Source organism: Lonchura striata, chromosome 20, assembly GCF_050655825.1.
Source record: "Lonchura striata isolate lonStrDom1 chromosome 20, ASM5065582v1, whole genome shotgun sequence".
Lineage (NCBI taxonomy): Eukaryota > Metazoa > Chordata > Aves > Passeriformes > Estrildidae > Lonchura > Lonchura striata.
Genome location: NC_140722.1, coordinates 6,818,450 through 6,927,711, shown reverse-complemented (window position 1 = coordinate 6,927,711; position 109,262 = coordinate 6,818,450). Strand labels below are relative to the sequence as shown.

At 49.9% G+C, this 109,262-nt stretch overlaps 4 protein-coding genes across 7 annotated transcripts; 3 read left to right on the top strand and 1 right to left on the bottom strand.

The window, feature by feature from the left end:
* The first annotated feature begins 18,541 nt into the window (after positions 1–18,541).
* CCN5 (cellular communication network factor 5) lies at positions 18,542–26,165 on the top strand. Of its 2 annotated transcripts, XM_031506528.3 has the most exons (5): positions 18,542–19,754; positions 23,095–23,311; positions 23,914–24,165; positions 24,352–24,533; positions 25,048–25,221. In XM_031506528.3, the coding sequence occupies exons 1-5, from the start codon at positions 19,665–19,667 to the stop codon at positions 25,069–25,071; spliced, it is 765 nt and encodes a 254-aa protein (XP_031362388.2). In that variant the 5' UTR covers positions 18,542–19,664; the 3' UTR covers positions 25,072–25,221. The 2 variants fall into 2 exon arrangements, with proteins under 2 accessions (XP_031362388.2, XP_085414154.1); XM_085558028.1 differs by lacking the exon at positions 24,352–24,533 and having other exon boundaries at positions 19,269–19,754; positions 25,048–26,165.
* A 4,073-nt stretch (positions 26,166–30,238) lies between these two features.
* On the top strand, positions 30,239–32,754 carry LOC110469300 (P2Y purinoceptor 1). Its single transcript, XM_021527897.4, has one exon. The coding sequence runs from the start codon at positions 30,429–30,431 to the stop codon at positions 31,473–31,475; it is 1,047 nt and encodes a 348-aa protein (XP_021383572.2). The 5' UTR covers positions 30,239–30,428; the 3' UTR covers positions 31,476–32,754.
* A 10,951-nt stretch (positions 32,755–43,705) lies between these two features.
* Positions 43,706–49,658, top strand: KCNK15 (potassium two pore domain channel subfamily K member 15). The gene is made up of 2 exons (XM_021527867.4): positions 43,706–44,050; positions 47,356–49,658. Exons 1-2 carry the CDS (start codon positions 43,768–43,770, stop codon positions 48,267–48,269), a joined length of 1,197 nt encoding a protein of 398 aa, XP_021383542.1. The 5' UTR covers positions 43,706–43,767; the 3' UTR covers positions 48,270–49,658.
* Positions 49,659–51,407: 1,749 nt separating this feature from the next.
* RIMS4 (regulating synaptic membrane exocytosis 4) lies at positions 51,408–107,872 on the bottom strand. Of its 3 annotated transcripts, none has more exons than XM_021527866.3 (6): positions 107,556–107,871; positions 76,748–76,889; positions 62,787–62,899; positions 62,050–62,151; positions 61,659–61,798; positions 51,408–59,170 (listed from the first exon to the last, which is right to left on the bottom strand). In XM_021527866.3, the coding sequence occupies exons 1-6, from the start codon at positions 107,650–107,652 to the stop codon at positions 58,952–58,954; spliced, it is 813 nt and encodes a 270-aa protein (XP_021383541.1). In that variant the 5' UTR covers positions 107,653–107,871; the 3' UTR covers positions 51,408–58,951. The 3 variants fall into 3 exon arrangements, with proteins under 3 accessions (XP_021383541.1, XP_085414152.1, XP_085414153.1); XM_085558026.1 differs by lacking the exon at positions 107,556–107,871 and adding an exon at positions 106,247–107,437; XM_085558027.1 differs by lacking the exon at positions 51,408–59,170 and adding an exon at positions 59,999–60,103 and having other exon boundaries at positions 107,556–107,872.
* Positions 107,873–109,262: the final 1,390 nt, after the last annotated feature.

Here is a 109,262-nt window from a genome sequence, read left to right as displayed (position 1 = left end):
CTTCACCTAGTGTAGGTTGCACAGGGTCGTGTCCAGGTTGTTTTTGAGTATCTCCAGAAAAAGAGACTTTCAGAGTAGTTCTGCCTGCTCCTCTCTGCATGGGTTCTCTGATTCTGGGAAGAGCAGAGTTTCAGTCACTCCAGACTTAGTGTCCCCATCTAGCTAAAGGCAAATTTGCCAAATGGAACCTTCCCTAGACTGACCCTTGGGGAACATCCCTGGGGCTCATGTGCAGCCCTGGGTGAGATGAGATTGAAGATTCCCAGAAGGCACTGACCAGGCAGCTGGTATTCTCAAAATCACTGCAGAGACAAGGACCACAGTTTAGTTCCTCATGATAGGAGTTCACCTGCCCAGGTGAGGCCATCCCCAGACCACGGGCCGGGTCTGCATGGAGCCTTGGAGACAAAAGTCACTATATCAATGAAAGATACTATTGTTATTTGCTCTGGTGCGTAAGCAGAGCAAGCATTTGGGGCTCTGGTTGTGAACACTACCACAAATGGTTGCAAAATAAAGTTTCTTCATCTCCTTCCCCAGCTGTGTTTACTCCAGATGGACACTGTTTGTGGAAGCTGGCTGCAGGGGATTAGCTATGTAGAGCTCTGCTTGTGGGGATGGGGAAGGCTGGGTGCTCCTGCAGCCCTGTGCTGTCACAGCCAGGTGACAACGAGCAGCCCTGAAAGCAGGGGCTGCAAGCTGGTGCTGCCACTGCTTAGTGAGTGCAGGACTTGCTACAGGCTCACTGCTCCACAGGGAAATGTCACCAGCCTCCCTTGTCCTCCTCCCCAGCTTGGCCATGAGAGCAGTGATGGCATTTCTGCCCCAAAGCCAAGTAGGCATTGAGAAAACAGAAGTTTTTCAGCTCAAATCCCAAGGTTATTTGGGTATGTGCACTGCAGTGGAGCCTGTGGGAATAGCCCAGGGCTTGGCTGATGTGGAAGGTTCATCACCATATTCTCTTTTATTGCATACAACCTTTCAGGGATGCCCTGACTGCATCCATGCTGTACAGACAAAGCACACTAATCACAGCTAACAGGGAAAAATATTCTTTACAGAATAGTGACTGGCAGGGGAAAGTAATCATTGGCTGCCAAGTGTGGGGCCAGCACCACTCAGGCTTCCAGGAGGCTGTGGGATGGAGCAGCACTGACCAGGCTTATGGAAAATGAGCAGGAATAAACAGTATATGGTTTAAAGTTGTTTCAAACTTGCAAAGCTTTGAAAGAGCTCAATTTGGAAAACACACTCTCCCCTCTCTGTGTGTGCATAGATGGTCTGGGCACAAACAAAATTAGCCACTCGGTGTGAGACTGCCTCTGGGCAAGGAGAGCTCTGGCTCACATGGACCATTCCACCTGCCTATCATGGGCTTTTTTTATCAGCCACCTGAAAAACATCTATTTTACCTAGATAATGACTCACAGCATCACATATTTGACGTCTGACTTCTGGTTCAAAGCAATTACAATAAATAAATACAATAAATGGCAATTTATTGTATTTAATGACAACAATAAATAAACAACGATGGGAATAGACAGTGCTTTACAAGGATCTTTTGTGGGCACAGCCCTGCTCGGTGTGTCATGTACACTAGGAGGACAGAGGTCAATTAGAGTATTTATTTGAGATTAGAGGAAATTACAAGGTAAAAAAAATAGCCTGTGGGTAATGTTCTGCTGGGAGGAGAGTTGATGGCAAAGGTCAGAGAAGGGCAAATGGAGCTGAATTGGCCCCATTGGCTGGGAATGGTGCAGTAAGGGGTTTTTGAAGGGGTTTTTTCCGCTTAGCAAATGCACGTGTGCTGCAGACTCAGCTCTTTCCAGGAGTGTCAGCACAGTGCATTCACTGGACACAAGTGTGTTGCAGAGCCTTAGAAACACAGCTTGGGCTGACTTTAATTGACCTGACCCTGATCCACTTTATCCATCTTTACCACTGGCTTAATTGGGTGGTTGCAATAGCTGCTGTGCTGTTGGTATCAAATCTGTGTTTCCTTATGAGAACACCACATCTCTGTGCAGCCAGAAGGCTCAAGAAAAACAAATCTGTCTTTTAATGGTGAATTCCCACTTTGGAAACCAGAGAGGCACAAACAGGGCCCTGTCTGGACAAGCACAAGGATGCTCTGGGGCTATCCTGGAGGAAAGCAACTGCTCCTCTGCACATGTGTCTGGTCCCTGAGGTTAACTGTTTAGCTTTTGTATTTTTAGGGAAAATTCCAGGCAGCAAAGTAGGGGTAAAACTGATCTTGGAAGTTATTCCAATGCTTATTTCCCAGGAGCTATATTTAAACCTGTTCCCTTTCTCTTGCCCCCAAAAGTTAATACCAGCTGTGTGTCAGGGCTGCTGACACCTGCAAACAGCTTTCCAAAAATAATAAGTATGTTTATGCTGGGCTTAGATCTTAAAAAAGGCACTTTTCTATTTTGGTTTGGGTTTTTTTGTTAGTTTGTTGGGGGAGGGGGGTTTGGTTGTTTTTTTCTGTTTTGTTTTGGTTTTTTTACACCAGACACCAGTATCTCCCTATAGCCAATTCTAAGTGGCTAATGGAGGAAAGTGTGTTTAGACTCATTAATTCTATAAGTATAAATGCCACTGTCTTTATAAATATGTCGTAATGCTCTATTGGTCAACTTTGCCAGATAAGACATTCTCAGCCCAAACATCCACTTCTTCTGCAAAACTTTTGGTTTTGAATCAAAGCCTTAACTTATCTCAGCAATTCCCATTTAATTTCTGCAGCTTCCCTGCAGGGCAGGGAGAACCTCTGCCCCAGGGTGAGGCATCTCTGGAGTCACTGGTGGGAACTCAGCTGTGTCCCATTTGGCTCCTGCTGGGGATCATGGCACTCTGTGGTCAATGGGAAGGGCAAAAACCCAGCTGAGGCTCTACCCTGCTCCCCAGAGGGATTTCATTTCCCCTCTGCTCTCAAAGGAGCTGGAAGCAGACACAACACTGGCCCCCAAAAGCAGAAGCAGATCCTGCATTACCCCCTGGTCTCAGGCAGACTTTCTCCCAGCTCTCCATCAGCAGGGAGCGGGTGCTGGGCTTTTCCTAAGGATATTCATGCAACTGCAGGGCCAAGAGTGTCAGAGAAAACAGAGAGGGCCACCAAGCTGCTCCTCTGAGGGATGATGACCCCTCAGAGGCACCCCTGGGCAGACCCCTCTGTGGGGCTCCTGTCTGGCACTGCTCACATGGAAACCACAACCCTCACGCCCCTAAAACAACAGCAGCCTGAAAACAGTGAGAACCTCTGCGGGAGAAACACCCTGAGACACAACCCAGGGAACAGATGTGTGTTAAACAAGTGGCATTTTCCCATTTTGGGGCATTTTTGAGCGGCACAGAAATTCACACCCAGCTGATGACGCGCCCAGCATGGGCACAGCCCAAGATGAAGCAACTGGCAGAGCCACGTGGGCTGCTGCAAGCCTGCTGCACTGATCCCCTAACCAGATTAGGGCTGGAACACAGAGGGCAAATTTGCACCCAGAATAGTGTATTTCAGCCTATTCTGATCATCTCCTGGACAATAAGGCTACATGAAATTACCTAGGGGGGAGGTGGACTTCTCCAGATCCCACTGGACAAGTATGCACCCCCCCCCAGGACTGGTATATAGCACAGCTATATACCAGTGATCAAGCAGAAAGAAGGCAGAGAAATACAGTCAATGCTTTGGGCTGTGGGAAAGAGCAGTGATCTGGCAGTGTTTCAGATTTGTAAATGCCTCCAAGGCCCACCCTGGAAGCTGTGGGATGTCTAAGGACAAAGGCAGCCCCACTCTCACACACCAGTTTGGGTCCCAGGTGAGAGGAGCACACAGTCCCTGCAGTACAGACCAGCCTCACCTCAGCAGGGGCACCACCCTGCCCTCTGCTCTACCCGCTTTGTCAGCCTTTGTCACTGCTAAAATGCAGTGTTCAAGTTCAAGAACAAGGCCATTGTCATCACAAATGGAAGGAGGGTTCACCTTGACAGACACCTCAGCTCCTGCTGGGCTCTTGGGCTCTGGCTGCCCTTGGATATCTCTTGTGGGTGAAGACAAGGAGCCACCTCCACCCTGCGGGTAAAGATAAGGAGCCAACTCCACCCTATGGGACTGATGTGGCCCAGTTTCTCTTGTGCCAGTGCTGTCAAGAGGAGAGAAACCTGAACCAGCACAGCAGCCAAGACAAAAACCTCGCCAGGATGTGATCTCTGCCAAGGACAGACCATCATCATTTTATGCCAAGATAAGGAGATAAGGGGGTGAGTGGCTACAAGGCTTCCCTGGCCAAGTGCACCCACCACAGGTTCTGGGGAAAGGCTTTGTTGCTGGGATTTACTGAACCTGCTGCTGCTTGCAAGATTGGAACCATCTTATTTAGGGTGGGGTGGTAAGAAGTTCCCCCTCCTGCCTTACTGACCTTCAGTAAATCCCAGCCACAAAGCCTTTCCCCAGAACCTGAGGCATCATCCATTGTGGTGAAGATGGTGCCCAGAGACGCCATCATGCAGAACAGGGCATTCCTCTGGTGCCTGCACACCATGGGACTCCAGCCCAGGTACACATCAGTCCCTCTCTGTCCTGAGCCCAGTTTTCACACAGAGAAGCCCAGAGATGAGAGCAGCACATGAGCCAGGCATGTTCCAGCATATCCCAGTGGGCTCCCACACCATGCTGGGCAGGTCTCAGTGCAGCTCAGTCTGATTTACAGCAATCAGGATGTGGAGACATGTTCCTTTTTTTTGTTTTTCTTAAAAGAACAAACACATCCTGATCACAGCTGGGTGTCACAGAGCCGTGACTCAGCAACGCATCTCTGCCACCCTGTTTGATGAGATTGCTGCCCTCCTGCACACACCAACAGAGATAAGATTTGCACCCAGATTCACCCCAGTCTGGCACAACAAGCTCCTCAGCATTTTTAGCATCATTTCGAAAGGTTAAGCTCACCTGCAGATCAAAACCTCCACAGGAACAGCACTGCTGTGTCCAAGCTGTGGTTGGAACGTGACCCCAGTGCCCCACTCTGACCTTCCTGCCCTGTTCCACAGAGCTGGAAGAGCCCTCCTGGGCCTGGCCCTGAGCACCCTGAGCCCACAGCACAGCTTATTGCTCTGGGACCTGCTGGGGAGGGGGGCAGGGAAGCGTTCCAGGCCCCATCCAGAACACATTCCCCCCACACCCCTTCCTGCAGCACTTCTCTCCAGGGAATTCCACCGGGAGCAGGACACCCTGCTCCAGCAAAGGGTCACTGAGCAGGGCAATACAGATGCAGCTCCCAGGCTGAGCAGAAGCCCAGCTGTGGCCAGGGAACACATATCCCTATTCAAATCCACTTTTTGAATGAGGACCAAGAGGCACACGGGCTGACAGCTCTGATTTTATCTCTGCAGGGCAGGCCCAGGGCAGCCAAGGCTTTTGCAGTTTTTCACGTATGCAAAGCTCCACAGCCCAAACCCACAGTTCCCCTGAGCTCTTCCCCCCATTCTCCAGAGCTGAACGAGGAGCAGGTCTCCATCCTCACAGGCAACTCACAGCTACATCCAGCGAAGGAGCTAGATCAGATGTCACATCATGTTCCATGGCCAAGTGCTGCCTAGAAGTCATGGAGTCACTGGGCAGAGTGACAGGAATCCCAAAGGAAACCTCTGGCCAGGGTGCTGTCTGCACACCCAGCAGCTGTGACCAGCAGGACAAGCTTCTCTGTCCCCAGAAGGAACTCTGATGCCTGGGGTTTAACAGCACATGTCACACTGTGGAGGGCTGAGCTGTTCTCCACCCTCAGGGTAAGCAGGTAATTAGATTATCAGCCCATGGCCAGAGGCTGCCACCCAGCCACTGAAGGACAGAGAGGAGCTGAGGACATAATTTCTCAGGACTGTGGAGCCACGGGCCAGCACCATGTATCCCATCCTCACTGGGATGGCACAAAGAAAAAGAAAGGGAAAAAAGGGAAAATGCTTTTGCCAAATCTGACCTTCTTAGAGATAGTTTGGATGGGATGGAGCACCAGGAAACAGAAATGATCAGTGTAATATTGCCCCCCTCAGACTCTTTCTAATATCACAGCCTCAGCCCAGGCTGCTGCCACCGCAGGAAACCCCAAATCTTCCCAGCTAAAAGCACAGCACATCCCCTGTCCAGGGGAATTTGGGAGCTTCCACTTGAACCAAATGCCACTTCTCACCTCCCCACAGGGTGCCCAGACACCACCTTCCACAGCCTGGTTTGCTGAGTTGTGGATTCCCACACACGCCAGGGATCCTCAGGATCAGCTCTGTGCTTCCTCATGGGTTTTAGCTGAGCTCTCAGCCCTTCATCACACACTCATTTTGGGTGGGACTAGGAAAGAGGGGTGGGACGGGGCTGCTCAGCTGCTGCCAGGGTGCAGGAGGCACAGCTCACACGTAGGGAGGTGCTCTCTGTGGAGTCCCTCCCTATGGGGAAAGGAGGGCATCTCATCCACTCAAACCCCCACCACACCAGGGATTTAATGCTGGGTTATTCCAGGAGACAGGCTCTGGCCAAGCCATCCTGCTCAGGCTGTAACACAGCTGTGCCAGAGCTGAAGGGGGTCCCTGATCTCAGCAGCACTCACACACCAGGGCTAAAGAGTCCATCATTGCCCCAGAGCTTCATCTCCAGCCCAGGCCAGGCCAGATCTTTGTGGCTGTGCCCAAACCCAGATGCTGGGCCAGAAAAGAGAGCAGCATGGACCCAGAGGTGGCAGCCAGGTCCAACCAAGAGCACAGAAAACGAGGCAACATCACAGTGATGGGGCAAGTCCTAGGCCAAGCCAGGAAGTCAGTCTGACCCTCAGGGCTAGGATCAGGTCCAGGAGCACCAGCAGGTCCAGAGCAATGGTGCAGGGAGGACACTGAGCCAGGAAAACAGTCAACAGGTGGAAGTCAGGACAAAAAGACCCAAGGCCAGGCACCGCTGTGGCTGTTCTGGAGCCCAGCTTTGCCCCAGCACAGCCAGGAAGAGTCTGGAGCTCTCTTTAAGCTGAGCTTAAATATAAATCCTGGGCCCATGGGCATGGGAGAGGTGAGGCTGGCCCATGAGTGTTTTCAGAGCTCTGACATTTGCAAGTCACATCCTGCAAAGCAAAGCAAAGCTGGGGGGATTGTCCCCACTCTTCTATCACGCTGACCCCACAGAGTCCTTAAACCTGGGCCAGCTATTTTGGGCCTGCCATTGGTCCATCCCTGCTACTGCTCCACCCTGCCTGTAGGTGGTTTTGGTACAGGAGCTGTTCTCCTGTCCAGATTTAGGATATGAAGAGCAGAAATGTAACTTAAATTGTCCTCCCTGATCCCAACTCAAAGATGCTATCTCAGGATGTCCAGATCACTCATCCTGAAATGCCAGTGAGGGTCTGGCTGATCCCAAAATGAGGATCCCAAACTGAGCACTCATATGAGTTGTCAGAGGGAGAAGAGGGATATCCAGGTGTTCCCACATATCTCCCCAGTGCTGGCTCCTGGCAGGACTGGTACTACTGGGCTTTACTGGAGCTCTGCCTGGCACTTGTCATAGCAAAGGTGGCTGCAAGCCCCAGGGCAAACTGGTCACAGCCTCTTCTTCAGCAAAAAAAATGTTTGAAGAGCATTCTTCACTGTTTTTAGCTGGAATTTTCATAAACATGAGATGTTTTATTTCATCTAATCCAGGTCCCTGACGCAATTAATATTCTATAGGATCCCCTAGAGCTCTTGTTTTGTTCAGATCTTAGCTTCAAGGGCAGGAAGACTGAAAACAGATTATTGAGAATCAAACAGCTTCCACTTTTAGGCTGCTGACTCTAGTGAGGTTGGTTTTGTTTCCAAGCAGGCGTGATGCAAGGCTGCCTAGGAAGAGTTTTCCCCCCGTGGCAGCAGAAAGGATTTGCTTAGAAGCAAGAGGTGAATGTCCAGGGGCGGTTCTGGCCCCGCTCACACCTCCAGCACCGCCGGCTGCAGCTGGGATGAGCCCGTGTGTGCTCCCAGCGAGGGGCACGGGCAGCCCGGGGAGGCGAGAGCGCGGCGCCGGAGAGCCCCGGCACAGCGGCCACGAGAGGGAGGCAGAGCCCTGCGGGGGGACCGGGACCGGGACCGGGACCGGGACCGGGACCGGGACCGGGAGTGGGAACGGGAGCGGGAACGGGAGCGGGACCGGGACAGGGAACGGGACCGGGAGTGGGAGCGGGAACGGGACAGGGACAGGGACAGGGAACGGGACAGGGACAGGGACAGGGAGCGGGACCGGGAGTGGGAACGGGACAGGGACCGGGAGCGGGACAGGAAGTGGGACCGGGAGCGGGACCGGGAACGGGACAGGGAGCGGGACCGGGACAGGGACAGGGACAGGGAGCGGGACAGGGAACGGGACAGGGAACGGGACCGGGACCGGGACAGGGACAGGGACAGGGCCCAGGACCGGGACAGGGACAGGGAGCGGGAACGGGACAGGGACAGGGAGAGGGAGCGGGACAGGGACCGCGACAGGGACTGGGACAGGGACCAGGACAGGGGAGTGGGACCGGGACTGGGGCAGGGACAGGGACCGGGATAGGGACCGGGATGGGGACAGGGACCGGGACAGGGGAGCAGGACAAGGACTGGGACTGGGACCGGGGATATGGGACTCCGGACAGGGGATCAGGGACAAGGGAGCAGAGACAGGGGAGTGGGGACAGGGACCGGGACACAGGACTGGGGATATGAGACATGGGACTGGGGATATGGGACCAGGACAAGGGACCAGGGATATGGGACCGGGGTCAAACGACCGGGACAAGGGACCAGGGATATAGGACCAAAGATGAGGGACCGGGGATATGGGACCAGGGATATGGGACCGGGGTCAAGCGACCAGGACAAGGGACCAGGGATATGGGACCAAAACAAGGGACCAGGGATAAAGGACTGGGGATAAGGGACTGGGGCTGTGGGACCCGGGATATGGGTTGGGGTGAGGAACTGGGGATAAGGAATTGGGACTGGGGATAAGGGATTGGGGTTGAGGTATTGGGATGCGGGACTGGGGCTGGGGTATTGGGGTGGTGTAACTGGGGCTGCAGGGCCACCACTGTCTGTCCCACCACAGACAGAGAACAGGCCCAGCCCCCTGCCCTCTGCCTGGGAATCCCCCGTTTGTCTGCTCAGCCTGGCCAGGTAAAGAAGCTGAGAACCTGGCCACACATGTTATGGCTAAATCCTTCCTAAAGGCTGTTTTCTCCTCCTCGGATGCCAAGGCTTTGTGTCACTCCCAGCTCACTCTGAAGATGTGGGGGGTAGGTGGGACAGCAGTAGGACCAGGCAGGGAGGAACACCTGGGAAATCCCTATGGTAGAGATCCCATTTGTAAATGCAGGGCAATCACCACACTGTGAATTACAGAGGGACTGTCAGACAGATGCACTAAGCAAGGCAGGAGCTCATGGGTGGGCTGTCAGTCCCCACTGTCCACCCTGTGCCAATAGCTCTGGCTCAGCCCCAGCCTCATGACAGATTGCTCCATTTGGGGTCTAGACCCAGTCCTGCCAAAGGTCTGGGGCTCAAATGGCCCCCAAAAGCAGTCAGGAAACCCCCAGTGAAGGCCATCATTGTCACACTCTGTAATGAATGGTCCCTTTGGATACTGCTGACAACACTGCTGAAAAACCTGAACACTCACTGCCAGCAGAGACTGGGCACTGTCAGCCTCAGACTTGCCTGGTCAGGAAGGTGTAGCTGAAAAACTGCAAGAGGCTGTGGACTACCAGGGGCCAGAAATATGCCAGGGCCAGGAAAAGCAGCTAGTGGAGGGGAGGGAAACACGGGGAAGCTTCTGGATGTTATTAAAATCACATCATGCCAGGTTCAAGCATAGACTTGACAGTGACATACAGGAGAACCAACTCCTTGACACAAAAGTGGCCCAGGCAGTGACTCACAATAGTCCAGTGACATTTTAAACATCTGATTTCCAGCTAACAACAACCTAAGGTCAACCCTGTAAGCTGCCACGTTGTGAAAAAACCATTCCTTTCAAAAGTCAGCCTTTGGAGGGATGTTGCACAAGGGGTGGCACCTGGACATGGTGGAGCCGGTCCTCTGGCACTGTCAGCCTGCTCATGTGGTCAGGACAGGGCCAGCAGCACTCCAGGCCAGTGCTTGGCTGCCTCATGGATTTCCAAGTCAGACTAAAAGCCCAAGGCTGCCCACCCTCCCCATTCACCAGCTCAAGAAAGAAACTGGGGATGGCAGAGGAATGTAAAGCAGGCCAGAGGACTCATTCATCCTCCCGCTCCCGGCTTCGGTGCATTCCAGGCAGTCTTACTACAAGGCAGCATTCTGTGTGCTGCAATCCATCCCTACACACGCCTGCCTCTCATCCTCTGCCAGGGCTCACTCTCCCAAGGCACCTCGAGCCGAGTCTGTAATAAATCAGGCAGCAGCCTCCATCCAAGACATGCATTCCCTGGGTTGCTCTGCTGAAAAATGAGTGCTGAGCTTTCCATCTGAACACCTGCAGCAGCCAGGCAGCCGTGCTGACCCAGGGTGTGGTATCACCTCCAAAATTAAAGGCACATTGATGTTCAGACACTGAAACTGTGGCCAGCTTGCTGTGCTCAGGACTGGGATTTGGGTCCCACACCTGATCCTCCAGGTTCTGGGAATCCTGGACTGATTCAAAGCTGAATTTGAATCCATCAGCCTCTGAATTCAGTGATGACCATTGGTCTGTAATGAGCTGGTGAGAGATTGGCAGCAAAATCCTCCCAGTCGAAGGAGGGAGATGTGGGAATGGGTGCATGCAGTGCATGCTGGAGGGATGTGCCACAGGCATCAGGAGGAATATCTCCAGCAGAAGGGCTGGGAGCAGGGAGATTTTGCCAGGGCTTCTGTGGTAGCACCCTGGCAGATCCAGCCTGGGGCAGGAGCACAGCCCTGTCAGCCATGGGAGGAAGAGCAGCAGCGCTGCTCAGAGCCCACTGATCCACTTGAGAAGGTCGGGAGAGTGACCAGGGCAGGGCACAGGGTGCAGCAGGTGGCCACACTGCCAGTGAGAGTGGCAGTTCTGCAGCAGCGGGGCCAGCGCTGGTCCCACCACAGCCGGGCAGAGCCTGCAGGGCCGGTGGCTGGAGGTGGGGAGGGCACAGCCTGAGCCTCCCCACACTCCCCAGAGGAGCACGGCCCCAGCTGGGGAAGATGGAGCCAAGGCCAAACTCATCTGGCTTTGCTTTGCACACTGCTGAGATCCTTCTTGGGTTTATTTTCATGCAGATCCCAAGAATGCAGAGACAGGCAGGAAAGTGAGAGCTGAAAGCAAACAGGAAAAAGGCAGGTTCTCTTCATTTCTATTTTTAGCACTGCAAACAACATTAGTGTCATTATATTTAGGGGAAAAAAATATTCTGAGCGTTTCCTGCCTCCCCTTTCAATACCTTCAGCTATTTCCTTGCAGATGTTCTCAGGGGCCAGGGTTCAGAGGCAGGAGGAGCAAGGCTGGGCTCTCACCCTGCAGACAAGTCCAGGGAGATGAAATTTGGCTCAAAGCAGGTGCCTGTGCTCCTGCATGAGGACAAGGAGGACAGTCAGGCCGTGGAGGATGTGTCCAGGTCCAAGCAGAAGCTGTGTAACCATGCAGGAGCTGCCTCTCTGTGGGCTGTAGCACCTTTGGTGTAATGCAGGGGAAGGCACAGCAGTGCTCTAAGGTTGGGGTACAAAGGGAGGCTGCAGCAGGCAAGGCTGGAGGCACAACTCTGCTTCACTGCAGGGACCCTGGGCTGAGCAGAGCATCCCTGCACCAAGCTGCTGGTGAAGGCACTGCTCTGCAGGAGAAGTTGCACCATGAGTCTGTGGTGAAGTGTGGCAGCAGCAAAGCAAGATCTCAAAGCTGGGGTTGCTGCTGTCAAGCCCCTGCACTGTCCCTTGTCCACTTCTCCAGGCTGGTTTGGCCTCTCCTGCACAGCTTGGAGGATTTTCCTTTGTTCTGACAGCCCTCGGCCCACTGCCTGCCCTCGAGCACTGAGTTTTGCCAAGTGTTTGTGTTTGATCCTCCCACAGAGCATCCAGAGCAGGATTTCTGGCTGGCAGGCCAGCAGGATGGCTGTGCCTGCGCGGGGGGCAGACCACAGCTCAGCAGGACCACGGAATGCGAGGAAAACCGGGATTTGAATGTGGTCAGCTTCTGGCAGTGGAGAGAGAGGGCAGCCAAATGCTGGGGAAAGGGCTCTCCTAACCCCAACCACGCTGTGCTACATGCGGTTTGCAGCAAAATCACCCACCAGCATTTCTCCATGTGCCCTAGGGAGATCTCTGCCTCAGGAAGAATATGGAGATAACGTTGGAAAAGAGTCATGGACAGCATACACAGCAGGGAAATCACCTCAGAACATTCTCTGCAGCCTGGGCCAGCAAGGAGGGCAGAGGAGCAGCCTGGCTGCCCCACTGCTCTCCATACTCCAATTGCTGCCTGGTCACAGCGGTTCCAGGTTACATTTTCCTTCCTGGAGCTTGGTTCCATGAGAGGAGCTGCCTTGTAAGATGCTTCTCTGGGGCTCTGGCTGACTCCAAAGTGGCTGGGAGCAGCTCCTGAGACAAGCCCAGCCATAGCCAGGTTGCCATCACCAGCCTTGGATAACCAGGTGCAGACAGCCACAGAAGTCAAGCACTCTCTCTGTTTCTCTCCCAAAAACCTGCACCTGGTGGAAACCCACCCCAAAGGATCTTGATTTGAAAGTACAGAAGGAATGCCTTGCAATTCCCAGTCCAGCCCAGCCCCATCTTCCCAGAGAACAGCAGGACAAAAATGAGATTGTAACAGCCATTCTTCCCTTTCTCCCCCATGTCAGAGAAACCAGCAGTTCATGGGAGACCCCCATGCCCCAGGGCACCTTTTCTCCAACCTCAGCTTGCTTCCACAGGGGGATATTCCTACCACCTTCATATGGCCACAGGCATAATTCATGGAGACCTGCTGCAGGGCATCTTTGACCTGATGCTGTCTCCTTATTTGTTTGAAACCAGTTAAGTCTCTCCACCTATCACAGCTCCACTCTGGAATGGCTTGAGATTAAAGGGATCTTAAAGACCATTTAGTTCCCAATCATCGGCCACTGGCCAGAGACATCTTTCACCAGTCAAAGTTTCTCAAAGCCCCATCTAACCTGGCCTTGATCTCCAGGGATATCCCAGGCTCCTTCTCCTGATCTGCTCCTGTGGGTGCAGCTCCCCCAGGCACAGCCCTGCCCTGAGCAGGGAGCACCTCTCCTGTGCAGACTGACACAAACCTGGCACAGCTGGGGCTCAGGCAGTAGGAGTCTGAGAACATTGTCCTCTCCAGCTGTGTCCCCATGCTCCTGCAGGTCTCCACTGCTCCTCGGTGCCCACACAGAGCCCCTGCCTGGGCTGTGCTGTGCCAGCCCACCAGAACCTCCCCACACCATAAGCCTGCAAAAGGCCAATCTTGGCTATTGCTTTGTGGCCAGAGCACAGAAGAAGCCCAGCCAAGCTGGCTGGTTGCTTTTATTTGGATTCACAGCCTGGACGAGGCAGTCCCTTCCCTGTTCCTTTGGGGGGGATTCTCATTTGAGGGGTTCTCATTTGGGGGCCACCAGTTTGTAATTAGCAAATCATTGCTCTCCCACCTCCCACAGTACCAGGTCACCCTGCCTTGGACAGCCCAACAGCCAGGGAGAGAACACCCAGCCAAACACCTTTTACAAATCATCCTGCATAGCTCACATTCTCGGCCGGTTTATGAGCATTTCAGCTCCTCATATTGATCAGGACTGGAGCCGAAGTAATTACATTAATCAGAAATAATTTCCCATGATTTTGAGTCATATTTGAGCTGGTGCCCAGCTCCTCTGCTCTCCCCTCTGCTCTCTGCTCCCTGGTACATACTTTCCAGGCGACATCGCTGCTTCCACGGCCATAGTGAGACCCAGAGGTTTGTTTTTCTCAGCTGGATCCCACACACGCCCTGAAGGTTTCAGTCGTGTCTTTGTTGATTTTGCTGGGGAAGGGGACAAGAGGAGGTGGATTATGTGAAGCTCATGCTTGGGAAATGTCTCCAGATGTCTCTGCCATCAGGAGGGGGCTTAAGGAAGGGCTGGGGGCCTGGCACTCCTTGGTACTTGCTTCAGCTTTTCCAGTCTTGCTCAGAGGATGGAGGGCAAGCCCAGCCATTGCTTTGTTCCCTGGGGTGGAATTTGGGAGTGGGACTCACCTGCAAATCCTTTGGCGTGGTCCCCTTGCCAGCTAGCTCGGGTGCTGACCAGTGATTTGGGTTTTTCATGTGCTGGGTGAGAAGGGTGAAGTGGCAACACATCTTTCCCCGCCAGCCCAGCTTCCCAAAGTGCCCAAGGTCTGTGCTGAAAGCTCCTGCAGGAGCCAGGCTCCTTCCAGTCACCAAGGACACTGGGGAATGCCCTCCTCACTGCCTTTGGGAAGGTGCCAGCCACGACCAGGGGTTTGCAGAGCACCCACTGCAGATGTGCCAGCTGGAGAGGGCTGCCTTTGCCCGGGTCACTGTCCCCTCCCCAGCACTGCCCCATCCCAGCGCCCTGAGCTGCTCCTGCTGCTGGTGAGCCAAGAGCAGCCCTGGGGATGTGAAGGGCTGTGACATTTGGGAACAGACACAGCCTGTGTCCCCCACAGCTCCCCCAGCAGCACACACTTCCCAGGCACAGCACCAGCTGCTCATTGTGCAGCACTTGCATCCTCAAAAGCCTTAGCAGAGTCACAGAAAGCAGGGCTGGGAGGGAGCACAGCATCCCCAAACCCCTCCTAAGGCAGAGCTGGCACAATTACAAGGTGATTTTGGAGAAACCTACAATCACTGCCTGCACATCGGTGGGTGCCTCCATTTGCAGCCTCTTTGATGCTGCAGGGGACGTGGCAGCTGTGTGAGAACATGCAGCACCCTCGAGCAAGACACGAACTGAAGGAAAAACAATGTCTATTTTAGACTGAAACCACAAGAAAAATAGAGATAGCCAAAAAGAATGAGCAATTAGATCAGGAAACATGAGCAAACCATCCAGATCCATGGAAAATACAAAGGGTCTGTCAGTAACCACATAAGGTCAGGATCTGGGGATTGTATCTTGTCTGAAAGATAAAACTTATAGTGATATTTTTAAAATAAGTTTATGTTTGATGATGTTTGATACTCAATAAAAAAAAAAAATAACCCCCAGAGGATCACAATATTGAATATGTGATGATTTCTGACACTGTCTTCCAGATAACAATAGAAAACCTCATCTGGCTGAAGTTTTCAAGCTTTGTTTTACGAAAGTCTTATTCTTTGAGTTATCTGAATGTTTAACTTAGTGGGACAATTATGAATTGCTCTTGTCTGGCCTACAGGAAAAAAAAAAACCTTACAGAAGTATTGCCCAGGGTTTGATCTTTCTCTGTTGTCCCTTCACAACAGCTGGTACAGGGCTGTGCTGTGCTAATGAGAAGCCCCTCGGTCTGAAGGATGAGCTCTCACTATAGTTTTGGCTAAGCCAAGCCTTTTCTTGGTTGTGATAGTCCATTTGCTCCTCGTGTAATCACTCAGCTCCTTCCTCTTGGCAATGTCAGACTTTGAGAGCAGAACCAGCCCCAGGCCCCATTTATCAGTGCTTCTTTTTAGTGAAACCTACCTAAAAATGTCTGGGAGGTGGTGAAGGATTCAGTGCTCCCAGCACCAGGCGTGGCTCCTGTCTCTGCTCTGGCAGGGGCAATGCCTGGCTGCTGCCTCGCTGGCCTTGCCACCGTGGCTGGGAGCTTGGAGGGGTCAGCTGGTCCCAGATGTAGCCAAGGTTCCTGATGCAGTTGCCTGACCATCAGAAACTGGAAGGCAGCCCTGAATTCTTTTCTCACAAGTCACTTGGCCAGGCACCAGATGGTAAATTCTTTCAGTCCCTGCATCCCTGCCTGGGGTGGAAGCAGTGACCTCAAGGTAAAAGACTGCCTGGCACATCCCTTGTCCCTCGGGGTGGCCGGTCCTCTCAGCCTGGCTCTGCTGTCCTGTTAAGGTGTGAGAACCAGAGGGAATAAAAATGCCCAGACAGGGGTGGAAATAGCCATCAGCACCTCTCTCGGCTCTTGCTGTTTGAAACTGGAGCCAGATTCATTCTGGGTAGGAAACAATTCTCCCATGTTGCCAAAAGCAGAGATATTTCAAAATTTCCCAAAGCCATGGTGTTTTCCAGAAGTCTTATGAAAAACATCCAGCAGCCACCCCAAAATGTCCAACAGCCAAAGGAGACCTGAGGCATGTCCATTTGAGCTCAGGGCTCTTGGTTTTTCCAAGCTGGATGTATGTGCAGCTTTGCACCAGCGCTGTCCACCCTCCACGGGCAGCCCTGCTCCTCTGCAGTGGGGATTTGAGCCAGGAGTGCCCAGGAGCAAAGGGAGTGTTCTCCCCACTAAGCCATGGAGCTGGGCTCACCCACATTTTCACAGCCAGGACCCAGGACAGCCTCACTGCTCCTGCCAGAGATGGGCATCCAGACCCTGCTCTGACTCCCCCCAGCTCTGGGGAGGGTGCTTGACACCTGATGGAGAGTAAAGAAGGGGAGTCTCCAGCAAAGGAAAGGCATGAGGGGAGAATATGCTCAATATCCATCCCAGATGGATGCAATTTCGGCTGAGCAGGGTGTGCAAATGAGAGCTTTTCTGTGTTATTCACGATGGCACGTTAGAACTGCAAACACATGAAAAGCTCAGCTGTCTAAAATGTAAATTCACAGGGGCAGTTCCTTCATTTCTATAGAAACAGCAAAACTTGCCAGTGGCTAACTCAAAGGAGATGTATTCAGATCCCTGTATCAACTATTTTCTTGCACAACTGACCACCAAAAAAAAAAAAAATTATAACCCCCCAAAAAACCTGACAATAATACCATGGAAACTGTGGAGTGAGACATATGGACTTAATTACTAGCTCTGAAATCACACGTATGGTACAGAACACTTACAGGTTACGTGCTCCAGAGGGGAAGGGCTATAACAGCATTTATAAAATGAACTGCTAATGGGCTGTTGGCACATCAAAACACTTGCAGGGGCTGAATTCCTGTGCCAGGCTCTGCCTGCAGCCCCTGCAGGGCCAGCACAGTGACCTGGGTGGGGACGTGGGACCCAGAGCTGGGAGAAGGGAAGCCAAAGCCCACGTCACCCATGGAGAATCCTCTTTGGGAAGGCAGATCATGGGAGACTTCATGGGTACCCCTCCAGCCAGCTCCTCTGGGCACCTCCAAAACCCAGGCAGGTACCAGTGAGGATTGCCAATGCCATCAGAAGTGTGGGCAGCGTGCCAGGCATGGGATGCTGGGTTTGGCCCCATCTGACTGCTTGACTTGGGGGTGTTGGCTTGACTCAGGCCTGACTCGGGCTCTCCATCACTGCCTGAGCTCTGGCAGCTTCCTGGTGATGTCAAACATCGCAGTGATGTCACCTCACTACATCTAAACCTCAGCGACATCAGGTGTGGGGGGCAGCAAGGTTACCCCTGGTTCAGAGCTGAGGAAAGAGTAAGGAAAGAGAAGGGAGCTGACCCTGCACCCAGGACACATAGGGTGACAGGGGTTTAATGTCCAGTTGGCTCCCCTGGGCAGCCCTGAGCCTCAGTCTTCCCCAGGGGTGCCCTGCTGCCCCCTGGGACCTCACACAGGGGTCTGTCAGCTGCTCCAAGGGTGCTTCACTGTGGGAAATGAGAGGCTTTTATTCTGTTACCAGCACTGTCACCTGATTTCTACCTGGGAAATGAACTCATGGCTATTAATCAGGAATCCCTAATAAACACAAGGCTGGAATAATGAATTGAACTATCCCCATGTGGCAAAGCTGGATCAGTACTTTGGCTGTCCCAAGCCACTCCCAGGATGTTTGGCTGAGCTGTAGCCAGTGGGAGGGCACTGCCACCAGAGCAGAAAGTGGAACATGAGAGGCCTCTCCAGCCTTAGATGTCAAACCCTCTGGCTTGTGAGCACCTGTCAGTGGGTCCTGAACCACCCCCCTGCCAGGGAGTTCAAAGCAATGTGCCCTCCTCATGCCTCCCCTGCCACAGGCAGGGCTGCCAGAGCAGCTCTCTGCACCTCAGGCACTGGGAGCTGCAGAGCAGAGGCTCTGACACTTGCACAAGTGACAGCAGCCTTTGGAAAGTGTCCTGGTATTCCCACAAGCTGCCATGGCCTCATTAACAGCCTGATTGCAGCTAATGAAGCACAGCTAAAGCAGAGATTTGGGGTGGTAATGTGAGAGTTCAGTCTGTGCTCCTCCCTGCAGGGCTGTGCCCACCCTGCTCCATGCCCTGGCTCCCAGGCTCTGGGAAGCGTGGAGCTGAGGTCAGGATTGGTGCTCAGGTGACTGAGAACATGTTTCACTAAAGCAAAACAGAGGGGAAATAGGCCAGAGGGAGGGATGGGGCATCATTCTTAGCTGTGTGGTTTTGGTGTTCTCCTTATAGCAGCCAGCACCTCCTGTGTGTTGGCCAGCACAGACCTGGTACCCAACAGCAGCTCTCATCGTGCCTGAATGATACAGGCAGTCTGTCACAGCCACCAGGATCCATCCCTTGGCCAGCACAGAGCAGTAGTCCTGGCCCCAGAACACATCCTGCAGGCAAGGGGCACGGGTGCAGAGAGGAGCCAGGGAGAGCTGCAGGAAATCCTGCATCCTTATGTTCAGGCCTCTCCTTTGAGCTCTGGGCTCACAAATTGTCCTCTCATAGCATGTGATAAGATCTGAGGGAGTGACTCTGTCTAGTGTAGGTCTTGAGGTGCTTGGGTTTGTCTTTCCTAAGAGCCAGCCTCAGACCCTCAGTCACAGGGGACAGGAGAAAAGCTTGCACAGGGCAGTCTGAGAAAGCAAAGGCTGAACACCTGCTCTTCATCCCCAAACTTGGATTTCTAATTCTCACAATTGATTAAGATGATCATAATACTTCAGAGGCTGAATTTGCATTTATAGGGCTTGAAATCAGCAGGGTCAGGCTGCAGCCATCAGGTACCCAAGCCAATGCAACACAATGTGCATCCAACCACCCCACCCCAGCAGCCTCCCCAGGTGTTTTATATTCCTACACCAGGTAGCCACAGTTCTTCTCAGGATGGGGATGATGTGGCAGCACCACCACAGCAAATCCATTTCCAGCTTCTTTGGGTGACCCCTCTTCCACAGCCTGCCATGTGCTGGGTGCAGCATTAAAGATAGGGGTGGATGCCCTGCTGCTGCCTGGTCATGGCAGCAGCAGGGACAGTCAGTCCTGCCAATCCCTTCAAATCCCTGCAGGAAGATCCCAGCTCTGCCTGGGCAGACTTTGATCAGTAGGATAGGGCATGAAACTTCCCTCTCAGGCTAGGGGAAGGGAGCTGGATCACTGCACCAGCCTGGTTCCCCAGCCTCTCTCCCCTGCTCACCAGGGACAGCACAGCATCCCTTCCCTTCATTCCTTGTCCTGATGGACAGCATATTCTCACCTTGAGAAGAGTGGAAATGGCAGCTGGAATGTGGGCTGGAAAAAAAAAAAAAAGAAGAAGAAAGGAAAAAAAGAAAATCTTGAGGCTTGTCCAAACCTACTCATGTTTATATTGGAGCCTGTGAGTGACATCAGAGCAGGGAGAGTATAAACACCAGCAGGACCTACTCTGGGCTTTAAAACCTGCGAACTCTGCCTCCAAACTGCCTGGGGGGTGATGTGCTCAAGTGGCACAGGGCAGAGCAGCATGAGGCTCCGGCTGGAGAGGCAGCTCCTCTTCCTCTCCCTCCTCTGCACTCTCTCCAAGGTAAGGGAGACGGGGCACTGGGGCAGCTTTAGCACCCATTTCTGGCAAGGTGGGGTGCAGGAGGGACGGGGGTGTCCCGGCAGCCAGGCTGTGCTGGGGCAGGGGCAGAGCTGGGCAGGGACAGGGCTGTGCAGGGGCAGAGCTGGGCAGGGGCAGAGCTGGGCAGGGACAGAGCTGGGCAGGGACAGAGAGGTGCAGGGACAGAGCTGTGCAGGGACAGGGCTGTGCAGGGACAGAGCTGGGCAGGGACAGAGCTGTGCAGGGACAAAGCTGGGCAGGGACAGAGCTGGGCAGGGACAGAGCTGTGCAGGGACAGAGAGGTGCAGGGACAGAGCTGTGCAGGGACAGAGCTGGGCAGGGGCAGAGCTGTGCAGGGACAGAGCTGGGCAGGGACAGAGCTGGGCAGGGACAGAGCTGGGCAGGGACAGAGCCGTGCAGGGACAGAGAGGTGCAGGGACAGAGCCGGGCAGGGACAGAGCTGTGCAGGGACAGAGCTGTGCAGGGACAGGGCTGTGCAGGGACAGAGCTGTGCAGGGACAGAGCTGTGCAGGGACAGGGCTGTGCAGGGACAGAGCTGTGCAGGGACAGAGCTGTGCAGGGACAGGGCTGTGCAGGGACAGAGCTGTGCAGGGACAGAGCTGTGCAGGGACAGGGCTGTGCAGGGACAGAGCTGTGCAGGGACAGAGCTGGGCAGGGACAGGGCTGGGCAGGGACAGAGCTGGGCAGGGACAGAGCTGGGCAGGGACAGGGCTGGGCAGGGACAGAGCTGGGCAGGGACAGAGCTGGGCAGAGACAGAGCTGTGCAGGGACAGAGCTGGGCAGGGACAGAGCTGTGCAGGGACAGGGCTGTGCAGGGACAGAGCTGTGCAGGGACAGAGCTGTGCAGGGACAGGGCTGTGCAGGGACAGAGCTGTGCAGGGACAGAGCTGTGCAGGGACAGGGCTGTGCAGGGACAGAGCTGTGCAGGGACAGAGCTGGGCAGGGACAGAGCTGTGCAGGGGCAGAGCTGGGCAGGGACAGAGCTGGGCAGGGACAGAGCTGTGCAGGGGCAGAGCTGGGCAGGGACAGAGCTGTGCAGGGACAGGGCTGGGCAGGGACAGAGCTGGGCAGGGACAGAGCTGGGCAGGGACAGAACTGGGCAGGGACAGAGCTGGGCAGGGACAGAACTGGGCAGGGACAGAACTGGGCAGGGGCAGAGCTGGGCAGGATGTTCGGGCTGGAGCAGCAGGTCCGGGCGCTCCCGGCCAAGGCTCGCACAGCAACGCCGGCAATCGCTGCTCGCTCGGTCCCGCCGCTCCCGGGCTGGCTGCGCTCGGTCCCCGCGGGCCAGCGAGCAGCAGCTGGGCGGTAGCGGCTCCTCCGGGCTCCTCCATCCCCGCCCAGGCTCCCGAGGCAGGGGCCAAGCCACGAGCACCAGCCCTGCCTTTCCTCAGCTCTCCCCACTTCTCGGAATGCTCACGCCAAGCCAGTGCCTCCAATGGGATTTGGGTTGTTGTAGAGATTTTAGTTTTTTTTCTTCTCTTGGACTCTGTGTGAAAATATTTGCCTGCGCAGAGAACAGGAATGCTGAAAAATTTGGGGCATCTCGGCTCCAAGTTCTAATTGCTGCTTGAATCCCCAGGCAAGGATGTCGTGGCAATGTCGTGCCTATTTCACTCTTTTCCCAGAGAGTTCAGATCTCTGACAGAAGCCACATTGTCACATAAAGACAAGTAAATTACAAGGAGCTGGGGGAAATGGATTTATGGCTCAGCTAATCTTTCTAAAACATCGATTTGTAATAACAACCTCTTGAAAGATGAAAAATGCCCTTGGCTGCCTGGGTAAACTGTAACAGCAATGATTCTTGCCCCAGGTGCTCACGAGTGCCTGGAGAATCACCAAGGACCATCGTGCTGCCAGCCCAAACCTGGCCACCACAGCCAGTCCCTCGGGCTCTGCCACATTAATAATGCTGCTCACTGGCAGAACTAGAACAAGATCCAGATTACTCAATCCCAATCCATATTTTAATTCCAGTTATTGGCACTGACACTCCTGCAGCCCCATGAAAAGCATCTGAACTGCTGCAAATGGGGAACAGATAGAGCACCAGGGCTACCCTCTCTGTCTGACTCATCATGTCAGTCCTGATGCCACTGGGAGAAACTGAAAGAGAAAGAAAAATGATATCAAAAAGCTACATGGTCTGGTGAGCCCATCGCTCTCATGGCAGGCTCAGCAGTCACACCAGTCTCTGGAGCAGGGTGAATGTTTTGGTTGCATGTTTGCTGTGCTGCACACGCTGGCCCTGCACATGCATCCAGCAGCATGTGCATGGAGCTGAGCAGCAGGGCTGCCAGGGGGCTCACATCACTGGCAGGCCAGCACTGGCAAAGGGTTCACTTCCAAACCACAGAGCCAACTCTCGTGGCTTCAGGCTCTGTGTGCAATAGTTCTGTCACGTGTGACATGATGGGAGCTCAAGAGCTGCCTAAAAGAGCTGTTGGTGCCAGGGTGGGTGCAAGCAGGATGACCCAAGGGTATAAACACCCACCTGCCCAGGTGAGCTCCTGTGGGCACCTCCCTGGCAGAGCAGGCAAAGGACTGCATGCACAGCCCTGCCAAAGTGATTACTGAGTCTAGCCATGAGAGAAAACAGCTCCCAGCCCTTGAAACCGTGCCTATCTCCGGGCTCCTTGCCCAGCGGGCCAGGCCAGGTGAGGATGCTGCAGCCAGGGACAAGCAGAGGATGCAGCTGGACCAGTGAGGAATGCAGTGAGGTCTGCCCAGCTTCAGATCCCCGCTGCTGATGCAATGTCCTGTTTCTTGGCATGAATGAGAGCTCTTAAGGTTGTAAGGAGTCAGGTGCTTTGCACTCAGCACGTGAATTCATTCCCTGCAAAGCCACCTCTCCTGGGCTGGGCACGGCCTGCTGCCTTGGGGGCAGGCATGGGGGTGGGCTGCTTTACCTCCCTCCCTTCCTCTCTCCCACTGGGCTGTTTGAGGCTGCTGACTTCATTAAATAACCACCACTACCCAGCATGTTCACCTTGTAGCTCCATCCTCCAGTATGTTCAGAGCAGTGGCACATTAAAGTCCCCATCTTTCAGAGTGCCGAGCCTCTGAGCATCCTTGATTCTCCATGGTTTTCCATAGGTACACTTCAAAGGGGACAGTAGCTTTCCAGGATGCTTTGAGATATTCCCATGGATTTGGAGCCTCCCTCCACCAAAAATCTGCCCCCATGGTTGAGACAAAGTTACCTGGCTGTCCCAGTGACAAAGTTACCTGGCTGTCCCAGTGACAAAGCAGCTGTTAGCCAAAAACCACCTGTATGGATTCAGCTCTGCCTCCACAGGTTTGTGCCCAGCTGTGCCGGAGACCGTGCTACTGCCCCTGGGTGCCACCCCGCTGCCCCCGCGGGTCCCCCCTGGTCCTGGATGGGTGTGGCTGCTGCAAGGTCTGTGCTCGGCGCCTGGGAGAGCCCTGCGACTTCCTGCACGTCTGTGACCAGAGCCAGGGCCTCGTCTGTGACTACAGCTCAGCATCTGCAGGGACAGCAGGCATCTGCAACTGTGAGCACAGGGGCACCCACTTTCCCTAGACATACCTCCACACTCCAGTCCAGCACACAGCCCAGCTCCAGCCGTGACTTCACAGGCATCCCACAGCCCCACCTGGGGATGGTTCAGGCTAGGAAAGCAGCTTTCCTGAGGATGATGTATGCAGCTTGGCCATGGGGCTGTGCCCCATCTCCTCCCAGTTCTTGTGCTGCTTTCTGACTGAGACTTCAGGGTGGCTTCAGTGAGAATGAACAGGGGGGTCCCAGGGATGCTGCAGTCACCCTGTCAAGGCTGGAGCCTGAGGGTCCTGCAGAGAAATCTCAGAGAAAATTTCCTAGCCTGCAAATCCTGAAGGCAAGGTCAGAGCCACAGGGCAGGGCGGTTCTCACACCTTGTGAGCTGTTGCTTTGAAAGAACAGAGAGATGAGGAGAGAAGACAGGGAAGGGGAGGAGACTGAATGATGAACATGCTGCTGCACACCACTCAGTCAATTCTGTGGTCCCCCCACTTCAATCCCTTTGTTCAGCCCCGCAGTTAGCCCCAGCACTGCCCCCTGCCACCCCCATCTCCCTGTCCCTCTGTCCCTGACGGGCTCCCCGGCTGTCACCTGCAGTTGAAGACGATGAGGAGGGCTGCGAGGTGAACGGCCGCGTCTATCGAGACGGGGAGGTTTTCCAGCCCAGCTGCAAAATCCAATGCCATTGCTTGGACGGCGGCTTCAACTGCATCCCGCTGTGCCAGGAGGATGTGCGGCTGCCCACCCCGGACTGCCCCTACCCCCGCCGCGTGGAGATCCCAGGGAAGTGCTGCCCGGAGTGGATCTGTGAAACCCAGGACCAGCACCTCCCCCGGGATGCCAGGGCAGGTAAGATGCAGGGCAGCTCCAGGGAGGGGCCCACACAAATCTCTGGGGATGCCCCCTTCGCCCCAGCCTGTGAAACATCAGCAGGAGACACGCGTTCCTCTGCCACGCAGGGCTTTGTCCGCAGCACCACAGGGCAAATGCACAGCACCTGCCTCCATCCCGTTTCCCCCCTGTCCTCTCTTGCAGTGTCCCCAGCGCTGCGGCTCCCCTGCCCGGAGTGGGGCACGGCGTGGAGCGCCTGCTCGGCCACCTGCGGGCTGGGCTTTGCCACCCGCGTGTCCAACCAGAACCGCCGGTGCCGGCTGGAGACCCAGAGGCGGCTCTGCACGGCCGGACCCTGCCCGGCCCGGCCCGCGGCGCTCCCGGCGGTGAGTGAGGGCTGGGGAGCCGCTGCCTCTGGGCACACGTTTCACTGACCACGGGAAGTGCCAGCAGCACCTCTGGGCCCCCATCACAACTCCTCAGCCATGAGCTGAGCGTGTCTCACGGACACGTGAACCATCTCCTGAAACTTTGCTTGGAAAACAGCCGAGAGCAGGTTCAGACCAGAATTTTGGGGTCTCTGGATGTCTGAATCCAGGAGCACTGTGGATTCCACGCAGGTGAGCTCGGCCTGCCCCGATGGCCAGAGATGGATTTGCAGCTCCTGCCTGGCTCCCTGGGCACACCCGGGAGGTGCTTCTGCCACTCCTTTATTAGCCTGGCACAACCCTGGTGGGGACACGGTGCTAGTCTGCCTTTCTGGTGTGCAGGGGGAACTTTCTGCCCATTTCTTCCCCCTGCACTGCCATGCTACATGCCCCCTCTGCCCAGCTGCGGGGGACACAGCACCACCCACCACCCCTCTCCATCTCCCAGCTGATCTCCATTCTGCCTTTCCAGAGGGGAAGAGGAGGTCGTTTGTAGCTGTGCCCACCCCGGATTCACCCTGGAGCCAACGCCTCATCCCGGCAAAGAGTCTGACACAAACCCATGGCACTGTGGTTACAGTGAAGATGGAGGGTGTTTCCACTGGGAAAACAGAAGAAATGATGGACTTTGGCTGCAAAGGAGGCTGGAATCAGAGAACAAGATCCCCATGTCACCCATCACCTGCCTCCTCTGTACACCCCGCTGCCCCAGGCAGGGTTACTGGGCAGCATTCTGAGTTCCTTAGGCTGAATGAAATGGGAAATGGGGAAATCCTGCTCCAAGCATAAACCCACCCAAGAAACCAGGAATTGGTCCTTTCCTGGACCAGTGGACCTTCTGAAGAGGTGATGCTGCTTCTCCACCACATCACCCACCTCTGCTTTGCAGGGACGTCAAGAGAGACCATCTCCAGCACCTGGAAGCCAAAATCCCTGGAGAGAACCCTCTTGCCCTGGCCCCCCAGGGAGGGAGCAGGTCATCAAGCTGCACCCCACAAGTCACTGGCACACCAGGCTGAGCTGCTCGACCATGCAGGAGCTCAGCCAGCCCATAGTACCCCCCCCCCCGCCTTCCCCGGCGTGGGCAGGGTTCTCCTGATGGCAGCTGCAACTCACCTTCCCCTCATCCCTCCAGAATAAACACGAGCCTTCCCGCTCTGCCTGGCCTCCTCCTCTCCAAAGCGCTGGTGGTTTGGCAGGGCTTGGGCAAGCGAGGAGCTCAGACAGCGGAGACTCCGCGCCGCAGCAGCACCAGACATCCCGCCCGCCATCCAAGCACATTCCCCGCGAGCCGGGGCCACGGGAAAAGCAGGAAAAAGGGAAAACAAATCGCAAAGATGAGTCGGAGCCATCTCCCGACGGGCTGGAGCTGCTCTGGCTGTGCTTTTCTCGCAGTAAAATAAATCCTGCTGGGTGATGTTAAGTGAAATCCAAATGCCCTCTAACGGCCTCGCACAAACGCGCAGAGGGAACGCGCCTCCCACCGCGGGAAGGACAGCTGGAAGGAGCAGCGGTCTGGGTGTCCAGGTGAGAGATGGACTTTTTAGATGCGTTATTTCTGGAACTGAAAATAAAGATGTGCTCATCCAAGTGTGGAGTTTGTCTGTGCAGGGCGAGCCCAGCCCCGCTGCTCAGGGCCAGCTCGGTGGGTGCAGGAAAGTCCTGGCACAGGGTGGGGCAGCTTGGAGGCACCTCAATTCAGGCTGCTTAGAGTAAGAGAAGGAAAAAGAAAAAAAAAAAGTGAATCAAAGCACTGAACACATTATTAAAATTTATTACATCCTGGGTTACATCCTTCACTCTTACCCAGCCATAAGCCCTGCTGATGGCACCAGCCCTGGCCATAGCAGTGCCCAAGTCTCCAGTGTTGGGATGTGCAGGAGAGCAGGGCAGGGTATGGCACTGCCTGCACTGCTGCAGTATCTGCAGCCACATCTGCAGCCTCTTCTCAGCTCCCAAAAATCAATGCCCAAACTCCCCTGTAGCTCATCCCTCCTACTGGCAGGCCCACACTTCTTCCAGTTCCCCTGGGCTGGGATTTCCCCAGCATGGTGCAAGCACCATCACCAGCTGTGCTCCTGACCAGAGCAGGTCTGGGGGAGAAGGGGCAAAAGGCTGCATGGCAGGGAGAGCTCCTCTCTCCAGCCCAGGGAAAAGCCTCCCCTGCAGCAGCACAATGGCAGCAGGGCCAAGGCAACTCACACACTCCCTCAGGCCCTGCAAGAACTGAAAAGGAAATGAAAGTCAAGGATGCGATTCAGCTACCTCTTGGGGTTATAAAAAAAAAAAAAAAAAGAAACCTTGCTGTTCTTGCAGTAAAACATTGCCTACAAAGAGAATTATTTACTGCAATCATCTGGTGCTCAGCCTGAATACAAATCATTAATTCTCTTTGATATGGGGCACATGGTGAATCTCCAGCAGGCAGCAAATCACAGAACAAACATCTTGGGTTGACTTTTTTAGTTCTCTGGTGCCCATGCCAAACAAGTGGTGACCTAAAGCTCATGTAGACTTCAAAACTATCACGTTCCTCGACTGATATGGATAAAACACATTGTGGGTACCTAAAATCCTGGTTTTAAGCCAGTTCTTGTTCAAGCATGTTGGGACTCAGCCACCAAGGCTGGGTGAGCTGCCAGAGCTGTCACAAACTCCCAGATCCTGCCTAGCCACCTCTGGGTGATGGTAAAAATCAGAAGGTCACTTTTTAGGCAGCAACCTGCAATTCTCATCTCAAACAAATGACTCAACACACCTCTGCTATAATTATCTTTTTTTTTCCCCCTGCAGAATGTCTCCCTGATTCACTAAGCATCTAAATAATGAATTAATGATTCCAAATAAATCAGAGTTATTTTTCCCTATGAATACAGGGAAATCAACTCTTGCAGTTTGATTGCTAGTCTCACAATATCTCCCTCTAAAGCCCTGCTACCCTGGAAACGTGGTTATTTGAGGCTCTGACGCAGGGTCCTGGCTTTGCCTGCTCGTGTGGGGCAACAGAGGAATATTCCACCCCATTAAATCCCCAAACTGAAAGAAAATTAACTCCTGTCCTCAAGGCACAAGGCCACATCTGCACACAGCCTGATATCTGCCAACCACACTCCTGAGCCAGTGATGAGCAGCAGATCACAGCTCATTTCTGTGCAAGCACACGCAGCAGCTGAAGGAAAACTGTCCTACTGGATGAGTAAACAACATGCATCAGAATTTCTTTTCCAAGCCATTCTCATGATTGATGATTTTTAAATGAATAGAGTTGGGTGAGAGAGGGCTGAATGAGCCTCTTGTTAAAATGAAACATTTTCAGGGATGGAGGACAGGAATGCAGTGCTCAATTGAAAAAAAAAATCAAGTCGATCAAATGGGTTTTTCATTTCTCCTGGAAACACATGTTCAGGTTATGTGTTTGTAGGAGCTGTCTGGGCCTGGGTTCTCATCCTGACATCAGCACTGCTGTTGCCTGCCAGAGCCAGAAGCCAGAGAGGAGCATCCTCATGCAGGATGTTTGGGCAGAGCTGGCAGTAGCACCTGCACTGTGAGCAAAACCATGAACACCTAAAACACACAGGAGTCAGGCACAAGAGAAAAGCTCTGTGATTGTGCCTCCCACAGGTCCAGGGAACAGGAGATGTGGAGGGCATGGGGCTCCAGCCATTCATGGGCAGTGCTCCCTGTGCCCTGCCCTGCTCCTCTCTTCCCATGGCAGGAGGCACCAGCTCCAAGCTTTCATCCTCGGGACAGAGAAGCTTTGGCTTCGTTGCTGAGAACAGTTTATTACCCTTCCCATGACCACAGAAGTCCTCCCAGCCAGCTGCTGTCTCTGCCTCAGTTTCCCTAAAGGTTGATACTCTGGGACAAAGGGAACTGCTCCCAGTCTGTTCTTCTCCTTTTGCTGTCCTTCCACACTTCAATAAAGTTGCTCTGCAAGTGCCACCCCAAGCCCAAGCTGCAGGAGCAGCTGAAGTGCACAGAGGCGAAGGGGGCAGGAGCAGGGCAGGATGGGGTCACCTCTCTGAGGGGTGCACCCCCATGGGCCCCCTCTGCTGCTGTAACTCCAGGGGCACAGACCCACCAGAGCCTCTGCAAACCGCAGAAAAGCCGTACCTTCTGCACAAGAAAACAGCTTCCAGACTTCATCTTTTCGGCGGCACACCCATAGCAGCGAGATTCTATTACAGAGGCAGGAAATACACCACGTTTCCCACCTCTTATCTGCTCCAGCGAGCGCTTTCTGAAGTCAGCGAACACACTGGCACTCTCAACACGCGGCTAACCCCCGCCCCAACTGCGTCCTGGGCTTCCCCACTCAGAGCTGCCGTGCCCAGCCTGGTCCAGCTCCCGAGGAGGGATGCGGGGCAGGACTCGCCCTCCCTCCTCCTCCTCCCCACTGGCTAACGGGATACCAGCCTCCTCCCATTCCCTGCCGGATTCAATTCCCGGAAAGCGAGCGGCCGTGGTCTTTCCAGAGCCTGGCTTTTCACCTCAAGTCGTTTTCCCGAGGTCGTTTTCCTATGGGAAATGGATTTTCAGGGTAAACCTCCCTCCCGTTAACTTCCGCGCCTGCAGATCCAAGTGACTTCTGGCCCTGTTTATGCGGCAGCAGCTGCTCAGCAATGCAATCGGGGCTGCCCTTCCTCGGGGTCTGCTTTGGGGTCGCTGGTTTCAGCTCTTGCCCCAGTGTCTGGGTGTTGTTTCTTTTAGCTCTTGACCCAGTGTCTGGGTGTTTTAGCTCTTGCCCCAGTGTCTGGGTGTTGTTTCTTTTAGCTCTTGCCCCAGTATCTGGGTGTTTTAGCTCTTGCCCCAGTGTCTGGGCGTTTGTTTTAGCTTTTGCCCCAGTGTCTGGGTGTTTTAGCTCTTGCCCCAGTGTCTGGGTGTTTTTTTTAGCTCTTGCCCCAGTTATCTGGGTGTTTTAGCTCTTGCCCCAGTGTCTGGGTGTTTTAGCTCTTGCCCCAGTGTCTGGGTGTTTGTTTTAGTTCTTGCCCCAGTGTCTGGGTGTTGTTTCTTTTAGCTCTTGCCCCAGTGTCTGGGTGTTTTAGCTCTTGCCCCAGTGTCTGGGTGTTTGTTTTAGTTCTTGCCCCAGTGTCTGGGTGTCTCCTGCCTCACGGTCGCTGTGACAGGAAAGGAAGGGCGCAGCCCGCCTCATGTTCTCCCTGCACGGGTCTGCACCGCTCGAAGGAGGAACGGGGAAAGGGTTTTTGTGCTTGGGGAAGGAGGCAGAAATAGGCAGCAGGAGCAGCTGTAGAGGGGGCAGCTCTTGAGCATGGCTCACTCTGCCTGTGCTGGGGCAGAAGCCTGGCACATCTCTGTCTGGGGGCACTGCCTGCGGCACGGCGAACACTGCGGGTGTCCTCCGTACCTCTGCTCCTGGTATTTCTGAGCGTTGCAGCCAGGGAAAAGGCTGTCAGGAATGGCAGTGAGGGCGGCTCATGGGGTGCAGGCTTCCAGCCCCCGGTGTGGAAAACTGGGAGGTTTCTCCTTGAGCGCGAGTGGGACAGAACAGAAACGGGCTGAAAGCTTGGCTCCCCTCCTCAGGCATCCCTCTGCCGCCCCCCTGCCTCTGCTCCCCCCAGGCACTCCCAGCACCCAAAATAGCCAGGGTGCTCCGTGACCCCGGCGCCCGGCTCCGAGTGGGCTGGGGGAGGCGCCGGGGGAGTGGCGGAAGGCGCTCGGCAGGGGCGGCTGTCGGCACATCCTCCCCGTGTCCCGGGGAAAGTCCCCGGGGTTCTAGAGTCCCCCGAAGCCCCAGGCCGGGCTCAGCAGCAGAGGAGAGCTGCGGGGAGCCGCAGCCGGTGCCAGAGGACGCGGTGCTGCCGCGGCGCCTCCGAGCTCCGCCAGCAGCGCCCCATGGCCGCGGCCGCTCTCTCCTCGTGGCCCGGCAATGGCACTCGGGCTCCGTGCCCCGTGGATTCCGCCTTCGCCCAGCGCTTCCTGCCCGCCGTGTACCTGACCGTGATCCCCCTGGGGCTGCTGGGGAACGGGCTGGGGCTGTGGCACCTCTGCACGGGGCCCCGCGAGGCTGCCCGCCAGCCCCTCAGCCTGCTGGTGGGCAACCTGGGGCTGGCTGACCTGCTCTATGTCAGCACGCTGCCCTTCCTCGTCAGCTACTACCTGCAAGGCAGGCTGTGGATCTTCGGGCAGCCCTGGTGCCGCATCACCCGCAGCCTCTTCCACCTCAACCTCTACGCCAGCATCGGCTTCCTCACCTGCATCAGCGTCCACCGCTACCTGGGCATCGTGCACCCGCTGAAGGCGCGGGGCAGGTGCCAGGGCGCAGCCTCCTCCGTGTGGCTCAGCGCGGCCGTCTGGGTGTGGGTCATTGCACAGATCGCTCCCGACCTCGCCTTCAGCAAGGCAGATGACAACAGGACGCAGTGCCATGACACGACAGGACAGCAGCACCTGGACGTTTACTTGCCCTACACCTTTGCGGTCACCGTGACCGGGTTTGTCGTCCCGTTCCTCATCATCATCGGGTGCTACTGCCACGTGGTGTTCGTGCTCTGCAGGAATGACAGCATGGACGCCAGCCTCAGGAGGAGAAGCATCGGACTGGTGATTCTCGTCATGGTTCTCTTTTCCATCTGCTTCCTCCCCTACCACATCTTCAGAAACCTCAACCTGTTCTTTCGCTGGCGGCCACAGGGGTCCTGCACACAGGCTTCAAAGGACATCTACATTTCCTACCAGGTGACTCGGGGCCTGGCCAGCCTCAACAGTGCCCTCAACCCCCTGCTCTATGTGATTACCAGCAAAGATTGGAGGTCACGAGTGAGGACCATCCACCAAAGGGCCAGACAGTGTCTGAGGCCACGCTTCTGGAGCAAAAGCTCTTGCCAGGCAGCTGAGAAGAGAAATTACATTTGTAAGGAAGAGGCTTCTAATGAGCTCTGAGGTATCTGACACCCCTGCTTCTGCCACATCAGCTTGTGCTTGGCCCCTCCATGGGCAGCCCCGCACTTTGACACCTGGCTTTGCAGAGATGGTGACAGCAGCATCACGGGCTCCGTGCCCACAAGGGACAGGCAGGACTGTCAGTCTCAGAGAGAAAACTGGGACAAGATTTCAAAAGCAAAACTACTCAACCCAACCATTTTGTCTGCAGCATGCGTGGAGATGGAAGGAGATGATCATGTTTGCTCCAGTCCAAAGTATTTCCCTCCAGCCTGTTGTGCAGCAGTCTGAGCTGGTGAACATCCCCTTGCTTCCCAGCTCCTCCATGACTGAGGGATGGGAGGGAATGACACCTTGTCCCCACACTGCATTCTCTCTACTCCACTGTGCTGTGGGTGTGAGACAGCATTCCCTCTTTCACCTAAGCAGAGGTCCTGCGTTGCAGAACAGCTGAAAGGGCAAATTTTTGCAGTGGAGAGCTTTGGAAATGGAAATATTCATTTAAAAATCGGGTTTTATGTACATTACTAAGCTGTGCCAGTTCCTGGGTGATTGAGCTGTTCCAGGATCTGTGGGATCCTCTTCTGCCCACCTCCTTCGCAGAAGAAAAAGACATCTTTGGTATTACTCCCTCTCTTTTGGAAGAATACATAGCAGAACTAACAAATGGGCATTTTGAAGTTTTTGGAGGCTATTGGTTGGGGTTTTATTTTAGAAGGCGAATGACTGCAGTAGTCTGAACTCTTGCTTTCAGCAGGAAATCCCAAGAGAGTTTGCAAATGTTCAGGTGGGTGCTTGCATCTTGCATCCAGCCTTGAGAGGCCATTAGATATGACTTTGTAAAATTTAGATATGCAAATAAAAAGAGAAGCTGTGCTGGCATGAAGACTTGTGAAGGCAGGATGTGATGGCGAGATCTTTCATCACCAGGGCTGACAGATCTCTGCTGCTTTTAAGGTGAGCAGAGACTCCCAAAAGTATTTTCGGTTTTGATCTCGGTGTTACCCACTACAAACAGCTCGAACATTTCAATTCAATAATGTGATTTGCAGCAACGGCAGCTTTTTTAGAGCCCAACTGAAGGAAGTGGACTGTGAGTTAAAATCAGCCCTTTCTGGGAAAGCACTGGCCCACGGACGGATGTTTTGCTCTTTTCCTGACATTTATCTCTGTCACGGTTCCTCACACAGACCAATCTTAGCCGGGCAGCGGAGGGTGCATGGCTGGCCTTCAGTGCAGTTAATCTGTCTACAGTGCAAATAAACACCTCATGCTTTCAGTTCTGAGTTGTCTGACTTCTTTTAAAGCTTTATGGGAACTGGGAGCCAGCTGGCCTGCAGGTTGGAGCAGGGACCTGCCTGCTCAGGGAGTGGTGATGATCTTCCCAGTGCTCTGCAGACAGGGAACTGCTGGGAGACTGCAGGCAGCCAGCAGAGAGGGAGCTGTGACAGGCACACACTGAGGAGGCTGCTCAGCACCAGTCAGGGGTCCAGCAGAGCCTGAAATCTCTAGCTCCCACCCCATCCAGAGGAAAACCAAAGATAATGCATATATTCACTGGCAAGATCTCCCTCTGTAGTAGGAAGATTGAGACATTAGGATCAGACCTGGTCCATGCTCTTTGTACACATGCTCCAGATCTGGGCTTCTCCAGAGCTCTGAACTCTTCTCCTTTCCTCAGAAAATACCCACACCTCTGAAAGCTGTCCAGTTCTTCCTCTTCACATGTGGATCCTGTCTAAGATGCTACAGCTCCCCAGAGAACCAGCCTTGGCTCCCACAGCCCACAGCAGCTGTGACACCCTGTCACTGCCCCGTTTTGGGCAGGGTTGGTTGAAGTAAAGCATCACCACATCTGGGGAGGGAGCACTGCAAACTCTGCAACTCTGCTCTCACCCCCTGTGTCCTTGTGCCCAGATGTGTCTTCTTGTCTTCTCCAGTGCCCCCTCCCTTCACTTTTAATAATGATTTAGAGATCTGTGTCCTAAGAAGCATCTCTGAGCCCCAGGGACAGTTGCAGGCATAAATCTGCATGTTTTTCTGTGTTCTGTATTTGTCAAAGCAGCAAAAACCAGTAAGGATCTGTGTGCTGTGTGCTGGGCTGATGTCTGAGATATTTGGGGTGGAATTTTAAATTCCTTTTTCAATCTAGAACTTCACAGTCCCTTTGATTCTCTGACAGTGCTGCTTCCCATGTGAACTGGGGGGAATGAGCTCTTTCCCTTTATTAGGTGTATGTCTAATTAAGGCTCAATCCCTGGCACAAGAGCCTCTTCACAGTTGGTGATGGGGCAACAAAACCACCCTCCTTCCTCCTTCCCTCCTTCCTGTCCTCACTGCCAGGGAGGTTCCTTCCGTCCCAGAGAGCAGCTGCTGCTCCCTGTGGGACATGGAGGTGTGTGGTCAGTGCAGAGACCCTGCTCAACCCTTGCACAGCTCCCCCCTCAAAACCTCCCAGGGCTCTTTATCCCCTGGAACCAGAGGGTGGGATTGTGCCTGGAGCAACCAGCACAGGCAGCACCCAGCCTGACCCAGGTCCCACCTGTGGCATGGGAAGAACTTCTGGGAGTGGGTAAATGAGCAGGGAAGGTAGGGAGCTATCATAATTGTTCTTCCCCTTCTCTCAGCACTCTGCCAGACACTGGCAGGGCCACACAAGCATTTGCTGCTGGCAGGAAGGGGCCAGTGTCACTGGAGAAGCTGTGCCATGGTTACCTCCTGAATCATCACCCCTTTTGGGCTCCTGCCTTATGATGAGCTGAACATTGCTCTTTCCCTCCCTTGGCTCTCTGTTTCCAGACTCTGAAGAAGTCTAAAAGCAAGTGAGAGGAATCCCACCTGCACTCTCTGCTGTTCCCACAGCCTCTGTGGTGCAGCAGCATGGAGCAATAGTCTTGTCTGCAGAATCAAGCTGAACGCAGATTTTTAACTCCTTTATCAAGATTAGGCCCAACCAATAAATCAAACACAGTGGGAATTCTCCTCCTGACACTAATGGGGCCAGGACATTTGGCAGCATTTCTTGCTTCATTAAATAAACCTCTCTTGGTTGAGGATATGTGGCAAACGCAGTCAAGGTTTGTTGTTGCACAGAACTTTAGAGCTGACAGCCCAGGGAAGCCAGTCAGGCAGAAATAACAGGCACACGTACGGATGCACAGATGTACAACCACTTTTTTCTTCCAAAATGAAGAACTGGGTTTTCTTTTTTTTTTTTTTTTTTTTTTTTTTTTTTGGCATGCAAAACACACTACAAGAAGAAAATATTGCTATCAGCAACATCTAAATGCATAGAACTCAACTCTGATTAATTCTTTATTTAATTTTGCACACATTAGCTAAAATCTATCTCTGACTCAGTTCAGGGGTGCTGGTATAGCCAGTGGAGCCCTGATTGCTAAACAAGTGCCCTGTGCTGAGAACATGGGCTCATGCCTTTGTGTCAGAGACTTCCACAGCCTGGGAGAGCAGGAGCAGCTGCACAAAGGGGCTGGGGGGGCTGGGGACATCACTGGGGCACTGAGATGGTGCATGGGAGCCTGTTGGACAAACAGGCCATGGCCATAACGTGAGAGACCTCAGGCCCAGGCAATGTGTGAAGCTGGAGGAGAAGCAGCCAGAGCAGGAGGCTCCTGCAGGACTTGGCTCCCCATTACTCCAAGCACCCAGCAGTGGGACTTTGGTGGAGCATCTTTTGCAGCATGGTGGGAGGCTGCAGTGTGCACACAGAAATGAATGAGTCACTCAGGTCACTAATGAAAGGTCACAGCATCCTCAGATTCTGTGAGAGCCATTTATTTCTTCAGCAAAACAATTTCATTGCTAAAGTACCTTTGGCTGCAGTAACAGCAGACCTGACAGGTTATCTTATTTACCAAGGATATCGATCAGACTGGGAAGGAATAGTAGATGCAAGTATCCAGGTGAACTGGGGAAAATGGTAAATATACCTACCACTGCACTGCTGTTGGTGAATATTTTAATAAAAGAGAAAAAGCTGAGTCTTTGTCTATACTACATAGAGTGCTTTGGCATCCGAGGGACCAACAGCTTGTGCAGAAGAGAGCAAATGGCAGAAATAGCACAACACTTAGCGTGCCTGTGTGAAGCCATCAGCCCGATAGCGCTCCTGCGGTGCATGCAGTTAGAAATAGGCGATGCCGGGCAGCGGGAGCCGAGGAGCGGCTCGGCGCTGCCCGCTCCCAGCCCGGCGCGCATTTATTTATTTGTGTGTGCGCTACCGAGCGGCTGCGGCTGCACCCTGCGGGCACCGCCTTGTCCTGCAGGACTCGCCGAGACCAGGTTTTAAAGAGCTGTGCCATTTTTTACTCCTTTCCTTTAAATATCGCCTCCCCTCAGCAAGAGCTCCCTGCCCCGGATCGCTGCTCGAGGCAGGCGCCAGCACAGGAGCGGCGCAGTGTGAACCGCCGGGAGATGCTGAGTGCACCACGACCTGTGCTGCCTCCTCAGCATCCTGAGAGGAAGCTATCATTTGAATTTTACCCAACACCTCCGCTCTGTCATGAGCAGGAGACGCTCAGATCTGATCTGGCTCCCTGAAGAGCCCTTCATGCCAACGCAAAGCGTGAAATTCTTCTGCTTGTTTGGGCTTATGGGCAAAAAGTTTACCCTAAGGAGCATCAGAGAGCTCCCAGGCTTGGCAAAGGCACCACAGCTCCTCCTTGGAGAGGCTGCTTCCGTGCTGTGCTCAGGACATCCAAGGACAGCAGGCAGATTCACTCTGTCCTGGCTGCCTTTGCTCACGTGTGGAGGTGCAGAGGTGAACCTCTGTGCCCAGCAGAGGTGGGGAGAACCTCCCACCACGGCTTCCAGTCTGCTCTTGCCAGCACAGCCCACCTTGCAGAACCTCAGTGTCTCCAGCCAGGCAGTGGGGAGACAGTCCCATGGCAATGGGAAGCTGCTGGCAGGGAGGAGAGCTCAGGGACAGGTTCACTGCTGAGGGTGCCAAGAGCCGGGCATTGTCACTGAATGAAGTGTTACTTGGTTTGGAGGCAAAAACCTCCCTTTGAAAGTGTGTAGTGCTAGTCACACTGTGCCATGCTGAGAGTCCAGAGGAGATGGGGATGCAGTTCCTTTGGGATGCAGCTCATCCATGAGCCTGGGGATATCCAAGACCCCAGCAAGTCTGCACTACCCATCATGAGATGCTACAGCTTCCTCAGTACTGTTGAGGAAAGAAACTGAGAAACTTTCCATGTGCAAAGCTGAAACAACAGATCCATCCCTGGAGTCACTATTCCACTGCACTGAGCTGGGATGTGGGAAAAGCTCTGGCAGGGTGCCCCAGGGCAGACACCAGCAGCACAAGGGGCACAGTGAGGCAAAGGGGCTTCATGAGCTGAAACTCTATTTCCCTTTCCAGTGGGGCACGTAGAAGCAGAGGGTGGCTCATGGACAAAGCAGCAGACTCAGCCTGGGAGCACAGGACACATCCTCTCCCACAGGTGTAGCACAGGGATGAGCACTGGACTTGCAGCCACACCTGGCAGTCCCAACCTGCCTCTATAAAGGGGGCTGTCCACACGTGGTTCTCAAGCCAGAAACCCCCAAATGGCCATGCCATGAGTCTGTGCCTGGTCTCTGTGGAGATGCCCAAGGGATACCCAGAGCATCTCCTCCTGTCATTGCTCAGCGCCTCAGCTCCTGCCTCAAGAGACACTTACACAAAGGACTAAAAGTCAGTTAAATGTTTCACATCACAGAAAAGCTTCTGGTTTATTTTTCCATTTATCTCGGGTGGTTTGCCTGCCTCCAAAAAGCCTACTGTTAATTTAATTCCCTCTAAGACATTCATGGCAGATCTGGTGTCCCAATGCCTGGAAGAGCTGTGATTCCTGTGTCACCGTTTGCTGTGTCCCAGGGACACCACACAGCCCTTGAGCATGTGGAAAGAAAGGGCCAAGGCTGGAGCAGGGGACAAGCAGCTGGGCCAAGCAAACACAGGGACGTTTTTAGTCCTTCCAGAGAAAAGCCTGGAGAGAAATAGCTAGAAATTCTTTGTATATAAACAAGACTTAGTAAAATCTGCAGTTTTAAGGTGGAGGAAGAAAAAAGTCCCTAACACAGTGCTTACACTGCAAGAGAAAACAAATATTTCATTTTGTTCTGTTCATTCCCCGCTGGGAACCTGCTGTGCTCTCAGGCATGGGTAGCAGGAACACTTTCACAGGGCATTTACAGCTCCCTTGGCTGGGAAATCGCTTGTGGCCCCAAACGCAGAGCTGCTCTGGCCAATGGAGTGTGGGACCAGCCACGGAGCATCGCTAGCAGAGGAAGAAAAATGAATCTTGGAGGAATCAATCCCTGCATTGAAATAAGTCTGTGCCTGGCTGGGAAGCTCAATCAACCTCTCAGCATCGGCTCTTCAGAGAAAAACAGGAAAGGACATCTTGAGTTTTACTAATAAATGCACTTTTCTCCGGTTGAAGTCCTGGGTCAGCTTTGTTTTCTAGCAGGTTATTTTTAGCATCGAAAGGAGCCATTTGCTGTAAACTGTCTGCCCGGGAAGCGGAGCTCCGGGGGCCACAGCTGGGACACACAGGATCCCACAGGATCCCTGCAGCTCTTCAAGACCTTTGCAATCCCTGCAGAGCCACGCTACCATGGCGTGGTAGGACAGGGGCAAAGCTGTCACCGGGGAGCCCTCCAAAAGAGCCTCACATACTTGTAATTCCTTGCCAGAGCCTTTTTGCCCCTCCAGCCCTGACCTTCCTGCAGTCCCACAGGCTGTGATGCAGGGAAGTCATGGACAGCTGATGCTGCTGCCCGTGGGGAGCAGAGGCACACCCAGGCTCAGGCCCTGCTCTCCCTGTGGCCACGTCCCTACCCCGAGCCTGTGCTGGTGGCTGGGGCAGCTCAGTTCCACACTCACCTCGCCCAGAAGCAGCATCCTTCTCCAAAGCCTCTCTCTTTCATCATAGGGATCCAGGGTCTCCTGGCAGTAACCAGTCCACTGTGGCACTGGCAGCAGCACCGCAGAGACTCCCAACCCAGCTTTGATTTAACAGGTTCTCAGCAAGTATTTCCACAGATTTTTAAGTAGAGGCATTATGATTTTATCTTATTATTTTATAATTAAAGCCAAGATTTTCAAACAAAATAAATGATCCGACTAAAGTATCCAAGATCAGGAACTTGCTAAAGCAGAGCAGCACCTTTCCCGTTTGGTTGTGGTCCAGGCACTTTATGGCAGGTACTTTGTGCCTGGCTAATATTCAGCTGACAGCTTTCCAAGCATATAAAAAACTTATTAGGCTGAAAATAGAGTTTGTGACCATAAACTCTCAAGAGTACTGTCAGCATTTCCAGCCCAGGTCTGCTTTGTGTACAACCAATGGCAGATCAGGCTGCTGGGGGGAATGGGGTGGGAGGATGGGGCTGTGTGTCCCCTCATAGAACCCATTTTGGGTGGGAAGGGTAATTGGGGAAGGTTTCCCAATGGGTTCTGGGATATTAGGAGGTGGCATGATGAGCTTTAGCATGGCTGGTACTGGGTAAGGTGGTTGGAGACAGTCACACGTGGAACTGTGTCCACCTGCTCTGGGGTTGGAAACCTGGAAGTCACATCAGTGGGAGACCATGTGGAGGCAATTTGCATTTCCAACCAGTTTATATCCAATGTTTCTTTAGTTCTCTTGCCGAACTTCCACATCACAATACAGAGCAAACTGCTTGCAGCCATCTGAGCTACAAAGAGCCCAGGGGGGAGGCAGCAGGAATTCTCAGAGCCCAGGGAAAGCCACGAGGTTCCTGAGCCTGCAGTAACTCTGAGCATGGCCAAAGGACAGACCTGAGGCAGCTCCAGCATGCAGGAGGAAGTTTTCCAGGATGATTTGTGCAGTGTGGGATGGAAGCAAACACTACACCCAGCCTGGAGGCAGCCAGGAAGGCATTGCTGTGGCCCTGCAGGCACAGAGGAGGGGTCGCCCAGCAGAGCCTGGAGTCTGCTGTGCCTTAAGGACATCATCTGGGCAGCTGCAGGTGGTTGTTATTCACACCCTGACATCTAATACTTTTTTGGAAATCTACTAATCCGTTGCTCTAGAAATACCCTGTGGCTTTGCCAGGCTATCTATAATCTAAGTATTAAAGCTAGAATAGCTGATGCTTTTACTACAGCAAACAAAAATATCAATTTGGTGTTTAAAAATAACCAAAATAAGCAGAGTACATCAGCATGGTCCCCAAACCCTCAGAGAGCTGGAGCACCTTGCAGCTGAAACCAGGGAAGGGGCTGACACCTGGTGGGATTTGGGATTGACTCAAGCAGACCCACACACTAGTCCCTGTTTAGTGCTTTTCATCTGAGACTGCTAAGCAGCTTTGCTTATTTCAATCCATTAGAACTAGAAAAGCTTTTTAATAAACTCCCTGCCAGCCTGGAATTAGTAGATGTGGGCCAATTAGACACATTAATTAGGCACTAGTTTAAACACAGATGAGGTTTGACTTTGTTTACCAGCCTCAGAGGAAGCAGTGTCTCAAAGTTCACCTCCAAAGGATTGGAAATAAGGCTCGCTCCCAGTCACAAGCACCTCCCCACACAAACACAGCACTTGGACTTAGGCTTTATTTTCAGAGCTCCTGCTTTTTCTTTGCCTCCCCATGCAATAAAAATGAGTCATTTAATCTCATAATGCAACTTCTCACTGAAAATCAATGATAAAGTGCATTATCTTGCCTGCCCTGAACCCACGGCTCCAGCTTGACCTTCCTTGAGCAGAGTGAAGTCCAGGGAAACACAAAGGTTGAGCTCATGGTTTCCCAGCAGGAAAGTGTGAAACTCTCCTGTGTCTCAGGAGAACAGGACAGGATGGCCCTCCACAACAGCCATCTGACACAGTTTGGTGTCACTCATCCCTGTGATCACTGCAGGCAGGAAAAAGCAGTGTGTGAGCAGTGAGAGGCAGAGCAGGCTAAATCCAGCCTGAATTTTGAAGCCTCCACTCCAAACACAGTCCTGGCTTGTTACTGGGGGTTCTCATTAGGATATGGATCTTGCTACCCTTTTTCCTGCTGAGCAGCATTTATTCTACAGGGGTCTCTGACCTGCAAGAGGTCAAAACAAGCCTCAAAAGGAGAAATCAGTGGCATCCTAATCTCTATAACTCCCAGGGCAGCAGGGAAAGGCCATGCTGAGGGAGCACCCGTGTCCCAAGACACTGCAAGATAAAAATTTCCTCTGGGGTCAGGAGAAGACCTTGAAGCCAGCCAAGGTCAGCCCACCACAAGCCACAAAGAGGACAGGGTTAGCAGAAGGGAGCACTGAGAGCTGCTCATACTGTGGCAGCAGACATGTTCCTCCTGTCCCCAGCCCCACAGAGGGGGAAATGCCACCCACAGACCCCTCCCTGTGTAGGCAGAACCTTGGGAAAGCCATGCAGTCCCATCTCTGCTCCAGCACTGCTGGCTCTCATCACAAACACAGGTTTGGAAACAAACCATGTAGGATTTAATTCATGATCAGCTGAGATGGATGCTGCTCCTAAAGAAACTGGGCAAGCACCTCGTGCCTGTTGTCACCCACTGGTGGAGAGCATCTCCCAGGGTTTTCCATGCTGCAACCTACGATGGCAACATCTGCACAGAACAGCTGGCTTTCAGTAACAGGCTACAGCATCAGTTTAACCCTCCAAATATCACCCAGGGACCCCAGAATTTGACCTGCAAGGCACTGGAGGCCCCAGAACCCCTCCTAAAAGATGTGTGACAGGCACCCAGAGATGCAAGCATAAGCAGAAGCTCAGTTAGCAGGTCTGGCTCCTGTCTCCAAGGTGGGAAGTCATTGCTGACCAGAAAAAATCACCAGCACCAGGTGAAGTGCATCTTCATGAGCAGGAGGCCCCCACAGGTGCCTGAGGCTGGAGGTTTGTCAGCATCCCAGGCCCCGTGAGCAGGGCTGCAAACACACCACGGAGCACACAGAGCAGCCCCATTCCTCCAGCAGAAGCTCTGCCTCATGATTTAGGAGGCTGCAAGCCCTGCGATGTCGAGCAGCACGCCGACAGCTCGGGCTGCTCCTGATGGATGCCTGAGTCTATTTTTTCTCCAATAACAACTTTCACTAATGGTGCTGGCACGGAGGCTCAGCAAGGAGGAGGGAAGTGGCAAGTGGCCAGGGTGAAAAAGAGTTCACAATTACAGTAGGAAAGGCCACTGTGTCCCTTGCACTGGCCATGGGAATGCTGAGATCAGGGATGGAAGGGGTTCTAGGAGAGCACTGCATCACCCCCTCCTTCAGGAGAGCACCCACTGCACCCAGAGCATTTTCAGCAGACACTCAGGCATCTGCTTATCTTATTTTTAAACTCCTCAAGTGACAGGGTGCCACAAGCTCCCCCAGCAGTCTGTTCCAGTGTTTCACTGTCGTCATGGTTAGGAAGTTTTTCTTATGTCCAGTGCAAACCTTCATTAGTGCAACTAAATCCCAAAGCATCTTCTCTCCAGAGAGAGAAGCAAGATGGATGGAGAGGGATGTAAGCCTCATCTTTTTTTTCACTTGTGCATTTTATTCCCAGCCAAAAGAAGAAGAGTTTATTTTCCTGAATGAGATACTATCGCCTGCAACACACAACTCAGAAGTATCTTTCTATTTTTAAAAGTGAAGTATAGGAGTTACATAAAAGCTATGGTAACCAGGGATGAAAAACAGGGTCTTCAATTTGTGGGCTCTGCCTCCTACCACAGCTAATTTCCCAGCTCCTTGAGGCTGACCTGGGCTGTCCACAGCACATCAGTGTAGAGAGGCTGAGCTCACTGCCCCCATACCAGCACAGGATGGACAGGCCCCACAACCCCTGTGCCTGCAGCCTCTCACCAATGTGCCAAAGAAAGCAACAGAAACACTGCATCTGTTTTTCTTCCTTTCTGCCCTCTTAAAACAGCACTGGACACAGCAGGCCAGACTCCGCTCTGGTAACCAGCTGGGAAAAGGATGACACAGATAATGCAGAGAGATAACACAGCTAGCACAGGTAAATAATACAGGTATCACAGATAGATAACACTAGGAACATAGAAAACTCACTTAGATAACACAGATAGATAACACTGGGAACACAAATAACACAGATAACACAGATAGATAACACAGATAACACAGGTAGATAAGATTTTCAACACAGATAACACAGATAGATAACACAGACAGTACAGATAGATAACAGAGATAGATTGCACAAGTAACACAAATGGATTACACAGGTAGCACCAGGAGCAGTGCTCCTCAGTGCCATGGGTATGAAGCAGCCCAGAGCTGGGCAGAGCAGCAGGAATGAGGGCTGCCCGTGCAGGGATGATACCACAGGGATGATACCACAGGGATGATGATACCACAGGGTACTTCAGGACAGCCACACAGCCCCAAAGGCCCTTGCTTTCGGGAGGGAGGGCAGGCAGAGAGGGTGTAGGCATGAGAAAGTCCTCCAGCCTCGGAGTGCCCAGGGGCAACTTCGGGGAACGGGGATGTTACTGCTGTCACTGGCACGAGAATGAACTGCTGGCACCCTAGGGCTCACTGCAGCCAGGCGCTGCCCAGAGCTGCCGGGCTGGGAGGGCTCGGGGCACACTGGAGCCAGTCCAGGTGTGCGTGTGAGCCGGAGCCCGCAGGAGCCGGTGCCGGGGCAGCAGGAGCCGGTGCCTGGGGCAGGCAGGAGCCGGTGCCTGGGGCAGGCAGGAGCCGGTGCCTGGGGCAGGCAGGAGCCGGTGCCTGGGGCAGGCAGGAGCCGGTGCCGGGGCAGGCAGGAGCCGGTGCCCGGGGCAGCAGGAGCCGGTGCCTGGGGCAGGCAGGAGCCGGTGCCCGGAGCCCGCAGGAGCCGGTGCGCGGTGCCGGGCTCGGTGCGCGGTGCGCGGTGCGGGGCTCGGTGCGGGGGGCGGTGGCGGTGCCGGGCTCGGTGCGGGGCTCGGTGCGGGGGGCGGTGGCGGTGCCGGGCTCGGTGCGGGGGGCGGTGCGCGGTGCCCGGGCGCGGTGCGCGGTGCGCGGTGCCGGGCTCGGTGCGCGGTGCGCGGTGCGCGGTGCGCGGTGCCGGGCTCGGTGCGCGGTGCGCGGTGCGGGGGGCGGTGCGCGGTGCCGGGCTCGGTGCGGGGGGCGGTGCGCGGTGCGCGGTGCCGGGCTCGGTGCGGGGGGCGGTGCGCGGTGCCGGGCTCGGTGCGGGGGGCGGTGCGCGGTGCGCGGGGGTGCGCGGGGGTGCGCGGGGGTGCGCGGGGGCGGGCGGGGGGCGGCGGCGGCGGGGCCATGCGGAGCCCGGGCTGAGCGCGGCGGCCGCCCCTCGCCATGAAGCGGCAGAACCTGCGCACGGCCGCGCTCATCCTCTGCATCTTCTCCTACCTGCTGGTGGGCGCCGCGGTCTTCGATGCTCTGGAGTCGGAGGCGGAGAGCGGCCGCAAGCGGCTGCTGGAGCAGAAGCGCGGGGAGCTGCGGAGGAAGTACCGCTTCTCCGCCGACGATTACCGGGAGCTGGAGCGGCTGGTGCTGCAGGCCGAGCCGCACCGCGCCGGTCGCCAGTGGAAGTTCGCCGGCTCCTTCTACTTCGCCATCACGGTCATCACCACCATCGGTGAGTGCGGGCAGCCCGGCCGGCGCGCCCGGCATCCCTCCATCCCTGCACCTCTGCACCCCGTGTCGCTCCATCCAGCCTCCCTACACCCCGTGTTCCTCCATCGCTGCCTCCCATGCCCCTCCATCCCCATGCCCCTGCACCCCATGTCCCTCCATGTCCCTGCGCCACATCCTTCTCCAGCCCCACACCTCCTGTACCCCTGGGAGCCCCAGGGCAGTCTGGGGGCACGGCAGAGGCAGGTGTCACCCTTGCAAGGCTGGGACATCTCTTCAGGCCACCGCCGAGTTGACCCTGTGGGACCCCAGCGGTGGGTGAGGCAACCCACGGGCAGGCTGGGGCCGCCCTGTGCTGGGCGTGCTGCTGTGGCTGGGGCCGCAGGACACGGCATTGTCCCAGGGAGGCAGCAGCTTGCGGAGCTCCTGCGGGAGCCTTTGGAGCAGGCAGCTGCCAAAGTTGGCAGCGGTGTGGGAGGGCAGAGGTAGAGGCCGTGTCTGTCCTCTGTGCTGGGCAAGAATTGTTGGCTTCTCTGCTGGCTCAAAACTCTGCGTGTTTGGCTGTGTGAGACTGGCTTAACAGAGCCAAGAGAGCCACGAGCCACTGCCCACTGCTCTGCCTGCACAGAAACCTGCAGACATGGGTGTCAGCTTGGAGGGGAGTGATTGAAATAAACTCCCCTGTAGACCCATTTACCCATACTAGAGCCCAGTGCCTTGTCCGCTTCAATTTTGCAAGAGAATGAAACTAAATTGAATGAGGGTTGCCTTAATTTAGGTGAGATTAGCCACGTGGGAGTTGAGCATTGTTTAATGAATCCACTTTGATTAATTTATGCACCCTTGGCATCCCGTGGGGATAGACAGGGATCCTGTGCTTGTGTCACTGCTTGTGCTGGAATTTCAGACAGCAGATGTGTTTTGGAGGCAGGAATCCTGAGGCCAAATCCTGCCCTGGCACAGCCAGCAGCCACCTCCTGTTCTTCAGGACAGAACTTCAGCCTTACTAAAGGGCTTGGGATGGTTAAAAACTTCTGGTAGCTGGAAGCCTCATCCCTCAGGACAAGGGTGGGTGGGATCAACTGCACTGTGTTACCAGAAGGCAGGAGGTGGAAGAGGGACAGGTATCCTGCAGGCCTTGCCTGGGGTCTCCATGTGCTCCCAGGGATGTGGTGTGGGGTTTGTGCAGCTGGGAACACGCATGGTCAGCAAACCACGGTGAGCTCAGGGCATGGTTCAGGCCAGACCCCAGCAGGAGGGAAAGATGAATGGCTTCAGCAAAAATCCCCATCATCACCTGACAGGTTATAGCTCCATTTACATGATTTTCCTGTTGGCTATGACAAACAATGGCTGTGCTTATCACACACCCTGTGTGATAAATAATTTCAGCCCAGGTGCCGTATTTCTCAAACACTGACATGTTAGATCTCTTTGCATTGGGCTGTGCTCCAAATCTCAGTTTTAATGTCATTGTAGCTGTGTTTACTCTTTCTAATTCCCTTTGTCATTTCAAAACCATCAGTCAAACACTCCTTCAACAGTCTCTCAGGGTATAACAATTGTTTTTCCAGTTACTGCTCTTGTGGATCATTATCTTTACATCCTTATTGCTGTCATTGTATTATTTTGTAGCCTGGGACCTGGTGATTGCACTCAGTTATTAAGCTTGGATCTGACTGGGAGGTTTTGCCACTGCAGTCTCCTGTCTGCTCTCTGTTTCATGAAATGTGGCATACAGGCATTAAATTCATCATTTTCTGTTGTGTGGATCTGTGAACAGAAAGAGCAATTAGAAGCTGGTCCCTTGCTGCCTGCTGGCAGTTCCAAGCACAGCATGGAGAAGGATAATGCTGTCCTGAGCCCCTCAGCCTGTCCCATGCAGGAGGTTCCTGGAGCAGGAGGTGTGCTCAGAAGCCCAGGATAACATGGTTATCCTCCCCTGGTCCTTCCACCAGTGGGTGCAGCACCTTCCCCAAGTATCCTGGAAACCCACGGGCAGCAAGGACTGAGGTGAAGCCAAGTCACCACTTAAAACAAGACTGTGGGATAACAAGAGGGGGTTTTCACCCATGTTCTCCATGCAAAAGTCATGCAAATTCCTGCAGAAAGTGAAAATGCAAATAGCTGTTTGTGAAAGGCCTGGCAGCAGCACAGGAAGGAGCTGGTGTTGTTCTGCAGGCTCTTTCAGAAGGGAAGTCTCAGGCCCTGGTAGTTTCTTGTAGAAACAACTCAAAAGAAAGGCTCAGATGCCTTTGGATGCCTTTGTTCCCCATGTGACTCCTTTGCACTGATTTCGTTACACATCCTCCGAGGTCAGGGGCCACCAATTTCTGCTAAGCTGCTGTAATTGAGGTGGGCAAGGAATCGCTGGAGTCTGGAAGATTGCAGTGAATATTTCACTATGCCTCACAGTGTAATTGTGTGTGTCCTCGAGTCACAGCTCTGAAACTTGGGCCAAGGTGGAGAAATTAAATGTCAGAAAGCATTCAAGGAGAACCTTCATGTCCTGGAGCTCCTTGTCCACAGGAAAAGGGCTGACAGGGCTGTGGTGGCATAAATGCTCCCTTACCCTGCTTCTAAACCAGCACAGCCCCTCCTCCCCAACAGGCCAGTGGTGCTTCAGGTCTGAGTCTTAGTGACACTGGAGTAAATCTGGAGGGGATCTGCAGAAGTCCTTCCAGACACAGCTGCTCCTGTGGGGACTATCCCTATAGCACAGAGTTGCAGGGTCACTCTGGTTCCCATCCAACAGCTCATACAGCTGAGACTCAAATGTGCATGTGACACTGGACGGCTTGGGAGAGGAGGAGGAGCAGGTGACAGGGGAGGTGGCAATGCCCCTGCAAGGGCAGTTGTGGATAGTCCTGGCTGGGTGTGTTTCCTCCCCACAGGGTGATCTGATGCTGTTGGTCTCAGCATCTTGCAGAGCCTCTGTTCCCCTTCGCTGTGGGGTTCAGGTTACCCTGCACACCTGGCACTGGCACAGCATCCTGGCTTTTGAATTATTTGTGAGCTGCAGGAGGCTTGCAGACCCCAGTCCAGCTCTAGGCCTCTGTGACACTGGGAGCTGTCAGGAGGGTACCTTCTCTCTTTAGAGGTCAAATGAGGTTCTGCTTACATGAATGCGCCATCATCCCAATGGATGGGCATCCCATGGCCCCATTAGTATTACCTACAGATCTGTTACTGAGTCATTTTCCATTCTTCTCCCCCTTTTCTACTGCTCCCCTTGATCACAGGGCAGCCTTGCTGGAAACCCCAGTGAGGGCTTGATGCCTCCTTTCCTCCTTCCTGTGTCCTTCACAGGTTATGGGCACGCTGCCCCAGGCACAGACGCTGGCAAAGTCTTCTGCATGTTCTACGCCATCCTGGGCATCCCCCTGACGCTGGTCATGTTCCAGAGCCTGGGGGAGCGCATGAACACCGTCGTGCGGCTACTGCTCAAGAAGATCAAGAAGTGTCTGGGCATGAGGACAACCCATGTCTCCATGGAGAACATGGTCCTGGTGGGCTTTCTGTCCTGCATGGGCACCCTGTGCATCGGCGCCGCAGCCTTCTCTTATTTCGAGGGCTGGACTTTCTTCCATGCCTATTACTACTGCTTCATAACCTTGACCACTATTGGCTTCGGAGACTTTGTGGCTCTGCAGAAGAACGAGGCTTTGCAGAAGAAGCCCCCGTACGTGGCTTTCAGCTTCATGTACATCCTGGTGGGCCTGACCGTCATCGGCGCCTTCCTCAACCTGGTGGTGCTGCGCTTCCTGACCATGAACTCGGAGGACGAGCGGCGCGACGCCGAAGAGCGAGCCTCGCTGAGGAGAGCCCGCAACAACATCCACCTCAAGCCAAAGGAGGACAGCCGCAGCAGCAATGCCATTTTTCTCCCTGTGGAGGACAGGACGAGCCAGATGAACCTGATCCCGCTGGTGCAGGAGGACGCGGAGAGGCAGCGGCGCCAGTCGGCCGTCTCGGCGGCCGAGGTGCCGTCCTTGTGCACCTGCCTGTGCTACAGACCCCCGGTGTGCGGCAGCCCGGCGCCCTCCCACCCCGAGACCCTCGGCTGCCACACCAACCCTGTCTATTACAACTCCATTTCCTACAAAATCGATGAGGTGTCCCTGAGCACGCGGGGTCAGACCGGTTCCTCCCCGGGGAGCACTTTGTCTTCCAACAGCCCTCGCTGCCGGCAGCACCCCCGGCTGCGGAGGAAATCCATCTAGGAGCGCGTGCCCAGCTGGACTCAGCGCTCGAGTCTTACTATGATGATAAATTAAGAACAGAGATGTCAGGTTCTTCTTACTCATTTCTTCTGTTCCTCTCCCTCCCCCCAGCAGGAGCCTCTAAAATCCTGTTGGGAAATAATGATTCCTTTTTTGCAGGCACTGAAATGAAATTCGTTTTTCTTTGCTTTTTCCTCCCAAGTAGGTTCAAACATTTGGGACTGGCAAGAGCCCCCTCCCACCCTGATGTGAAGCTGTAGGTTTGCTCTCCCACCTCCCTGCTCCCCAAAGGCTGCATTGCTGCCCTCCCACCCTGCTGAGCCTTGGCTGCTGCTGCTGCCAGCACATGACTTCTGCTCCGTGGGCTGGGTTGCATTTGCTGAGTGTCAAAAGCAAAGTGTGTGTGAGCAAGCCTTGCAAGGCTGGGGACTACTAAGTTGTCCCCTGGCACCAGGTTGAGGTAAGTCAGTGCCACAGTAGGTTTGCAGCTGGAGGGTGGGCAGGGAGAAGTGGGCAGGAGGGAATGGGCTGCAGTCCTGAAGCTCAGCACATGGGGACAGCTTCATGGAGGAACTTCATCTCCTGTGAGCAGCCCTCTGGCTCTGGGCTCAGGCTTGTGGCTGGCTCAGTGCTTTTGGAAGCTGGAGGTCCATGTACTCACCCAGTTGCCCACCTGCACACTTTGCCTCTTAAACCTCCCCACCGTGGGTAGGTCCTCCTGGCTGAAATGGCTGGAGGGACATTGTGCCCCATTCCCAAGGGAAGCTGAACTCCTCCAGTCCAGTCCAGCCCCAGCTCTCCTCTGTGCTGAGCCCAGACTGTACTAAGGGCAGCTCAGGGAGAGCCTCCTGGACTACAGTCACCTGCAAATGGCTTGGTCCTAAGCAGATTTTTTTCTTAGCTAAAATCACCCCTTCTTTCCCCACCCTTCCCCCAGCTGGCAGGCCAGCAGCTGTGCTGGCTCCTCTCCTCCTCCCAGTCCCTGTGAGCCCATGGGTTTGTGCTTGTTGCTGCTGGGGTTATCTGAGGTGGGGGTGGTCCCATCTCCACATTCATCCCCATGTGGGATGTGGTACCTGCACAGCCACACCTGGGCAGCTCTTTCCAGCTGGTGACCCCAGCGTGGCCTTTGTCCATCGTGTCTCATCTGCATGAAAGCAGGGCTCTGACAGTGGTAGGAGCCCTATTGATTTTTTTTTCTCCAATAATGGACATTTTAACTTTCAGTTCTATTTAAAATACCCTCTGAGGGTATTTTTGTGGAGAAATAGCCCCTCTTCCTGGTGGGGAAGGCATGCAGAGTTGCCAGCATTTTGAAGGTTTCAGGGCAGGCTTTGCTCTCTCCTCCTTTTGTTCTGGGTGGCAGCTTAATAAAAGGTGAATCCATCAGGTTGTGGTTGATTATTTGTCAAAGGGGTGTCCAAGCTCCAAAGCCCAGGCTGGCTCCCTGTGGGCACTCAGGCAGAGAGGAGGATGCAAGTGCTGCTGGGCTGCCACCAGGGGCTGGTTTGTGACACCTTCACCTGGGTGCTGCCCAGGCCCTTTGGGGTGTGTGACATTCCAGGATGCCCAGCAACTGCCCCCCCTGCAGCAGGGGGTGAGCCTGGTTTAAAGGGAAAGGGGGAGGTGGGGGGGAACAAAGCAAGCTGTGAGTGTGGAAAACAGGCTTAAAAATGAGGCTTTCACTGGCTTCTCAGCTCCTCAGCGTGTCACTTCACACTGATCCACCAGCTCAGCCCTTTTGTTGCCATGTCACATCTCCCCCACCCTCCCCACGGATTTCAGCCCAAGGTTTGGCTGTTGCTGTGCTGCCCTTTGCCATTAGAGCTGAGCAGATGAAAATCCTTCTCTCTTTCCACGTTGGGCCTTGGACATCCTCCCAGTGGCCACGATGGAGCTGCACCTCTCACCCTCATCCATTGTGGAAAGAAGCAGGTCCTTGATTCCTGCTCAAGTCAGACCTGCATGGTATTGCCCTGGTGAAATCCACCTCTGCTGGAGCTGGAAGCAGGAGAAAACCTGAACCCAGAGGCTGAGCCATTCTTGCACTCTCCCTCTGGACTGAGCATGGCACTGCCCAAGCTCAGTGGCTCCAGGCTGTGTCACAGAGCCCATGATGCAGCCATGCAAAGGCACAGCCCAGCAGAGGCAGCAGGGATGGCAGTGTGACCTGCACACCCCGGAGGGCAGCGCTGGGGATGAGGTGACAGTGGTGGCCCTCCCTGTGTCCTGAGCTTCCAGGCAGCACTGCTTGGCTGCTCAGTGGCAGCCTGAGCCCCGTCCTGCATGGGAAACTGGCGGTGGTCCGAGGGTGGGAGATGCTGGACTGCCTCCTGACACTCTAGAGAAACCCTCCTCCTCCCCTTCCATCACTGCTCTCCTAGGGGCTGTAGCTGGGGCAGGTGAGAAGCTGCCCCTTGGTCTCACCCTGATGAGCTGCAGAGGGATTTGGAGTCATGACAAACACCTTTTAAGAAATTCTTAGTGAACTATGACTTTGCAATCCCTCATTCTCACAACAAAAGGACTTGCAGTAGCTGCCCAGAGAATGGTGCCTACTCTTAGCACCACCACCTCCTCCCACAGACCCCTCCAGCAGGATCCCCCAGACATTTCCCACCCAAGGGCTCACAGCTCCAGGTCATCCAGGCAGCAGCTGCACACCCAGTAACATCTGAGGGTCCCCAGGCTCCCCTGCACCCACGCTGGATGTTCCCAACAGCCTGGGCCAGGGGTGTTTTTTTCTGCCAGCAGAGTCTTCACCTCCAGGGTTTCAAAATCACCCTTGAATGGCCAGGGCTGACCATGAATGGTCTTGGAAAGAAAACAGCAGGAGCTTTAGACTGGGGTGGAGAGCAGAGCACAACTGGGAGCAAGCTTAGCTCTGTGCCATCTCCAGATGCCCATGGCCAAATTACATCCAGAAGTGGCTCAGGGAAATGCAGGTTTGAAGCTGGGGCTGATTGAGGAAGCTGGAGTGACAGCCCTTCCACGGAGCCCTGGAAACACCAGACTGAGCTGCTCTCGTTCCCTATAGGCACAAGGAAAAGGAAGTGTCCAGCTGAAATCCCAGCTTGAAGATAATGGTGGTGACAACAGAGAGGGCAAGACACTCCACAGAAAACCTCCAACACACCATAGGAAAAAAAAAGGTTTTATTATCACCATTATCAACGTTTTCATTAGCTTAACACTGAATTGTAAATCACTAATTCATTACATATTGTCTGAATAAAACCTACAGACAGGAAAAAAGTATAGCAGAATCCTCTCCTGACTACAGACGAGTGGCTGGTGACCCACCTTCCACCCAAGGCAGCCCAGGCACCTCGCAAGCCACTCGCCACCTGGGCAAGCAGGCTGCCCAACTCCATTGCCTGTGTTCCCTCTGGCTCCACAGAGATTACATCTCACCAAATGATGTTAAAAACCTCCAGAAAGTTTTGGAGAGGGTTACAGAGGCCAAAAAGAGCAGCTCTCAGCTGCCCCCACTCCTAGGGAAAAGCAAGAGGAGTGTTGTAGTGCGCCTGCAAAGTTACTGTGTTTTGTGGAGCAATTAATGAAGTAAAAAGGTTTAACCTGTGAAAGCAGATTTCCCTACAGTGGCCGGGCCCTGGCAGTGGGGAACAAGGCAGAGCTCCAGCAGGGTGGGGTGAGGGCAGGGATGGGCTGGGGTGGCCGCATCCCCGAGCAGAGGCCAGCTCTGCCGCACCGCCCGGGGCTCCGGCGGGCAGGGGGACGGATGTCAGTGCAAAGAGATGCCACGGGCAGCCTCAGTCCCCTCGGGCTGGAATAAGGCCTCGTGTCCAGAGGGAAATGGGAACCCATGCAGGGAGCAGGGGGTGCTGGGGAAAGCAAAGGGAAGGCGGAGGAAAGCTGGCTGGGAGCTGCCCTCCACCCAGCCCAGAGGCAGCTCCCTGTCTTCTCCTGGTGTCAGTGATGGCACATCTCACCAGCCCCTGCAAAAGACCCATGGCTCTTCCAAGGATGGCAAAGGAAGCAGTTCGAAGGTGGGACTGCTACAAAACCAGGACATGGGCATCCCTGGTGGGTGGCAGGCCATGGCAGTGCTGCATGAGGGGTCTCGGGGGAGGCACTGCATCCCCAGGATGCCCTTTCACCGTGCAGGGAGCAGCCTGCAGGGAGCGGGAGGAACACAACACCAGTGTGGTGAGGCATGGGGAACATGCCTTAAGATTCACCCTCCAAACCTCACTTTCCCTGGCTCCAAAGCCAAAACCAGCTCCAGGTCAACAAGGCAGAATCACCAGAGACCAGTGTGCAGCACTGGGTCAGAAGCAACAGCCCTGAATAAAAAAACTGCTGAAGGCTTTGCAGCTCCAGGCTGGCATTTAGTGGGATCTGGAGTCCCTGTGGGCAGATATCCTAACATTTGGTGCCCAAGCAACTACAAAAACCAGCTCCTGCAAAGCTTGTGGGATGGCTTCAGCAAGGTGTGCCTCAATCATTGTCTTGGTTGATTCTGCTGCCTCTCTGCCACACACAGCCCTTCCCTGCCCCTACACAGGGGGCTCAGCCCATGTAACACGCCCAGAGTAAATGCCAAGGCTGTCCATGGACCTGGCCAAGCTGGACTGCTTTGGTTGCCATTTTAGCTACTGGAAAGTCACAAAGGGAAAATCCTTCAGTCATCGCCTCTGTTTGCTGGTGTCCTGGAAAGGGCTGGTGCAAGCTCCTTCCGTTTCAGCCACTAAAGTGCAAAGAACCAAATGCTACAAAGAAACTCTCCCTGGTTCCTCTCCTCCACCAGGATAAAAGCAGCCACCATGGGGAAGGGAGGGCAGAGGGTGCCTATAGTGTGGGAAGAGCTGGAGGTTCCCCAAGGACGAGCGGGTGAGCAGCTGGGGATGGACATGAGGCTGCCTGGTGACTGGGATGTGGCCACTGAGCAGAGGAGTCTGGCAGTGAGAGCTGAAGCCACATTTTGAGAACACCTAATCACTTGCAAACCTCCCTGTGGAATTACCATGTTCACACACCCCTTGGCTGGTGTGCACCTGGGCGAACACAAAAAGCCTTTCACTGATCATTCTTTTTTCACTGATCGTTCTTTTTTCACTGATCATTCTTTTTTCACTGATCATTCTTTTTTCACTGATCGTTCTTTTTTCACTGATCGTTCTTTTTTCACTGATCATTCTTTTTTCACTGATCATCCTCTTTTCTAAATGCTTGGCTCAAATCCAGCAGCTGCAATTTCATTTTATATGCTCCCTCCAGGTCACAATAGGCCCTGGACTCCTCTACATGATGGCACTTTGCATTCACACCTCTCTCTCTTTTCAAAGCATTTCACAAAAAACAGGAATTCTTCCAGCATTCCTTGGGGCTCCCAGCATCACTGGGACCTGCTGCCTGCACAGCCAGCAGCCTGGCAATCTTGAGAAGAACATGGACACTTGTCCTATGGGAAATGCTGGGAGGAATCCACAGGCAATGGACTGGGATGCTGTTTTGAAGCTCTTTTATTCTATGCACTGCATCAATGATGGAGCTGACTTAAAATCCAGTATCCTGATCCTGCCACTTTGGAAAAATCAGAGAGCCCAGCACCAGCAAATTTCTGAGGAAAGGCACAGAACATCCTGTGCCTGTGTTATACCTTGGTCCCCTGTGAGCCCCTGCAAAGGTGCAACCTCTCTGCCTTGGGTGGAGTTTTTTAACAAAATGGACAAATACCACCTATGAAATGGACAAAATAACCCACAGAGCCTTTAAAGAAGAGCAACCCAATCTGCTGCTCTGAAAAAAACCCTCCCTTTAGCCTGCCCCAGGTATCTTGAGGAAAATAGGCAGCTGTCAGGCAGAGCTCAAGTGGCCCCAGAGTGCAAAGGCTTTTTTGCTTTATCAGGGCTACAGTGGCAGTGGGAACCATTCTCGTCAAATTACAAATACTAGATAGCCTAAGAAAAACAGGAGATTGAAACAGTCATGAAGTTTATACTGAAACTATTTTTTACCTCTGTTGTATGAAGTCACCTACAGCTGTTTCTTTCTTCACCTAAGAGAGATCTCATGTCGATGGGCACAGACACTCACAGAGAAGTCTATAGAATGAATATATCTCACAAGGCAACAGCCCAGTCTTTGTTTTTTACAATCAAAGTTAATATGGACCTTTTTCAAAAGTGATCTTATTCAGATTAAAGACAATTATAAACTGTATCAACAATATGTACTACAGCCTGCAAGTCACAATCTGTGCACACCCAATGGAATATATTATTGCTTGGTAGCCTATTAGACTTTGTTTATAAAAAGATTTTTTTACAGAGTACAGGATTATGACAAAACTAGCTAAGTAGTTCTCATCTTGAAAATACAACATCTATTCTTTCAACAAAGTAGCTGAGAGTTAATGAACAATAACAAATATTTACTAATAATTTTATGGCCAGTTTGAACAGAATTTCTTATAGGACTCTTTTCTGGTGTTTATTTACATATGCCTCTTTTCTTTTGGAAAAAAGTTGATAAAACATAACAAGGAACATAGAAATCAAAAGAATGAGTAAACTTCATACCGAGAACATCAAACATTTTTGAAAACACTAAATTATGTTACCTGTTAAAAAACATACATATCATTTTGTCTTTAAAGAAAAATATTTTTCCTGTTTTAAAATATTACCAACAGCATGTAATAAACTAACTTAAAATGAGTTTCATAAAAAAGTTGTCTTGTTGTCTAAACATTACTAAACATGCTTAGTTGAGATTCTGTTAACTGCCTCAACATCTTAAAAACAGCTCCTTTACAGGAACTTGTGATATTCATACTCCAGAAGACCTGCAAATTTAGAACAGTACAATGATAAAGGATCTGGTAGCTAGGAACAAGAAATATATATTTTCACTCAAAGCAAATAATTCTGCAATGTCCTTTGAAACAATCCATGGCCAAGAAATGCTGGCCCTTACCCTGCCCACAGTGCCTGCAGTGCAAAGGGATGCTCCAGCAGCTCTGGCTGCAGGATGAGGACCCAAGGACTGAATTGCAGAGTGAGGACCTTGGCCATCCCAGCTGTGTTAGGGCAAAAGGAAAGAAACAACAGGAGACTGGGAAAAAAACACTTTTTTTTTCACTGAACAAATCAGGACCATGGTCATGGCTGCTTTTTGCTCACAGCACAAAGAGGACAAAGCCACATGCGAGGCTACTCTCCCTGTGTGCAGGGGTTTCCCACTGGAGAGAGATCATTCTGCTCTCAGTATCAGGATTTCTTTGTTTCCCATAACACAGGTAACATTTAGGGATTGGCTCTCCATGGGTTTTTTGGCCAGCAATGCTCCTGTTACCTTTACAATGTAGCAGTTCATGCACAAGGAACAGAGAATCAACCCTGAATTGGGCAGGTATTTCTCTCTCCTCAGTCTCATCCCTCATAATCATTCACCAACCAAAAATACCGTGACACCTTTTTTTTTTTTCTTTTATTTAAGTCTCCTGCTCTTCCTCTCTCCCTCCCTGACTGTAGCCAACAGCAAGACTCAGGCACAAGAAAAGACTCAGCCAGGAATTGCAAAGGGGACAAAAGTTCAGTTTTCAGCTGCTCATCACTATGGCAAAATGCTGCTTTACACACGACCACATCGGTAATCCCAACTCTCACATCACATCACCTTAGACAGAAACTGGCCAGCCAAACCTTTTGGGGAAAAATGGGTTAGGCTTTATAAAAATAGGCTATTCCAAGCCTGAGACTTGTCTTGGACGCTACACTGGGAGTCTTAAATCAATGGACAACTAGCAGAGTTCTTTTTTGACTACAATAGACCATGGCCAGTGCAGGAATCATGCATGTGAGTGAAGTAAGAATTTAAACTGTAGGGCACCATGCAACTGCCCTGGCCTCACTCTGTGTCCCGCGGGCACTTGCAGAAGGGCTCCTGTGAGTCTGCTTTGTGAAGGAAGCTCACCTGCACTCGCCAGTCCCTGTGAGTGTGCTGTGCTTGGCAGCCAGGGATTGCAGTGTTCACTTACTGGGGAGAAACAGGACTTGGAGTGAGTAAAACAAAAGCGAGAAGCACTGGACCACAATCAACCACGTAAAAAATGCAGAAGAAAATCGGACGGAGCAGGCTGTGAAAACTGCCTCCAAATTACAGAATTGGAGATGTTAACAAAAATAACACAACTAGAACCATAACTTCTTTATTTTACCCTGACAGTGACCCTTCCACATGATTAAAAACAGATGGAAGATAGTCCTTGGTGTTAAGGAGTCCTGTGGTAACTAAACTGATCATCACTGAGCCTGCAGAGCTTTCAGAGGGGCAGGAAACGGAGACAAGTTGCATCTGCCAGGCACACACAGGAACTGAACTTTTCAACAGACAGTTGTTAAACAAAGTTTTCTGGGGAAATATTTTTGGCATATATGGTCTCCTACTCCCCATTAAAAACTGCAAAAATGTTGCATTCATCTTACTGGACACAGGAAACTCAGGATTAGCTTAGCTCTTACTGGTAGATAATGTCCAAACTAAGTACCAATGCAAAGCTTTTGGCATAACTTAAGACAGAAGCCCTGTTGCCAGGTCTGGCATGTACCTGGAGCTCCCCACAGTCCTTTTAAAGTCATAGTTATTAAAAGATCCAGTGCTACAAACCACTAAATCTACCTAATCTATTCTAGTTCATACACATATTGTACAATATTGCCTAGTACTCACTACATACCAAGAGGAAAAGATGCCAACTTGAATTACAGTAAATGTGCTTCTTTTTTTAAAAATAAAAATAAAAGAGAGAGCGCCACAACATAGTCTGACCAGCATGCAACAAACTTTCTTCAGCTAATATATAGAAAGTGTCTAATACATTAGAAAAAATAATTAGTGAGAGGCCAGAGACATATTTGATCAAGGAAATTAAGAGATTTATCTGAAATGTTGAGGCTTTTGCCACTGAAGACTCAAAAAATTAGTCATTCTATGTCCGTTGTCCTCCTTCCCTCTCCTTTATATTATATATTTTTTTACAGATTATTGTAAGGCCTATATAATTTTTGCATCTATCCTGTAATTTATCTCAAAATAATTTAAAATGCCATAGACAAGCTAGGACCAAAAGCAACTGCTTTTACCATCCACTCAACACTCATGCTTTTACTCTAAAATAGCTGAGGTCCACATGCAGAAATAAATGCTCAATATTTCTCTATGACAGACCAAGAATCTGCTCATTACTACATGGGACATGGGACCTTCACTTTCAAACCACAAAGTAAAACATCTCTAAAAGTTTATTCTGGGACAGCAGTCATCAAATCCTCATTCAGGAACTAAGACAAAACCTAGCCAAAACAGAGCTATCAACAGAAAATCTTTGGAGATTCTCTGTGGTTCTGGACAATTTAATTGTCTGAAGGCTTCAGAGCACTTCCTCCAGCACATGGCTCTGCTGGCAGCAGCTGCCACAGCTCAGCAAGTGTGCTTCACTCATTTAATGAACAGAACACACGTGCTGCGACCACTGTGTCATCACATTCCTCACTCACTACCTCTCTATATTTTGGGGATACATCTGCTCTTGCAGGACACTGGACAATGCCTGTGTAGTACCAAGACTGCCTAAAGCTCCCTCTCTCCACAGAGGGAAGGTTATGGGCTTTCCAGCACATTCTTCTCAGATGGCAAACTGAGGTTTCTTTCTTCTGCACCACCAGAACCCCCCATTTCCTCTCCCATGGCAGAATAAAACAGTCCTGTTTCAGGTCTGGGAAGGAAGGGCAGCATCTCCAGCAGATATGTACCAGTACCAAGGAGATGAAGGAAAAAAGCAGGAGATAGAAGACATCATGACTGAAGGATGCACAGCAACAAGTAAGGGAGTCAGAAAATTGCAGAATGTCTTAACTGACAATACAAAACACCTCAAGCTGCAAGTGTGATGTTCAGCTCCCACTTCCAGTGTTTTGGGGTTTTTTTCTGAACAAAATTGTGGTTAATTAGCCTGCTAAACTCGAACTCTGTTTAAACTGTCTGCTCTAAGTAGGCGCTACTTGTTCTCCCACCAAGTATGCTTCATCAGCAGTGTTAGACACGTAATGCAGTAAAGACACTTGCTGGTAATTTGGCACAGTTTGAAAACACAGCAACGACAGTGTTACAGCTAACATGACTCAGTGACAGGGAACTGATTCTAAAGAAAGAGTTGCAGGTTTCTTTCTTCTTCTTCCTCTCAGAAAGGAAGACCTAGTGCTTCCTCTTATTCCGTTCCTGCTTTTTTTAGGCCAGACGATGACCTCTACATTTTTCAGGTACTTTCTTGTGAAAGAATTCATATTAGAAATTTCTAACATGCAGAGCTAAGAGATATTAATTCCTTACTCCCCCCGAAATTCTTTTGAATGCTGCAACTTTCCAGGGTTAATATTGATCTGAAACAAGGTTCCAAGAATGACAGCGAGAGAAGTGAAACAAGAGGTGTACGTCTAATTTGACAACTAGGACTCATGCCCCATGGCACCTCCTCCTCGGACAGAGAGGGCACAGTGCCCTCCCCCTCGTCTTCTGTCTAAGGTCACTGGGTTATCCTCCTCTTCCAGCTCCACAAGAACTGATTGAACATGCATTGCGCTTGAGGTCAGAGTTCCAGCAAACAAAACCTTGACAGCATGTTTAAAAAACAAAAGCAGTTCCCCCTTCCTTACTCACTAAGACCTGTCACAGCAGGGTCCCACTGTGCTCTCCAGGGAAAGCTGTGAGGACTGACGCAGGAGCGGGCCTGTAGTGGGATCTACCATCGAGGAAGTTGGGAAGAGCTTGTACCAGCCGATTGCTAAAGTTGACAAATCCAGTTCTTCCAGGAGAACCCTGGCGACTCCCATGAAGTGCTTGCGCTCCATGCGTCCATAGTTTCCCCAGACTATCACCTTAGGGACAAGAAGGGGGAGCACAATTAATCCTCCAACTATCCCACTTTCTTGGGAAACACGAGTCTGACCAATCCTCCTACTCATCCAACTTTCTGGAGCTTTGCTACAGCCTGAAAAAACCAGAAATATTTACTCTACCAACAGGTGACATCAAGCTCTGCCTGATGATATTACTATTTTATTTTAAGCACATGTTTACAGATCCTAATGTTTGCAGATTTCTTTTCCCCCCATGGAACAGAGGTGAATGTGCATGTGGATAAGACCCCTTTCTGCTGGGCATGGGCAGCCCCTGCACAAAGTATCCTCAGGGCTGCAGTCCAACACCAGGTAGAATCTGGCCCCAGCATATAACAGGACACCAAAAGGTAGCCTGGGGAGGAAGGGCAGGAGGAGCTCCTGATCTGGAAAAATAAACCAGCAAAAAAAAAGGTGGGCAACTAGTTGGGCCAAAAGCCAACAGTTTGAGGAGAAGAGCATGTTTTAACTTCTGCACATGGAGCTCATGCCATGGGGCAGATGGAGATGAGGTATGGCCACTCACCTGGAGGAAGGGCAGGAGGGGCACACGTGAGAGACATGCAGGGCAAGCAGCACCGACGGCCGAGAACGGCTCACAGACACAGAGGAAGGGCCAATGAAAGAGGTGGCAGAGGAGCAGGGAAAGCTGAGTCACACTTACAACATGATGGAGACCAGTGGGTGGAGGAACAAATGCAGTGAGGGTCATGGGCTTGGCATGCTGGAGGTCTGCACATGGCCAGGTGGCCCTGCGTGGCTCAAGACAAAGGTGACGACTGACTGCAGAGTGAGTCCGTGGTCTGGAGAGGAGAGGATGAGTAGGATGGGTTATGATGACAATTAGTGATCTCTGGCTAATCCTGACAGCTTCTTTTCCATGGCTCCTAACAACCACAACACTACAGTTTTCTGTAAAATAAGGTAGGAGAGACAATGAATGTCAATCAAAAACCAAAAATTCACGCTCTGGGCCAGCAGGAGATGGAGCAAGCCATCGTACAAAGTGGGTTTGGTGACATGTCCATCAGTAAAAAAGCCAAGCCCCTCAATTTATTCTTGAACTAAGTGCCTTTCCTGGCAGCAAGGCAGCAGGTAAGGAAACCTATGCAAGACAAGAGCAGACCAAGCCAGGCCCTGCTCCATTTCAGTCATACATGTGCAGTTTTGTTGCATCAGGGGAAAATGCTTCTAATCAAGACATATGAGGTAGAAGTCACTGAAGAAAAGGGTCCAGTGGTTAGCTGGCAATTTACACACCAGTGGAGATAACTGTGTGGTAATGGATTAATTACATTAGTATTACAAATAGATTTTAGCCAGGCTTTATTGGATGGAAATTATTTTTATATGATTTAACAATGCAAATCACTCTTTGCTCTGGAAACATAGGTACAGAGTTGAAAATATGAGTATGGCAGAAAACATATGGAAAGTAACACAAAAAGATGGAAAAAGGTAGGATATGTAATTGGGTGATGGCAAAGCAGAGTGCCCTGAATGTGTATAAACATGGAAGGCAACCCATGCTGCAAGATCATTTTAGCACCTATAGATACCACCCATCTCCTAAGTGGGTGGGGAAAAAAAGAATTTAAAAAATTTAAAAATCAATCCTCTCCTGGTAGGCACTCATGGTACCTGGCAAGGTGTCAATTAATCATCAGCTTGAGTATGAAGAAAAAAGGATTCCTTTCCCTTTGTTAAGTTCATATTGAGTGCATTTGGTTCGATGCAAATATTGGCTTTTTCTCATCTATGTTAATTAACCAGCATGACTGTGGGAGTCCAGGGCATCCCTCTGGCTGCCCTGGAAGGTCTGGGACCCTGGCAGGGGTCAGGAACCCCCCTGGACAGAGCCCCCAGAGACACTGGCTGTGATCTCTGTCCATGAAAAAGAGTTTTCAACCTTACAGCATGAATTACCAGCTCTGAGTGTTTGATATAAATAATAATTAAGTGTGGCATGGGTGTAGAAGTAAAATTTTAGGATTCTAGATGAGGGGTCCAAAGGGGACAAGATGGAGGAAATTTGGTATGCCGTGTCCTTTTTCTCCTTCTTCATGCCCTCCATGTCTCACTGTGGTGTTGGCATTTTTCTGTTGGTTCAGGCTGGGGACACACTGTCCAACGTAGGTGACAGATATTGGCATGTTATTGTAAATCCAGCCCAGGGAGTTTCTGGTATTTAATGTTTGTCACATCCCACTGAGGGCAGAGCCCCACACGCTGCCCTGCAGGACAGAGCTGGGCAGGGCAGCAGAACATGTTAGAGAGAAACAGAATAAACAACCTGGAAACCAGCACAGACCAATTATGGCTTCTTCTTTGGTAGGGGGGCTGAAAGACAGAGACTTTCTGCAATTTTGGAATCATCAATAACACATATTCCATCACATGACAGGACTTAGTATCTTCCATAAGAGGTGGAAGAGAGAGGGACATACCTGAGACTTGCTCATCTTACCTGTAAGACTTTGCCCTGGGGACTCTCAGCAAACAGTAACACCTGATTGTACAAAGGGTCTAAGGACTTGCGAGCCACTTTTGTCTTCTTCTTCGCAATGCACACGCCATTCTCCAGCAGGTAAGCTTTGATGTAAGCAGCTGGAAAGAAGAACATGGTCAAATATGAAGAAAATCTTCATCTTCACTTTAGAAAAGACAGTGTGGCATGTCTCAGGTGTTTCTAAAGAAGGCAGTTACAGAAGGGAAAAGATTTGCCCAAGCAGCCTTGTTTTCAGTACCATGCACAGGCTGCTTAGTCCTGCCATGCAAAACTTCAAATTTTCCCTGTTCACAAGCATTGTGGGAGGCTGGGGCTTAGGGAAGTACTTGAGGAGATCAAAGCATCCTACCTGGCAGTGTTTTGGAGCCGGGTTTTGGTGTCAGTCCTCTAGCCTGAATGATATCCACTTCAAGCTGCCCATTTCGCTCTTGCAAGCCAATTTCCACATCCCCTAAACCAAAATGTCAAAATATATAGAAGACTTTCAAAATAATACATCCTTGGGTTACAAAAATCTTTAAAAACAATCTTCATGTCCCTCCTGCACAAGCTGTAACAAACTGTATGTGCCTGATTTCCTCCTGTGTTACTCTGGAGCAGCTCCACAGTGATTCCAGGTCACATTTTCAAAAGCAAACTTGACTGGCGGCCCTCTAAAATGGCTTTGGTGGCTCAGTCTCCTACTCTTTGTGGCAGCAAGCTTCTCATCTCTCCCAAATGGAAGAACCTAGGACTGCAGGCTACTTTGGGAAATCAATTATGGTGGACTATAATGAAATTCCTACAAAGCCTGATGGGTCTTAAAGAAAGAAAAACCCCACAAGATGCATTTTCAGGATTTTAGCTGCATTTTACTTAGTCTGTGCCTTTCAGAGCTGAGGGAGAAAAGCATAAAGCTGCTGCTCTCCTCTTAATACCACATTTGCTGCAGTCAGCAAAGCCTTTCAGCCAAGCTCACTCGATTTAACAGGGAAATGGAGCAGGACAGTGTTTGATCAGCAGATGCTGGACACATTATTAGGTGGCTTGTAGGAGCTGTCTGTTCAAGACTCAGTTAAAGCCACCCAACTCCTTTGTGTTCCTTACCCATCGAGGTGGTGGCCAAGGTCTGACGGCCAACAAACTGTGCAGGGCCCATGCTCCCCAGGAAGTCACTAAACTGCCCAGCAGATGCCAGATGGACTCCACTGAAATTCAAGCTGCAAAAGAAAATCATTTTGGCTAGTGATTAATCTGCATTTTAAAGCAACTCAGTAACTAAAGAACCAGATATAATATATCTTCTAATTGAATGACATCTACAGAAGCCTTTTTTTGAGCAAAACTCGATGGATTCCACACAGTTTAGTTAGATGGAATCCATTTAAAATCTCTTTCCTCATCCAAAAAACCCCAATAATGGCTGCAGTCACCAGCTGGTCAATATTTTTTTACTTATAACAAATTGTCTCTAAGGAAAATCTCTGCTATCTCAGGCTCATATGTGGCCTGTCACCTCTTCAGATAACAGACTCCTAGAATAGCTTATAGGATTGTCTCTTGATAGCCATCCCTTCTTAATCCTCATTTATTTGGAGGAAATAATCCATCCAGAGTAGTAGTTAAAAGTGAGATGAGCAGCACAAGCATCAATCCCCTTGGGACTCAATTCCCTATTTATTTAACACACACACAGAGCAATACATCTCCTTTTTGATTAGAGGGTCTCATTTCTTCCTGCTCCACACCAGAAGCATCCACCCTGTCCACACCCTGCAGTTTTCACATCTGCTTCCATGACTGTAGCCACAAAGAGGATCTGAATATGGGTGGCAAAGCTAATTAGGACAACATCCTCAAACACCAGCAGTGTCTCTGCCACAGTCACTGCAGCAAAACAAAAGCTGTTGGGAGGACAGAGCCTCCAAATCTCATCACCAGGCACTGAGGCTGGCCCATGGCATGCTACAGGTGCTGGTCACTGCAGCACGTGTGACACGTGTGTAGCAACACAAAGAGTCAAACTCTGTGGTACACTGACACAATTAAAGATTTACCCAGCTGTACCCTGATTTAGGCAGCTGGTTTGGAGGTTGTAGAAGAACTTGCTGCAAATGGTAAGGAGGAGGCTTGAGGCCAGCATTTGACACCTACATTTGTCCCCCAGGCATCTGCCAAGCCATGACACAGCTGCTGAGACACGTCAGGAGCTCTGTGCCGGGTGCTGCTCTCTGCCTGCTGCGTGCCAGAGTCGGGCACAATCACAAACCTCCTCCAGCTCTCCAAACTTCCCTGAAGGGGGGCGATTAGCCACGGAATGACACAGCCCCCGTTCCTCAATTCCTTTTCTCACAAAGGACGCTGTGAGGAGGCTGCACGTCGGGCACAAGTGACGGCAGAGAGAAGCCCTGCCTGCGGGGTGGGCTGGGGACCGCAGGCTCACACAGCTGAGTCAGCCACAAAGACTCGGTGATGCCCCCCTGCTTGCCAGTCACATTTAAAAGACATTAAAAAGAAAAGAAATTCTTTCCCAACCCTATTCAACCAGCAGCGTGTTAATTTCAGGTTGGGATTTCAGCTCTCATTAGTTATTTGCAGACCTGCTCTCAGCCCCATGGGAATATTTATTTATTCTGACAGGGAAGGAGGATGCCAGCACACACAGCTCAGCAGCTCACTACATGGGTTCATGAGGTGACTTAGCTCCCTGTGACAGGGTCACTCAACTTTTCCACAGAATACTGCACCTCCCCTCTACACTGACCTGGCTCTTTGTGAAATCTGGTTATTGCTGCTACACAGGGAGAGCTGCTGAGCCATCAGCATGGAAAAACCTGCCCTTGAGCTCTTTATGAATGTCACCTTTGTGAAAAGGATGAGGGAGTCTCAGCATCCTGGGTGACAGGCTTGGGAGGGGCTCTGTTTGGGTGTATTTTCCTCAGTTCAGTGTTTTTTTCACTCTGCATCCACTGTTTGCACCAAGACTCCAGGTGATATTTTGAGATACAACAGAAACAGCGGCATTTATTTGACATTCGTTGCAGAGAAGGTTTAACATTTTTCTCGGTTTCCTGTGTCACCAACTCTTTAGCAGCACAAGGTGAATCCCCAGTGCCCAGGGCCACACTCTGCTCCCTGTGGACACACAATTCCTGCCCCACCATCCACCTGGCACCTGTCAGCCCCACCGTGGCAGCCATCCCTGGGACCAGGGCAGAGTTGCTGGATTTGTGGCCTGGCTCCCCAGGATAAACTGTGCACACAGAGAGAGAGAGAGCCCCAGGGCTGGAAAATCTGCAGGGACATGGGATGGGGAAGCAGAGGAAGAGGGAGCCCAGAGCCAGACAGGCTTTATCAGGCTCGTGATTTGCCCATACAAGGAGGGAAGAAGTGAGTCCTGATGCACATGAGGACCAGCGAGACTCCGTGACCCTGCTGGCTCAGGCATTTTGGGCTGCACACAGAGAGTCAAAAAAGGATGAAAACTAGTGCCTAGAGAACTCAAAATAGTGCAGGAAAAAGGAGATCTGACAGACAAAGACGTAAGATTCAGCAGGAGATGAATGGACCATCAGCCAGAAGGTAAATGTTTTTTTTTATTCTCTTCAACTCATGGAAGACAAATGGGCCAAACTCGGGTCTCACTCCTACCCTGGGGAGTGTGTGACCTGAACCAGCACGTAAATAACAGTCTGGCAAGACAACTCACAGCCCTTCAGGGAAATGTTCACTGCTGTGCTCAGAACAGATGCTTGGGCTAATTAGCAAGATGCTGAGGACCAGGACAGAGGAGGGGAAACCCAGAATTGAGTGAAGCTGAGGGCTATGAGAGTTCACAGCACACTCAGAACCAGGTCTTGGAACAATTTCTATCTTAGGGGAAGTCCAGCTGTGGTACTGCAGAGGACACACAAAGGTGGGAGAAGACCACCCACAGAAACACTGCAGGACAGCAAAGGAGAGAAACCCCTCTGGCCCCTGAGATATCCAGAACAATTCAGTAAACCATTCCCTCTTACCTGCCAGGAAGAGAATCCCATCAAAGGCTGATGCCAAGTATTCCCCTGCACTATACCTGTGTGGAGAGAAGGCACCTGTGCTCTCACACCAGCCTACCCCTCCTCTGGCCTAGCACCCTGCCCACAGCAGCAGGGCTGGAACCAGATGATATTTAAGGCCCCTTCCAAGCTGTTATGTGATGCTATCTATGAATGCTGATCGCAAAGGCTCTGCCCAGCAGCTGGGGCAGCTCAGGAGAAAGTAAAAGCATCTGATAACAAAGCAGCTGATGCTGCAGCCTGCATCGATGACACACAGGAAAAAAGCAGGAGAGTATGAAGAACAGTGTTAAAAAGCACAAGAACAAGGACTGTTGGGGTAAAGGTGAACCAATGGCAACTGGAAGTGCTTAGAGCAAAGCAAAGGCTGCTGTTATCCTCCATAAACTCAGAAGGCAAAGAGCTCTGGATGACCTTGAAACAATGAATGCTCTGCAGTGCAAACTACAGCGAGAGGGCAGGACACTGCTGCAGGGACAGCCAGGCTGGGCCACCAGCACAAATCCTTGCAAGGAGGGCAGTGGAGCTGCTGCTTGAATGAAGCTGCTGATCCCAAGGGGAATGGCAAAGCTCACTTAAAAACACAGGCCAAGGTCAAGACTCCATCAGTCTGGATAACAGCCCTAGTTAATGGGTTTACTAGCACTATAAGAAAGTCAGTATTAAATTAGACAGTTAATGTTCCCAACTGTTGTTACATTTGACTGGGAAGAGAAGACATAGGAATTACTTCTATAATAGATTATGCCATTAGCTGGTAGAACTGGCTGCTACATTGCACAGAGGCTGACCTTTTGCAATCCTGCTTTATTAGACACTAGAAGCAGCAGCTCTAAATCTTGGCTTTGACCAATTCCTGGACATATATTTGGGTACTGCCAATAACCCTGGAATGGAAACAATTTCTGTCTGGAAAAATCATAAGCTATCTCCAAGAAAGCTACTGCTTCTCCCTTGAGGGGAGAGGGAAGGGGGAAATAAACTGGCAGAAATGTAGTATGAATGTCAATTAAAAACAGCAGGAACCATTTAACAGAATAGACTAAATTTCAGATGCTCAAATTCAGCTTAGTGAGCTGTCTGTCAAATACTCAGAGAGAAGCTGGGATGGTGAGGTGAGTGGGACAGGTATGGTGAGATTGTTGGGCAGGCTCTCCCCATTCACTCACTTGTTTTTCCTAGTTAAAGCAGGGAGGAAAAAAGCTCCACTGTGACTTCTTTTAACCCTTTAAATGCACCCCTGATGCTCTGAAGAGCCCTTCCCTGCTAGTCTGAAACATGTTGCAGGCTCAGCAGACTTTTCCTGCCTGCCCTTCACATATATTAAGCAGTTCTGACCTGCCCTTGATCCAGAAACCAGCTCTCCAGCTGAACCACCACACACTCTGGATGTGCTAGCAACAGGCTCCTGAAGGGATGTGCCGCAGGTGACAGTGGTGTCTCCACCCTGGGTGACAGCCAGCAGATGTTTCACACACACTGGAGTGATCCTGGAAAGCCCTTCCCCACCCATTGCCCAACATGTCTGTCCCTTAAGGGGAAGAATCACTACAACCTGGTTATCACTGATATGAGATGTCTTTTTTTATTGCATCTAAAGAGAAATGCTAAATATAGCCAGAGGAATAGAGGGAGCGCTTTGCAGCTGACTTGCAAACAGCAGCTGCCAGAGCCAGCAGGGCCCTGTGACAGGACCATCTCACGCTGCAAAGAGCTGCACACAGAGAAGATTAACAGGCGACACTTGTCAGCCTTTTGTCTAAAGGGCACAAATCCTCCACTGAGCGAAGGCAGTGCAGCCTTTGAACAGCAAAGCGAAATTAATTATCTCTTCTCTGGCCCTTTGCTTTCACTAATCGTGATTTACGGGCTCTGCCACAGCCAAATGGGAACGATTTTAATGGAGTTAAAGATTATGGGTTTGCTGTGGAATTGGTCGTAAGTTGAATGCAATGCAGTTATTGGCCGGAAGGCAGAGGGAGAGCACAGGGAGGTCAGCGATGCCTCCAGCGTGCCAAGGACAAATAAAGGACATTTTGCTGGAGGATGCTCAGATGATGGTCTTTAGCTGTAGGCAAGGAGGCAGAGCATGGACAGCAGGAAGATGACACTGGATGCTGTTGATCCTGGGATCTCTGAACCCACCAACTCAGCAGCACAAGCGCTAACCCTGGCTGCACGGGCAGCAGCTGCCGCCAAGGCTCAGCACAGGCTGCGAACACCATCCCGGGGCTCAGCACAGGCTGTGAACACCATCCCGGGGCTCAGCACAGCTGTGAACACCATCCCGGGGCTCAGCACAGGCTGTGAACACCATCCCGGGGCTCAGCACAGCTGTGAACACCATCCCGGGGCTCAGCACAGGCTGTGAACACCATCCCGGGGCTCAGCACAGGCTGTGAACACCATCCCGGGGCTCAGCACAGCTGTGAACACCATCCCGGGGCTCAGCACAGGCTGTGAACACCATCCCGGGGCTCAGCACAGGCTGTGAACACCATCCCGGGGCTCAGCACAGCTGTGAACACCATCCCGGGGCTCAGCACAGGCTGACAACACCATCCCGGGGCTCAGCACAGGCTGTGAACACCATCTCGGGGCTCAGCACAGGCTGAGAACACCATCCCGGGGCTCAGCACAGGCTGCCAACACCATCCCGGGGCTCAGCACAGGCTGCCAACACCATCCCGGGGCTCAGCACAGGCTGTGAACACCATCCCGGGGCTCAGCACAGCTGTGAACACCATCCCGGGGCTCAGCACAGGCTGTGAAAACCATCCCGGGGCTCAGCACAGCTGTGAACACCATCCCGGGGCTCAGCACAGGCTGTGAACACCATCCCGGGGCTCAGCACAGGCTGCCAACACCATCCCGGGGCTCAGCACAGGCTGCCAACACCATCCCGGGGCTCAGCACAGGCTGCCAACACCATCCCGGGGCTCAGCACAGGCTGCCAACACCATCCCGGGGCTCAGCACAGGCTGACAACACCATCCCGGGGCTCAGCACAGGCTGTGAACACCATCCCGGGGCTCAGCACAGGCTGTGAACACCATCCCGGGGCTCAGCACAGGCTGCCAACACCACTCCGGTGCCCGAGCTGTGCCCGGCACGGCCAGGCACGGCGGCGGGGACACAGCCGGCGACAGGCAGCAGGGAGCGGGGCACAGCCGCGAGAGGGAGACGCGAGCCCGTGCGGAGCCGGCACCAGCCCAGCCCGGCCATAAACCCTCCTGCCTTTTCCCGACAGCTCTACACGCAGAGTACGATCGGCAGGGCGTACGGATGGGGAACGACAGGCGGGAGAGCAGCGCTGAGGAAAAGGACCTGCGGGTCCTGGCTGATGGCAAGCTGGATGTGATCAGCAGTGTCCTGGCAGCCAGGAGTGCCAACCCTGTCCTGCGGGCATCAGACACAGCATTGCCACCGAGGGAGGGGGTTGTCCTGCCATGCTCTGCGCTGGTGCAGCCGCACTTCAAATCCTGGGGGTAGTTTTGGCACAACGATATAAAAAAGACATTGAGCTATTAGAGAGAGTTCAAAGGAGGCCATGAGGATGGTGAAACCTTGAGGGGAAACCTTATGGGGGAGATAACATGGTTTGTTCATTCTGCAGGAGACTGAGAGGAGACTTCATTGGGGTCTTCAGCATCCTCATGAGAGGAAACAGAGGTGCAGGTACTGATCTCTGCCCTCTCATGACCAGTGACAGGTCCTGAAGAAATGGTATAAAGCTGAGACAGCACAGGTTTAGGCTGGATGTTAGAAAAGGAGTTTCACCCAGAGGGTGGTCAGGCACTGGAACAGGCTCCCCAGGGCAGTGGTCACAGCGCTGAGCCTGTCTGAGTCCAAGAAGTGTTTGGACACCGCTCTGAGGCACAGGTGGGACTCCTGGGGTGGCCTGTGCAGGGCCAGGAGCTGGACTTGAGGATCCTCGTGGGTCCCTTCCAACCCAGCATATTCTACATTCTATGGATCTTAACAGCTGTGTGCTCAAACTGGGGCTGAAACTGCCCAGACCTTCTTGTTTTAAACACAACATTCCTAATCCTGATTATTTAGGAAATCTGTGCAGCCTCTGAAGACTGTGTTCTTGTGCTGCATGCTGTAGGTCAGGCTGTATGAAATCTGTCCTCTGTAGAGTAATTTAAGAGTGGCTTAAAGGCTCCTTGCCAGCTGCTTGCTTCTCTGCTCTTTCAGGGTAGCAGCATTTCCTGACCTCCTCCTTGCAAAAATCTGTCTTTCCCCTCTGTGTGCAAATCATGCAGTCGCTTGCTTCATGGCACAGCAGCTGTTCCTTATACATTACTGGATGGAGAACCAGCTTTTCAGAGTTTGCTTGTAAACTGATCAGGATTTGAATGACTAGATGGACAACACTGATTTCAATGCAAAATGCTATGAAGAAAATGCAGAGCAGCTGTGCTGATCCCTCTCACACAGCATATGTGGCTCTGCTCAGTCCCTTCCACACTCCCGCCTGCTGGTGGCTACAGATTAGCATGCAGAATGTGCAAAGGCAGACACATTTAGGGAAAATGTATCATTAATTTCTTTTCCTGTCCGTGCAGAGTTTGTCCGACCTCTTTTCTAAATCTATTTTTAAATTGCTTCTGGGACTCTGTATGCCAGGTATCCCATTATGCTGCTGAGAGCATTTGCAGAATCAGCTTGTCAGAATCTTGTAATACTCACAGGAAATATGGTCAGAATGCATCTCCACAGGTCAGCCAGTCCACACCCAGGTCCCAAGACCAGAGCAGCCTTATTTACACCATCCAGGACAGCTGCTTTTCTAACCTGTTCTTAAAATCCTTCCCTGAGAGTTTATTTCTGTGCATTGTTTTACTTTTTCCTTCCAAATCTTTTTCCAGTTCTTCCTTCTTACAGATCAGTCTTGAACATCCTTTGTGAATTATCAGTTTGAAAAACAGACCACCTATTCCCTTTCTTTTCCTCTTGATACCATGTTTTGTAAGTCTTACAAGACTTTGAGATTGCCACACACTTGCTGCTGTGCCAGTACAGAAGGAATACAGAGTGAGACACTCATCTCCCTTCACAGGCTGGATGTAACACCCTTTTGTCCAGGAGCTGTCTCAGGAGAAGAGAATTTTGTGTCCTCCCCCTTGGACCAAATCCCCATTCCTGTCTCTCTGTTTCACAAGTTGCACACCTTGACTCCCACGGAACTCCACTGCTCCACTGCCGTGGGTTCAGCGAGGTGGTGAGGACAGACAGCTTCAACACAGCCATCCCCTAGCACACCCAGACAACAGCTATTTTCAGAAGGTAACATTTTGCTTTGTTCTTTTCATGGATTCATTTACGCTATCCACACAAACACCTATCTGCCACCATCTCAAGTCTCCAGAGGTGATACATTCTTGAAGAGCTGCTCCACTGTGTCTGGTATGTGCATGGGATGTGTCTGGGTCCAGGGTTCAGAAATCATTGTTCTGTTCTTGTAAATAAAAAAGCCTCTTTTTTTTTTAATCCTCTCATGGCACAAACTTGCAATTAATAAGTTGCCTAAACACAGCCATGCATCTCAGTGGTTTCACTTGCACAGCTGAACTAACAGATACACCACACACATTTACATCTAAATTCTCCAGCTCTATCTTTAAAAAACAGGGAGAGCAACAGATTCAGCCAGAAGAAATGGGGAGAGGGAAGTCTCCTCTGAGACTGATAACATATTTGACAGTTATTTTATTTGAGCATTAAAAAAACCCCATCAGAACTCCAATTTCAGGGAGCAGTAATGTTCTGTGTAACAATCACACTCATCCATATTGCATGTTAACGTCTTTTAAATCGCATCTCCCAGGCAGGAGCCAAGCAGAATCTATCAGCTAAGGAGGAAGGCAGAACTTGCCAATGTCCATTACCCCATCTTTCAAATATTTATGGTGTGCACAAGGAATATGCATCCAGCTACACTATCCAGGGATTGGCACACAGCCCTTTAACCTGTCAAAGTTGATGTGAACGCTGCAGGAGCCTTCAGGGAAGGCTTTCCATGAGAATCTATCCCAGCAGGACCCAAACCCACCCTAACCCCACCAACTGCACCCCTCTCCTCTGCCAGGCAAGATCTCCAACTCTGCCTCTCAACAAGCTCTGTTTCTCTCTGGGCCACTCCACTTTCTGTAGCATTTTTAGCACTGTGACGTGCTGTCTTATGTGCTGTAACACATTGTACTCCCCTCGCGTATCCCTCTCCTTCTGCTCTATGAATTCTGCCACTGAAACAGTGCTATAAAAACTATGCACTGAATTATGCACAAAGACTTCCCCCACTCCCTTCCCCACCTTGCCAGGCTAGCTCCATTTTTAGCAATCACTAGTCATCTCAGATGCACTGAATAAAAGATAGCTACCTGTCTTCAGTGAGCAATTCTGTCTGTTCCCAAGAGGTTGCTGAAGGTGGGATTCACTGTATTTCCTGCTGGAACTACAGCTCTCAAGGTCACATCCTTTCTAAGCTGTGATGGTCAAGCTTTGTCTGCACAAAAGGATATGCTGTTGCTGAACAGGCTAAGGAATTTCTTGATATTTTACAGAAATAATCTCCATGCCTTTCCTGGTTTCCATCTCAAAAGACACAGATTTTTTACAGCTTGAACTGATATTAACATGTTTTATTATATTTTTTTAAAGAACTCGGATAAAAAGAAGCCTGAAGATAATCTGTTATAAAAGAGCCTAGAAGTCTCCTGGCTTTGGAAGTCAAACAAGAAACATTCAGGGAATAGCTGCAATGTGAATCTCCTGAATGGAGCATTCATTTTGATCATTCTTGAATGTTGATGGATAATTTCTGGTGAAGGGAAGCGAATTTTCATGTGGCCATGTGGTCACAACCTAGGCCAGTATTTTCTCCTGCCTCCTGGTAATTATTGCTCCGCAGTGAAGCAGAGAAGAACAGGCAGCTGCCCCAGCCTAAGTCCCAGGGCTGGCTCACACCAGCCCAGTGGGAGAGCTGGTACCAGAGACAGAAGGAAGCCAAGAGGTGCGAGCTGCCCGTGCTGGTGGCACTTGTGCCAGGCTGCGTCCTGCTCCTGCCCGGGGCACAGCAGGGCAGAGCTCAGGCAGCACTGCCCTCGCCAAGGAGAAGAGAGGTGAGACTGCTAACAACAAGATGCTTCCTTGCTGGACCTGCACACTCATCTCAGATAATACGAGAACAATCCTCCAAGTCCTTGTTAGTCACTACCTGCTGTGCTTTTCTAAGGTAAAAATCACCTGATCTCTCCAGAACTTAATCATCTCAGCAGTAGCCAGCAAGAACAAAAGAATGCTATGAGTACCACTCACTAGGCACTATGGCAGCCGGCAGGCTTTTGTTCCAGGTCCATTTTTATCTTTCTGCTCCATTTTCAGGAAGAAGTGTTTGGCAGGAAGAAGTTACATGCAAGTTCAGAATCTACTGCTTTTTGAATGCTGTACATGGTCTCGTGCAGCTGCAGCAAAACCCAGCCAAAATAAGATGTAGATCATGCAAGAGCCAGGATGGAGCTGAGATTCTGCTGAATCTCACAGAGTTATTCCTATATTCGGAATTGTATCCTTGCAGCAATCCTGGTGTCCTGAGACTACCCCACAGGCACTTACTACAGTGGGCAACTGTTTTCTCAAGCAAATCTTTAAGTACAGACATAGAAGAAAATACTCACTGCTGTAGGATTTGTAACCAGTGCTAAGATTGTTCTGGATGAATTATGAATGGAAACATCTGTGTATGTGAAAGCATAACCAACCTGGCTGCAATGACAAGGGAAGAACAGACAAGGTTAGAGAGCACTTCACTTCCATATCCTGTTTGAGGGCAGATTGTAGCCATAAAGTTCCCCCAAAAAAGCAAACAAAAAAGTGGCAGTGCTGCTTGAGATCTGCAGAGATGAAACAGAGCAAGACCCTGAGGTGAAAAATCACTCCAAAACAGCAGGTAAGTCCTAGAAAGTGTAAGAAAAACACAGTCTGAGAGGCAGCCTGTCGTGAGGAACAACTCAGCAGACACAGTGAGGGCTTGACAGCTGGTGTCCCATGTCCCCCCTGCAGCACACAACCCAGCCTGGCTCCAGCACCTGGATTCACGAGGCTTGATGCCCACATGGGGTGGTGAGAGTGTGAGGGAATGAAACCTGGACACGGGAATGACTGAAAACAGTTTTGTTCAGAGAAAATATCTACTTCTCCTTCTATAAAGTCTCACATTGAGTTTTATTATAGTAATTTCCTATAGTAGCACACAACCACTGTCCAACAGAAAATCTGGATAAGACGGTTAGAGGACTTCTTGTCTGGCAAAAATTTACATGAAGAAGTGTGTTAACAATGTCAGCATTTCCTGGCATGCTGTATGAGTTTTAATTCCAGGAGATGCATCATTTAGCCCAGCTAGTCTCCAGTACACTTCATCTTCAGGTAAAGAGAGTATTCAAAAGAAGGCCTAGCATACCTCAGAGGTATACCCCTGCATAATAAGCCTCTCCATGAAAAAAAATCTGGATTTTATTCAGTCTGGTATTCACATGAAAGCAGCATTGCTCAAAAGCATGCACTTCAGAACATTCTTTAACTGTGATACCTTGCCCTAGCACAGAGCAGCTGTGGAAGCTGCCACCAGCTCCCTGCAAAAAACATGAAAAAGCAGTCAGTGAGCAACACTTCCTAAGAGCAGTTTGTATGGCTGAGAGCAGGTATTTAGGCCTCCTGCAGCAGAGCTTCACCAAATCTTTGATCACTTCAGCATGTCACCTTTGGAAGTTGTCCTGTTAGCCCTTAAACTGATAAGGATTATAAGAACACATCGAAGTTGAAAGGTTTTGAATCCATCTTCTTCCAGGTGTGGATACACCAAAGGGATGCAAGGGTGGAAAGAACTAGAACAGCATTGCCTTGCTGAAGACCAGGGGTTTGACAGTCACTGCTGAAAACTCCCTGACCTGGGAGAATCTGCACCAGTCACAAACCCAGATTTTATTAGAAAGAAAATCAACTCACCACAGCTAACAGAGACATATGAATCTTCATTCTGCCTCCCTGGGAAGATAGCTACAGCAAATGAGAGAGGTCAAGAGAAATCTGATTTATGAGAACACATTTCTGTTCCTCAAAGCTATTCCCCAAACAATTCCATTCTTTGCTGCAGGAAAAGAATGCAGAGAAACTCCCCTCCCACCATGTTTCAAGAGAATTGAGCCCTCTTAGCTCTTTGTACTCCCAGCCCTGTTTGCTTATCACTTGTGGCTCAGACAGATAGCTGCAATTCCCACCGGGTTCCCAGAAGAGATTAATTATCCCACCCAGGAACAAAGCATCCAGGAACCACTTAATCAACTTTTCAGCGAAGAGAAGAAACTACCCCATCCCTGGCCGAGGTGCTGGCAAGGATGATCTGGCAGTGTTCAAGGTTGGAATACCAAAAGTTAGGCTTGTACTAATGAAGACAATTGGATTGCAAGACAGGCTTTTCCTTTTTCTGTCGAGCTCATAGCTACATGTCACCTGCCTTCAGGGTGAGACAGCACTTGTAGGGGTGCAGTATTTTGTTGGCAGAAATACTCTCCCCTCCACAAAAGCCCAACAAAGCAGCTGATGGAAGCAGTGAGGACACAGACCATTCAGGGAGCTAAGGCTCTTCCCAGAAGGATAAGCTATGTAAACATAAAAAAGAAAAAAATTTGCTCTGCATGAAAGCAGATTCTTGCTCCTCATTGCCCAGGGAATGAACTTAATCACTAATCCTCTGCATCTAGTGGCGGAGGCAGAACTCAAGCCACAGGACTGTGCTGGTGTAGCAGGAATATTTCCCTGGAGACAGCAGCTCACAGAAGAGATAAGGTACATCACAGCTTTGGAGTGACAAGATTGCTATCGCAGTCTGCGCCTCATTACTATTTTGAACCTTCAGCATAGATCTATGATGCCTTTCCAGGATTAGCCTACTTCTAAAGCTAAAGAAAGTCTCTCTTAATTTACAGCCTGTTACTTATTTAACACGATAATCACATTAATTGAGAGTGCCTTTGGACTATCTCAGCATTTTAGCAGTACAGTGTATTTGGAATACCACACAGCACTCGAGGGAGCATACACAATGATGCCAAGTATAATCCTTGGCTTGAACAGGACACCTTTTAGGTATAGAAACATTCTGGCCTCACACCTAGAAAGCACAAAATCGGATGGTATGTACTGCCTTCTTTAAACACTGTGGGTATTTTGCTTCCAAAGATTCCTATGAACAGTCTTCTTAGTAAAATAATTAAATTTCCATATATGGCTTCAAGTAATGGAAATACAAAAACCAGAATTGGAGAAAAATCAGGTCCCAAAGTTCTGGCCTATATATCCCCTGCTTTGCACTCTGGTGTAAAGTCTGAATGCAAGCGTGTTGTGACTTCTCTTGGGGGTCAAAAATCTGTTCTGAAACACATTCTTTTAGGACACTGTAACTCAGATGAAGCAAAATAAAGTTTTTTACCAAAGTACACACAGGCTCCAAAATACATATTTTGATATTGGAATTTTGCTATGCTATCATGCATTTTATTGCTTTCACCCTTTTCAGCACCTTGAAACTTCTGCCTGCCCCAAACCAAAAGGCTATTTTGAAACAGGGGAAATGGACAACTATTGTGCAACATTAAAAACTACGGACTTATAATTTACGAGCAGAAATGAGCCTCTGCTATTGACCCCAAATTACTCATCCAAAGGCAAAGCAGTTAAAAGTAATGGGTATCTGCTTCAGCTCAGAGTAATGAGGACACTAAAAAAAGTATATAAACAGTCAAGTATGTGCCAGCCATGCAGATAGAGAGATCTGCTCTAATTGGATGGGCAGTACACCTGCAACACAGGCAAGTCAGAAAAACACATCGTCCATCATGCTGGAGGAAAATTAATAGGTACAGGGACAGTGCATCCCACGAGTGCAAGGAAGAAAATTAATAGGTACAGGGACAGTGCATCCACAGCTCCCTTTTGATGACTTACTTTCCCTCTGATCCATAGCTGTTCATGCTGTCCTCGATGGACTCGTGGCTGGCTTGGCGCACGGTCCTGCTGGGCATTTCCACAGCCAGGCCGGTTTCTGTGCTCCTCTGGATGGCTCCTTTCAGTCTCCGACCATCACCATCTAGGAACACAAGGGGAGAAAAGGCAGTCAGCCTCTATTCCCAGAGCCTTCTGCAATGACAGAGCCAAGGAGAAGCAGAGGTCTCTTGGAAGATCAGCCTGGAATCCCTCACACATTTCCCTTACCCAGCCCTGCTTCAGCAGCAGCTCCCGGGTCACCTCTGGAACACACTCACTGCTCCACCATGCCAGGCCCAGCAGATACTGAGAGCATGCACACCCTCCCTACCTGCTCCAACCATTTGTACCCATTAATTAGACACTGAGAGGGCAGCCACATCAGATGGCTACACCCAGAGCTACCCAGTCAGGGAACAGAGTAGCAGCAACCACGGGCACAGCTGATGCCTCCAAGCCTTTCCCAAATCCCATGTTGCTGCCTCAGGTTGTGTGGAACAGCACAAAGGGCGGCAGGTCCTGGTGGGCACTGAGTGAGCAGAGAGGAGGAAAAGGCCAGGCAGCAGCAGCAGCGCTGTCAAAGCAGGAGCCTTCCCAGACCAGCCACAGGGGAATACTTGGGCACAGCCAAAATGTTCCCTGGTGGCACCAGAAAGGCACCAGCTGTGGAAAACCCTGGAGAGGACTATTCCCCTTGACAGACGCCCTCAGCCACAGCATAGAGGGAATTAAGTAGGTTCTGGTTCCTCCTGGGTGCAGTCTTCAGAGGCTCAGCCCTCTGAAATTAACAGCTGCTATTTTCATCCTCCATCTCAAGCAGTCTGTTTCTCAGAACAAACCATGTTATGTAATGAATATGTAATGAATACCATTACTATTAATTGCTGTAGCTGGTGTTAGGAAGCTCCAGATTTCATCCCACATAGAGCACTCATCCTGAAACACATCTGCTACAAGTTTCCCAAACAAAGCAAAATTATCTAAATCCTCTAAAGATGCTCAGTCATTACCCTGGATTCAGGCAACAAACTTCTGACCGACCCACAGTGCTCTCAGAAACCTTCCAACTTTTTTGAGTACCACCTCCAGAGGAGAAATGACCCAGCTATTGAGTCTGGAGAACTCAGGATCGCCAAGTATTAAAGAAAGCAAATCTTTCAAAGAATCACAGGATGGGTAAGGTTGGAAGGGATTGCAGTGGGTCATTTGATGCATCCTCCCTGCTGGAACAGGGTCACCCTAGAGCACACTCTGCACAGGACTGCATCAAGATGGTTCTTGAATATCTCCAGTGAGGGAGACTCCACAACTTTCTGGGCAACCTGTTCCAGTGCACCCACACAGTGAGGAAGTTCTTCCTCATATTCAGGTGGAACTTCTGGTGAATCACTTTCTGAACTACTTTGGAAATATGAGGGTATCTGTAATAACCTGCCTAAAATACACTGGTATTTGTAGCAGGCTGCTTGACCTAAAATACTTTTCTTTAGATCTTGGTGGGAAGAGGGATTTTGGAAAAAAAAACGTAAGATACCAGAAATACTTCCTATCTCACTTCTCCAGCTATATCTACATGGAAATGCAGACAAAAATTCTCCTATCAATACAGCTGTAAAGTACCTTTTCCTACTATCATGAGGTTTCCAACTGGGTAAATGTGCTGGCCCCAGGGCTCTGCACCAGCTGCTGTCCCCACATATGGTGCAGCCTGTGTACACGTCCCTGTGAGCTAAGGGGATCGAATTTGCACATTCTGGGTTAACATTAACTACAGTTTCTACTGTTTGTGTGCCTAGAGCAATGCATGAAGCACATTGTATAAATCAGGAAGTTACACAAATGTAAAACATATTTCTCATGTGCTTTCAAAACCCAAACCTTCAGGCAAGAATATCAATATGGGCATCAACAAAAGTGAAGCTCTGTGAAATGGCCATGCTTATTCTCCCAGCCAGTGCAGAGCAGCTCCTTTTGATGCACCCTTTTTAGCCTTGTGCAGCTCACTGGAGCCTCTGATGGGGCTTGTAGGTTCCTCTGAGGGCACATCCCACAGCCATGTGGGCAGACTTGATGGTCCATTTCATTTGTCTCGCATTCACCTCCACAAACAATCTGAGTCATCCACACGCACCAGTGCCCATCCTTCCTTCACGTGTGCACTCAGAGCACTCATCCTCCTGCCCTCTGAGGTTACTTCTCTGCTGGCAGCCAGAGCCAAAGCATCAAATGCCATAAATGTAGGAAACAAATTAAAAATGCCCCATTGCCCAGCCATGCAACATCTGTTTAAAAAAAATCTCTTCTTTCCCCAATCTAATGAGATGTGCCTGGAGACATTAAAAATTAAAAGACTATTCATCCACAGCTGGCAACAAACAAGAGGCTTGGGACAGAGCAAGGGTTTGGAGCAACACAAGGTTCTTGCTCTATTCTATCAACTATCTCCTGAAAGCCAGGAAAAAAAAAGCAGAAGGGCCCAAAGGCAAGGAAAGGCAGCACTGTGGGAGCACCAGGGCACTGTACCAGAGATTTAGCTGGCACGGGGCAAGTTCAGCTGTAGAGCACCACATGCATAGCTTTCCACTGCTGGGTGGGTCATTTTCTAGTACTCCTGATTGCTTTTGCAGATTTAAAAAAAAAAAAAAAAAAAAAAGGAAAGAATATAAGGAAAAAAAAAGTAAAGGAAAAAATGGTAAAACAAGACAATGGGAATAAAGGACAAAAATTCTTTGCTCCTCCCTCTTCTTCCAGACAGAGATGCACAGCAATTCCTGCATCTTACAGATGATCTCTCATTATTCTGAAGACAGGTTGGAGAAACCTTTCTCCCCCTACAGTCTCTTTTTGCTGAAAGTTTCATTTAAACAGAAGGGGAATAATTTATTTTGCCAAAAAGGCAAGCTCCCAAATCACAGTTGCCAGAAGCATGACTGAAACAGGGTAAGAGATCACCATATGCACTAGATATCAGAAAGGAGAACAGGTTCCTAAACTATCCATCCACATCAGCTGGAAGAGGAGAACAGATCAGGGATAGCATACCTGGAAAGGAAATAAATATAGATGACACTGCACTTTGCATCTGTGAGCCAAAAATATTTCACAAGCAACAGTCACCTACCATTAATCTTCTCTGGTCAGTGTGGAGCATGGCATAGGGGCTGTGCCTCCTCCCCTTCCTGAAATCTTTGTGCTTGACACCTTTGCCAATCAGAAGGTAAATGATATGCATCTATGTGGGTGTTGCCTGGCAAAATCATTTGTCTTAATTTGTCAGTGGTATCTGAAACAAGTAAGAGCAGCATCGACATTTTCTGCAGCGTCACCAGATTTATTCCCTGCACCTCTTCCAATTAAGCAGCAAACAACAGAGGTTAAGCAGTCAGTCAAGCCTGCAGTGCAACACCTCACTAAGAGAGGATTTTAGTTTGGGATGACCTTGGGAAGAGAAATTTTTTGGTCAAATATCCAGGATGAAGATACACAGCACCTCGCTGACGCCAACAACCAGAAGGGCCCAGCAGTCACTCTGCCAAGTTCTCAGTGTTGACAGGTGCTTTGATTTTGCTCTGTTCAGCCAAACAATTTATGTTTGGCTAAAGAATATCTTCTAAAGCACTATTCACTCTTGGTTTGAAGATATTGAGAGATGAAGAATCTGCCATTTGCCTACACAGTTTATTTTACTATCTGACATTTAGAGATGCGGCTTAAGTTTGCCTGGTTTCAGCTTTCACACAGCAGGTTTTTTTAGTGCCCTTCTCCACCCCAAGTGCTGCTTTGTGTTCCCACTATACAGACTTTTCTGCAGTGCAGATGAGTTATCTCTCAATCTTATTTTGACAAGTTAAACAGACTGAGAACTCTATGTCTCTCATGCTCTGGCATATTTTTTCTCCTGGCCTTGAATCTTTACAACAATCTCTCCAGGTTTTAAACACCCTTTGGAGAACAGAACTGAAGCCTGCACTTTAGTGCAGAAATGCATGCAGAGGTAAAAGTCAGTTTGTGCTCTCATCTTCACTACTTCTGCTGGCATCTCCCAAGATCATAGTAAGCTCCTGGTCACATCACACCTCTCCTGGAGGCTGTGCAGTCCCTTGCCTGTCCTGCTGGTATGACCTTCCAGAACATTGTAATAAAAAATATGTAAGAAAACAAATGTTATTTGAAGAGAAAGCAAGCAAAACTCCAGACAGCTTTATAGACTCCCCCACCCTCTATACTATTTACTCCCTTTCTAATGTCCACATTGCCTGTGAATTAAGGGAGGTTTAAACTCATGCTTGCTCCAAATCAAATGAAAACTGAGCATCACCAGGCCTTCAAGAGAGCCCTCTTGCCTTTGAGGCTTTTCCCTGACTTTTTGACAAGTGAAGCAAGGTTTTAATCTACTTATCACAATCACATTTTTAGGGCCATGTTGTTCTAGGACAAAATCCTAACATACTTATCACATTTACCCAGTATCTGTGTCTTCTAAAACTTGGCAAAAGAAGAATTTCTCAGAAGTCCCATTTTCTCTACATTCTTCTTGATTGATATTAATTATATTCCATCATTTTATTCATTATTAATTAACTCTCATTATCATATTTCTCCTCATCTTTGAATACGTCAGACCAGCCAACCAGAAGTTCCTTCCAGACAGCCCAGTAACAAATGAAGAGGAGCAAGGTGCCCTGTGCAGAGCAGAGCACCTTCTGAAGAGCTCCTTTAACTAAACTTTCAGCTGTCAACCAAGAGGCAGCAGCTCTTCTCAAGGATGGTGCCACTCCTGAAGAAGAGCTGCCACCAAGAACTGGATTTGCTTGAAATTATGGGGTGGGAAAAATAAGAGCAGTGCTGCTCCCTTCTCTTCCCCAAGGAAAGAGTAACCATTTCTCATGTCCTCTTCTACATCACTCCCACACACAACTCTTTGAAGCTCTTCCTCTCTGCTTCTGACAGGGCTCTCCATGCTCAGAGGGCAGCAAGTCTTGAAAAATCAATGCGAGTCCTGCAATAACTAATCACAAGGTCACGGTTATATAATTATTACTCCTACACAGAATTACTCTATGATAGAGGATTATTGATGGCACTTCTGAGAGACAGAAGTGTCTCTCACTGTTATCCCTACACTGTCTACTCTCTTGTCACTTCCTTTTCCTCCACCCAGATACTTGTTATAATCTTTCTGTTTTCCACTTTGTTTTCAATTTTCTCCTCCATCGCAGCTTGCCACCATCACTAAAAGAAACCAGCATGATGCATGTGCTACAGACCCTCCTGTACTTTAGAATTAATTGGTATTGATTTAGCCCTGAGATTAGGCATTGACTGACTTTCAACTCAATCAGCCTGGCTCCTAAATTACCCAACCACTTCCAAGCACAGAGCACAGTGGCACTCAAAGCACACACAGCACCAACACGGGCCATCCAAGACACCCAGGGTCTGGCAAAACAGCATGAGTAGCTGTTATCCTTTCCCAAACTTCAGCCTGAGGTGCCAGGGGGGAAATCAGGAAGAGAAATCACTCGGATGCTTACTTTCATTTGTTCCAATTGCAAATCTCTGGAAAATACAACAGCTTGTATTTTCCAAGAAAGTTAGTCCAAGCTTGAGCAAAGAGACTGCATCCCCACTGCTTTTCTTATCCAAGTGTAGCAGTATGGAACTATTCCCATTCAAACACGCTGCAGGGCATCAACCTGGGCAGACTCTGCTCCCTGGATTCACACCTGGGTTCCTCAGCACATGAATTGCCTGCTTTGCTCCAAAATACAAACCTGCACTTATGAAGCATGAAGAACTGACAGCTCCAGCAAGGGAGCACAGAAAAACCCATCTGGCAGAGTCAGGAAGCCTTCAGAGCACACTGCAGATCACTTAGAAAGCAGTGCCAGGACAGGACCCAACTGCCTGCAGAGATTTGCCTGGAGCTATCTCCTGCTCTGCCTGCTGAATCTGCCTGCTCTACCCATGGCTCACACAAAGGCTCACAAGCCTTTTCATTTTCTGCAGCCACTAACTTCACTCTTTGGTTTTGATCCTAAGAGTTTTTCCTAGCCTTCTTCCCCATGAAGATCTGCCCCCAAGAAAAGATGAAGCAGTTTGGGGCTGAAAACAACGGGGAAACATGGAACACCCATCTGGATATCCCCTGCTGAGGTGAGGGCACTCCCCAAGTCCAACAACTTGGGTCTCTGGGAAGTCTGTGGGCAAAATGCAGCAGTGGGAGGCTCAGCTCAGCTCCCCACCAGACTGCTAAAGCACTGACCATTTCACCCCCTACCTATTTTCAGCTACTCTGAGAAAAGAGTCAGCACATTAACTTCTCCATTTGAAACTCTGTCACTGCACTGTTGCTCCTGAAGTGTTTTAAAAAAATTTTCTTCTGTTTAGTCAGATGCTGACTCCCTGTGACACGTACCTGTGTGCCATGAATCAGTTCTGAGATGAATAAAAACTCCATTGTTCAGCTTCAAAGGAGAAAAAGAGAAGCCTTCCTACCGCCTTGCATGAATACCCAACACCTGTGGCAGCCTGGCACACACTGAGCTGTTGGCTGTCAGGGTGGGCAGCACAGGCCCCTTTACAAGGGTATCTCTCTTCAGAACAAGCCCTGATGCTCTCCTAAGGGGCTGCTTCTGCTGAGGGGAAAAAAAAAATAAATATATAAATACTGGATTGTCACTTTAGAATGCAGTTTAATGAGATGAACTCAATCTCATCATGCCTGGCAAGCCCTGACATCCTGCCAAGCATTCCCTACCTACATCAACATCCTAATGAAGTGTGAATTATGAGCACCTAAAGAGAGGCAGTTTGTACTGTGCTCCAGAACATGCCAGGTTATCATCACAGCCTGAGTAATCCACCAGAATGACAGAAAATGGCTGGGGATAAGCAGGGGCACTAATCAGGCTGTATGCTTCATTCCCCTTGTCCTAGTTTCAGAGACCAACAAAATCACACCCTTTCTTTCCAAATTAAGCACAGTATCTTTATGGGATGGACAAAAAAATTTCAACATGTTTATTCTAATCTGTGAAGGTTAGGAACATTCACAGGGTTAGCAAAGTTCAATCAACTCTTCTTGTGAGATCCAGAAAAACAGTAAAATTAGCAACTATTTGCATTGCTGTTACAGCTACCAACTCCAGCTGAATGCAGACCAGGGCCAGGACACCCTGCCTGCATGGGAAACCTCTGGAGATGCCAATGAGACACCTCCAAATTCCCACTGCAGCACAGTCCCAAAAGATCCCACTGCTCCTGATCCACAAGGATATTTTAGCACAGAAAAGCTTTCTCTCATCCTAGAGCTCCAAGTGGCCTTCCTCACCCACACACAGATGTGTGGATGTCAAACCAACTCCCCCCGAACCCAGAGGTTTCTGTTCTTCCCCCTCACCATTAGAAGATGACCACAAATCATTCACAAAGGTGGTCCCCACAGCATTGGAAGGCTTACTTTGCTGACACCCATTGTAAAAATGAGCAAAGGCCATAATCACCATTAGAAAACAACCAAAAATCGCAGGGTTATTTTCAAGACCAGCTCTGAGGCTGCCTTCCATAGTTTCCCCCACAGCCAGCCCAAACCCCAACTCCTCAGACACTTAATGCAGCATTTTTTCCTCCATGCTGGTCTGAGCTGCAGTTTGGTTTAAATCCAACTGTGCCTGTAGTTAAGCAAGTCTCCACCCCAGTAGATATTATCACCTCTTGCAGCTTGTCTGGGGCATGGGTAGAACATTAATTTTTCTTCCTTTCTTCATCAGCTCCATTTTTGTATTTTAAACATATTTTTTCTCCTCCTTTTGAGGTTAAAACCAAATAGTTCTCATGGTGCTATTTTTAATTTTGACCTTTTTGATAATTCATCTATATAAAAAAATTTAATGGCCAAAATTTTCATTTAAAAGTGTCTAAAGAGAAAGTTCTGCAACAAACATGTAGCCAGGAAAATCCTTTGGAGATTTTTTCCTTCCCTGTCAAAAGAGAGAAAGCCAACATCCAAAAAGGTAAACACATATGTTCCACTGTCAATGACTTTCAAATGGAGTTTTTGACTACCATAAAAATTGTTTTGCTTTTCACTACAAAAACGTTGCAGTACCATAACACTAACAGAAATGTTTGGTTCTTTCAGAGTATTTCATGGGAACCACTTTGCAGCTAGACCCAGCTCTTCAGAATTCTTTCCATGTCTCTATTTTCTTTGCAGCAGCAGGATCCAAATAGCTTCATCTGATGGATGCTATTGCATTTTTATTTTTATAAGGAAATGGAACACACTGCCCCCTTCTCTTTCCCCAGTCTGCCAGGCTTTGCAGTAGAGTCTGATTAAATGAAATGTCCATAGCCACCCAAAAAATTCACTGCTCTAACATTTCTGCAGCAACCTAGCAATGAAACCTGAACATTGCCCTGTCTGTAGCCCAGGTCTCCAGGAAAGACAAGCAGGAAACTGCTGATGCTGCACCAGTTGTCTGGGACAGACATCCCAGATCCCAGGCCCTTCGTCATCTGCTGCTTTTGTGCTTGGGCAAGGAGTGGTGACTTCAAAATGTAATCTTAACTATGATACTTAGAGTCCAAGAAACCACAAACACACACACACACTCTCACTGCATGGAAATTGGGGGATTCCATCTTTCCACTTCTTGCATTTTGGGTTTTAAGCCTCACCAAGAGTTAAACTCCCCTCTGACCTCAGCCCATCTGGGAACCCCAGGGGGTCTGCAGTCCAAGTATATACCAAGTCAAGGAAAATTTAGCTGATGGGCTCAGAAAACATGTACATTTGGCACAGGTAGTTAATTTAACTGATTTATTTAAACTACTACACTGTAATATTTACTCCCTAGAAAGCTGAGGGAAGTGTCATACATAGAGACATCAACCAGTGGTGCTCTCCATGTTCTCAGTTCCAAACTCTTGGAACTTTGCCAGCTCTCAAGATGTGGGTATCAGGAAAACATCAAAGTAGAAAGATGAGTGGCTGGTTAGTGTGCCAGCACCATCTCAGGGCTTTCTTCTTGTTAATTCACAAGGAGAATTAGAGGTTGAGCCAATTTATGTCCCCGTGGCTGGAAGTCCTCCAGCTAGCCAACATAAGTTGTAAAGGCCAGGTGAGGTTCTCTACTTAATTACAAGAGAGTTGAACCAGAGCACCCCCATGTCCTAATTCTGCCATCCAGCTCACACTATTAATAACTGAGGACGTTGCTTAAGTCCAGGTTCTGAAATATGAATGAGCCTGAGCTGCAGAAAACCTCTTCATTTAGAAAAGGATCACAAAAATGAGGTGAATTCACAAGAATAAAGCTACTAGAAAGAGCCATTGTAGAGAAAGATGGCATGAGATGAAAGAGCTGTCCTCACTAAGCCAAGAAACTTTGCATGAGGCTGCTGTGCCCTTCCTGAGCCTGCTGGACTTGCCTGCTCACCGACTGCTCCTCCTGGCAGAGCCCAGCTTCTGGCCCTTCACCTGGTAACTTTTGGGAAGCAAGCAGGGGCAAAGTAACTTCAGCAGCCTTTTTGCAAACTGTGCTTTCCTGCAGTGCTTTCCTGCAGCAGAAGAGGACTCAGGTCATGAGCCTCCTGAAGCCACCAAAACCTCCCAGAGGTGCTGACACACCTTTCTGTCCCGCTGGATGCTCAGGTCCAGCAGTCTGCTTTCATCCACAAGGTGTATTTTAAACTGAGATTAGTTATCAGGCCTTTTCTCCCAGGGGCACTAACTTATGTCTCTCTCTCTCTCTACTCAGAGCCACCTTTTCCAGCATTTTGAGTCTGCACATCTTGGACATCTCCCCCAAATTTAGCTGAAACTAGAAAGTGTCTGCCACACAGTAATGATGGGAAGTAAGTCAAGACAGCAGCTTAAGCATTGAGGAAATACTTGCCCCCCTCAAAATCACAGATACTACACAGCAGGTAAAGTTTAGTTTTGACAGACAAAATTCAGAGGAAGAGATTGACAAGGCCATATTTATTAATTAGATTTCTTCCCTTTTCTTCTGTCCTATTGATGGTCTTTTAGGAGTGAGCAGCTTTGTCAAGACCACGTGTGTGTGAATGCAGAGAGCAACAGTCTTGGCACAATGCATGAGTCATGCAATCTTTTGTTCACTTGTTATAAATACAATTAAAAACACAGCCTCATTTCCTTAACAGGCACAAAGCCACACAGAACCCTGGTGTCATTCATAAACTAGAATCCTCGTGCAGAATTGCATTTAGAATAGCATTGATTTGTGTTTAGCTTGGGTTATAATTACTTCATCATATTTTCCTTAAGGAAATGAATGATCAAATTCACAAAGAGTGAAACTTTAATTATACACACTGCTTAATAACTCATGTCCATTTGGAAGCAATTATTTGATCCACTATGGAAGCAGAGAGGGGGGAGCCAATGGTCTGGTTTCCAGAGAAGTTAAACAATTTCAGGCATTGATTTCCTAACTCCAGACAATCTTACCAGATGTTACAACTACCTGTGTCAGGTTCCACCAAAGGTGCTTTCATGGAATACCTGTAGCAAATACTAGAGGAGCAAGCCAGCATGTTCTTCCCATGTAATTCTACATATTGCTTTGACTCACATGGGGACAGCCCGTGACAGCTCCACAGCTATGGAGTGTCTGTTGTGCCAGGCAAGTACCACAGCCCACCAGAGGTGCACTAAAGGGAACTCTTTTCTTCCCAAATGGTACCAAGAAGTGTACAAAACCCTCTGTTTATAGCACACCTGTGGTGCTGAAGGGAGAGCTCAAAGAGTGACTGCATTTCCCAAAAGCCTGCAAACGGATTCACTGCACTCACAGTGTTTCTCTCACATAGATCCCTTTCAGGATAGATGTTCTGGACCAAGTGCTGGGTTAGGCTTGAGTGGAGTGAAAGGAGAGCACCCAGCCCTTCATGACTGCAGTAATTTCACTGCAGATACCTCATGACAGCTGGAAGGGAAGGTCGGGCTTCAATGCCCAGAAGCAGGACAGGAGCCACAGTTTCTTATGCTGCTAAGTCATTCACGGTGACTGAGAAATCAAAGTGAGTTTATATCACTGCAAACAGCCCTGCCAATCATATATCACAGATATCTTCAACTGGGGACAAGTCAGGCCGTTACACATGGAAAACACCATCCAATACCAAAAACAGAGGCGCTGGAATTTAACTAGCAGACACCTAAGAAAAAACATTCAAGCAAAATTTTCACAGCCCAAACCATGCAAGCTCTCATCCGAGTGACACACTCTCCCACAGATGAACATGGCAGACACATAACTGCCTCCTACATCTGCTTGCTGCATGCACAAAAGCAGCACTCAGAAAAACATCCCAGATTATTTGAAGTCCTTTGGGAAATTCAGTTCACCGTTTGTCTATGCAGAGTATTGAGCTTTCAATGGAGGAGAAAAAGCCTTTTGGCCAGACCTGGAAAATAAACATAATGTGCTCATCTCTGCTGAAAGATACTGCAGAATGTGGGAAACCAACCAAAATATAATGTCTGGATGTAGATTACTGAGAATGGAAGCAAAAAATCAGATTAAAACAGATTCATCAATAAAGGAGATTAATACACTTTAGGAACAAGACCAAAATCTCGTTTTCTCAATTATCAGCAACTAGATGTAGTAAGAATCAGTCCCTTGTGAAAAAGAGGCACACCGGTGTTCAATATGGTATTGAACGGAATTTGCATTAATCACACACAGTGAACAACAGCCACACACCAGCACAGCATCCTGAGGAGCAATGCCTGTTTGCAGCATGGCTACCCCATGACATACACCTGCCAGAAAGTTCACCAAAATCCCAAGCCCTGTGCCAAATATTTCTGAACAAATTTTGTAGAAGGAGCAAGGATAAACAAAATGCTTTGGAGTGCCCTGCTAATCTCTCTCTACTACGAGAGCAGAAAAGAGAATAGAAGAAGCAATTGTGATACAGACAGCATCAGCCTTGCAGGCAACACTGACAGATCAGTGAGATCAAATACGCATTAAAGGACAGTGCGTGAGTGAAAAAATAGTTTTAATGCAACCACAAAAAAATGTTTGATGGGAATCTCTTTATAAAATGTGCAGCCCATTAGTGCCTAACAGTAATGGAAGAAGGTCAGGAGAGGACACCGTGCTTATGAAGCACCTGCATCACTGTCACTTCCTGCCTTCTGATACCTGCAGGTAACTTTCCTGTTTCTGTTCTCAGATTTAACAACTGGGCAGACATAAGGAAGCCTTGGGATTTCTCAAGATGTCACTGGCAAGGTCAGAGAAGTACAATCCCCTTCCTTCACTGCCTGTGCTCCCAGCCCTGCGTTTCCCTCTGCTGCACAGTAACTGTGCCAGCGACCTGTGCCAGCCACCCACCCCACCAGGCTCCACCCTTCACACTCACTTCAACAGGGAAACAAACAGAAGGAGGTAGGACACACAATTTTGAAAGCGAGCTTGAAGGTGAGACCCTCAGTCCCAACCCATTCACAGCCTCTGATCATAAGTCACAATTACAAATCTAGCTCAGGAGTGAAATAACATCCTTTCCTCCTCCTCCTGCAGAGACAGGAGTTCAGGGCTCTGTTTCCCTGGCAACAAAAAAGAGCATCATAACAGCCTCCTCGCTAGCAAATGGCATATGAAAACGTGTCATTTTTTTTCTCTTTAGTGTCTTTCATCACCAGGGAATAAGCCTGAATTCAGAACTTTCCACTCAGCAAGAATGGAAATAGATATCCATTACTGCTATTTAAAATGCAGTATCTTTGGAGCCTTTAAGCTTGTCCAGAGGTAGGTAGCAAGTAAGGGATTTTCATTTATTAAGTTACACAGACATTTAAAAATCCCTAACCTTGCTGAGGTTCACCTTTTAAGACAAATTATAGAACTTGAAGAGTTTGGAGAAAAAAATGCAGCTCATAAATTTATGAGCTGCATTTTAGATTCTGTTAATATTCACTTTTGAAAACCATTAGAAATGAAGATTACAAATTTAATAATGCAACACATGGGAGGAATTATCCTCCTCCCCATATAAAAAGGCAATTTGCTCTTGCCTATAAATTGACTTTCTATTACTGTCATTAAACCAGCAGAATGTGCTATAATTAGGGTCGGTCCTGCCACAGCTCTGTGGCAACCCACAGGCCAAGAACTCATCATGCCAACTTTAGCAGACATCCTCATAAGGCAACAGGGGCAGTGGCACTGCTGGATATCTCCTCCCTGCAGGACCTTGGGGTCCTCATGGACATTTACGAGGGGTCAAAATGAAATTGGATTAAATCAATGAGGAAAAAATTCAAGAGTAGAGAAAGTCCCTAAGCCATCAATCAGTGGAAGGTGGGCCAGCATCCTGAAGGAGCACCTTAAGAAACCTTGCCATCTTCCTGACCTTCTCCAGATTCCTTGACACAAAGATCTCTCACGCCTTCCCTTTTGCCACAACAGAGAGGTGAGATCGCAGACCTCAGACTGCAGTAGTTTCCCATCCATTCCCTAAGCTGCTTCCAGGTTCTCCTCCTCTATAGTTTGTGCAAACTGAGTGCCCTGCATGGCCTGTGCAAGCTCTGTCCCACCTGTAGAGTATCTGCCACTCCCCTCCCATGCTCATGTCTAACTCCACATGTGTCTGGAACATCAGGGATGATTTTGCAATACCCACATGAGAACTTACTGAGCAACAAAAGCATTAAAATCTACATTCAGTGGTTTCCTCAAGCAGGCAACAATATTTAAACAGCTCAACTGAAAGAGCATTAAAATTGTGCTGGCAGGTATTTACTGTCCCATTTCCCACAGCTCTTTCTCCATCTTTCAGTTACTGATGGGTTGTGACATATCAAAATAACAGAAATCTCAATAACAGAAATCTCTTTGCCACTTCTCAGCATTAGCACCATACTCCCTTTCACTAGCCATGTACCTAAACAGACAGATGTTAATTCTGTCATCTGCCTTTTTTTTTTAAGCATTTTCACTCTTGCTTTATGCAGCAGGCAGCTGGAAGACTTGCTCACATCTCAGTTACTTCTGGAACAAATCTGAGCAACTAGCACTGAGGGGGTGAGTTGACAGTATCTGGTGATGGTTCTTGCCCTTCCTTTGCTCATAAATTGTCCTGAGTTTTAAAAGAAAAGCAGCTGGTACCTGTTCAAGATTACCAAAGTATCACTGGTCAGTGCAGCCCCAGCAGGTGCTCTGTGCCTGAGGAAGCAGGCTGGCAGGCCAGGCCAGCACTGGACCTTCAAGCACCACTGGTCAGCTTTGACAAGCTTTGCTCCATGACAAGTCAGTTCTTAAGATTGGTGGATGACAGTCAGTCCACTTAAAAAACTTCTCATTCATCCAAATGAACTTAATGGTTTGGAATGAAGACGAAGGGGACTTGTGATAAGCAAAGTGAGCCCATTTGCAAGTCTGACACATGCACAGAAAGCACTTTGCAGTTTCCACCAAAGCCTGGTTTAGTCTCCCTGCTGAAACAATTTTTAGGTCAGAACATGTGCAGATGTTTGGAAGACTGTGCTTTGTCCTTGGCCTGTTTTGGAGAAGGATATAACATTTTGCTTCTGCTCTAACTGCACATTTTCATCAGAGAAACCACAAGGCCACACTTGATTTGAAGTCACTACTGAATTCTATTCCTCTGGATCCATGAATGACTAGTAAGTACATCCTCCTTCTATCACATAAGTCATATTCCTGATTGAATTGCCCTCCTGTTGAATCCATTCTCCTTAGAAACTTCCCTTTATGAAGCACGACTTGGCCCTTCTGAACATTACAAAATATTTGTGTTTCCCATGTATTTTCTGCTACAGATATGTGACTTTTCACTGTATTTTACTGACATATGGAACAGCTTTCCCTTTCAACAGTCACAGCTGTTTAATGAATTCAAAGTGTGACATTTTGTTTTCCACAGTGAGGTGTGTGAGAAGTGTAAACCATGGCTGAGAGATGAACCAGAAAACACAGAAGGCACTGAGCCCTTCTCACCAGCCAGACACAGCACTCTCAACAGCACCCACTGCATGTTGCAAGACTCAGCTTTACTCAATTAATTGACAGACTTCACTAAACAAATCAAAATGTCAGCTTCAGGAAGTTTAGACAAGCTTCTATACACAATACAGTTTCACAAGCCCCAAAGAGATCCTCTTGTGCTTGATACTCGATGTGCTATCCCCACCTGGACACTTGGATGCTTTGCTCAAACCACAGATCCAAGATCCAAGGGAATTCAGAGCCTCGAAAGACTTTGCAGAGCACTGCACAAATTCCTCTGATGCCACCCACACGGGACGCTACAAATTGGCACCAGTAGTTGTCAACATTTTGTTTTGATCTTCTGGCAAACAAATCCACCCTCTGAAATGTTTGCAGGATGCCAAGATAAAAGGCAGCAATGAATAAAACCCAAAGAAGTTTGACGGGTTTATTTTTACCAAGTAATCAATACCTTCTGGCAGTCTTCCTCCAGCTCTAATAATAACAGTGAGGACAGTGACCCTTGGCAGGTTTTGTACACTGCTCTACAAACACTAATTAGCCACCACGATCCACTCCTAGAAAAAAGAAGGCATGATCTGAAGTTCTTCTACAACAACAGAGAGACAATGAGTGCTGGGAAGGGCTACTGATAACAAGGTTATAGCTTGGGAGTTCCAGCTCTTGCACATCCAGTCTAATCCAGCTGCAGGGAAATGGTGTGGTTTTCACACAATCTGTGCTTTGCACAACCCTTGGTTTCACCTAGCTCTGAGAAAGCCCTAGGACAGTGACCAAGCCAACTCAATGACAATACAGCAGCTGAAGAGAGATGAAGTATTGAAATCAAAGCAACTTAGTGCTCAGAGACAAAATTAAACTCTCTAAGCTGGGAGCTACTGAACATGGAGCGTGATTTTCCTCAGAACAGCTTTACTGACATGCTGCAAACTGCCAGTCCACCTGTACCACAGTTCAGAAAGGGATTCAGCATTCCAGTGGGTGGTGATATCTTGGTCCTGATGACTAATATTGAAGATGGAAGAGCAATCTCAGGTCATCAAGTCAACCACAAAAGGCATCTCAGGGGATGCTCACCTAAACCAAGTCTAAGAAATAGGTCTAAATCGAGAGTCAGCATATGTGTCAATATAAATCCAGGTCTGGATTCTTTCAAACAGAGTATTTTTCTATTACTTTGGGGCAGCCATTACAGAGTCACAATATTTAGTCAACCTTTTACTTCTACAGTCATTAATCATGCACCATTTAACTACTGGTTTGTCATTAACATTCTTAATCCTTTTCAAATCTTTCTGCTTATTTTCACATCTTTTTTCAATCCCATTCTATGTGTCTTGTTAATTACACTCCTTAACTGTCATAGGCTGTTTCAACAGACATGTTGAGCCAGACATGGTTTGATCACTTGCTGTTTTACGTGCCCAATGAATCCTTTGCTACTGAAATATTTAAAATATAAACAGTGTTACTGGAAGATGAACAATTGTACTTAATTATCTGGACAACCACCTGTAACTCTAGGGAGGAAGGGCAAATGACCATTAAACAATGTATTCAACACCAAGATTTCCCATCTTGTAAAAAAAAAAAAAAAAAAAAAAAAAATAAAAAAAAAAAAAGGAAAAAAAGGGCTTAGGGTTTCCATCGTCTCAAAATACGGAGCTTTGCTTCCTTGGCAGACAGTACTGTTTTCTAAGTACTGTTATTTGCAATTTGCTGTGTCCTGAGCCAATCTTTCCTACCAGTCTCAGAAGACTCCATCTCCACAAGACAGCACACGACAGCCTAAGAGTCACAGGCCACCAAAATTAAGGTCACATCCAAATGAGAGATGAATGAGACAGAGGAGATACCACCTGAAAACTTAAAGAAAAGGGAATTATTCATAGCCAAAAGGAAGAGAAGTACTGTGATATATGGGAAAGAAGGAACTGAGGGAAGTAGGTGGCCAATCATGATGGAACAACTCTCAGAAATACCCAGAGCACTGGAAATGTCAGCCTAGCTTTACACATCCACACATTCACTTCCAGTGACAAGCTTGACTACACAACTTGACACAGAGCAAATGTCACCCTGAACACTTCCTCTCTTGAATTTCAAGTCTTCATTTCACTTCTACAACCATGTCCTGACTTGTCATGCTGGGGATGCAAAGCTTAAAACCACATGTGTGTAATGAAGAGATGAGTTTATGAAGAGTCTGGAACTCATTCAACCCAGAGGAGAGATAACAGAGGCTGAAGAGCATGCAATATTTAAAATAAATAAAATAAAAGCATTGTTTGCTATTAATTAATTGTCTTCAAGGATAGGAAGAACTGAACATTTCCTTCTCTTCCACACCCATCTCCCCAGATATGCTATCAGCCCACAGCAAGGAAAGTGTGCAAGGCTCAGAGAGGAGCAGAACTCTCTGCACTTGGTACCCCTTGGAGAGTTCTGTCTTGGCATGGTTTACCACACTCATTGAAGCCAAAATGTGCAGCTAAAACAGGTGAAGGAACAAATACCTTCCAAGACATCATCAGCACTATGCAGGAAGGTTGTGCAGCTTCCACGTGCCAAGAAAAATGTCATGGACACCATAATCCCCAAATACACTCACATCATGCAACCCATTAGATCAGCAGCTCCTAATTAATTTAGAGTGTGGATCAGTCCTCAAACACCTTTTGCTATCACTAAGACCTACTGAAAGTGATGAAGAGGAATCATTATGCATAACACCCTCAAGAACTTGCTGTAAACACATTTGGCAGCACAGGGAGGTTCCTTTATGGCATAATCCATTTTTACATACACCTAATATTTTCAGGTTTTCAACTGATTGTCAAGAGTGTTTGTAGAGGCTGTTAATGAATCTCACTGCTAAAAGCAGTTACAATTCTGTAGCTATTAATACAACGTGACATCAGTTATATCAGCTTCCGAGTGAATCACAGTTTGCAATCTTGTAGGTGTTCGATAGCTGTTGTCACATTGAAATAGAACACTGTTAAATATACTCCAAGTCTGTCCTAGTTCTGCAGCTCTTTTCCCCCTCTCTGCACTGCAGCCTTAGTGGACTGGACACCTGCAGGTCTGAAGAACTAAACAGAGGAATGTCAAGAGGAAAAAGCAGGTTGACTCTTAGACCACTCAGATCTGCAAGTTTTAAAATGGTCACTTTGGACTGCAATTTCCTCTCAAATTTGATGGTTATAAGAGGTTAAAGGAACAGGTCACCAAACCTTTTATGATACCTAAACCCTCCAATATGTACTTGTATCAAGATGTTAAGCTTTTTTTTTTCCTCCTCCTTGTAAACTGAAATAACAGGCTGATAATCTTTCCTGACATAGTAGTTTAGCATTAAAACAGGCAAAATCCAGTTTTCAAACCATTAACTGAGATTAACTGAGTATCAGATGCCAAATGCTGCTTTAATCTGCATAACTGATATTCACAGAACACTCCTGTCTTGGTCAGCTTGCATATAAAAGCACATTTTTAACAAAACTGGCATAAGCCAGTTATTAATGTTTTGCTCAGTGAAGCATTTTCAGATCATGTTGTCCCTGCTTCAGGATTCAACCCTCTCACCAACATTTTTCATACAGGCAGTAACCTGTATGGGAAATCTTTGGAAAGCCAGCCTTAGAGCTCCAGAGCAAAGATGTTTCAGAAAATATAGACCTTTCTAGATTTCAGGAAATTAAACAAAATTATGGCCCAAAATAAGACTTCCTGATTTTTACAGTCACTCTGTCCAACAAGCTTGCTGCCTTTCTGCAGCAGACAGCTGCAGTGAACAGACTGTGAAAACAGTTGAATTCACCAAATAAAATGGACTGTGGATAATTTGCCTGGTATTATTCCTAGAGCAACAAGCCAGATTTTGCCTCAACCGACCATGCAATATTTCATAGAGTGTTTTAGTAGGTAAGCCAGGCAGTACTGAGACAGAAATAGAAAAATATTGAAATAGGGCCCACATGATGCCAGGTTGAAAGGTAGTTGGCTTGGATTTGGTCTTGGGAAAAACTGAGTTTAGGACATAGCAGCGTCTCCTGTTCAGGAGCAGTAAAAGTATTTCTGCAGAGACTGAGCAGCCAGGTCACAGGAACAGACCTACTCCTGTTACTAGGCAGATGCCAGGAATTCAGTGAAAACAGATGAAAAACAAGTTTACAGGATGATTAACTTGGGACTCTGGCACAGTTCAAAGCAGAGCACTGGGCAAGATGGGAGAGCTGAGAATTATTATTGTGAAACAGTTCAGAAATGGGTCCGGACAAACAGAAATCATTGAAAAATCAAGTCCTGCTCCTTCCCCTAGCTTCAACAGGTACTTTCTCACATTCACCTCACATTTACCCTCTCAGACCCTTTAGACCAGATGTGACGATCACAAGCTCTGGGTTCTATCATATATGATCCCTTTATGCTGTTACATTATGAAAACCAGCTTTGTTGTGTACCCACGTAGCTTGAATTGCACATCCACTGCCTGTACACACTGGGCAGGCAAATCCTTAGTTAAACATCTCTTGTCCTTGCCATTTGCAGAATCTTCACACGCACAATAACTAACCCCAGGTCTCTCTCCTGCTCTAATAAAATACCAAGCAGAAGAGAGAAACGTGCACTGGTGGAAGGCCCACGGGCTGCCATACAGGAAACATCTCCACCTTTGCTATTTCTTGCCAAGGCTCTAGCTTATATTGAGAACAGATTTCTCTGTGTCAAGGGAAAAGATCCAATAAACATGTGTGGGAAAGAAAAAAAAAAAAACAAAACATGATGCTAATTTTGGAATATGTTACCTGGCAGAAATATAGGAAGACAAGAGGAAAATAAACCTTGGGGAATACTGAAAATCCTGGCGGGACACAGAGCTAGCGGCAAAATCTGATATATTTTTAGGCAAGTCCAAAACATTGATGAAGACATGATGAAACCTCCAGGTAGCCATGGAGGAGACTCCACCCAAAGGTGTGAGGCAGGTGTCCAAAACCAGCCCCAAAGCAAGCTGTGCCGGGGCTGCTGATGGCTCCTGCTAAGGAAGGGGAGGAGGGAGCAGACCACTGCAGGCTGCAGAGGGACATCAGCAACAGGCTTTTTTGGGCTGAAAGGACTGTCCCAAAGCAAGACCAGAGTGCCTTTCCAAACTGAGTCATCTCAGAGCTGCCTGATCAGAGTGTGGGTGCCTCTGAGGGCAGGCAGGACACAGCTACTGCAGCGACCCACTGATGGAGGGAAAGCTGCTCCTTCAGTGCAGCAGAAAGCACATCCAGCTGCTTTTGAGCCCAATCATGATCATGAGAGTGTTGCTATGCTAAAAGAAGGAATCATTGCCTTACTTAAGACACAAAAGCCCAGTGAGAGCATCTCTTCCACCCTCAGCCCCACAGCTGAAGAAATCCACACGATCCTGTACCACAGCCCTCCTCAAGGCCCCAGATGGAGGAGGAAAGCACATCGAGGACAGCATGCGCTGACACCGCGGTACGAGAACGGGTGTCATGGGATGCTAACGTTGCCATGGAAATGTCCTCATACCACGTAACATTTTGACACTGTCTGCTTGGCGAGCAGCAGCACCGATGTGGCAGCCTGCAAAGGCAGGAGGAAGCGGCTGTTCGAGTTTCGCCGCGCTCGTTCCTGCAGCCGGCAGCCAATTCAAACTGTCTGGGCATTGGAGTTTGACCAACCTGGCAGCTCCGCTTCCTAAAGTGCACGAGGAAGCTTTTAACAGAAACTGCTCCATAAATCACCCTGATTTAACACGCGCCGCCTGCCAGGCCCAGCGCTGGCCTGCACGCCCACTTTCGGCGCTGCCTGCCCTGCTTTTCCACACCAACCTTTCCAACGCTGCCCATCTCAGTTCAGCTCCCTCGAACTGCAGGGTCCCAGCGAGGCTCCGCTCCTCTGCTCCAGCTGGTTTTGCACAAACAGAGCAGCAGCCTCAGCCCCACACTTGCAGAGCTGTGGGGTGATCTTCTGAACTGCCAAAAGCAGACACAGCCCCAAATCCCCATTCACTTTCACCAAAACTCACAGGCATTTTTGAAAAAGCCCAGCTTTGCACATTTAATATTTAAAACAAGCACTGACTCTTGTAGAAATTATGCTCACGGCAGAATGCTTGTTTTTATTTCAAGGTACGTTAGACAATGGGATCTAAGCCTTTCCTCTTTACTTACATTGCAACAAAAATGCTGTATCTGGAAGGGATGTACTGTGGACTATGCGATCCACAAAGGCAGATGTGTAGGGACCAACCCACACAAAAACGCCTGGGTTTTTGGCAAACATACCAAATACATCATTGAAATTCAACAGTGGGTTGCGACAGCAATTCCTGTAATTCCTTCTGTTTTGAGGGGATCTGGGGGAAAGCAGAATACTGACAAGCTTCAAAAGTTAGTCTGGAGCACTGTCTAGCCTTACTGTGACTTTAATTCAAACTGCTATAAAGGTGGAAGGGCTCGCAGAAGTGGTGCAGAGCAGTTGCTCTAATCCCACAGGCTACTGGAGAGGTCTCATGGCAGGAGGTGGCAGGGCTTCAGCCAGAGGGACAGCAGCACAACCTGAACGTAAGGGACAGAGAAAGTTACTGGGTGTGAGTAGTCATGATACTTTCAGGAATTAATAACTACAGCAGTTGGAAATCCAACAGGCATTAGAAAGGAAAAGCCTTCTCTTTTTTTCTTCTGACAATCTGATTAAAACACAAATATGGATATAAAGCAGCCACCTTACAATCTTGAGTGAAGGTTTCCTAACTTTTCACTGGAGCTGTGAGGACATGCATAAAATACAAGAAAAGAAAGGTAAATAGTAAAAATAAAATTTAAAAAAAACCCACCCACACAATCCTCCCAGGATGCTGATAAGTGCTAAACAAGGAGCTGGATTTACAACAGGGGAAAAAAAAAAATCTTAATCTTCTTAGACATCTTGGCTGCAACACAATTAACATGTTTTTCATCCACGTGGCAGGATACATTCCCTGCTAACTGTAAATATGCATACTGCTGGTGGGCAGCTGGCAAAAGTCCCACACCACTGGGAAGCTGTCACCACTGGGAAACTGTCACCACTGGGAAATGTCAGCCTCATCCTCATTGCCCAGGGAGCTGAGCGAGGGGCAGCCTGTCCCCACGCTCCTGTCCCTTGGTGACACTGCTGCTTCTGCAAGTCTGAGCCCACCAACAGCTGAGCTGCTGCTCCTCAGAGGATGGTCAGCTCCAGAGAGGGACACAACCATGTGTTCCTTGGGCAGAGGGACTATAACCTCTTAAATCAGATGTCACCAATGAGAAGCACAGTATGAACCCCTACTAGCCTCATTCCAGCTGCTCTGAATGACAGCCTGGCAGTCCCTTGACCTGAGCATCACAGAATGAAGAGATGAGAAGGTGCCTGACAAAACAGGCCACTCTGACAGCAAAGGTTTTCAAGGATGCTGCATTCCACCCAAGGATCCTCAGTTACAGAGCATCTCCTCCAGCTCCCAAAGTCATCCACAAACATTGCTGCATTCCTGGAGCCCAGGGGAAAAAGCATCTTATTACAGACATTTACCCCACCTCCCAATCCCACAAATATCCCATAAGCACAGGTCTTGCTAAACAACAGATATTGAATTCAGACCAATACCCATGGGATAAAATAGCTCAATCCTCCAAATCAACACAAAGAAAATCACTAAAGGCACACGTAAAAACCAGTAATTTCAGAGCACTGAAAAAATTAACATACAAATGCCAGAAAGGGAAGGAGTAGCCAACAGCACTCATGCTGGGAATGATCTGGAAAATAGCATGGATCATACCCTGAGTGTTAGCCAGGAGCAAGAGTGTGTATTTACAGGAATAGTGCATACAAAGTGTGGGAAACAGATCCTCCTCACTGCAAGGGGCCAGACAGCAACCAGGGCAGTGTCCACGCTGCTCCTTCTATGCAATCCCAAGTCCAGCAAGAAGGCCAACAGGACATTTGAAAACTGCTTAATGAAAAAACAAAACAAAATAACAACAAAAAGACCAACAAAACCCAAAACACCTGATGAAAACAAAACCATCCATCAGGTTCCTTTGGTCCAAACAGCAAAAGGAGGGAGAAGGATGCCAGGCAGGACTGGCTGTCATTACAGCCATTTCCTGGCTTGGAATTACTGGCACAAGAAGGAACAGTTTTGCGATGTGAAGAGTTGCTTTGAAGAGCAGTGATCAATTGCTTCCCATGGTGCTGGGAGGAATGCAATAGCAATCCACTATTTCTATTCATATTTAAGCTAAATTTTAGGGTAAACTAACCTTCTGATTAGGAGTAGATTAGTTACCTGGGGAACAGATAAGTGACCCCTCTACTTCTACATTTGCAAGAATAAGGACACAGAAAATAGCTTAAGTTCCTCTTAGAAATAAAACGGCTTTGAGAAAAATGCATCATTTACCTCTGTACACGGTGTACTCTCCAAATTGTTGAGCACTCAGACATTTTACACCGGTTTCTGCAAAGCTGTAGGAGTGCTCTGTGTTTTGGACAAAGCTGATACAATACCCCCATGGCATTAAGGTGGAACATTATCCATCTCAGTGATTTAACTGTGGCTGGATCTGACTAACAGGTAGGGCTACAGGGCTTGCTGTACCTCCATGTGGTAAGGCTGTATCAGGGCTACTCAGCCTTTACAAGTGTGCTGTTTGGCAAAAACAAAGCCAAAGATAAAAACTTAAATGCAAATTTCACAGTAAGCATGGTTTGATGGACAGCAGAGAGTTCCTAATCTGTGTGCCATCAGCAGATGACTTAAGCAATGGCACAACTGATGGATCGTTGTGCTGCAGAATCCCAATCGTGACACGTGTTGCCATACAGTATAGCAACCTGCCAGAAAATAAAACCAAACCCCAAGGGAACATCATCTGGATAGACGGGACATTCAAAATGTGTTGAACACTTCCGCAGAGGAGCAGAAATCCTTATTCAAATATGCTAATGGTGCTTCTCAACAGATGTCTGTGGGAGAGAGGAGGAGATGGCAGGGCTGAGAGTCTTGAGTGAGTCAGGTCTCGCTGCCCCACCAAAACCATCATCGACTTCCAGACCATTTCCTAAATTAAATTGTTCACACTTCTAATCTAACTGAAGGCATTCAAATAGAAGCAAATAGTGCTTCAGAAAACAATTGCACAGATAAATTATTCCTCAAAACAACTACTCCAATCAAACTTAATTCTTCCCTACACAAAGCAGATCCACACAGTCTGTCAAACAGAAATGTTGAAGCAAAGTAGCTACAGCATTTCACAACTCGTCCTGATGCAAGAATCTGACAAAGCAAAGATTTTTTTTTTCCTAGAGTACAGAGTGCTTTTGAATTAATAAATGTTGCATTAGAATTAACTGCACATGAAATAGAAGCAGTAAAAAAGCAGTGTCTCCTAGATAGAAAGCTTTCCAGGGACAGATTCTTCTCCTTGGAAACTAGCGGACAAAAGAGTAAGAGAAAGAGATATCATTTTCCTGTGGCTGGCAGAGGTCACATAGAACCCACCCTTCAACAACTCCAGCACACACAGCTGGAACTCAGCATCATCCCCTGAATACCTGTAAGTACATCAGGCCACCTTCGAGGCAAGGTGACAACGCCACGCTCTCCACGGCTGCAAGTGTGTGCTGCAAAAGCTCAGAGGACAGCACAGAGCCACCATCATGGCCCACGACCCCATCCACATCCCTCTCTCCCCTGTAAACCCACACCCAGACAACCACCCAGGAAACCTCTACGCAGCACTTTGTGGCACAGCGGGGTAGCAGCTGCTGCTCTTCCTCCCACCTTACATCAGCGTTTCTGACAATTCTGAACACGGCACAGGGGGATGCTGCCGGCTGGGGCGTGCTGGGGGACTCTGCAGGACGCCCCATGGGACACAGGAGCGGGAGGCAGCTGGTGGCCTGGGGAGGCAGCCTGGCACGCCGAGCGCTGACCGGTGCCACGTCACCCTTCCCCGCGCGCGCCCATCTGTGCCACCCTCCCCATCTGCCAGGTTCTGCCACGCACCACGAGCGCCCTGGGACCGACGCTGACATTTTGCTTTGCCTTTCCACAGGCACAGCATGAACTTGGCCCAGGACCACGGCTCTCACGTGCAGCCACAACACCGAGAGCAACACAAACAAGGACAAGGTTTCGAGTCCCTTGCTTGTTGTGCTGACTCATTCTCAGGGCTCCTGCTCTGCTCCAGTCTCCCACAGCCACTAAAGACAAAACCTGTTGTCTGTACCTGTGGTCCTCTGGCCACATGTGCAACAGCAGCAGGGCCTGAGAGCAGAAAGCTGCCTCCAGTGCACAGGGCAGGTAAGGGACAGCAAGGACTGCTCAGCTCTGCCTGACCAGGTGCACCCATCAATGCAACCATCAGTGGCTGTCTTTAGGATCTGGATTAACTCATAACTGGGTCTGCGATCACCAGCCTCTGCAGGTCTTATCAGCAGCCTCTTCTTCCAAGCTGCTGGTCCCTTTCATACACTTTCCTCTGACTGAAGACTGATTTGACAGCAGCTCTTTCAGCACTGTTCCCATTTTTTATTTCAACTTAATTAATTTATGAAACAAACATGTTTACCTAGACTTAGAACGTGCCCAGCAGGGAGAGAGGTATTTTTTACAATCACTAGGATAACCTACAGCCAAAGATACACTCCCTTACTGTGCAAGAAGAGAGAAAAGCCCTGGATTTTGCTGCCTCCTGCACCAACTCCTGCAGGGAGTTGGCACCTCTGGGGTAGTGCATGGCCAGATGAGCTCTAGGGGCTATCTTTGCAGGGTTACAGGGATAAACTATCCTTTCATTCATAAAAGACAGATTAAAAAAACAGGTAACATTCCACATGGATGAATAATTTCCCCTGATCCCTATATGTCTGCCACATGAGTGTGGTTACCTACCTTACAAACAACTAACAAAACTGGTTAGAGGCTTACAGAGCTCCAAAAATTAACTTTGGATGAAACAAAATTGAAGTAAGCACAAAAAGGACCTAATGCACTTAGGCTATATTTAAAAAAAAAATGTAAAAATGGACTAGTTAAGTGTTGAATCATAATTTTCTTTTAAACCATATGCACCCCAATACAGTGCTGCAACTGAGAAATATCCATGGCAACCTGAAAACACTCATAGGGGCTCTATTTAATAGCTTTGTAACACTTAATGTTCGAAATTATAGAGAAGGTCAATGTTTAAAAATATAAGGAAGTTCAACAGATAAAACCCAAACAAAAGAATATCCTAAACTAACCTAAATGTCCACAGCCCCTTCTAACAGCCCAATAGTTTAAATGTTTTTTATCAATCCAATTAATTAGTATTTCACATACTTTCTCTTCAAAGCAATTGATCGTAACACAGTGCCTCTGCCAGTACTTTATAATGTGTGAAAGCAGCAGCCTGGGCTCTATTTCATCTCTAATTCAACTCTTTTCTGAATGAGCAGCTGACACAAGGAAGGCTTACTGTCAGTATCTAGGAGACATTTTGACTTTGGAAACCATTTTCTCTCTGCCAGACACTTGGTTCCAGCTGGCTGAGAAATGCTTTGATTGTCCTGTCTTGCAGCCAGGACAGGGGTCTGCCAAGCTGGACAGTGCCTGTGCCGAGGTCCTGACCAGGCAGGGGACATTTACCAGTCCCTCACAGCTGCTCTGTACCTTCCCCTGCCTCCTGACCAGAGCAGCCCTGCTCTTCACATGTGTGCACGTAAGGAACCTTGTGTAGATGCTCAAGCTGGATCTGGATTCCAGGGTAGCTGCATTTGCAGTGTGACCCATGGCTACAGTTCCACACATCCAAATCTACATGCCTGTCAGGGCATGCTACAGATACCTTCTGCCAGTGCAAGCAGGCATCCTTCCCAAGAAAACCAGGATGTAGGATGAAAGGAGCTGGTGCACTGCAGTGTCTCACCCAGCTGGGCAACAGCACAGCTGGAGCACACACCCAGACCCAGAGAGGGTCCTGCAGTTTAGGCACAAGAAATGAAACCCCATCCCTTCCAGTGGCTTTTAGCATTTACCTACCTGTCTTTCTTTAGGTGTACCTCTTGTCCTTTGTAGTACACGGGGTCCTCATCTGGAAATTCTCACCCCTCCACAGCTGAGCACTGCTTCTGACTTCCCAACTCCCAGTGGGTTCACCACTGCTACATCAACTGTCCCAGCTACTCAAACCACCTCCTTTCTCCTGCTCAAAGCTTGCTTGTTCTGCATGTAGAGCTCTAAGCCGGTTTTTGGTACTCTCTACAAAATCCTTACTTGCTGTTCTGCTTTACCCAGGTTTCCAAACTTCATGCTCCACACAAGGAACAAGATTGCTCTCCTCCACACCATTAGCCTTAAACCTTAAAGATTACCCTCATCCTGAATGGGGAGGGCTGTGCTAAGGCCATCAGTCAAAGAGGGATGTCATACACCCCATTCCCTCAGCTTTCATTAGGAGCTGCACCCAGGTGCACCACAAGCTGCCTACAAGGCAGGTGCCCACAGTCATCATGGATCCTGTTCTTAAGCCACACGCACTTGGCAGTTCAGTCCTCAGAGGTTTGGTTCCTTCTGACATGTTCCCACAGGAATATCAATATTCCAAACAGCTGATTCCAGCCAAGACCAAACGTATGGCACACCCTCAGAACAGCTCAGATTTGTGTTCAGAAGATTTGTGTCAGAAACAGGCATTCTAGAAATGTGCCCACATAGAGTGCATGACTGACTTTTACCTCTTCTTACTCTACTACTCCATAACTGAAATGTAGGATAGACATTTGCATAAGTTAAACCAACAATTATTCTGATAATAACTGCAGTTTAAAAATCCTTAAACTTCACTGACATTGCTGGGGACCTTAGTGGAGCAAAGACAATGGCACTCAGCCAGCAGGAAGGCCAGCAACATTACCATGCTGAGATCAAAAGAGTTATTAACCCTGAGCCCTTGATCTGCTGAGTGCATTTTTGGCTATTTCAAAGCCCCACTGCAACTTCCTGGCGAAAAAAGCTCCACATTTGCTCAGAGCATCTTTTTTGTAGACGCAGCTGAGGAATGAAAAGGGTATTGGAACCCTGAAATCTACACCTGCCTCTTTGGAGAGACACATGGACATGACATATCTGAAACTCCATCACCCTCATGCTCTGGAAGCACTCAAATATGATTCCCTCTCCTGCTCCAAGCCCTGTTGCTTTCCTGCCTCCACTGGCTGCCTGTTTCTGCATATGAAGAGATCATCTGCACCCAGTTCACTGCTCAGAACCCCATCCAGACACATTGCAGGTGTACCATGCAAAGGAATTGTAGAAGATGAGGAGAGTCTTCTCTCCTTATGTCCACAAGGTAGACAGTAAAGAAGAAAAAAAGGGCCATGGCAGAAAAGGAAATATTGCGTAAGTAAAAGTATATTCTGTATTTTTCAAAAGCAGAGTCATTTTTCCAGACTAAAAGGGGGAAATACTGGAAGCCAGAGGTATTGTTACCACTACCCAAATGCAGCCACGGCTCTCAGCATGTCTGTAAATTTCCTTTTAAGCTCTTTGACATAACCATCCATAGTAACTTAAATGAAACATCTCAAGAATTTTTCTATTTGTAGATTTAAGTGATCATTAGGCTATTTTCCTCTTTCAGAAAACATCATATTTCCTTTAAGCTTGGCCATTTATCATCTCTTCTTCTTTTTCTGTAGGACAGCTATTCTCTTAAAGATGTGGTTTTCAGCTTCAGACAAAATGGATGATACGTCTGTTTGAAATAGGATTGTTTACTTTGTCAATGCCCCCGAGATCAATTTCATCTTTTTCCTACCTCCTCCTATAGAGAACATCTTGCCAAGTGCAGTATTCATCTCCCTGAATGAGCTATCGAGATCTATTTTTTTGACAGAAATCATGCTGCAACCCAAACTGGTCAGAATCTCTCACTATTTCAGAAGTGTGCATGGGTATGAATAATATATAATCTTATCTGGCACAATTTCAGCATTTCTCTTATAATTTCTCTTTCATGAAATCTATTTCTTTGAGAAAATTATACACTTGTAGTTTTAACACCAGAAATAGAGAGCAACACACGTTTCCCCTGGCTGGTTGCTCATACATGTCTGAACACACACTCACAGGCAAGAAATGCAGGAGCAACACTGCAACATCCCCATCGCACTGAATCCACCCTGAGCAGCTTCACTAATGAGACAACTCACACAGGCAAGATCTGCTCATAAGCTGCTGGAGAATGAGGTCTTAATTAGAGATTTATTTAATTCAGAGACAAGTACTTGTGTTGTATTAAGAGCAGCTTATTAACATTCATGCATGAGCATTCACTAAGTGTGAATAAATACAATTCAGTGCAAAAGCGTTTTTTTAAGCGCTGGAAGAGGAAGCACTCACCTAAACCATCACCTTGCTCAGGGCAGGAGGGGTTGGACACCAGGGAATGAAATGCTGTCCCAGGCATTGTGTTGGGTTCTCATACTTGTGCATTTCTCACTATCAATCATTCCCAAACCAACAGCACTGAGACTTCCCAAAGCTCCCGTTATTGTCTTGAATGTTCCTCGGCATTACAGCCAAATCTGAAGTGCAAATAAATCATCAGCAAAAATTTTAGACAAAAATTTTAAAAACTACATCTGTTGGAGGAGACAATCCTCTGCCTGCCACCCCTGCATGATGCTGATGACAAGTCTACGTTAATCACACAGATGATGAATTGATTCTTACGTCAACTCCTTTAAAAACAACATCCTTACAGGTGTAGCAGCTGGCGGGCTGATGTATTCCTGCTGGCATCTGCACATCTTGGGATGAGCCACTAGACAAAGGAGCATGCCGGCATTTTGAGGGATGCAACCATGACAGTCATGTTAAAATACGCCTCAGTCACCAACTTTTATTATTTGCCACTCACAAGATTCACAGGTTCAGTCTCTGGTACAGTGTGCACTGGGAAAAACACCCCTCAATTACCGGGGATCCACCGGGAATGGACAGCGGCTCTCCATCCACTCCCGCGCACACCCTTCCTCCCTACCCACGCAGCGGCTGTGCTGCCCTCTACTCCCAGCATCTTCCCCAGCACCCACCACCCTTCCAACCCAATGCTTTTCCTACTTTTCCCTACCAATGGCCCTCTTTTTTAAGCTCGGTCTCATTTTATGACTACCGGCAACTGTCTGAGGCCAGAAAGGTCTTTCTGATGCTGGCAAAAAAAACAAAAAAACAAAAAAAAAAAAAACCTCACTGCATCCATTCTGAAAGGCTTTTGTTTTAGGATTTACTCTGCCCTCATTTAAACGGAATCCCATTATTCCCGTCTCCAAAAGCAGCATGGTGTACGGCGCTAAGAACCGCTGGGAACAATCAGCCCGAGAGCTGATGGTGTATAAATCAGAGTGGACACAGCATCCGGCAGAACGGACGCCTTCTCCCGGAGCGCTGCCCTTCATTCACACAGAGGAGCTATTTGCAAATAACCCGTGTTTCCCATCGATCAGCAGCCGGAGCGTGTTTCACCGCTGGAAACGCTCCCGGTTCTACCCTCCACAGGCACTCGCATCGCTCCGCCAGCGGTCCCCAGCACCGCTCGCACGGCCGGAGCCCCGGCGGGCCGGGGATGGCGCCGGCACACCGCCCTCCCCTCGCCTGCCCACAGCGCACGGACCCGCGACCGGGGAACCACCGCCCCCGGGCCCCGTACCCGCGTCCTCCTCGTCGAAGCTGTTCATGCAGGGGAAGTAGATGGCCAGGGCCTCGAAGGAGGCGGAGAGGCTGAGGCGGCTCTGCGACCGCTCCATGAAGAGCCCGGCTCCGGGGGCGCCGCCGGGGGTCTCGCCCGCGGCCGCGGGCGGCTTGGCGAGCTTGGCCGCCCCATTCTTCACTCGGAGCACGGCCCGCGGCGTCTTGGCGGCGGCGGGGCCGCGCTGAGGCGGCGGGGAGACGAGAGGCGAGGCGAGGCGGGCGGGAGCGCGGAGCGGCGCGGAGCGGAGCGCAGCCACCTGCTGCTGCCGCCCGGCCCTGCGCGCCGCCCGCCCCGCCCCGCCCGCCGCGCCCGCCCCGCCCGCCGCGCCCGCCCCGCCCCGCCCGCCGCCAATCGCGGCCCGGGGGCGGCACCGAGCGGCCGCGGCGGCGCCGCCCCCGCCCCGGGCGGCCCCGGCTCCGCGCTGCCCCGGCTCCGCGCTGCCCTGCCCTGCCCCGGCTCCGCGCTGCCCCCGGCTCCGCGCTGCCCTGCCCCGCCCCGGGCGGCCCCGGCTCCGCGCTGCCCCTGGCTCCGCGCTGCCCTGCCCTGCCCCGGCTCCGCGCTGCCCCGGCTCCGCGCTGCCCCCGCCCCGGGCGGCCCCGGCTCCGCTCTGCCCCTGGCTCCGCGCTGCCCTGCCCCGGCTCCGCGTTGCTCCCGCCCGCCGCGGCTCCGGCTCCGCGCTGCCCCCGGCTCCGTGCTGCCCTGCCCTGCCCCGGCCCCGCGCTGCTCTGCCCCGGGCCGGAAAAGATCCTTCGCATCCCGAGCATAGGGATAACGCAGGTGTAGCTTTGCTTGCGAATTGATCTGAGGAAGTGAAATTAACCGAGGAGGGGATGCAGGAGGAAGAGCGTGGTCTTGGCTTTGATTTCGCGGAGTGCAACGGCAGAAAACAACCTTGAAGCTTTCAGGAGTAGAACCTTGAAGCTGTCTTCCGAGAGAGAGGGGATGTTAAGTGACACCGGTGTGAATGGAGGAGCAGCCCGGCTCCCAGCCTTCTCCCAAGTACCTCTAGACACACAAAAAAACCCTTCCCAATATACAAAAGTCAGTATTTGGATGTATTCAAGCTCTCAGGCAGAAAGCACATAAACTGGGAAGTTTTCCTTGGTGTGTTACATCAAATAGGAAGGCTGGTGCCTGTTGAGGCTCAGCATTAAGCCCATTCTGCAGCACACCGTGGGATAGAAAATACTGTGTTCTGTGAAATGAGCAAATTTTAAATCCTTCCCCGGATCTCATTTTTTTCCGACAAGCTTTATGGAGAATTAGTGGCTCAAGACTGCCAGCTGTCCACAGGTGCTGCCTGTGACAGAGACATCACAGCATCTCCCAGTCCTGCTTTGGGGAAGGAAACACAGTATAGCCTTATTTATTCAGTGCAACAAAACCCTGGGATGGTATGAGACAGAGTGTTTTGCACTAATGATATGGTCTGCACAGAAAGGTTGCTGTTCCCTCAGGGAACAAAGGAAGATGTTCCCTGTGCTTGGTCTGTCCCCCCCATCCTGATGACTAAATGTCATCCCACTGAAATGACAGGCCTACTTGTGCTAATCCAAAAATGCACGTTAAGAGTCCAATATCTCCCTTAGGAAAAGTGTGGCTAAACAGCCTGTATTCTCCATTCTCAAACAGTTAATACATCAATCCATTAAAAGTTTTCTATCT

What these genes read in the sequence shown, in the direction of transcription:
- CCN5 (XM_085558028.1), top strand. Translation starts at nt 19,665, where the DNA reads ATGTGCTCAAGTGGCACAGGGCAGAGCAGCATGAGGCTCCGGCTGGAG. An exon ending in GACAGCAGGCATCTGCAACT is followed by an intron (nt 23,312 to 23,913) that starts GTGAGCACAGGG and finishes TGTCACCTGCAG; the next exon opens with TTGAAGACGATGAGGAGGGC. An exon ending in CCCCCGGGATGCCAGGGCAG is followed by an intron (nt 24,166 to 25,047) that starts GTAAGATGCAGG and finishes CTGCCTTTCCAG; the next exon opens with AGGGGAAGAGGAGGTCGTTT.
- LOC110469300 (XM_021527897.4), top strand. Translation starts at nt 30,429, where the DNA reads ATGGCCGCGGCCGCTCTCTCCTCGTGGCCCGGCAATGGCACTCGGGCT.
- KCNK15 (XM_021527867.4), top strand. Translation starts at nt 43,768, where the DNA reads ATGAAGCGGCAGAACCTGCGCACGGCCGCGCTCATCCTCTGCATCTTC. An exon ending in CACGGTCATCACCACCATCG is followed by an intron (nt 44,051 to 47,355) that starts GTGAGTGCGGGC and finishes TGTCCTTCACAG; the next exon opens with GTTATGGGCACGCTGCCCCA.
- RIMS4 (XM_021527866.3), bottom strand. Translation starts at nt 107,652, where the DNA reads ATGGAGCGGTCGCAGAGCCGCCTCAGCCTCTCCGCCTCCTTCGAGGCC. An exon ending in CTTCGACGAGGAGGACGCGG is followed by an intron (nt 76,890 to 107,555) that starts GTACGGGGCCCG and finishes TTGTGTTCCTAG; the next exon opens with ATGGTGATGGTCGGAGACTG. An exon ending in CCCAGGGCAAAGTCTTACAG is followed by an intron (nt 59,171 to 61,658) that starts GTAAGATGAGCA and finishes CTTGTCCCTAAG; the next exon opens with GTGATAGTCTGGGGAAACTA.